Source organism: Phocoena sinus, chromosome 14 (genome assembly GCF_008692025.1).
Source record: "Phocoena sinus isolate mPhoSin1 chromosome 14, mPhoSin1.pri, whole genome shotgun sequence".
Lineage (NCBI taxonomy): Eukaryota > Metazoa > Chordata > Mammalia > Artiodactyla > Phocoenidae > Phocoena > Phocoena sinus.
Genome location: NC_045776.1, coordinates 71,086,676 through 71,208,731, shown reverse-complemented (window position 1 = coordinate 71,208,731; position 122,056 = coordinate 71,086,676). Strand labels below are relative to the sequence as shown.

The 122,056-nt window shown below is 48.2% G+C and overlaps 1 protein-coding gene and 1 long non-coding RNA gene across 6 annotated transcripts; both read right to left on the bottom strand.

Moving 5' to 3' along the window:
* Positions 1 to 3,193: 3,193 nt before the first annotated feature.
* On the bottom strand, positions 3,194 to 17,437 carry LOC116738860. Of its 2 annotated transcripts, XR_004345387.1 has the most exons (6): positions 17,180 to 17,437; positions 16,585 to 16,620; positions 16,049 to 16,100; positions 14,438 to 14,607; positions 13,989 to 14,150; positions 3,194 to 3,279 (listed from the first exon to the last, which is right to left on the bottom strand). It is a non-coding gene; the product is annotated as an uncharacterized LOC116738860 (long non-coding RNA). The 2 variants fall into 2 exon arrangements; XR_004345386.1 differs by having other exon boundaries at positions 14,438 to 16,100.
* Positions 17,438 to 17,700: 263 nt separating this feature from the next.
* Positions 17,701 to 115,874, bottom strand: WSCD2 (WSC domain containing 2). Of its 4 annotated transcripts, XM_032603606.1 has the most exons (10): positions 115,332 to 115,874; positions 62,112 to 63,059; positions 55,449 to 55,502; positions 51,873 to 51,987; positions 48,591 to 48,775; positions 35,521 to 35,642; positions 32,374 to 32,548; positions 27,824 to 27,988; positions 25,899 to 26,099; positions 17,701 to 19,824 (listed from the first exon to the last, which is right to left on the bottom strand). In XM_032603606.1, exons 2-10 carry the CDS (start codon positions 62,488 to 62,490, stop codon positions 19,472 to 19,474), a joined length of 1,749 nt encoding a protein of 582 aa, XP_032459497.1. In that variant the 5' UTR covers positions 62,491 to 63,059; positions 115,332 to 115,874; the 3' UTR covers positions 17,701 to 19,471. The 4 variants fall into 4 exon arrangements, with proteins under 4 accessions (XP_032459497.1, XP_032459498.1, XP_032459499.1 ...); XM_032603607.1 differs by lacking the exon at positions 55,449 to 55,502; XM_032603608.1 differs by lacking the exons at positions 55,449 to 55,502; positions 115,332 to 115,874 and adding an exon at positions 57,802 to 57,859 and having other exon boundaries at positions 62,112 to 62,361.
* Between the last annotated feature and the right edge of the window lie 6,182 nt (positions 115,875 to 122,056).

Here is a 122,056-nt window from a genome sequence, read left to right as displayed (position 1 = left end):
GGATGGAGTGGTCATTGATTCCCCAACTCCTGCCTCTGGCCTCCGTCTCCCGTTCCTTCCTGACATGCCGTGATGCTCTGGCTTTGGAAAATTGCTACTGGGGCTGGTATCCAAGACCAGGGGAACCAGGAAGCTGCTCGTCAGACCTTGAGGTAGGGGGCTTGCTTGCTTCCCCTCTCTGAGGACAACATTTCTCTTAAATAAAGAAACTGAAGCAAGCGTGGGGCTCCATGCTGGGGGGTCCTGACCCTTGCCTTCCCCGCCCAACTCGTGGAATACCACCTGAGGCTCAGAGAGGTGAAATGTCCTGTCCAAAGTCACACAGCTATGTTGTGAGACAGCAGGAGAAGCCCTGAAATTCCTGACCTCCCATTCCCCAAATTTTGAACTTCAAGAAATCCACATCTCGAAAAATATTCCCTCCAACTCATGTAATTTTCCTAGAAACCAAGGATATGAGACAGGTAGTGACTTACCCAAGACAAAATAGCAAGCCATGGCAGAGAAGGGAGTGAAACCCAGGACTCCTTACTCCTAAGTCCATGCATCGGGCCACCCAAGGACAGATGCTGCCATTCACACATTCATCTAGCCATCCTTTCACACACCCATCCATTTCCGTAACCATCTGTTTATAAATCCACCCATTCATCCACTCCACAAGCATCTATTTAATACGTCCTCTTTGCCAGGCCCTGCAGGCACTGGGAATGCGGGGATGATCAGTACATACACCATCTCTGTCCTCCTGAGCACATTCATTGGCCAGTGGTGACAGCCAATTAAAAAAAAAAAATACCCCAAATGGAAAACAACCATAGTAAATGCTACCCACATATTGTAGAGGGATGTGACCCTGTCCAAAGGCCAAGGAAATTTCCTGGGGGAAGCGACACCTGAGATGTGAAGGATGGGTAGGCACTGATTCAGTGGGTACGTGCTGGAGAGGGTGTTTCGGGTGGAGGAAACAGCATGGGCAATGGCATTGATGTGGGAGGGAGCAGAATGGCTCTGAGCGACTGAAAGTGGGTGGAGGCTGCAGCAGAGCAAGTAGAATGAATAGGGACCAGATAGGATGGAGGGGAGACGGGGCCAGACGGTGGGATGGGGGTGAAGGGGAAGCCACGTTTAAGGGAGTAACGTGCTCAGACCTGCCTATTAAAAGGATGCCCATGCCCAGGGCTGCTCTGGGGGACAAGATGGAGAGGGGTGAGAGGGGAAGCGGGAGGCTGCTGTGGCATCCAGGTGAACGCCCTGGTGCCTGGACTTTGGGAGCCAAGGTGGAGCTTGAGAGAAACGGACTATTCCAAAGCTAGTTAAAAGCTACCCAAGCTTTCTCCAGGGACCGGTTAGTGGGAAACCAACCCAGGGCTCGTTTCAGCTGCACGGAGACCTCGGTGCATTGCTTTATTGACGGAAATTAATTGTAAATATTATTCAAATGTACCTCCCAATGCACACTTATATTTCTCAGGGGAGCCCTCTGAGCAGTTAATAAAGCCCTATAAATAATACATATATTAACCTAAGAGAAATGGAAGCACATTAATGCCGCAGTTGTGGGTGGTGGCTGAGGGGAATTTAAGCAGACGACACTCCAAGTGCTTGAACTTGGGGTTTAACCTTGGAGGTCACCGAGTTCTGCCCTGGGGGATCCTCCAGACACCCTGCAAGCACTTTCCTGTCATTAACTCATTGAATCCTTACAGCAATCTTTGTGGTAAGGACCATTACCATCTGCCTGTACAGATGAGGAAACTGAGATTCAGAGAGGTGAAGTGACTAGCCCAGTGTCACACAGCTAGTAAGTGGTAGAGCTAGAATTCAAACCCCAGTCTCTTTGGACCCCAAAGCAACTTGCAAACATAAACTGTCCTCTGAAGAGACTCCTCCCTGGAGAACGATGGCAAGCATGTGCTCTCTCTCCAGTGTCAGATTTTGAGGCGGTGAGAGTGGGGGAATCTGAGAGATAGGTTTTTCGTTTGGAGGGAGGAAGTGGTGTCTGGGTGGCTTTGTCACTTCCTCCTGAACCTGAGAATCTTAGGGTTGTTGAGTTTGCAAGGAACTCTGCTTCATCAAGTTCATCCCTTCCCATCCCCCCATTTTGCAGATGGTGAAACTGAGGCTTTTTTGTAATAATATTGGGACCTCCTTCCTACCTCACTGACTGCTGTGAAATGAGATGTGTGTGGAAATGCTCATGTGGATCATTTTTAAATACCATTATTCTACAGACCTGGACATTCACCAAGCTACCCTCTTCACTTCTTAGTTTGTTGACAAGGGCTTTGGTGCTGGTCTGCCCTGCAGGACCCCTGCCTAAGACCTGGGAGTCACTGGGAGTTTCCAGCAGAGTCTTCCTTCCAGGGGAAACAGGAGATCTTGGAAAAACCTGGTACAGGGCAGAGACATGCTGTGTTTGGGACATAAACTTTACCCTTCAAAATTGTTCTGGGTATGGGTGAGAGATGATCTCTATCTTGATGTAGATGGTGGTTCCATGGCTGTCTTCATATGTAAAAACCCATTTATCTGTACATATAAGACTAATGTACTTCACAGTAATTAAGTTATGCCTCAATTAGAAGTATTTTTAAAAATAAAATAATTCATGGCGTCTGCAGGAATGACTTCCCACTTGCATTGGCAGCATAGACAGACCCAGGTTTGGGGGCTTCCCTCTGATTCAAGGGAGCAACTCAGAGGGGGGTAATCCCTGCAGGGTCTATCCAAAGAGGCAGGACCTTAGGAAAGACTGAGCACACCCTGCCCAGCTCTGTCCCCTGACTCAAAGGGCTTCTGATGGTTAAGGTCCAGGATCACATGGGCTCAGGAGTCAGACTGAGTGGGTTGGAACCTCAGCTCCACCATTTACATCAGCTAGGGTTAGGGCTAAGGTTAAGGCTCTATGACCTTGGGCAAGCTACTCAACATCTCCAAAGCCTCAGTTTTCTCATCCGTACAATGGGTATAATAGGAACTTGCAGCTCACGGGGTTGCTATGGGGATTAAAGGAGATGTGGCATGTAAGCATTTAGCAGGTGTTGGGCTCACACTCACTGCCCTCTTTCATCTAGACATGCATCCACCCCATCACTGGTCTCCCCACTTCCAGCCTTGCCCCCCGACAACCACTCACCACAAAGCAGCCAGAGTTAGCATCCATCCGTCACAGAGTACAATAATCCAAACATTTTACTGTGGCTTACAAGGCCCTAGAGGACTGACGTCACCTCCTCCATCTTTATCTCGTGATGCTCCCCAGTCAGGCATTCCTCTCTGCGTCCCCAGAACAAAAGAGGCAGGTTAACAACGGCAACAATGCTAACACATCCAAGGCTGTTCCCACTTCTGGCCTTCGTGTCTGCTATCCTGGGACCTCTGTTTGCATGACTGCTTCCTCCACCTCCTCCAGATCTCAGCTCCAGTGTCACCTCCTGAGAGAGGTCCTTCCTGACCCCTTCCCCCACTTAAAGTAGCCTCTATCCCCATTCACTGTCTATCAGATCTCTTGTTTCATTTTCATCATGGTACCTCCTGCCATCCGGATTGATTTGATTTATTTGTTTAGCTGCCTTAAGACTGTCCCCCTACTGGGCAGCGAGCTCCATCAGGGCAAGGACCGTGCCCATCTTGCCCACCTGTGTATCCCCAGCGCCCAGAGTGGTGCTTAGCACAGAAAAAGTGCTCACAGTATTTTGTTGAACAGATGAAAAAATAACATAAGCTGATGTTATTTATATCATCATTATCATCATCTAATTTCATGACAATCATTATTACATCATTTCCAAAGTACCTCCACATTTTTTCCCATATTGATGGAACTTGGAAAGGGTAGGACTATCCCCCATTTCACAGACATGGAAACTGAGGCCCCAGGTCACCTAGTTTGGAAGTGGAGAAGCCACGGTTCTTTCCCTTGTACCATTAGGAGCGGTCACAAATGAAGGAGGCTTCCATCGAGTGCTTCTACCTCCCTCGGTTTTTTCCCTTCCCTTTTGTCTGATTAATTGCAGCCTGAAACTAAAGGAACCAGATGCCTCCCTCCTCCTCTTTCCCCTCCTCCTACTGTTTTGTAGTTCTTTTCCGGACCAGGACTCTGTTAAGGATTTGGCTGGTACAACCATGACCACAAGCTTCCACTTAGAAGTCATGGATAGAGCAATCGACTGGGCCCCAGGTCTGTGTTGGGCACTGGGTGATACTACAGCAGGAAGCACAGCCAGATAATGATTCCCTGATGCCCAAGTGTCCCTGGAGCCCAGATGCCTAGCTTTGGAAGAGGCGGATCTGGATTATCTTCTCCCTGGCTTCCATCATACAGATGTTTGACACACCTATAGAATAAACATCTGGATAATAGAATGAGTTTCTGGTTGGCTCCCAGATGCTGGTGCCACAGAGCAGGGACACACACAGGGAGGTGGGAAAGGGGGCTCTCAGCCTTGGCTTGTGGCTGCTAACAGCCTATGAGCCCCTGGTTCACGGCAGGCAGTTTACGATGCTCAGGGTCCAGCGCTTTACTGGGAAGGTTTGACTCATGATGGGATTTTAGGCAATTCCACATCCGTCATCCCATTTCATCCTCATTAGAAGACTGAAGCGTAAAAGTGTCTTAACTTTGGAGATGAAGAAGCTGCAACTCAAGAGCTCAAGTTTCCTAGAACCACACAGATATCCATTAGGGTACTTATTGCCATCTGGAATAATTTCATTTATTTCTGTGTTTAACTGTCTTAAGGCTGTTCCCCTACTGGGCGGTGAGCTCCATGAAGGCAGGGATTGGTGTATATCTTGCCCACCTCTGTATCCCCAGCACTCAGAGCTGTGCTTAGTACACAAAAAGTGCTCACGGTATTTTTGTGGAATGAATGAAGAGATAAGCACAAGCTGATGTTATTTTTATCATCATCATCATCGAGTTTATGACAATGGCTATTACAATTCACCATTTCCAAATTGTTTTCACCTTTTTTTCTATATTGATGAAACTTGGGAAGGTTCATTGATTTTTATTGAGCACCTACACTGTGCTGGGCTCTGGGGATATGACAGCAATCACTGTCCTCACTTTCCTGAATCTTATGACATATTAGTATGGAGAAGAGTTGAGATTTGATCCCACGCCTGTATCGCTTGGTGGCTCTTACCCTTTCACTAGATATGCTGCTGCCTCGTTCAATAAATGAGGTACGAAGAAATTAGTACAGAAGGGAGAGAAAGGCTTTCTGTTATAAAGCCTTGAACCTCCCAGGAGTTAGAGAGAGAAGACTCACATCTTGGCTGGGAGTTGCTGAACTGGGATTGATTCTGGGGGCCAGGATGCATCTGTCAGCGACTGCTCCCCCATCTCTGACTCCTCAAAATAGAAGAGTGATTTGATCCAATATTCCTTCCCTCCTTTGAAGGAGCATCAGGGAGCTGGCATTGCTTAGCCCAAACGAATGGCATGCTAAAGGTGGAATTGCAGGAACCGAGAAGGTTGAAGGAACCAGAAATTGGGAATGGAGCGGGGGCTTCCCTGCTCCCCTAACAAGGGACAATGGGTTTTCAGCTTGTTGGAATCTTAAACGTCACCCCTTTCTTGTTCCTGGATTTCCCAGGTGTGTCACCTGCTTATAAACCTCATCCTGGTCCCCTGGCCACAGCATCTTCAAGGATGCAGATAGTTCTATGGAAACGGCTTGCTCAAGCTGAACACGTCAAAGCTGACAAGACCCTTATGGTCAGTCTAGTGGAGCCGCTCCACTGGATCCCTGATGGGACTCCACAGTTCATCGGAGGTGAGCCAGGGCAAGAACCCAGATATCCCCACAGCCGGCTCCACTGTCTTCTGCTCTTCAATGTGGTTGTCCATCCCCTTCAACAGCTCCATCTTTTTCTCACATTTTGGTTCAGACACATCAATCTGTGTCAACCACATATTCCTTCATAGAGCATTAATTGCTCAGTTGATTTCCTAGCAAACCTAGTAAAAGAACCACAACTTATTTAGGCAACCCCCTATTGAGGGACATGTAGATTGTTTCCTTTTTAGAAGTGTCATTTTTGGCCATTATTGTTTTTGTAACTCCCTGATGGATTCTCCCCTGAGAAGCTAGGTATAGCTATGCTTCTGAAGCCTGACCCTCAAGCCCGGGGGAAATCTGCAGATCTGAGTAATCTGAGCTTTCCGCACACCAGCCCCACCTCAGGTCTGGACCCCACCCTCTCCCTTGGAGGAGAGGGACACGCTCTTTGGAGGCCTTAAGAGGAGCTCAGCCAGCTCAGGAAAGAGAGGCGGGTGCAGTAGGCAGTGATCACACGCATAGCCTCTGGAATGAGGCCAGGTTGATTGGGCAAATAACTTTTCCTCTCTGAGCCTCAGTTTCCCCATCCATACGATTCGGAGTGTGGGGGAAAATGTCTTACAGGGTTGCATGAGGATTCAATAACATAATCCATGTCAAGAGCTTATCACAGCATCTGGACAATATTACATGCCCCCAGAGTTGCTAGCTCTCGCTGTTGTACTGTTTTATTCCATTTTTTCCCTTTTACTGGAGCTACCAGACTGCACTTGTTTTGTTATCTCTGGGGGCCGTGCCTAATTCAGACCGTTGTTTCAGGAGGCTGCGCAAATCTGCGTAAATTACGTATTGGGGTTGCACCTCGAATGCTTGCTGCAATGTTGGTGTGTGAAGAAAATGTAATTTGTCTGCAGCTGATCTGGTCTTCCTTATGACATCTGTCCCAACTTCTCCCACCCCCCTGCATTGGCAGAAAACAAAACAAAAAACAAACAATTAAGCTTTACCCGTGTTGTGGGTTGAAGTGTGTCCCCCAGGTTCATGTGTTGAACTCCTGACCCCCAGTACCTCAAAATGTGACCTGCTTTGGAGATAGAGTTTTCACAGAGGTAATAAAGTTGAAATCGGTCATTAGGGTGGGTCCTAATCCAATATGACTGGTGTCCTTATGAAAAGGGGAAATTTGAACACAGACACATACAGAGAAAAGACGACATAAAGAGACAGAGGGGGAAACAGCCATGTACAAGCCAAGGAGAGAGACATGGAGAAGATCTTTCCTTCTAGGCTCTCAGCAGGAACCAACCCTGCTGACACTTTGATCCTGGACTTCCAGCCTCCAATTGTGAGACAATGTGTTTCTGATGTTTAAACCGCCCGATCTGTGGTAATTTGTTAACAGCAGCTCTAGCAAACGAGTCTAACCCCGTTTTGACATTTTAGTCCAGATGATAGTTATACAGGTTCCTGAGGTTAAGTGTCCTCCTGCTTTTCTCCTGGGGTGGTTTTGGGCATGTGGAGGGCGGGGCTTGGTCTGATGGTCCCAGGGGATTGTGGAGGAGTCCAGAGCTCCTGAGGACTCCCTGACCCAGTGCGTGTGGAGAAATGTCTCCATTCTCCCTGGTCCTGTGTGTGTGAGTATAAGACCAGGGAAAGAGGGTCTTGCCCTGGGCTTGGCTGGTTAGCTTTCCTGTGGCTCCCCTGAATATGAACCCCAGCACCCCTCCTCTGCCCTCCTCCCAGTTTGGACTGAGGTGAGGCATCCCAGCTTGTGTGAAGGTCACCTGGTCCTGCCCCACATGCATACCACATGAGAACTGAGGGTGCTGAGAAAGCCAGTGAGATGAGGCTGTGATCTAGAGAGCCCCCCTGTCCTCACTGTACCTGGGGCAAAGCTGCAAGAAGGAAGGCCAAGCAAATGTCTAGGCAGTCCTCTCTCCTGAATCCTTCTCCCCTTCTCCTTCTACGACTCCTGGTTCTGGAAAAAGAAGCATCTTTTCTTTTCCTCTCCCTATGTTGTATTCCCCTATCATCTGGTGGGAAGCCTCGGAGTGGTAGCAGGAAGGGGGTCTGCTCTGCACCCTGGCAGAATCCGGGAGCTAGGCTTTCTTTTGTGTGTTAAAAGAAGAGAATAAAGGCAGTTGGAAAATCCTTCCTCAAGACAACAGCCCGCCTTTAGTCCACAGCTTTGCTGCAAATCCCATTGCGTGTGTCAGAGCAGAATATCCCATCATTCTTCCTCTTATACAACAGGTCCAACTCTCTTCCCACGCGCACAGCCTCTTGGGGCCAATTGGACAAAGATGTTGCATTTGGAACACTAATAATAAAAGCTTCCTTTTATTATCATTTCCGGAAGAGCCACCTGTTACCATTACTTCTTGACTTTCTGCTGCTCCCAACAGGGTTTGAGTCTTAAAAAGTGGAATGAAAAAGTCATAATGATCACTATTAAGATCATTATTAACAACTTTCAACAATTATTGACAATTATTCTACATTTCACATTCAGAGGAGGAATGGAGGCTTGGAGAGGTGAAGTCCCTTGGCCAAGGTGACTGGGTTGGGGAGATGGTATGGCGATGGGAGTTGAACCCACCTTTGTCTGACTTCAAGCTGTTTATCCTTGCACTAGGAAGAGCGCATCATTGCAGCCCAGGAATGGTGTTGCTGTAATCAGGCTCCTGTGTACAGCCGCATGTGATTTTCTGCCCACTTAGGTGAGCTGCTTCCCAGATTTCTGAGACCTGGGACTCAGCCAGCGTTAGTCTCCTAATGCATCTGTAATAGGATTAATGTTGCCTGGAATCCTGGGCATCCTCTCTCCCTTCCTGAGCTCTCTGCGTCCCCTGGGTCAGAGGGTTGCCGGGAATTAGAGACCCATCCTGGATCTTTGGAGACTACAAGAACAGATGCTCAAGCCATTCCCCAAATGTTCCATGTGCAGTGCTGTTTGCAGCCATTCTGGCTTACAAGAGGCTTTCACCTGCCTGACCTCACTGCACCCTAAAAGTTTACTGGGACAAGGGGGATGAGCCCCAATTTTAATGAGGAGGAACCAGGTGCTCAGAGAGGTCAAGACATGTGCCCAGGCAACACAGCTAAGGAATAGCGGTGCCAAGACTAGAGTTTAGGACATGGCGGCTGCCAAGTTCTTGGGCTCAGTATTGAACTTGATGACCCGGCCACCAAGTGTCTTCTACACTTTGTGCCTCAATTTCTTTCTTTCTTTTTTTTTCATCTGCAAAATGGAGAAGCAGTGCAGGTTCTGAAATGAGGTGCTAAATCAGAAGGCAAGACACTTGTGTTTGAGTCCTACCTCTGTCACGGGGTCTCTGTAACTTTGAGGTGGTCATGTTCCCTTTCTGGATCTCAGCCTTTCTTTCTGAAAAAATAGGGAAGGGGAAGGAGATGGGTTTTGACAGGAATGCAGTTATCAGAAATTAGCCTGTAACAGGTACCTACTATGTACCAGGTACTTAAGACACACATCACTTCATCGAATCCTCTCCAAACCCGGGGAGGCTAGCATGGCTATACACATTTTATGGATGTGGAAACTCACGTTTGTGTGTTTCCAGAGGCTTGCTCTTGGCCAGACGACCTCTAAGGACCCTTTAAGCTCTGACATTCCAAGATTCTAGGCAGAGGGTTTAGACAGATCAGGACTCAAATCCTGCCCTTGCCACTTCCCAGTCGTGGGACATTCTGGACTACCAGCTTCACCTCTCTGAGTCTCAGTTCCTTCATCTGCAAAATGGGTCCATCGTGTCCACCTGTTGGAGTTACTGACATAATTGAACGATACACTACATATAAATCCACCATCCAGCATGTGGTAGACGTGGATCTTTCTGTCCTTTTCCTGCCCACACTCACGGAATGTTTGAAAGGAGGAGGAAGAATCTCTCCTCTCTGCAGCAAAATCCCTTCCCCTCCCTCCTTCCCTTCTGTTCTGCTCTACCACACTCAAGTTCCAGCAGTTGCGCTTAATTGGATTTAACTTAATAGCTTTATAGATGCCTTTTGGTTCAGAGGACCAAGAGGCCTCTGGGTAATTTGCACATTTTTAACAAACCAAATAAAGAGCTGATAAGCATAAACAAGTGCGTTTTAATTGGATTAAGGGAAAGCTTTGCTTGGGGACTGCAAACCACAAAGGAGCTGGAGAAAAAAAGGGCTCTTGGAGATTTCAGACTTTCTGCTTCCTTGGACCTCCAAAGCACCCTGCACAAGGCTCTGGTTTCTTTCTAATAAACTGCGTTCTGGTGTATTTGTGTCCATGTCTTACTTCCTACATGAGATGGCAGCATCTTTCCCCCACCACCGTTCCCCACCTGCTGCTATACGCCATGTGACAAGTGGTTCAACCCTCTGCCTTTGGTCTCAGACCCACCAAAGTCCTGACTATTCCATGCTTCTCTTGAGCAATTCATTTAATCCTCTAAGCCTCAGTTTGCTGTGAAAGGGGTTAGTGGTGTTCTCTGAACTGTAAGGTTAGTGTGAGAATTACATGCTGGGAAGTTGCCTGCTTCTGAATAGGTCCAGGAAAATGGCAGCCACTAATAGCAGGGGGAGGGATCAAAGTCCCTATTCTCATGGGGGCTCACATATCTGTGAGTCAGATATTCTAATACTTATTGTCCAAAACATCCCCAACTGATGGGGCAGGGGATTGTTTTGTCATGTGAATCCCTGCACAAAATTTAAATATGCAGACAACTAAATTCTCATACACTCCTTCCTGGAGGGCATACAAAACAGTGCAGCCTCTTTGGAAAAGTTTGGCAGTCTCTTTTATTAAAGTTAAACATCTATTTACCTTGTGATCTGGCAGCAATTCCGTTCCTAGGTATCTACTCAAGAGACTGAAAACATTATGTTCACACAAAAAGTTAAACATCTATTTACCTTGTGATCTGGCAGCAATTCTGTTCCTAGGTATCTACTCAAGAGACTGAAAACATTATGTTCACACAAAGACCCATATGTGAACATTTGTAGTAGCTTTATTGATAATAACCAAAAACTGGAAAGAAGTCAAATTGCTATAAATTGGTGAATGGGTGAAAAAAAAAAAGAGTACTCGGAGTACTACTCAGGAGTGAAAAGGAATGAACTATTTACATATGCAACATTGAGTATAAATCTCAAAAGCCTTATGTTAGCTAAAAGAAGCAAGACTTGTATGACTCCATTTACATGAAATTCTGGAAAACTATAATGATAGAAAGCAGACTAGTGGTTGCTAGAGGCTATGGGGTGGGGGGCGGAGGGAAGGAATCGACTGCAAAGGGCATCAGAGAATTTTCTGGGGGGAAATGGTAATGTTCCATAGCACGATGGTGATGGTGGTGACATGATTGTATATGGTGATGGTTAAAATTCATCAAATAGTATAGCTGAAACGGGCAAATTTTGTTATATGCAAAATATACTTCAATAAAGCTGATCAAAAAGCAGTATGTCTTCCACGGTGGAAGACATACTGATATTGACAACAATAATAATTAAATCCCTTCAGTGGGTCAGGCTCTCCACATACACGTCTCACTTTCTAGACCAGAAAACTGAAGCTCAAGAACATGAAACAACATTTCTAAGGCCACACACCTGGGAAGTGGCAGAGCTGGGACTTGAACCTGGGAAGGTGAAGGCACCTCATCCAGGCTCCAAGACCAAAGAGCTGGCCATCCTGTGGCTTGGGAATCAGGCCATTTGCTAGGGAAAGATGCAATCCTAACACCTGAGGGGGCGCTGGTTTCTCCTTGGGGGTTAGCTAACAATTACCAAATCCCTGCCGCCAATGAGGTGGAAAGCAGCCTCTGATAACAATAATTAGCACTGAAACATTGCTTTTAAACATTAGCTTGCTTTGAAGGTGTGTTTATTAATTAAACACTTTCCACAGCCCTGGGAGGCAAGAGAAGAGTGGATGGCTGGCTTTCCAGGGCAGCAACCAAGAGGAGGAAGAGGGTGTGATTTTCCCAGGTCGGGCTCCTGCCAGCCTCCCATCAAGACCCAGTGGCCTTAGTCCACTTAGCCCATCAACACACAGAGAAAGGGCACGTGGTGGGTGACTGTTCTCCGAACCATAGTTTTGACAAAAGGGAACGTAGGTGTGAAATACAGTTTGGGCAAACCTCTTTCCCCCTCCAGACCTTGTTCCCAGTGGGTTGGCATGTGTGATTCTAAGTTGTACATATGCCCCTAGTTGTCCTATCCTAGGGATGATTGGATCATTAGGGGATCGCCCAGTTCAGTGCTCTGGTTTTACAGAGGGGCAGGAGACTGGGAAGTCCAAGAGCAAGGTATCAGCAGATTTGGTGTCTGTTGAGAACCCAATTCCTGGTCTGCAGATGGCTGCCATGTTGCTGTGTCCTCTCATGGCACAGAGAAAGTGATCTAGTGCCTCTTCTTCTTTTTATAAGGGCACTAATCCCATCACGAGGGCCCCACCCTCATGACCTAACCTAATCCTAATCACCTCTCAAAGGCCTCACCTCCTGGTACCATCACACTGGAGACTGGGGCTTCAAAATATGAATTTCAGGAGGACACAAACAGATAGTTTATAGCTGTTCTTGATCCCTCAAGTTAGCCAATGGCAGACAATTTTCCGGGTTATTACAAACTGAATTAATTCCTCATTTGCAAGAATCTTCCACAACACCATGAATAATCATAGTAATGATAATAAAGAGAATACGTTTGCACTTTTTATTCCCTCTGTGTATAGAGTACTGTGCCCAGTACAAGAAGTCCAGTAGTTATATTCCATGATAATCTCCATTCTAGAGATGAGGAAACTAAAGCTAAGAGATCTTTGGCAGCTGGTCCCAAGACACACAGCTGATTCCAAAGGTAAGTCAGTGTAGTCTGATGCTGGAGGAGCTCCATACCCTGCTCCCTGCCCATTTCACTGAATGAGTGAATGAATGAATGAACAGCTCCCCTTTTATTGTATTACACCAGGGTTTGCCAGCATTGGCACTATGGATATTTTGGGACAGACATTCTTGGTTGTGGTGGCTATTCTGTGCTTTGTAGGATTTTGAGCTACATCCTTGTCCTCCACCCAAACCAAAAATATCTCCAGATATTGCTAGGTATCCCCAGGTTTAAATCCCCCTTGATTGAGAACCACTGTATTAGAGATTAGGATTTCACATTTGGTTTTGATTGAAGATAGGGTTCCACTGCCCTAATTTGGAAACCACTGGATTACATGATTTTTAATTTCCTACTTTAGGTCCCAAAGAGCCTAAATGCTCCTTGAAACTCTATGCAAAACTCGGTATGCATGGGTATATGTGTATGCTCACATTTTTCTGGAGAGACAGTTCATGGTTTTCATGAGATTTATAAGCTGATTTGACACCCCCTTCCCAGTCTGATGATTAGACCTGTGAGGTTTTATGCCCCTCTTTGTTCTTTCTTTGGTCCCCCCACTCAAATTTCTCCTCCATCATCATCATGAAAGGGTCTGAGGCCATTTCTTCTCCTCCAGCACAGTCTGTCCTGGGGAAGAAGCCGTCACCCTGCCTCTGTCGGCTGGGAGGAGTGGTAGTGACAGAGAGTAGGAAGGACTTTCCAGAGAATCACTGAGCCGTGGAGTAAGAGATTATTGCTTGGCAGTTGCCATGGGAACCTATAAACCAACCTTGCTGCTGAGAACCCAGACTTGTCTGGAGCACCAGCTTCCAGCCTTGTCTCTATCTCCTCTTCACCCGGTGGTTCCTCAACCCCAGAAAGGCCAATCCTCTGCATGATGTGTTTTCTTCCCTCATCTCCCATTGCAGCAATCTTCTCTGTGTTGACCTGAAAACCACCCCTTCCTTCTCGGCTCTGCGCTCATCTCTCCCCCTGCGAGGCAGCATTGTGGCTAAACATATGGACTCTGAAGCTAGACTGCCTAAATTCAAAGCCCAGATCTATCATTTCCCAGCTGTGTGACACTGGGCAAAGTACTCAACCTCTCTGAACCTGGATTTCCCTCACTGTAAAGTGGGGAGACTAAATGTCCCTGTCTCCCAGAGTTCTGGCGATGATTCATACCTATGAAGCTCCTAGCACAGCGCCCAGCATACAATTAGTACTAAATAAATATTAGCTACTGTCATCATTCTGAATAGTTTTTCATTCTCCTGCCTTCCTGACCATTGTCTGGGCAGGTGGATCCTTCTATCCACTCACCATAAAGTCTGTGATAGCTGAGAGGCTGGTGGATGGTGTTAAATGTAATCGATGTATTCATTCTTTCACTGGGTCAGCGTTTGCTCATCTGGGCCAGGAAGCACGTGGAAATCCAGAGGCGAAGACAAGGTTCCTGCCCTAACAGAGCTCATGCCCTGAGCACTGAGAGAGAGAGACATGCATCAGCTTACTGAAGAGATCACAACAATGGCCACGTCCAGAGTTGTTAGAGGAGGAGTTGAATTTGGTCTTTGTGATCAGGGGAAGCTGCCTGGAGGAGGAAGATCCTGAGCTGAGTCTTAAGGAGGCTTTCCAGGTAGAGGGGGCAGCATGAATAAAGGCATGGAAAAGACTAGAAATAGCACATATGTGCCTGTGTGCTTTGGGCAGTGGTATGCTGGCAGATACTTAACAACTGGCTCTCCAAACAAAACGAAAAAACCACTCACCTGATTTGTAGCAGTTGCCAATTTCCATGGTGTAAATATTCTCACCATGGCCAATTTCAAGCTACCGATGTGATGTCACTGAATGTGAATTTGAGAAGAGATGTGCACAATGGGCTTTTGAGAGCTAGTATAAGTGGGCTGCACCACACCATCAGCTTTAGGGGCTCAGGCTGGGGGTGAGAGAATAGAAAAACAATTCAGTATTACTGGAGAGAAAATTCAGGGCAGCTAAGGGCCTGCTTTGGCTGATGACTTGTGGTTTTTCTCTGAATATCCTTTAAGAGTCCGTGATAGACTCATTCAGAAAATCAACAAGCATTCTGGTCACACCTGCTGTGTGCCAAGCACCGTGCTAGTTCTAGGGATACGTAGATCACGATGTGTGAAAAGCCATGGGTGTAGGGATGGTAACAACAATCCTTTGAATGCTTCTACCATGGAGCATAGATCGGAGCCAGTAATTATCAACAAGGCAATTGTAAATACGACTTTGCCTCCCAGCAAGCCCACCAGATCCTTCACATCCACACCTGGACTCCATCTTTTGGGAAATCTGATCCAGAAGGTCTAGGATAAGGCATGGGCATTCCACGTTTTGGAAGCCCGGGGAACTCTGACTATGGGTTGGGTGCCTAACTCAGGTCTTGGAAGAGAATCTGGCCTCTAAGTTGCTTCCTGTTCCCTCTCAACCCCGACATTAGGACACACACAAGTCTTGACCCCCCCAAGATCGACCCCCTCTCTCACTTCTGGAGGATTGTTCATTCCCCATAATTGTTTAGCAAATGATTCCAGAATACACAAAAATCATTTTGTTGCAACACATTCCATTCTATAATGACATCATTTCAATTAGCTGGCAGAGGCCTGAAATAGAGATGCATGGTACTGCTCGGATAAATCACCACCTTGGTTTGAAAGTGGATTTAAGACAGCCGGGGTGGGGGGTGGGGGGGCGAGTGGACAGAGGGGATAAATATTTCATCATTTCTTCCCTTCTTGATGTTCTGCCAGTTTGTTCTCATTTCCATGCTTCTCCCCCTGCACGCCGGCAGATTGCAGACTGTAAATTTGAGGGGAAATAGTAAATGTGCAAACGTGATAAATAAACATGTTGGTTTTGCGGGGACGGATATTATTATCATCCAGATTTACAGCTCTCCTCGCCTGCATGCTTTATTGCATTTGGGGAAAAGCAGAGCGAGGTTTTCATGTTACATTGATCAACTTTCTGCCCTTCGCCCCCGTAACCCGCTCTGAGTCATTTAAATATCAACCTAGACCAGGGACACAATCCGTCTCCCTGGGAGTGAATGCATCTTGACAGGTGTTTTCTTTGGGGATAGTTATAGCTGCAGAAGCTATCATCCTGTAGGGTGTTTTTGTTTCCTCCCTCCCCCTTTGTCATTTCTCTAAAACTGAACATATTTTTGTTTTCCCTGTAGGAAAAAGTGCCAGATGGATGATTTAAATCTCTCTCTCTTCCTGTCTCCTTCTCTGCCTGTCTCTTTATAGTCTACCCTCTTCTGTCCTCCATCTTCGGGACAGGTTCTGGATCCTTCGAATCCAAGTGTCACCACCAACGTTGGGCCACACGATCAAATTACTTACCGTCCCTGAGTCTCTCACCACCCTCGGGGCCGTGCTTTTTTCTCCTGGGCTCCTTGTTGCCAATTTGTAGGGAGAATTGAGTGAGATATTTCTGTCTGTTGCCACCTTCCCTCCCACAACGTCACCCTCCCACAACGTCACCCCAACTAGATGGTGAACTCTTGGGGACAGGGAGCTATGTCAGTTTACCATACCCCCACCCCAACCTGCTCCTCTGCCCCCTGTTCTCCATCTCAGTCAAAGGACCTCCTTCTGGAGATGCACAGACAGAATCTTGGTGCCCCTTTACCTTCCTGGCCACCTCCCCTTCCCTGAATCCAGCCTGTCACCAGGTCCTGTGGACTCCTTCCCCAGCTGTCTCCACTCTCTCTGCCTCTCTCTGACCCCACAGCCCCTCTATTTTTTTTTGAGTGTCCCCAAAGTGCCAGGAACTGAGCTGGTCTCTGACCGCTGTCCCCTCTCAAGAGGACCAATACAGCAGCGTCTATAGCAACTGCCCCATCTCCAGGCTTGCCCCCCGCCCTCTCAGTACTTACTGTAATAGCTAAGGGATGGGGCAGTGGAGCGCGTGCCTGCAGATTCTGTTGCTAAGGAAACCACTTCCTTGGTTACCGGCCTGGGTAGCATTTGTCTCACTGGGTCTGGATCCCACTGAGTCGCCCCCACTCTCCAGGAAGATGAGGAGGAAGAGGTGGGAGAGAACAACAGGGGTGGGGAGGAAGGGAGACAGGGAGCAAGAGACAGGCAGAGACACAGAGATTAAGAGAGACAGGGAGAGAGTTGCTTGCACAAAGAGAAGCAGAAATCAAGAAAGAGATTACGATGGAAGAGAGAGAGAGATTCAGGGATGGGGGGAGGGAGAGAGAGAGGAGAAAGACAAGAAAGAAGAGAGGTTTAATGAGCAGCTGGAAGAAATGAAAGAGACCACAAAGAGAGAAACTGAGAGCAGGAGGCAGTGTAAAGAAAAACAGTGACGGGGGTGGGGAGGCCAGAAAACAAACCAATGCAAGAGAGATGGGGGGAAGGGAAGAAAGCCTCTAGGAGGAGCTGGGTCCCTGTAGGACCTTGACCCCCACCATCCCCTTTGCCTCCCCATCCTTTTCTCCCACCCACATTGTCTACCAGGGATACGTTTGCAGCGGCCTCCAGGGTTCCTGGAGAAATCAGGAGGAAATCCCAGCCGTCAGCAGATGCTGGGCCCTGTTTGTTCTCCTTGAGTTCTGGAGGTGTACCGGAGGTGACAGCAGGATGAGAGCCTACGTGTCCCGGCTTGCAGGCCAGGCATGTCCCCTGCCCTGGGGACCACTGGAATGCAAAGCTTTCCTTCCTCCTCAAGTGCCAGGGTTTGGGTGGCACTTTTTGGAGAGGGCACACAGACACATCAGACACTGGGCGGTCATCACACCAGCCCGGGGGATGCAGCATCACCACACAGAAGGGCAGTTGAACACAGAGGCAGAGACAATGTTACACACCAAGATACACAGTTCTTCACAGGCAGTTAGAGTTGCACAGACATCAAAGCAATGACGCTCGCAGAACATTCTCTGTCTCTGTCTCTTACACACACACACACACACACACACACACACACACACACCAGAAAAACATTCCATTTGTGACCTCGCCTTACATGACAATCTATCACGTGGTAGAATTATCAACAAAACTTGTTTTTAATGATGGTGTTGACCTGAGGAATCTTCAGACAGAGGCTGGTGGTCTGAGGTGACCACCAGCAAAGAACCGGCCCAGGTCTTGGACCCAGAGTCTCCCAGAGAGAGCTGACCTCTAAGAGGGAAGGGAGGCCAAGCCCTCTAACTGCTTCGTGAAAGAAGACTAGAAATTTGCCTGGGGGAAAGAAACACGGTACAAAATACATTCAGAGCCCCCTGGCTGGGCCCCGGGGTGGCCCAAATCCTACAGATGAGGGGCTCAGGGAAGAGAACCACAGGTCCAATCCCCTGGCCCTTCTCTTTGCATGGCCGCGTTCGAAGGGGTGGAATGTATTAGTCATATTCCTCTTAAAAAAATATATCTCTTTACACTCGCCTTCTCCACAGTCTCTTGGCTATTTGGGAATGAGCATTTATCCGCACCCCAAGGCTTCAGAGGTGGCTGCTTGGGGGGCTGCTCCAGACAGAAGAGCAAAGAGCTGTGACCTATGGCTTTTGCACCTACACGGTGGGGGGATGGTGTAGGTGCACAAATGTGGGCCGGATGCGAAATCACTGGTACCCAGGGTTGGGGGGAGAGATGGGATCCTGGATCTCAATGCTTTCTGAGATAGATGATCAGTGATTCAGGTCCTCGGGAATCCTTTGGTTTGATGTCTCAGCATCAAAAGAGCAGCGTTTGTCTGGACATGAACCACCACCCCATTCACCCCGTTCCTTAACCCCCTAAGAGAAGCTGGCCTATGACCAAAGGGAGGTCTACGGTCTGGGAAGGTAGTGGGGGTCACTTTCGCTCATGGTTCCACCCGATTCGGAGCACTCTTGCTCTCTCTCCTGGATAGCAAGGGACCTACTGGTAGGGGTCAGAAGGGCAGTGTCAGATCAACGTGTTGGACCCCACGGTGGGGAGGTGTGTTACCAGAGCTCTCATTCTCACTCAGATTCTGCATGTGGCTTGTGGCCATCCTGGTGAGAGAATGGCTGGTGCCTGAGGACCCTGGAAGTGGGTCACCACCTGGATACAGCTGGGGAAGAAAGGGAAGAATTGCAGCCCTCGAGGTGGACAGGAACCGCGTCATTTCTCAGGAGCGCTGTGACCTGGTAGGGGGGTGGATTGGGATGTCAGTGACCCCACGCGGTGGCCCCAGTTAACCTGCTCTGAGCACCATTGCTTCCCTGACCCACCCAGAATGTCAGAAACCTAAGGCCGCAGAGGAACCTCCCAGCAATCTTTCTTCAAACAGAAGTGGCTAGGATAAACCCTGGCGTCAGTGCTTCCTGGGTGGGGCAGAGACGGGGAAGCTATGAGTGCGCAGCTCAGCACGGAGGAGAGTCTGGGGCCACATCTTTCCATGTCATTCTCTTTAGCTCTTGCACCAGGGTTCTCAGAACCTGCGGTGGGGCACCCTTGTCTCTGGGACACCCATGAGCCCTCCTTCCCACAAGTGGAGCCCAGAGTGGTGGGCACAGGGACACGGGAGACAGAGAAGGGTCTATGTGGCTAGAGCTCCCTAACCCAGTTGCCCCCTCCATCTCTGGGGGCACGGTGTGAGTAGGTGGGGCGTGCCTGCACAATCTCTTCGCTTGAGCCTCCTTTGTCATGCAGGAAACTCAGCGAAAGGCAACAGCAGCCATGGGGATTGTCCCCAAATCGAAGAGGGGACTGATGGGTGTGGGCCCCCAGGGGTCTGGAGTCCCCAGGGCCTGCTTGGTCTGGACTGCCAGCTGCCCGTCCTGCTCCGACCCATCATCTGGGGTAGTAGTCATCGGGAACGCCCGTGAGGTTCCTCCCTTTAAGGGCCGCATCCACCGTCTTGATGTAGGCAGAGATGGTCTTCTGCATGTCCGCCGTGTAGGGGTCGTACTCCAGCTTCCGGAGCCCCGAGCGCTTGAAGTTGCCGTCCTTCTGGCTCTCCACACACAGCAGTCGGTCCTCCCTGACAGCCACACCCAGCAGGCTGACCATCCGGCCCAGCTGGACGAAGAGGTCCTGCTTCAGGTCCTCAAAGTGCACCACCAGCACCTTCTTGCCGAACTTGAGCCAGTCCAGTGTGTGCGTGGCCCACCACGGGGCGTAGTTCCTTACGAACTCTGGCCACTCTGTGGACAGAGCAAGGAGGCCCAGGTCAGCGGGAGGACACAGGTCAGATGGCGTTGGCTATTCACAACAGCGCCACCACTGTTAACCCTTAGATCACCAAACTCGCCTCCCTCCTCCCACCTCGGGGCTGCTGCTTCTGCCTGGAATCATCTTAGCCCTTCCTTCTCTCTGGGGAGAATGACATCTGTCTGGTGCTTACTCCATGCCAGGCACAGACATATATAAATCCTTGTTACTCTATTTTTATATTTTAATATATATTGATCTTAATATAGAGTGTAATAAATATACTAATAGAGCTATCAGTTCACTTATTCCTCACAAGAACACTGTGAGGCAGGCATCATCGTTTTCTTCATTTACAGAAGGGGGAACTCAGGCACAGAGAGGTTAAGTAACTTGCCCAAGGTCACGCAGCTAATAACTGGCAGAGCCAGGATTTGAAACCAAACAGTCTGGCAGCAAAGTCTGGGCTTTCAACTACCAAGTTAGTTATCCTGTGTAGTAACAGTATCTTCTCACAGGATAGTAATAGGGTCTTTGTACAGAGAAGTGGAAAAAGCATACAAAATTTTCAGCATGGTGCCCTGTACCCAGTAGGTGCTCAGTAAACGTTGGCTATTATTACTGTGATTATTCTGTTCTCAGGTGAGATGTCATCTTCCCTGACTCCCCAGGCTCAGGCAGGTACCTCCTCTGGGCTGAGGGCAGTTTAAATCAGATTATTTACATTGTCATTTTGACACCTTTCTATCCTATCTTTCTTTCTTTGCTTTTTATTGAAGTATCACACACTGTTTCTTTGTGCTGTTTGTTCCCTTGCCATGGTAAAAGGACAGGATGGATTGTCACCCAGATTGGGAGTGTGTGTTTGGGATCCCCTGACTCAAGAAAGAGGCAGGCTACAACAGAATGTGTGAAATTCACAAGAGAGCCCTGGAGAAGACCTCAGAGAGACAGCCAGCCAGCCAGCCCCAGGAGCTGTTGAAACTCTGATAAAGGGAAACCCAGGACGGGGGGTCTTGGAGGATGTTGGGAACAGAGAGAGGGATTTGCAGCCTCGATTCTGAGCCCCAGCTGGAGAATCACAGGGCCTGTACTCCGGAACCCTGAAGCCATACCCCCTGCTTCTCACAGGGGCAGCACCACCCTGCACCCTCCAGACGGATATGTTTACTGAACGAGGCTCAGTGAGTCTCCCAAGCTGCGTTGGGGAGCCCAGCTGGTTCTTAATAACTAAATCCTCATCCTTTGCTGGATGATGGATACCCCTTATCTCATTTAATCATAGTAACTACCCTGAAAGGAAAAGACTACTGTTCATTTGTCACCAGTGAGGAAACTGAGGCTCAGAGACGTGAAGTAATTTGCCCAAGGTCACACAGCCAGGAAGCATAATCCAGACCAGGCCTGCCTGATTCCAGGCCCCCATCTTTCCTAGGCACCAGCAGCCTCACCCCCACTCCCTCCCACTGCCTCACACCCAGCAGGGGCTTAATAAATGGTTGTTGAACTAAATTGAAATTCCCAGCCGCCAAGCTGTGATGTGATAAAGGGCTCCTCTTTCTTCGCAGAGCACATCAGAATCTATGGTGAGGCTCCTGCTCCCCCAGTGACCCCCTGGAACACCACAGCTGCTTGGGAAATATTTATGCTGATGACAGAGATATATTTTTTTTTGCGGTACGCGGGCCTCTCACTGTTGTGGCCTCTCCCGTTGCGGAGCATAGGCTCCAGATGCACAGGCTCAGCGGCCATGGCTCACGGGCCCAGACGCTCCGCGGCATGTGGGATCCTCCCGGACCGGGGCACGAACCCGCGTCCCCTGCATCAGCAGGCAGACTCTCAACCACTGCGCCACCAGGGAAGCCCCTGACAAAGATATTTTTTATCCTTCAAATAGATTATTTACAATGTATCTAGCTAACTGGGCCCGTACTGTTATAAGACCAGATGTATCTGTGTGATTAGGAAAAAATCTAGCATGTGTATACTCTGCTTTACTTTTTGAGAAAGAATGTCCCCATTCCTGAGTCATCTCACAGCATCCCTGGTGATTCAGGACAACTGCCGCTCCCATGGCAGAAACCCAGATGGATGCAGAAGGCACTCAGTTACTCAGTCCATCTGGATGGACTTCCAGGCTTAGCCACTTGTGACCATCTCAAGAGGTTCCTGGAGGGTGGTCCTCAAGAAAAAGGAAGGGCCTGTCTGCATGATGGCCTGGATCCCCCAGGTGGTGCCCCTGGCCTTGGACACAGGTGAGGGGGAGATGACATGGCATCCCTGTGACTGCAAACTTCCCTGGGGTGGGAATGTATGTTGCCTGAGCACCTACTGTGTGCCAGGACTGTGCTGGGCACTTTGCACGCACTACCTCTCCAGTGCCCCTGGAGAGTAGGAATTACTCTAGCTCCATCTTACACACGGGAATGAGCCTGGCTCCTGCCCTCCCGGCAAACCCTTTAAGAGCACCTGATCTGATCATCTCCAGCACTCTTCTCGCCCCAGATCCTGCTTACCTCACCTTCAGGTGTCATCTAAGACACGGGTCTGTTCACAGAAGACTTTGGAGTCAGACTGCCAGGGTTCAAAACCCAGCTCCTCCCCATATTGGCTGTGTGACCTTGGGGACGTCAGGAGGTCTCCTTGAGCCTCAGTTTACCCATCTGCACAATGGCAACTGTGCTAAGAACTCCATCCTAGACATGCCATACAGATGGACATGCCATACAGATGGAATGGAATAAGATTTGCAGACCCTGGCACCAGGCCTGGGACATAGCAGGCGCTGGATAAATGTGGGCTACAACTATTCTTGATGTTGGTCCCCAGCATCTCTGAGATGCCCCAAGTGGCCCATCATTTTGGGGCAGCAGATACTCGCCCCCTCCCCACCCCTTCCTAGAGCAAAGATCCCTCACTTGAAGCTCCTGAATGACTTCGCTGGAATGAAGAAGAACAAAAATGAAAATGAAAAACAAAAGCCCTCATTTAGCTCAGGATTCCCGGTAATTGATGGCTGCCTTCAAATTGGGTAATAAAGGTACACTATGCTATGGACCACAGGTGATGAGTGCTGGCTCTGCCAGAACTGTCCCCCACAAGGGCCCGGCGGGACACGCGCTGGCCACTCTCTGCTTCATCTTCTTGTCAAAGGGAGGAACCGGGGTCTGATTAATAGCTTAACTGTATTTAATTCTCCATGGAATCATTAAACACGGTCTCTGTTTCATTAAACAGATCCAGGACAATTCACCTTGTGTAATCATATCACATAAAACTTTGCTTTGGGCCCACTCCAGGGATATCATAAAATCAATGTTATGGAAACAAAAGCCGGGGGTGGGTGGGTGGTGGTGACACGAGCCTCGACCCAGCTATAACTGGGAGGGGGACACGGGTGAGTGACCTCTCAGCAGGTGAGTGACCTCTGCTCTTAGGTGGGAGTAACCCTCACATTCCCGGCCGAGGGTGTCCTAAAGCAGTGATTCTCAAATTTGAAAGCTCACAAGAAGCTTCTGGAAGGAATCTTGTTAAAATGAGAATTCTGATCCAGTAAGCGTGAGGTGGGACCTGAGAATCTGCATTTCAAACTAATTCCCAAGTGATACTGACGCTGCTGGAGCAGGCAAGGGTCTCAAACTCAAGTGCCTACAGGGTCAGATGTTAATGCAAATGAGAGGAATGAGTGGGTGGGGTCCGTGGGGATGGGGTTCTTTGGGGAAGGCTCTCAGGCAGAGCACTTGAAGACCTGGGTCAGGCCTGGGAGGAAGCACTGGGAGAAGGTCCCTCCCAACCCAGACTAATGAGGGGGCCCCAGGCCCCCCATAGGAGGTGTGTGTCCTGAAATCTCCTCTTTCCCATCCCCTGCAGCCTCTGGGCTCAGCCTGTCCTGACACCTCCCTTATCTTTGGTTTTAAAGCTCCCAACTGTCTTGAATAAGGAAGAGGCAAGGTGGCTCCTGGGAATTAGGAAATTGCCTAAACCTGAGACGAGGGGTTATGCCAGGAGCGGGGAGCCTCTGAATGTACCAGAATGTCAGCAACACCCCAAGGTGAGAGACAGCCTGGTAGCTAACGCCTGGCTTTGGATCTCAGCTCGCTCAACTCCTGGGGCCTCCGCCACACGACTCGCTCCCTTCCTGGGATGGTGATTGTGGCAGCCCTTCTTACCTCCTCGGGTAATTAGAAGATTTAAATGAGATAATTATTGCTAAATGCCTGGTCCCATATGAGCTTCCCAAGTGAATTCCCTCCCTTTTTACTTGGGGCAGTAGGATGCTTGGGAGGTGGAGAGCTGGACTCTAGTCCTGCCATTATGTGCCCGAGTGACTCTGGCAGGCCCTGCCTCTCTTGGGCCTCATTTTCCCCATTAATAGAGAATGAAGCCGTGGTTCTCAGGCCTGCCTGCACACTGCTTTAAAAAATACCAGTGCCCAGGCTCCACTCCAGTAATCGTCTGGGGTGCAGCCTTGGAACTGGGACTTCCACACATCCTGGGATTCTGATGTGCTGCTGGGGCTGAGGACGCCTGGGTTCAGCGATCTCCCAGGTCCTTTCCAGCCTGACAAGCAGAACATCTGCTCCTGGGACAGGATCCTGCCGTTGGCACCTGCAGACTTCTCAGCCTGGCCCCAAACAGTGGTCATTTTTGATTGTTCTACAAATAAATAATTCAGAGGTCTCTTTACCCCTGGGAACAAATGTCATCACCTGTCCAAGCTTCCACCCCCTCACTGAGAGAGGGGGTGAAGCAGGGGAAGGGACAGACAGGCCCCTTGAGCAAACTGGGAACCCAGGGCACAGTTGGTCAGGCAGGCCCAAGAGTTTTCATCAATGACATCAGTGCTGAGAATGTGATTGGCTGAGTTAACGTTGTCCTGCCTGCTCCGGTTCTCTCTGGGGAGGGGCTGGAGCGTGGAGCAGCTGGGGGCCAGGGGGAGGGTTTGGAGGAGTGGGAAGCACCCCTGGGCCTAGAGGCTGCAGCAGCCTGGTTCCTTGAAGCTGGATGAGGTCGGCTGGGCTCACGTTCACAGAGTACTTACTTGGCATCAGGAGCTCTGAGTGGATCTGTAGCCACTGACGTTCAGTCTAACTCATTATCATAGCTCAGTGGTTAAGGGTGTGGGCTCAGGAGCAAGACTCCCTGGGTTCAAACCCCTGCCCCACCACTTCCTGGAAAAGTGCCTTCACCTCCCTGAAACTAGATTGCCCCATCCATGACACAGGGTGAACTGTGTGAACCTAACCCTGGCATTAGCTACCAGGCTGTCTCTCACCTTGGGGTGTTGCTGACATTCTGGTCACGCATGGAGGTGACTTTCATTGTGGTCATGGAGATATGGGTGATAACTGACATGGGATTTTGAGGAGGTTGGGTCTGACTTCGGAGCTCTCCCCACTACTGTGGGCTGCTGCTCTGTACTGAGACGTTCTTCCATTCTGGAATCTACTAAGCACCAGAGGTGAACATCAAACTCAGATCATCTGAATGAAGTTTAGCGCTCGGAGACTGACACTGTCACTTCCCAGCTACACCCGGGGCAAGTCACTTAACCTCTCTGAGTTTTCCAATCCAGAGTAGTGCAGGGGTTTCATAGAATGATGATCTTAGGAGCTCACAGGTGACCTCATGGCCACTCAGCCACTGACCTTGGGCTGGATTCAGATCCCAGGAAAGGGCTCTTGAATACGAGGGTCCACTGAGTGTTTTTAAAGGGTTAAATTCTTGGATTTTACTACCTCCGCTTTATAAACAGGACAATCTAAGTTCATGGAGGTGAAGGCGCTTTTCTAGGAAGTGGTGGAGTTGGGATCTGAACTCAGGGAGTCTTGGTCCAGAGCCCATGCCCTTAACCACTGTGCCACGGTAACAACCTAGCTCACAGAGGGTGATGCTGGTGGGTATGGTGGGATGTGCAAAGCATACCTCCTCATCTGTAAGCAGGACCTGGACACTTACACACATGCCCTCAAGGATGCCCTCCTGGATTCCTGGCAGGAGACAGCACTAGCCCCTCGCACTGCCCTCTACACCCTAGGGCTCCACCCCCCCCACTCCAAAGCAGTACCTTTGCCCTTCCAATGGGCATGGGCAGCAAAGCCGATGTGTCCGCCGTACTTGCGGTTGAACTCCGCCATGAGGGCCTTGTAGGGGTTGCGGATGAGCAGGATGGCTGCGTCGAAGGCCTCGATCTCCTTCTGGCCACTCTCGTGCGTCTTGATGCAGATGGTCCTCCCGCTGCGCCAGTGGTCCCGCTCACCTTTAAACCCTTCCCACAACCAGGGGAATAGGGAACGTGGCACTGAGCTGAGGGAGACAAGAGGTCCACCCCACCCCCTCCTGGACCCCTTCAGGAATCCTCAGACGTTCATTTGTCTACTCATTCATTTACTCACGTACTTATAGAGCACCTACTACATGCCAGGCACTGTGCAGGGAGAAAATGATTTACAAAAACATCCATGGGTCTTAGCTTTTGAGAGCCAGATAATTTGAATAGCGACACAAATCAATGTAAAGTCACTGCCGTGGTTAGAGCTTCAGAAGAGGAGTAAGCATGCCTACGTGCCACGACAGGGGCCTGACAGTGATGTGCTGGAGGATCCCTCTTTGGGTGGAGTCTACATCTCTACCCCACTGATGCGGGGCACGCCGTATGACTGGCTTTGGCCAGCGGATTGAGGGCGGAAATGGGTCTCTGCCAAAGTCTCAGGATGCATCACATTTCTGTTCACTCTGTGTGTTTCTGCTGTCACTGTGAGAAGGACATGCCCTGGAAGCCTGTTGGTCCCAGATGGTGAGAGACCCATGGAACAGACACGGGTCCAACCTGCAGTCTGCAGCTGAGCAGCCCAGCCAGCCTGGCCAAGGTCACTGACCTAGTCAGGCAGCATCCAGAAAGACTTCCTGGGAGAAGGGGTGCTTAGGCTGAGAACTGAAGGACGAGGAAGAATTTACCAACCCAAGTGAGGAGGGAAAGGTGGTGGGAACAGCAGGTGCAAAGGTCCTGTGGTGGGTGGGAAGAAATGTGTCGCACATGAGCGACTGGTACAGGAGAGCAGAGGGCAAGAGGGGGATGTGATGAAGAGTTTTAGTACTGGACCAGAAAGACTACACAGCCCTTAAAAGGAATTAAGCAAAAGGAAGGAGGGACCGGATCAGGTTCTCATTTCAAAAGCTGAGGAACTGAAAGCCATTCTGGGTAGCCGGAGGATGCTTCTATAGCACCGACACCATGCTGAACACTGCTCTGAGCCCTTTTCATGTAGTAGACAACTGATCCTTTCAATAATCCTTTGTGGGTTTTATTTGATAGATGACGAAACTGAGTCCCAGGGAGAGCAAATAACTTGCCCAAGTTACAGAGCTAGCGAGAGGCCCTTCCAGTGGGCGTGGGCAGCAAAGCCGATGTGTCCGCCATACTTGCGGTTGAACTCTGCCATGAGGGCCTTGTAGGGGTTGCGAATAAGGTTCAAAGCTAAGCCATCCTGCCGCCCAAGACTGTGCTCTTCTCCATCTTGGTCTCCCATGCCCATGAGAGTTAAGGCATTTGGATGGGCTCTTCGAAGCCAGTTAGAATGCTAATGTATCAATACTAGACCTTCAAGACACTGGCTGTGTTTCCAACTCAAATGAGTGATCTGGGACATCGTGTCACCTCTTTGGGCTTCAGTTTCCTGTATGAGGTGCCCAGCATACAGTAAGTGCTGAAGGAATGACTTAAATGGAGGGAAGGTCCCAGGCACATAGTAGGTGCTTAATAAGTGTCTAATGTTGACGGAAGCAGGTGAGGTACCCAGGACACGATACTCAGGAAATGTTTGTGGGATGTAAGTGAAGGGAAGGTACCAAGCATATAGTAGGTCTCGATAAACATGCCCAGGTGAGCTGAGCAGCACATAGTAGGTGCTCAGGAAGGGGTATTCCCATGCCCTCCCAGGGGGTCCTTCCCGAGCTCCTGCCCCCGTTCCCTGTTCCCCTCCGCCTCCTCACCTTTGTTGTAGAGAGAACCGTCGAAGTAGTAGCTGCCGGTGTAGAAGCCGGTGGCCAGCTCGATGAGGTGGCGAGCCCACGTGTTGCCGGCACCTGGGAAGCTGGCCAGAGCGATGAGCTGCTTGGACTTGGCTGGAAGGAACCTTCTGTCCATGCAGCGGTTGTCTGCAAAGGGCAGGGCACAGACAGGGGTCAGTGGCAGGGGCACATCAGAAGGAGCCTGTTTAGAAGGGACCAGGGTGTGAGTCCCATCCCTGCCACGTCCCAGCTGTGCGACCCGGTGCTTTCTGGGCCTGTTTCCTCATTTGGAAATGGGAAAATGGTTATATGAGATAATATATGAAAAAGGATAAGTACATGGTAGGGATTCAATAAAAGTCAGCCAGGAGGATGAGCCTTCTCTCCAGCCTCAGTTTCTCCCCTGTCCCACTGAGTCTCTTATCACCCCCACACCTGCCTCCAGATTAAAACTCACAAATGCCGTCCATCTGCATGGGACTGAGTCCAAGGTTTTTATCTTGACCTTCAAGCCCCGTGTGGCCTGGTCCTTGCATCCTCCCAGGCTCACGCCACCCACATGCCCTCCCCTCAAACTCCCCCACCTGCCAGCCACTTGGTTCTTTCACTGTCTCATCCGTGCTCTGCTCCTTCCTGACTTGGCAGCTTCAGGTGCACTGGTCCCTCAGCCTTCACTGCCTCCTACCTGCCTTTGACTGCTTATTATCCTGCTCTCTGCTGAACTGGACCCTTCCTTCCTCCCTTCCTTCCTTCTTTCCTCCCTCCCTCCCTCCCTCCCTCCCTCCCTCCCTTCCTTCCTTCCTTCCTTCCCTCCCTCCCTTCCTTCTCTGACTCCCTGGGCTATCATTAGTGTACTATGTCCATCTCTCTTGTATTACTTTCTGCTACTGTAATTCAAATAATTATTTGTTTAGTCAGAAACCCTGCCCATATTGTCCTTTGCTGATTTACTGGCACTTTCCATACTATCTGGCATCCACCTAACCATCCATCTACCCATCCATCCATCCATCCATTCATCCAAGAAACATTTATTATCCTTACTTGCTTTCTCACAATAGCCCTTCAAGGGAAAAGTCTGAAGTCCTAAATTTAAATTCCAATTCTGCCATCTCCTTGCTGGGTAACCTTGGAAAAATGATGGATCTGAATAAACCTCAGTTTCCTCACCTGTAAAATGGGAATGCTGATAATGATGACATCCTGGGGGTTGGTTAGGAGGGTTAGAAGAGAGAATGGGTGTTGAGTGTTAACACAGGGCTCACATGCTGTGAGCTCTTAGTATTGATGCTGCTAGCCAGAGACCAGGTCTCTTCCCCGTCATGCAGGTTTAATCTGTTTGTTCAGAGGAGAGCAGATTTTGGAAAAAAGCAAACCAAAAAGCATCTTTATCAAGCCAAGTAGGTGTCTGGGAATGGTTTTCACGGGAACACATTGCAAAAAGGAGCCTAGATGCAAAACTTTCTGGAGAGTGGTTATGTTTTATATTTTGATAGGGGTGTGGATTTCATAGGACCCAGTTGGCATCAAATAGTACACTTAAAATTTGTGCATTTCAAAAAAAGAAAAAATTTGTGCATTTCACTCTATGTAAATGCTACTTCAAAAAATCATAAGTGGGGCTTCCCTGGTGGCGCAGTGGTTGAGAGTCCGCCTGCCAATGCAGGGGACATGGGTTCGTGCCCTGGTCCGGGAAGATCCCACATGCCGCGGAGCAGCTGGGACCGTGAGCTATGGCTGCTGAGCCTGCGCGTCCGGAGCCTGTGCTCCGCAACGGGAGAGGCCACAGCAGTGAGAGGCCCGCGTGCTGCAAAAAAAAAAAAAAATCATAAGTAAATATTGAATTATAATTAGTGATATGCAGACTGAAGTGTAATGATGTTTGCAACTTACTCCGGAATGCATCCAAAAATAAAAATTGAGGGATGGAGAAATGGAGAGATGTATGATAAAGTAAACAGAACAAAATGTTGACAGATGTAAAATCTGTAGGATAAGTCTAGCAGGTTCACTGTGTAATTCTTTCCATTTTTTTCTGGAGGTTTGACATTTTTTCATAATAAAATGTTGGGAGAGAGAAAGAACCTGGCCCCTCAATTTCCCCTGAAAACAGAATTCTCCATTCAAATACTGCCTGGGCGGCGAGGATAAAGCTGGTTATTTTCAGCACTAAAAAGGAAGTTTATTTGGTTCTTAAGCTCCACAAATCGAAACAGATGCTGGAGGCAGTGTTGTATATAGTTTTGGAATCAGACAGACCTGTGTTTCGATCTAGGATGATCATGGCCTAGTTGTGTGACACTGAACAAGGCTCTTCACCTCTCTGAGCCTCAGTTTTCTCACCTGTAAAGTGGGGCTAATAAACCTTACAGGATTAGATGGATAATGCGTGTGAAGTATTTGCAGTGTATGTTGAGAAGCTGAGATTAAGAGTGCAGGCTCAGGACCCAGATTGCCTTGGTCTGAATCCCAACTCTGTTCTGTCCTAGCTGTGTGACTCTGGCCAAGCTCCTCAACCTCTCTGTGACGAGTTGCCATATTTGTAAAATGGTAATAATAACAGCACCTATGTCATTGGACTGTTATGAGGATTAGATGAGTTAATTCAGTCTAAACAGCTTAGTACCCGGCACACAGTAGGTACTCAATAAATGGCAGCCATCGTGGACCAGACTCTTGGCAGCCTCATGAACCACATGACTCTTAAGCCACCCCAGTGTGTAGGGCCTGCAAGTGTGACATGGGAAATTGAACACCAGTAATGGCCTGGGGCCAGGCACTGGGAATGAGCAAACCCATCAATCAGGGGCTATTGAAAAGGCTCCAGTGTCTCTTCTGTCCACATCAAAGCTGTTCATGGTCATGGGATAATTAAGCTGGGTATGACCCTTCCCCCAAGCTGGGGTAACACAGTTCTGCACAGAGTAATCAACACTTCCTGGAAACTAACAAACACTCATCCTTTCTCACCAGAGTGTAAATAAAGCCAAGGGCCACACTGGCTAAAGACATTTCTGCTCACTGGGCTCTTAGCAATATTCAGCTGCCATGGAAGCAGCCGCAGTTGGCCACCACCGGTACCCCCATCAGGCCAAACAGGGGACAGGCTGCTGGTGAAGCTGCCACTAGCTCTTACAGCACCTTTGTAAAAATCAGATAAAGGTTCCCTCCCCTTCCTCTGGGCAGATGTGCTGCCATCCAGAGTGCACAGCATGACAGACAGAGCGCAGGCTGGCTTTCAGGCATTACTTTTCTTCTAGGTTATGCCTGTGCAGGGCTCAACCTGCCCGACCATATATGGCAGCCTAGTTCCTGGGAGATGAAGAGGAGGTCTAGCCCAGTGGTGTTTTGTTAGCTCTCCAGGCTTCAGAGGGTGCGGGGAGTGTCCTTGGCACTGTGGGCAGAGGTTTCTAGCAGGGACTTTGGAGTCAGAGACCTGAAAGCAAATCACTCTTGTAGATGTGTGATTATGGCCAGTTCTCAATCTCTCTGAGTCTTGGTTCTCCCATCTGTAAAATGGGGATGGTACCATCCTGATCATAGGCTAACTGTAGGCTTCCCATCGTTAAATGAGATGAAGCTTGGCATAGGACTGCACATCGCAGGTGGACAGTTTTTTCAGATATTGGGGTAATCCTTCACGGGTTTCCTTTGGGCTGAGCATCCCAGCAAGGCACCTTTCCAAGTGCCACCACCTTTCATGATGCCTCCATCAGGAGAAAAGATTTTCATCTAGAAATATTATAAACACCATGACCTCAGGCAAGTCCTTTACCTGTGCTGAGTCTCAGTTTCCCTACCTGTAAAGTAGGCATAATGACTATTCCTGACTCACAGGAAAGCTGAGGGGAATCAGTGAGGAAATGCATACGAAGGACTCAAGACTGAGTCTGGCACAAAGAAAGTCCCTAAGTGCTACCATCACCACCACCACCACCATCGTCATCACAGTCTGGTACCCCAATAGATGGAAGAGGAGATAAACATTGAGTGTGGGTTCCACTAGCAAAGGAAGAAGGATAAAAGCGGAAAGGATGAGTGAGACAGAGAAAGAGAAGAAAAAGTTATAGGTAAATTTGCAGAATCCTAGAATTGGAAGGCTAACAATCTACAGCTTCATTTTACAGATGGAGAAACTGAGGCCCAGAAAGGGGACACGACTCGCCCAGGATCATGCAGTGGGTCTGTGTTGAAGACCCAAGTCTCCTACTCCCAGATCAGATGTTTTCCCATTCAATCTCACAGCCCCCATTACAGGAAGAGCCACCGAGGGGGTCTTCAGTATAAGGGATAGAGATGAAGGTTTTCAGAACCATCCCCCTTGCCAGGGGCCCTCCCTCCATTGCCCATGCAGGATCTCTAAGCCTGGCTACGCTCACCAGCCCTGCCTCTGCCCTCTGCCCTCTGCTCTCTGGCCTGAACAGTTCTCTTGCTGACAGACTGGCTGGAATGGACTGGCTGGAGCATCTCTGGGAGGGAGGCTGCTGGGAGAGTTTCTGGGGGTCTGCTGGGTCGGGGCAGACCTGGCTTACCTTGGACCTGCGTCTGATACACAATGAAGTAACTGGGTGTCCCGCAGCTCTCAAACTCCTCCGCACTGCACTTCTGGGCACAGAGCTGTTCGTCCTCTCTCTCGTGGAGGGGAAATCGCGTAGTGGGGAAGCCACAGTGGCAGGCGGTGCCCGCAAGGGCTGCCAGTGGGTACTCCTGGGGTTGAAGCAGGAGAGGAAAGGGAAGAAAGTCACCAAATCCCTGGACAGCCCAGACTCTGGATGCAGAACAGGATTTGCGTTCCAATCGTCCCCTTCTCCATCACTCTCCCCAGCTCAAGGGTCCCCAAGCTTCAGCAGCAAGATTTTGCCTATCTGCGTACCTCCCGTACTATTATATTTTCCAGCTTTTTTGAGGTATAATTAAGTAAAAAATTGCATCTATTTAAGATGTGCGACTTGACGTTTCCATGTACGTATACATTGTGAAATAATCACCACAATCAAGCTAGTCAACACATCCATCACCTCACATAGTTACCATTTTCTTTTTTGCTTTCCTGTACTATTATTCATTTGTTTCCTTTATGTGTCAAGTCACTTTTTAAAATTAATTTATATATATATATATATATATTTATAATTTTTGGCTGTGTTGGGTTGCTGCACACGGGCTTTCTCTATTCAAAGGAACTATTTATTACTCCTGAAAGTAGCACTGGTTGGGAAGTATCATTTCCATACATTTCCATACTGTAAACCCCAATACTACAGAAACAAAACCACGTGATTAAATTCTAACTAGGCACTCTGCCTGCCAAGAACTCGAGCCTGGGGTCGACTCTGTTTTTCCTGCAAAAGGGAGATTAGTTGAGGGGAGAGAGGTGTTAAAGATACTTTAGCACTGAAAAGCAGCTTTCTCCTGGAGGTCTTGAAAGAAAACTGAAAAAGAAAAGTTTTTCTTATGGCCATGCATTATGCCAGAGTAAATCCTCTGTGCCTGACAGTGATATGAAGCCCATGCTTTGGGAAAAGCTGTCTGAATTCTTTCTTTTAAGCCAAAGAGGATGTTGATACCTACCTGTAGCCACAGTCTTTGCTGGGAGAGCTGCTCCTAATTGTTTTATTTGTTCTATGAAAGAGCTAAGTGGGAGCAGGCTGGGCCTGAGATCTGGAGGGCAATGGACTGTCCTTGGTCCAACTTGCTTCTGCTCAGACGCATGGAGCTGAATTCTCCCTGGCAGCTGGTCCAGGAATAATGTGGTAACAAACCAAGGTCATACCGCCGTGGCTGGTTCCGGTGAGCTTTGCCATGGTAGGTAGGTTTGGTTTATTTCTCACAGGTGTTAAATATGAGCTACAGCACGTAGCCGAAGATCAGAGAGAAGCTGATACAGGTGGGTGGACCTGGGCTGGGACTGATGGTATTTTCTAGCCATGTTGAAGCCTCCTCTGACACCCTAAGTCTTTCAGACCCTCCACCACTTGACACAAGCAGCTCTGGACCCCTGTCCACTTAATCTCCTCAATTTCCCTCCTGTGACGCCCTAAGGAGATTAGAAGAAACTAGAAGAGGGAGGTTTGCAGTAGGGTCTTCCTGTCGCCCCCCACCCCGCCCACGCAACCTGCCCACACCTTTGCTTCCCTCCAGTCCTATGTGCAGCTTGACCCTCTTCCATACTGGTTTGCCCTGTGACCTCACTGTCTTGTGTTTGTCCTCCGCCTCTGGCTGATCTGTAGGTTCCTCCAGAGCCCTCAGGACAGAGGAATGTCCACCTGGAGGGGATGCCATGGGAGGGGGATTCCTGCCCAAGAGAGAAAGCTGGACAAAAAGATGGTCGAACCTTCTTCATTCTTATGAACATCGCCCCTGACCTTCCAGGATGCCTCTTGGGAGCAAAGCAAGCACTCAGGAAATGCTTGGTGACTTGAAGTGGCCTAGGCTGCCCTTGAATGGTTCCTGGAAGCCTCTCTGTGGGGTCTCTAGGGTAGCTCAGAAGTCAAGAGAACAGATTTGGTGTCAGTCCCAGTTCTGCCACTTGCTTGCGCTGTGAGCTTGGGCAAGTGACTTCGTCTGTCTGAGCCTTGGTTTTGTCATCTGTGAAATGGGGATGAAAATTCCCAACACCTAGCTTTGTTGTGAGAGGTAAACTGTGTGACCCGTGGGGCAGAGGGCTGCATGGAGGAGGTGCTCGGTAAGTGGCAGTTTCTATGATGATCCTTTCAGTCTTCCTGAGACATGCTTTGTGAATTAGGAGACTTGATGGAAGAAAAGCCAAGCAGGATGAGTCAGAGCAGGTGGGGGCATTCAGCAGTTGGGGCGCACGCTGAGCACCCAGGAAGAGCCACAAAGTTGGCCCCCAGCAAATGTCAGCATCATGGAGGATAAAGACCATATCTTGTTGACTTTGCACCCCCAGCACTGAGCACAGGGGCCTGGCACAAAGCAGGTTCTCATCAAATATTAGCTGAGTGAATGAATGAAATGGGCAGCCACCTTCTTGTGGTTGGGGAAGGGTGGTTCTCCTTTGGACCCTCGTGTAATTAGCTCACCTTGAGTGAAGGAGGGAGCTCCTCAGACATGAGTGGAGGAGGGAGCTCCTCAGACATCACTGAATGCCAGCGATGAGCCTAGCTCTGTGCTGGGTATTGGGAGTGGTCACAAAATGTTTTAGGCCACAGTCTCTGCTCTTGTGGCGTTCCCTGTCTGGCTTGGGAGGAAGGATAAACAGTCACCCATCAAGGATCTCAGGCTGAGAAAGGATCAGCCAGTCGGATCATCCAGTCCAACTGATATCCAATGTCCAAAGTTCCGTATGCCACAGCTGCTCTGCCTCTGCTTGCATACCTCCAGTGATGGGGAACTCACTCTGTCCCAAGGTGGGATTGTCCTTGCCTTTACCTGGCAATCTTCTACAGACGCTTCTCGGCCCAGTTCACACATGGCCCTCATTCCTGAGCAGTCCTCACTATTAGAACAAACACACTTCTTTGGAGGGAAAGAAATGGGCCCCATGTAACTCCTACCCTTTGGATCCACATGAAACAGTCAAATTCCCCCCATGTCACAGATCACAGTAATGACCTCTCTCATCCCAGCTGGGCTGCTGCTCCTCCAGACAAGCATCCCGTTCCTCCAGCTGCTCCACACCACCCTCCCCAGAGCTCCGTGCACAGAACCAGGCTTACCTTCTCTGTGCAAAGGTCCACACACTTGTCCACAGACATGTTGGGCATGGCAGCCGTCACGGGCAAGGCCAGGGAGAGGTTGTCGGGCCTGCGGAAGCAGCCTCGGAAGACTGCACTTCCATCTGGAGAGACAGAGGGAAAAGAACTAGTCAGATGTAGGCTGGGAGAACCACCTTCTAGGCAAGAGTCTCGCCCAAGGTCACGCAGTGAGCCGCAGTGGAGACTCATGAGCTAGAAAATTCAAAGAATGTCCTCAACCCTGGCATCTCTGTCAACAACACAGGTCACTGAGATGTTCTTGCTGGGCCTTATAATCCCCTTTTCTTTGTCACCACTCCTATGTCTCGCTTTCTCATTCTTGGTGGTGGCAACTTTTCATTTAGGGAAATGACAGATGCCATGGAGGATTTTCGTGATCTCATCAGGAGAGGGTTGGGCATTTGAGGACGGAGGGAAGAAAAGGGTCCAGAGCTCTCCTGCCCGTCCTTCCAGCACTGGGGTGCCCCCCTCCCTCCCATTGTCCTGGGCTTTAGGGGAAAAACCGGGGCCTCGGGAGTCTCTGCCCCACTCAGTGCTCTAAGGGACTGATTTGTTGGAGAGATTCCCCTTCAGATAACCTAATCTGGAAACATCCCAGCTACACAACAGAAAATTCAGAAGACGTTGCTATCTCTTTAATAGAAGTCATCCTCAAAACAATACTCAGAGATGTTGTCTTCAGCTGGGTTTACTTGAAGCCGAACCTGAGACAATGTTTTATGGCTTCTCAGGAGAAGCAGGACAGGGCAGGGGAGGAGCTAAGTAAGCATGTGATCTTGGCTGGGTCCCACCTCCAGCCCGGAGGGTAAACTGTACCACAGAGTTGGTCCCACTTTAAGGAAAGGGGCCGACCTTAGCCCTATGTGCCCCCCTCCCCAACGTCTGTCATTTGGAAGGCTGCTGGGGCAAGGGTCATTTTTCAGACAAGGGGGCAGACGTGAGCCATTAGTGGTAAAGAGGATTTGGGTGGGTACCCTTTGCATCCATTACAGGTGTACACAAAGACATCAATAAGGATGCTCATTGCAGCATTTATTTAAATTAACAGGTGAAAGACTGGAAGCAACCTTGTTGTCCAACAATGAAGTACTGGACAAATAAAGTAGGGAATGACAACACAATGGGATTCTATGCCCCATCAAAAATAATGATGTTAAAGGTTACTTTAAAGAGATGAAGATGTGTTCAAGATAGAATGTTAAATAAAAACTGAGACCATGAAACTCCACATATTATAAAATATCAATTGTGTCCGCAAATTCTCTCTCAGTGTAAATCTCTGGAGGGACACAGACTAATACGTTAACAACCATGGTTATCTCTTAATAGCAGACGTGATGGTTAAGTTTTGTGTCAACCTGGTGAGGCTATGGTGCCCAGTTGTTTGGTCAGACATTGGTCTAGGTGTTGCTGTGAAGGTTTTTTGAAGATAGGATTAATATCTACAGTTCGTTGACTTTAAGGAGACTTAACAGAGATTTCCCTCTAAAACGTCGGTGGGCCACATCCAATCAGTTGAAGGGATGAGGGGAAAAAACGAGGTTTCCCAGAGAAGAAGGAATTCAGCCTCTGCATGTCAGGCTTGCCAGCCTCTACAGCTGCATGAGCCAGTTCCTTAAATCAATCTCTTGATTTATATATTTACATATATCTTACTGGTTCTGTTTCTCTGGAGAACTCTGATAGGATATAGGCAATTTTTATTTCCACCTTTTTGTAAAACTCTTTTCTAACTTTTTCGACAGTGCATAGTTATTTTTTAATGTAATACAGACAAATTTAAAAAATTATAAGTGGCCCCTGTCAAATTTATCTAAAGACTCATGGTGCCCATTTTCAATTGGGTTCCACTGTTCTCAAATCTGAGCTGTATACACTTTTCTAGAAGCACAGCTTTCACATAAAATAAAGGACACTGTTGATGCAGTGAATCAAAATCAGGAGCACAAAAGTAGGTGCCATTTACTGAGCACCTACTATGTGTGATCCACTCTTCTGAGAACTTTGCGAATGCCATCTCATTTTACCTTCCTGGGAACTCTGCAGGGTCCAAAGTAAACTCTCATTTTACGGATGAGAGACACAGGGCTTAGAGAGGGGAGGTTATGTGACAATACCAGGGATGCACTGTTAGCGAAAACGTGCTAAGGATTATCTAAGAAAGACAATGCTAATCCTTGGGGAAAAGTGAAGCAAGCTACAAAAATCAACAACTCTGATACAACTCTGTCTTCCCCTGCACAGTCCTGCATTGGGGAGGGTCTCAGATCCCCCAGGGTGGTGGCAGAGGGCTCCAGGAAGGAGCCCTCTTTTTTTAGCATATACGTATATATCTATATTTAAGTGCAGAGAAAAGGATATGAAATTACTCCCCGGGCAGAAGGATGGTGGAGGAGGGGGGAGGGAGTCTAGGAATGAAAATTTTAAATCTCAGCTGTCAAAGGCACCCTAGTGATTACCTCTACCACCTGGCACCATGTAGCCTGAAACTGCTCATCGTGGAGGCAAGTCTAGCAAGCTGAGAAGACATCTGGAATTGGGTTAAATGACTGATTCCCGGAGCATGCTGCAGGCTCCCGCCACCCAGCACCATCTCCTCCATTCCCCACCTCTCACTCTAGGCTGCTGCGAGAGGCTGGTGAGAAGTGATGGTGGTGGACGCTGTGGTCCAGGCCTCAGTCTCCCCACATGTAAAAGATAGGGAAGGGGTTAGACTATGCAGTCTCTTCTGTACAGGACAGCCCTCCATCCCCCAAATGAGGAACTGCCAGACCCCAAATGGCACTAGTGTCCCGTGGGGGAACACGGGACAGTCTCCCATCCTGTGGCCCAGGATGCACCGAGGGACGCGCCATTTCATCGGTCACCCTGAGGAAGAGTTAATGATGCTCAGAGAATGTGCCGTACGAGGTGAGGATGCGGAGGGGGGTCAGGCGTTTAAGCTAAAGATTTACAGCAATGAGATGAGAAGCCGGAAGCAGTGTGGACGAAACCTCACGTCACCAGAAAACTTAGTTAGCTGGATGCCAATCAGGTCCCAGGGCAGAGATGCTGGCCTTACTCTCAGAAATAAGGGGACTCGCCTTTTCTCTTTAGACTCCACCAGTGTTTACTGAGCCCGCACGGATGCCAGGCTCCAAGCTGGGTGCTTTGGCTCCACTGAATCTTCGCAGCAGCCACGAGCAGTAGCTGCCACGGCTGGCTCAAGGAGGCACTCTGGCTTCCAGGGTCACAAAGCTGTCTAAGGACAGAGTGAGATCAAAGCCAAGTTGCTCTGTCTCCCAAGTCTATGCCTCTTCCAATAATAATAATGCTACTATGATGATTAGATGCTTATAGTCATATCATAATATCATTGTTATCATCACAGCCACTGTATATGGGTCACGTGCTATCAGCCAGGAACTAGGTTCAACTGTTCACACGTGTGGCCCCGTTGAACCCTTGCATCATTCTGGTGGTATAAGGATCCCCATTTTTACAGATGGAGAAACTCAAGCCTCAGAGGGCTGAAACCGCTTGACACAAGTCACCCAGCTTATAAGAGGCAGAGCTGAGACTGGAATCTAAGTCTGAGATGCTTCCATTCTTGACGATCTTATCGAATGCTCTCGCCGTACCAGGCACTGTGTAAGCACTTGATATACTTTATCCTCCTAATTCCTATAAAGAAAGTCTCACTCTCTCCATTATACAGAAGGGGAAACAGAGGCTCGGAGGGGTAAGTGGCTTGCCTAAGGTCACACAGCTGACAACTAGCAGCATCTGGATTCGAACCTGGGAACATCTGAGCTCAGAGTCCTCACACTCTGGACTGTCCCTCTTTAAGGAACCACCCCCAGGCCCTGTTTGAGCATTTTCAAAACACTGTGACATATATTCACTCCCCTTTGACCACTAATCATTCACAAAGGCTGTCACTCTGGGGTCTCTCAACTCTGGAGTTGGATTCTCTTTAAGCACCTAAAAATGCCTAGAACTTGACACTGAGTCTCTAGAACCATATTCAAGTTGTTAACCTGCCCCTTCCCCACCAGGACCCTATTCGAGGGACCACCTTATAATCCTCCTGGGCCCCAGCTGGGGCAATGGTTTTGGGGTTGAGGCCAAGGGAGGCCCCTTCAGGACTGGTGTGGTCCTGGGTACACTGTAGGGGTGCAAAGCCCACCCACCACCTTTTATCCTATAGGGTGGATCCTTCCTGGAGCCCTCTTCCACCACCCTGGGGGGTCTGAGACCCTCCCCAACCCAGGACTGTGCATGGGAAGACAGAGTTGTAGCAGAAGGCATTGGGGGTTTGGGGGTATGTGTGGGTGTGAGGGAACCAATGGGGCAGGAGATGCAGACCACGAGGGTAGCTTGGGCCTGGTTGTAGTGAGGGTGTGTCTGGGAGGTGGGACTCCTGTGCACAGTGTGTGTGAGAGGGAGGCAGTGTGTGCATCTTGTGTGTGTGTGCGCGCGCGCGTGTGTGCGCGACTGGGTTTGTGATGGTGTGAGTAGAGATCTACCTATTTGGGTGCGTGGATACTGAGCTCTGAGACTACAAATGTGCCCCCGCGGACCTGGTTCATCTGAGCGCATTTGGGTCTGTCCACGTGGGAGTCTAGGACCCTGTGTGAGCAGGTGTATGTCCACCTGCCTGCCTGGTCTCTTGACAGTGGGCACTGGGCTGTGGCTGTGTGCTTCGGGCTGTGACTGTATGCTTGTGCACTGGACCTCTACGGGATGAGTCTTATCAAGGGGAGGAGACATAATCTTGGAGGCTCTCTCTGGGTTGCCTGGCAACCATGTACCAGAGAGAAGAGCTCCCCCTCTTCTACCAGAAGGCCTGGCTGAGCCTCAGCCAGCCTCCCACTGGACTGGCCCAATGCCACCAGGGTTGGGCATTTCCCAACAACCCCTGAACAGCCAGCACCCAGATTCGGACAAAAACTTTCGTCTCCTCAGTGCAAGGCCACTTCATGCTTGAGCCACACGAGAGAGCAGAACAGGAGGGTGGGCCCCTCTGCTGGAGTCCAGCCCAGACTGAGTCTTTCCCCAGGGTGTCAAGACCACAGAGACCCTTCCACCTGGAGCCCACAGACAGGTGCACTGTTGGTATCGGTCCAGCTCCTGCATATCACAGAACGCCTTGCATATGGGTCTCTGTACAGGAGTGTGTGTGTCTGACCGTAGGCATGTGAGAGCAGGAGTCCACCCATGGTAGTCTTTGGAGTCACCTGCTATTAGGGGCTCACCCTTGGATCCTCTTGCAGATGTGACCTTGAGTAACTGAGGGCACTGGGGTATCACTCAGGGCCCTGTGAGCTCACAGGCTCTTCATCTAGGCCTCTGGCCAAACGCTCTGCCCTCCTATCACCCCCAGCTGGATGCCTGTCTCTTGGGCCAGATCAGCACGCATCTCCAGATGGCCCCGAGGGCCCAACTCTGACCCAGGGGCTCCAGAAGAGGCCATCCGGCCTGGCACCACACCAGAAGGCCATGGTACTTCCCAGGACCATGGCACTTTTCTGGATGAGCTGCCCTGGCCAAGGAGCAGAAGACCAGTGGCTCAGAGACACGAGTTCTAATCCTGACTTTGCTTCTCGTCCCTGACAGGTGGCATCTTCACCTGTCAAACGGGCAGCTCTCCTCCACACGGTGCACACAGGCAGCTCCACCCTTCTTCACTGACCTTGTCATGTCTCCTCTCCTTTCGGAGGCTCAGTATTCTCATCTCTCAAATGGAGGCATAAATACTGGGTGGATCATTCAGAGCCGGACATGAATGAGATTTGTCAGTACAGTGGAAGGGACAGGCAAAGAGCTGTGAATCTGTTTCCTTATAGGAAGCAGAATTCCTACCCTGGCTTCTCCCCAGATGATTTTCTCCTGCCTTCCTGGATGCCAGGAGGCCAGATTGCAAGTGTGGGAAGAGGAAGGAAGACTGTAAGCCCAGCTCTGCTGAGACAGGTCTCCCTTTGACATTTAAGCATCCGCTGAGTCCCTGACCCTCCCGGCTTAGAAAGCAGAGCTGAGCTGAATGCCCTGAATACCAAGTAAGGTGACGTTTTCAGAGGCCTTAAAGGGCCAGAGAGGGATCAGAAGCTGCTGCTGTGAGTCTCTCTTTGGTCAAGGTGTGCACTGGGGTGGTGGGGGGAGGGGAACAGGTTTGGGAAGTTAGTTCTAGGAGCAGTAAACCTGCTGGATGTGGGGTCTTCCTACAGTCCTGCCCATTCTTCTTTTGGAGGGAAACCACATAGATTCACAGAGAATTCTGTGATGTCTAACGGGAAGGTCGGACTCCCAGGGATCTGGGGAACACTTTGGAGGCCACCTCTCTCTGCAGGTTGCTCTCCATTATGGCTTGGTGATTGGAACACTGAGAACATGCACGGTGGCCAACACGTTGAATCCTCCTGCTACCCTCATTTCCTCCATCTGTAAAATGGGTTGCGTCACCGGTTCTCCACACCAGTGGTGAGAGGTTTTCTTTTCTCTTACGTCTGAAAACAAAAGAGAAGTGGCCAGCCTGGGTCCCTTGACCTTCCTAACACTCTTCCTGTGATACAAAGAATTTTGGACTTCCACAGCAGTAGGTAGATGCCTTCCTGTTTGCAAAAAAGCTCTCGTGCCCAGCAGAAAGGGCCTTGGTTTTGAATTCAGACAGACCTGGGTCAGCAACTTACTTAGCTGTGTGTCCTTGGACTGAGCCTCAGTTTCCTCATCTGTATATGGGGATGATTATCTCTACCCTGCACAGGTGGGACAGAAGGCGACGCAGTGACATTCACAGTGCCTGAGACCTACCAGGATTCAGTCAATGTGTCTTCCTGCTCCTTCTTCATTGCTCGTTCATGATATGTGAAGGGTGGCTAGACTGCAGGTAGGAGACACAATCAGTGCCCCATTAATACACTCCTGGCACTCTCCATCCCAGTACAGGCTGACAGTGACCTACTGTAAACACCCAGGGTATGTGAGGGACAGACTGCACTTGCCAGGGAGTTAATCTCCCTGGGAGCCACCCTCAGCCAATGATGGGTGAATGTTGGAGGATAAATACTGCAGCTTCCTGCTCCTCCAATGGGACATCTCTGAAGCACGCTCTCCACAGCCTCCCACAGCTCCCCGGTGGGATTAGGCCTCAGCTGTCCTCAGCAGTGACCTGCTTTGTAAAGCGCAAGTACTGGCTCCTTCCCTTTCCTTTCTCACATCTCCACTCCCCTGGAGCTGCATCCTGGGGTCATGATTCAAGTAAACCAGAGCTCACATCCTTGTCTCTGGGAGAACCCAACTTAAAATATCTTGGATCTTTGAGCATTCTTGATTCACAAGGGGAATCCTGCACAGAGTTCAGAGCCACTGCTCTTCACGGCCTGTAGCCTGTGAGAATGGCGCTCCCTGGAGTTGTGCAGTACAGAGTCCGTGGACAGCAGCAGCAACCCTGAGTAGTGTCTTCCTAACGACCAACCCTTGCTGAAGAATAGCAACGAAGGTAATAATAACAGCTGTTTACTGTATGTCGTTAGTGCTAAGTATGTTACACATATCACACCTCAATTAATCCTCACAACAACTTAAGAGGTAGAGGATGCTAGTATCCTGTTTTGCAGGTGGAGACCCCGAGACGTAATAAGATTTGGTCACTTTTCCAGCTCATACAGCTAGTGGGGAGCAGAGTAGGGATTTGGCCCTGATCCTATTTGACATCACATCCTAGGTTCCCACCTCTCTGCTATTCTGCAGGAGGCCTGCTGAATTCCAACATGGTTGGGCTCCAGAGACCCCATGCCAGCCACCTGAATTTCCCAGAAACCCTCTGAGGCTCCACAGTAGGGGTCCAAGGATCACAAAAGCCCATGCCCCACATTCTGATAATGTCCGCTCTTCGTCGCCAGGCCAGCTGGGATGGTGCGTGACCTCGGAAGCTTGGAGTTTCTACTAGCAAGAGGCGAGCAGAGCAACTGTTCATCAACTCCCTTTACTGGGGGCAGATGAAGAACATCCTGGAACCAGCTGCAAGTATCTCTGAAGTCCATCATCTCTTTGTTCTGGGGCTTCACAAAGATGAGGTAAATCCCACCAGGCATCAGCTTAAAGGCAGGCGTGGAAGAGTTCTCCTTGGTTTGAAAGAGGCCATCACCCCCTGGGTAATTAGGCCAAGCTCTACTGCATTAAAGATGCTGGTGAGGAGGAAAGGCAGTGAGCTGGGAGCTGTTAATGGCTACCTATAATCAGAGAGAGATTGAATTACACAAAGAGCCTAACTGTCCGAGGAGAATTCAAACCAGCTATTTTTAGGCATCACCAGAGGCTCCTGTGAGCTGTTGGAAATTCAAATAGCTTGAGTTGGGTGCTACTCGGAGTGAGTTGAGGAATTTTCATTTCAGGAAGGAGGGTGCATCACCACTACTTCATAACAGGCACTGTGCTATGTGCTTCCTCAATTCTATCTCACTTGGTGGCCAGAGCAATCTTTCAAGGTTGGAATTGTCCCCATTTTACAGATGAGGCATTTGAGGCTCAGACAGAATGAGTGGCTTGACCAAAATCAACACAGCAAGTAAGTGAAGGAGTTGGGATAGAAACAATGTCTGCCTGGTTTCAAAATCTACAATCATTGCTCCCATAGCCTTCCTGGATTACGGTTCATGGAGAAGAGCAAACCAATTCTCCCCCATCATGATGCAGAAGGAGAAAAACTTCTCTAGCTAACATCTCCTTGGCCCGACACAGCAGAACACATGAAGACCCATATGAATTATAAAATTCAGGGGTCCCAGGCATATATCAAGGGAAAGGAGAGGCCTCCAGGCCCGGCAAAGAAGGAGCTAGACATAGCCCATCCATCCAATATGACTTTCCATGGTCATCTGAGGCTCCTCTCAGCAGAACTGGTTAAAATGGAGTACCAGTGAACAAAAAATACAAGCATTGCACAACGTTTCCCTTCGAACCTTCAAAGACAAAAAATCGCCAGAACTAGTAACAGTACACGAGAGCCACCAGGTACAGTGTGACCCACGAGTCAAGATCTACTGTTTCAGTGATAACATGAGCTTCATAATACTTTCACCAAGATAGAAAAGAAAAAACAAGAGGGAAAAGTGCCGAGTCCTGGGAGAGGCTGGTCTGCAGTCATGGGGGTTTTAGGCAGCACTAAAGGATTGTCAGCACCACGGACAGCCACCCACGGGCCCCACATACATATTGTATATTTTGTGTAATTCTAATGAACCTTGCAATGCGAATCTTGCAAGAATCTTTCAGGCAAATGAAATCTCTTGCAACACCCTATAAAGCCATAATACTCTCAAATCACCAGCAGGTCTCTGCCCCTGGGAGGAGAAGCTACACTTGCTGACACATTTAGCAAACTGCTGTGAAAAAATGTAATCCAACCAAGAAGGAAGTCCATTTCTCGGTTCTTTTCTAACAAGGGCAAAGAGTCCGTGTGCCTGAGTGTCTGTGGCAAGAAAGAATAGCAGGATGCCTGCAGACATTTGCTCTGCCAGCCTTTTAATGCTCTCACTACTATAGGAGCATTCCATCACCTCGGAAACACGCAGGCTGGCTCCCCACACAAGGTGGACACCCCACCAGAGTGATGCTTGGGTGATAATAAGCCTCCTTTGGATCTTCACAATCATGAAGAGTTCTGTGCCACTGCTCAGGGAAACACAATTAGGACACGGTGTTAATAAAAACTAATGACTCTACAAATGGAATCTGGTTTCCACCATATCTGTTTCCTGGAGTGTTTGCTCATTGCCCTCCCTAATGTAATACATGCTAGCGTCGTGTGCCAGTGGAAGGCCTCCCTTTCTGACTTATTTGTGTATAAATCAGATCTCAGGAATGGGAAGCCACTGAGTCAGAACAAAGGCACTGGATGTTCTGTATGGTATAGAGTCGGGATGCAGGGCAGAAGGAGAGGTCAGGGGTCAAGGAAGAAAGGAGGTAAGTTAAATCCAAGGAACACTCCCAAAAGAGAGGCAATGGGGTCCAAAATCCAATACAAGAGGTCAAGGTGTCTACAGCACTATATAGAGTTAGCACTCAAACTAGGAGTCAGAGACCTGGGTTCCAGCCTATGCTCAGTCCCTAAGAAGCGCTGTGGCCTTGGAAAAATCATGCCTGCCCATCATGTCTAGAAATTACCTCTCAGCTTTTGCACACTCTATTCCCTCTGCCTAGATCTCTCCCCCACCCTTTGGCAATTTCTTGAGTCTGGATATCCTCCTCTTTTACACCAGGCAAAATGCTATGCATCTTTCAAGGCCTTAGTCAGTCAGCCCTCTCCTGTGGGGCCTCCCGCAGGGCTGTTCAGTTTAGCCACTTGTGCTGTCTGGGCCTCAGTTTCTAAAGCCGTAAAATGAAGCATCAGTGAGGAAGGTGCTTCCAACAGGTCATTCAAAACATCACCTTTGATGATCCTTTTGTTCATGGCTGAATACACGACTCTCCCTTTCACCTGGAAATCTCAGAATGAGATTCAGCTCAAATGTTGCTCCCATGGCTCCTATATATACCTGCCATGCTTGAACAGATCCCACTCGTCTTGGCTCTGTCTCTCCACTAGACGGTGGTCTCCTTGAGGGCAGGGACTGTGCTTTATTCCCCATTGTCCTCTCCATGCCTAATACACATGAGAGCAATCAAGTGTTTAATGAACAGTCCCCATGCTCTCTCCAAATACCATGCTGCCAACTGGGAGCCCACCAGGAGTCCCAATTTGACAAACCATCTGTCTCCTTATCCAAGCCACTTCCATTCTCATCTCAGCTACAGTAGCCTTGAGATTAGTAAGGCTTAGCTTTCCTTCTGGAGTTTCCAGCTGAAGGTGCCCAAGCTTCCAACCTTGTACAGCGACGATTCAGAACAACTGGGGTGGACTTAGAGAATCCAGGACTCCCCTCTCAGTAGAAATGAATGGGTTCCCCGTCTTCGACATAAATACAAAGGTTCCTTTCTCAGATGGAACAAAACACCACTGCAGAGGTGGGCAAGCTGAGGGCCACAGCAGCATTCCCATCAGCCTCAGGGGTTTCTCACCAGCCACCACCCAGACAGCCCTGCCACTGCTACCAGGGCAAAACACACCCAATTGTAGCGGGATCTAGTGGTCTCGGTGTGTTGAGGTTTATATATTTCACCTGATGACTGAAAAATCTTTGTTGGTCCATGAGAGTGTTATTATACCAGGTGATCTCAATAGTGTGTATGTGTGTGTGTGTGTGTGTGTGTGTGTGTGTGTATGTGTGTGTGTGAGAGAGAGAGAGAGAGAGAGAGACAGAGACAGAGACAGAGACAGAGACAGAAAGACAGGAGAATGTTCATATTACCCAGCCAATCTGAACATTAACCAAAAGGAGGTGTAGCTGATAGTGGCTGATGACATACACAGCCCAATTCTCCCAATTTATCTAGCTCAGCATCATCCACTAGAATGTTCTAGTGGCATCAGCTTTCCCTCTAAATACACACAACTTTAAGGCCATCTCTTCAAATGGTCAACGTCACCATCAAAATAATGTAAACATTGGCATAAAGAAATCAGTATTGGGGATGATAAATCTGCTATCAAATTAAAACCTCATTACACTAATGGCCAAACCAGAGACTTGCTGTATGGACATCATCCAGCCTGGATTTCACACACCCTCCCCGCCCTCTGCCAGCCAGACCTGCAGAGCTGGAGGAACTGAGGCAACGATGGGGAGGCAGATGGTGCCTCTGTTTCTAGAAATCAGCCACTTTGTAAACTGGTGGCACGCGGGACCCCGTTGTAAAGCAAAGCTTGAACAGGGCTTCAGAAACACGGGGTTTGGAAAACAGAACACAGTGTCAAGCACACCAGCAATGAATTCTTATAAACAATGACATTCATACGGAAGAGGCCTTTCTCTGCATGCAGACAGGCATTAAGGTTCTGCCAAATCCACCTGGGTGGGCAGGCTGACATTCTGGGTGCAACTTGTCAGCTCCATGGAGGTCTAAGGCCTTATTATTCAAGGTGTGGTCCATGGACCAGCAACCTAGCATCACCTGGGAACGCCTTAGAAATGCAGAATCTCACCGGCTGAATCAGATTCGCATTTTAACAAGATCTCCCTAGGGTTCATTGGAGCATTCAAATTCGGGATTCTTAGTTCTGGATTCCTATTCCTACCTCAGGACTGCATCAGAAGAGTAACCAGGACAAACCTCAGCCCTCTGTCTTTCGTCAAGGCCATTAGCTCTTCGTATAGGTCTGAAGGTCACCTTTGAGGTCACAAGACTGTGTGACCTTGGGCAGGCTTACTTAAATTCATCAAGCCTCGGTTTCCTCACTGTAAAATGGAGATAATTAACCATGGTAACTGCCTGAAAAGTCTGTAGGGAAGGGAAACAAAATCAGGCTTGCAGTGGGCTCAGCACGTGCCTGGCACACGGAAGATGCTTGATAAATAGACATTAACTGCTATTAAACACCCAGACAGGGGACAACGGGACAATATCCACAGAAGAAGGGGTGGCTCTTGTCCTCGGCTATTCATCCCCTTCCCTCCCTCAGTTTGGAAACTGGAGAGTTTTTCCAACAAGACTGAGGCACTGGCAGGCGAGGGATAAATTCTCTACAGGAGCATTAAAGACATAAGCTCTGGAGTTGGTTTAAATCCTCTGCTGTTTGTGTGACATTGAGCCTCAGTCTCTTCATCTGTAAAATGGGAGTGGGTGAACAACAGTGCGATTTCAAGGGTCATCCTGAGGATTAGATGTGCTCTCCCATAGAAGGCACTTGGAAAACAATGAAGTGTTTGCTGTTGTCATTGTCATCGTCACCATCGTTAGACACAATCTGCTTTCAGAAAATGAGGAAGGACAGGCCAGCTCGGGCTCTAGCTGTTTGTTAAGGAGGAAGAGGGGCGTGGCTGGAGGTGAGGCTGGGGCAGGATGGTGGCAGCCTTGGAGGGCAGCCGAGGGCTTAGGAGCGGTGGGAGCCGTGGAAGGTACAGGTGAGCGCTCAGGTGGGTGAGGGCAGAGAGGGGAGGGGCTGACTCACGTACACCTGCGGGCTGACTCCTGGGCCAGCTGCAGCCGGTAGACGGAGAGGCGGTTGGCGCCACCGCACACGCTGCCCCGCTCGCCCTTGCAGTCCATGTCACACTCCGCCTCGCTCACGTTTGTCGCCTGGATCTTGTGGCCACAGTAGCACTCGGCGCCGAACTCCAGCCCAGCATACAGGTAACCCCTGGGGGAGGCTGCTGTCAGGCCAGGGTAGCTGCCACCGTGGAGACCCCAGGGACAGGGCGACTCACCTAGGGAGGAGGCCTGGGGGACGGGAGGGCTCCGGGGACCAGGAGGTCCCAGGGGAAATGGAGAGACAGACGATGGAAGGGGGACAGGGGAGACCTCACGGGACAGGAGACAGAGGCTTCCAGGAGACAGGGAGATCCCAGAGGAATAAGGAGACTGGGGTGGGGGTCTCCCTATCTCCCTGGAAGAGGGGAAACAAGGAAGACTTTGGGCATCAGGGAGACCCAAGGAGATCTGAGGTACAGGGATACTCCAAGGGACAGGGGGATCTGGACTGAGAATAAGGAGACCCTGAGAGAGTCAGGGAGGCTAAGGGGTTAGAAAGTCTTGGAGGTGGGATGGGCAGGAAGCCAAGAAGGAATACAAAGAGGTCCCTGGGGGACAGGGAGACTCTGGAAGGGGACAACACCCCAGGGACCACCTGCTTCCATCCCTGCCTCATGTCTCACACCCCCATACACTTACCCACATAGACACACAACATCATATTCACACCCATCTACATATACTGTCAACACACAGGACACTTGACACACACACCCCTCTGGTCCTGTGGTCCCTCTGCCCCACCCACTCTCTTGCTCTTCCCTGTCTAGAGCCACAAGCCAATCATATCTGCAAAGTCCAGCCTCTTTATTCCAGGAAACATCCCCCAGGAATGACGCCTCTATGTCCCCTGAGAGGAGCTGGACCCAGGGGAGGGGGCAGGGACTCTCGTATGTCTTTGGAAGGTGGCAAAACCAAGGTCACGTATCCAGCCAAGTAAAAAATTCCTTTCCTTAAAACAAACAAAAAAAATATCCAGGCACTGCAAGATTGTCAATTTTTTTCATAGCTCTGGAATCATTTCCTAAAAAGGACTTTTGGTGAGGACCTGTTCTGTAAACAGATGAAAAGGGAAGTGCTTGCTCTGCCTCACAGGATAGGTATGAAGTGGTGGGGGAGAGGGGAGTAGGACGACCCCTGCTCAGTCCTCTTGCCCACTGTGGCCTCTGAGGCACTTCCCAGAATCGTGAAAGCTCCTTGGGGGAGCAGCCTGCAAAATACTGGTCATGCAAGGCTGGACCTCTGGGAGGTGTCAGCTCACGCCATCACTCGGGACTTTTGGGGGCTGGCTGGAGGGACAGACCCACCCAGACTCATGTCTCCAAACACCTCTACTACTCAGGTAGCGTGTGGTCACACGGTCACCTGGGCAGACGCAGTAAGAGCAGCTTAAACTATCTGGGCATCTTGGAGCTGGGCCAGTCTCCTTCTTCCACCTGTCTGTCGCTGTCTCTCTCAAGCCTTGGTTCTCAGGTGCCCTTGGGGCCCGTCTCATATAAATGGACCCCCTCTCACTGATAGAAGGAACAGTGGACAGCAGGAGTTTCTAAAATTTCCCAGCTGGGTGTGAAAATCAGAGCAGTGGTGCTCCAACCATAGTTCCAGGACCCACAGCATCCAGTGTCACCTGGGAACTTGTTAAAAATGCAGATTCTTGGGCCCTACCTCAAACCCACCAAATCAAAAGCTGCGGGTGGGGCCCAGCAATCTTGAGAGATTCCAGGTGATGCTGACGTGTGCGTCCTGGAGCTCACAGCCTAGATGGAGTGACAAGCGCTTAACCAGAAAACGCCGGCGTAGTGAGATGAGGGTTGAGATGGAGTAAGTCCCAGATTGTGGAAATGCGGAAGAGGCCCCCAACCTGCCTGGAGTGTCAGGAGAGACTTCTCAGAGGAGGTGACAGCCAAGGTGGAGCTTCAGAAGATGAGTCAGATCAACTCGCGTAATTCACTCTGGTTCAGCGCATACTTGTGGCTGCCCACATGGGTTTCCAGATGGATGCAGAGATGAGTCAGCTGCAGCCCTGCCCCCAAGGGGCTCCCCAGCTACTTGGGGAGGCAGAAGCAAGAACAGGTTTGGGCCACAGAATGCCAATAGCTTACACTTGCTCTCTTCCAGGCACTCAAATATTTGCTTTGCAAATATTAACTCTTCAACTCCCACAAGACCTCTCTAAGGGCATGGACTCTGAAATTCACTTCTGTCTCCCCACCGTTCAATAAATAAATTTAAGAATCAATATCCTCAAGAGCTTGGAGTCTTTCCCAAGCTGGAGACGGTCCTGGGCTCAGGATTTCAACGGTGAACTGTTATGAAAGCTGATTATAAAGGGGACAGTGTGTCCTAGTCAGGAACTGAGGGAAGAGTCCCTTGGCCACCCACTTGCCCATTTCCACTCCAGCCATGCAGTGGAGCTCCTTCAGAGCTTGTGATCAGGCTAGAGCCTGAAGATGAGCATGTTAGAGGCCTCTCACAAGCCATCACACGTCAGGGGACCCAGGGCACAGGGGAGAAGAAGGTCAGCTCACTCCACAGTGCCTCTAGGGCAGCAGTGCTGGTTCCCAGGCCTGGACTGAGGGTGCCAACTCGCCAGTCCTCTGGGGCCTCATCCACTCTTGGAAAGTCAGCTCCCTCCCCCCAGTGCATGTTCTAATCAAGAACATCATTTTATTCTTAGATTGGAAAACACTGTCTGGACAGGTGAGTGTTTCTCCCTGGTAGAGAAACAAATAGTTTCTTGGCTGGTAAACCATTAAATAGCCCTGATCCCGGGCTCCCACCTCACCCTCCCCACGGGCATCACACAAGCCTCATGCTCACAGACTCACACTTGCCTGCGTGTAAACACCCATTTGTGCTTTCCCCACAATTCGGGACCCTTGCAAACATATCCACAGAGACTCCTGCACTCACAGCTACTGTTATTTAAAGACAGTTAGGTATTGGCATTAAGCTTACAAACATATGACCCTGCATACTGTACACTGCAGACTCACTCCTAGGCAGAGCCTCACAAATCCCCACAGACCAACTCCCTGCTCAGGTGCACACACGCACGCACGCGCGCGCGCACACACACATCACCCTTTCCTTGTAGTCACATGTTCATCCTCCATCATGCCCTCCCACGGAAAAAGAAAGACCACCACAGGTAGGAATCTGAGAAGGAAGGGGTCTGAATGCCTGGGACACTGGTGGGGCCCTACCGTTCTGCACAGTTGTCCTGGCAACGGAAGACGGTCATCTTTTTGTAGTCGAAAAAGGACACGCCTCGAAGGGCCCGGCTCTGGGTGTCATCCAGGTAGCAGCCGATGTACTTAGCTTTGGGGAGATGAGAAAAGTCAGATTTGGCAGGGGGGACAAAGCTGAAAGGGTTTCAGGAGTACCCAGTGTGCCTCTGGCTATGTGGCCTTGTTGACCTTTTGGTACCAATTCCTTCCTCCGAGCAGTAAAGTAGAAACAAGAGAGACTGAAACTCATGTGCATTGGCAGAACATGATCTATAAGGGCAGTGGTGTCCCATGGGTGAGGCTGTGGGCCCTGGAGGTCAACAGAGAGGAGGGAGGGACCTTTCCAAGGCCAGGGTTAAGGTCATGCCCCTGGGCTCTACTGGTGACAACTGGGCACCCAGTAACCCAAGCCAACATCATTCCCTAAGCACCAAGCAGATGAGACCTGTATTAGGACAGCTCTGAAGAGCTTGATAAGTTGACAGCCTGTTATCATTTCTGCAAGATGGCTTAAGGTGTTATTTCCCCTTGGAAGGAACACTGGCCTGGGATATCTCAAGATCTAGGTTGTCGTATCACTTTGGTTACATTCTCGTGCTGACCTAGTGCATTTAGGCCAGTTACCTCCCTGAGGCCTAGTTTTCTTCATCGTGGGGATGAAAATATCAGCCCAATGAGGTTAACATGGACTTATTTGTGTAAACGTCTCTACCACAGTGTCTTGAATATAACAGGCACAAAGTTAAGGTGAGTGGAATAAAAAACCAGCCATTCACAGTGCTGTATAAGTACTTTAGAGTTTGCCCACCTTGTGGGCCAAGGTGAATGCTTTCATCCAAAAGGAAAATTTTAAATAATGTGAAACAGCTATCCAAGTACAAACCGTTCACTTAGCTTTCTTAAAGTAGTACACGTGTTCCCGTACTTCCTGGTAAATAGTACACAAAGATGGTACTTTACAGTTTATAAAGACTTTCCCCATAGGTTCTTATAATCATTAATTTGGACATGCACTTTGCTAACTGCTTTACACATATTGTCTCAGTGAATCCTTAGAATGACCCTATGAGGTAAGTATTAATATTCCCACTCAATGTAGAAGAGGAAACTGAGGCCCAGAGAGACTAAGTCACCTGCCCAAGGAAACACAGCTTTATACCTGTGGAGTTAGGTTTGGACCCAAGCAATCTGGCTGCAGAGCCCATGTGCTGAACTACTGTTTGTTTCTCTTTGAATCCGAGGATCTTTGCAATGACCCAGGTGCAATGACCCTCGGCATGCTTAAACTGTTTTCTTAGATGATTGAACAGAGGCCCAGAAAGGTGAAGTGAGCTGTCTGAGACCTGAAACTAATTGACGGTAGAACAAAGACTTAAATCTAGATCTATGGGACCCCAAACCAGTGCTCTTTCCACCCTTGCACTTGGAAATAACTGAAGGTTAGACCGAGGACCCAGCCAGCCCTTGGAATTAAACGGCCCTCATAGGGAGCGACTGAGGGAAATATTACATGCCACTTGATCTCGTTCATGGGTGGGCTGCTGTCTATTTAAACTGTGGGCTTCTTGTCCCCCTCACTCATGGTGGAGAGCAGGGTCTAGCAGAGGATACAGGCTCATTATGGAGCAATTGTTTCCCTCAACACCACCCTGGTAAGTGCAGAATTTGTTAGCCTCGCTGGAGATGCGTCTCATCCCTGATCACCTTGAATTTCTTTCATAAGACAGAGGTGATTTGGTCAACTAAGAACAGTCCGTCCATCTTTAAAAGAAACATTGCCTCCCTGGAGCGGGCACATCAGATGGTGACAGCTCTGGAAAAGCCTACATCTTGTCACTGTGCTTGTTCAACAATGTATGTCCCTCCTGTGTCACAGAAGGAACCACGGCCCTGGGGCATGGATGCTTGTTTACATATGCGCTGGGAGTGAGGACTTCCATGGGCCACAGTGGTGACAGCTTCACACCAACTTTAGCTCAATAGGTCACTAGAGGACAGAGTGTCCAAGGATGGGCAGGAGGAGAAAAAAAAGGAGGAAGGAGAGGGAGGGAGAGGGGAAGGGGGGAAATGGTTGTTTTACTTTGTCAGCAGGAGGTCACTGTCATCAGATCAAAAACTGTGGGTGTGTGTGTGTGTGTGTGTGTGTGTGAGAGAGAGAGAGAGAGAGAGAGAGAGAGAGAGGAGAGAATATGTATTGAGTATCTACTATGTGCTATCTACTTTACTAAGTGCCATGCCTTATTTAAAAAAATTCAGTCCTCACACCCTTCTTATTAACCCATTTTATAGATGGAGAGGCTGATCCTAATGACTATTACATCTCTCTGTCTTAGATGCAAACCTTTCTTTTGGCATATGGTATATGTTCTGACTGGTAACCACTCATGTTACTACATGTTACTCGTTTTTATGTAGAATTCGCAACTATGTAGTCTGCCTATGTTACTACAGCTTGGAAGTGTCTCACTTAAAATTTAAGCCCTGATCTGTCCTCCATCCATTTTACATTTGGGGAGGGGGCTTCACTTCCATTTGGCCCACAGACTTCAGGATCACAAGGCACCACACTGAGTTCTGATGGAGAGTAACACTCGTGACCCAGAAATGCCAGGCTTGGAGTTGGGTGTACTATGACCACGGGTGGTCTCACCTTAGGGTAAGGGTAGGTGCATTTGGCCATATATGGGATAGTGGATTGTGTTAGATGAGATTTTTATAATCAAATTAATAGGAGTGCGAGTGTATGTACACACACGTCCTCTGCGGGGTTAAGGGATAGACTGTAATGGTACTGTTTGTACCTTCAAAGCACCTCCTCTTCCTATTTTTCTGTTAACAGATCTTAGCTGCCCTGACCATGAGGAGGCACTGACCTTGAAAGAGCCAATCATGTTGCACCTGCCACCAGCCAGTGATTGATGGCTACAGGGAAGGGCACATGACCCATTCTTTGGATTTTTATAGATTAAAGCTGGGAGAAAGAAATCTGTTTCCCTTGGGTTATGACACTGGCATCGTCTAAGCCCAGAGCTACCGACAGCCACAATCCCTGGCATCAAAGTCAGTCTGTACAGGAGAAGAACCAAACTAAGTCAGAGGTGAGCAGAGATGAGAGTTAGGAAGAGAAGGGCACAAATCACTCATTTGAAAATCTAGCCCCTTTGGTAGTTTGGAGACAAGACACAATACATTTTCTTCTTTAGCTTAAGCTGATTCAAGATGGGTTTTTGTCCCTTGCCACCAAAGGTGCACTGACTAATATGCTGATTGTCAAGCTAAGTTGCTTAAGTCCACCCAGCTTGGAGAGTCTAGACTACACCATGTCTAGGCTGCTTTTTCCCATGTACCACATTCAGTCTCAGCTTGGGAGAAGGGCTTCTCCATCCTCCAAGAGAGGCCTTCCTGGAGGGATGATGGGAGAGGGAGGGTCTTTTGGGAGAAGAGTTGAGATTTGACCATAGGTCCAACTGCCCCTAAGCCCGAGCTTTTAAATGTTATACCACCCCTTCCCTAACCCTCCCACAGGCCAGGCAACAGACTGAGATGTCCTACCTAATAGGTGCTCAAAGACTTGTTGGGTGAACAGATGACCTTCCATTTCCTCATCTGTCAACAGGAGGAAAAAAGAGATACATGGTACCTTCACTGATGCTCTGGAGAAGAATGGGCGTGTTACATACTGTGACCTGATGGACGGGCTGAGCTCTTTGGGTCAGAAAATGGATATTGAATGTTTCCTCCTTGTCCTGGGCAAGTGCTGGTGACTCTTTCCCCACTGACCCTTCAGTGCAGGCTGTGGCCAACGTAACCGGTGACCCTATCCCTGGAGTTCTATCACCCTGCTAGCAATGAGCTCATCAGCAAGGGTACTGTCCAACCCACTTCCACCATTTTCCAAAGGCCCGCCTCAAGTTCTGCTGTGGTGGCAGAATCTCCCGGAGATGAGGTGGAGATCGAGTATGTAACACAGGGACAAAAATCACAGGTCACTCGAGGGTGAATTAATGGCCGAGTTCACATAATCTATCAGTTTATCTCTGCAGCCATCTAAATATTGCTGAAATGGCCAAGTCCTGTCCTAGTCTGCCTATTTATCTCAAGCACAGAAACCAGTGAGGGGTGAGCCCAGGAGAGCACAGGCATCTGGAAAGGAGCTCTCCTGACTGTGTTTCTTCCCCTTTCCTTTACTTTTTTTTTCTTTTGCTTCAATTAATCTTCCTTTTCAAGAAATTTTGCTCTCTTCAATGAAAGTAATTTGTTAAAAAGATAGCTACACCTATGCTAATTTGTATTCCTCTTATTTACTGTCTGTGAGTAGATTCACAGACAGGAGGCACTACAGTGTCCTACAAGAACAGTTTTGGAGTCCACCAGATCGGGGTTCTAATCCTGACACTGCAGTAGCCTTGTAGTATTACTCAAGCTCCTGCCTGAAAAGTGGGAATAGTTATGGGTTGAATTGTGCCCCTCATCAAAAAAAAAAAAAAAAAAAAGATAGGTTGAAGTCCTAAGCCCAGTACCTCAGAACGTGACCTTATTTGGAAATAAGGTCATTGGTGATGTAATTACCTATGAGGTGATACTGGAGCAGGTGGGTCCCAATCTAATGTGAATGGTGTCCCTGTAAGAAAGTGGCTCTCTGAAGACCCAGAGACACAAGGAGAAGGCCATGGGAAAACAGAGGTAATGACTGGCGTTATACAGCTGCAAGGAAAGCCAAGGGTGCCTGCTGATGCTAGAAGCTTGGAGAAAGGCTTGGAACAGATATCCTCTTAGAGCCTTTGAGAGCCCATCTTCATTTTGGACTTCTGGCCTCCAGAACTTCAAGGTAATACATTTCCATTGTTCAAGACACCCAGTTCATGGTATTTTGCTATAGCAGCCCTCAGACTCTAATACAGGGGTAATTTTAAGATTGATTGTAAGATTGATCTCTTCATGGAGAAGAGAAACTGTATATTCCTGCTGAGGATTCTCCGCCATCTTGGAAAGTTGTCCTTCAAGAGGATCACTCCAGTGCTGTCTGGGTTTCCTCGCAGAGAGAATGGAATTTCCTGCCCATATCTAGGCTTCCCTGGGGTAGAAGGGATGCATCTTTCACTTTGTCAAGGCCCATGGATCTTGAAGGCTCAGCTCAACTATCACCTCCCCCAGGAAGGCAGCCATGATACAGCCCCATGACCGAATGGGATCCCTCCTTTGGGATCCCAGAGTCCCCTGGCTTACCCCACCTTAACACTTTTCTGAAACAATTTTCCAAGTATTGTCCATTATTTTTTCACATTAGAAATAATTTAGGCCCATTGGGGAAGAATTTTTAACAAAATGAAAAAGTGCTATCGTAGGGGAAAGCAGAATATGATGCTATATATACACCATTCTATTCTTTAGAAATACACACATAGAGGAAAAAGACAGGAAGGTAAAGGTGATACACCAACGGTGCTGACTGGGACTGTTGCTGGATGGTGGGACTCTGGGCTATTTTTATTTTCATCTCTTTTTTGCTATGTATTCTAATTTTTCTACTTTGATAATCAAGAAAAAAGTTATTTTTGAAAACATAATTTACCTTTTACTTGCCTGTCTTCCCCCAGGAGGGTGTGAATATTCCTCAGAGGGAAAAAAAAAAACTGCTTGAATCATTCTTGTGTCTCCACCTCCCAGCACAGGGCGGGGCATACAGACGTGCAGTAAATATGGAATGAATGAATGAATGAATGAATGAATGAATGCAGTTGGGGATTCTATAGCTCAGCGGTTAAGAATAAGAGCTTTGGATTCAGACAGAATCGGGTTGGAGTCTGCTCTGCCTCTTGGCAGCTGTGTGACATGGCGGGGCAAGTCATTTACTCTCTCTGAGCCTCTGTTTCTTAATGTATGAAAAGAGTTTAATACTTCCTACCTGATGTGAGGCTGAGTATGAGCACACAGTCTCCGACACACAGCAGACCCTCCATAATCTGCAGAGATCACATCTTCGGTTGGAGGAGATGGGGAGTGGGTGCCCTGCTGTCCCTTCCAAAAATGCTGGCTAAATATCCCCGTGTCCTTCTTTACACCCAGCCCACCCGCTCTGTAATCTGGGGGGAACAGAAACAGCACAGACTTTGAAATCAAACTGGATTTGGCTCCTGGCTCTGGTCCCAACAACTGGGTCACCTAAGGTAAGTCAAATCATCTCTGTTTTCTCCTACAGAATTACAATATTAATAATAACAGCTGGCACATACTAACTGCTTACTGTGTGCCACACTCTGTGCTGTGTGTTGAGAAGCGAGACGATGTAGTGCTTAAGGTTCAGGTGTAAGATTCAAACCACCTGGGTTCAAATCCTGGTTTACCCCCTCCTCCAGCTGGATAACCTTGGGCAGGTTACCTAGCCTCTCTGTGCCTTAGTTTCTTCCCTGTATGGGGGAGTTAATAACAGTGTCTACTTAATTGAGTTGCTACGAAGATTACATGAAGTAATAGAGGCAAAGGGTTTAGAACAGTGCCTGGCATTCAGAGAGCACGCTATTGATTTATTTTATATAATCATCACATCAGTCATCTGATGTTAATTACTTTTTATCTCCCAAAGGAAACTGAGGCTCAGAGAGCTGAAGTGACCTGCCCAAAGGTGCACAGCCAGCAAGCTGCAGAACTGGGATTTGAACCCTCATTTGGCTGCTCAGAGCACAGGATTTCGCAAGCCTAGCAAGGTGACTGGCACATTGTAGGTGCCAGCTCCACCCAGGAAGTCAGACTTCCTGCCCAGCCCCAGCCCAGCCTGGGAGCAGCTCCACCCTCACCAACTGCGCCGTGATGGGCTCCGAATCCTTTACAGCTTAAGTCTTGCATTACTGCATCAAGCAGAGTCCTTGCCAGCTTCAGAGAAAAGCCAAGTGGGTGTAGCATCAGGTCAAAGAAGCGTCTCGTTTTTATTAGCGTTAATCTAATATGTTGTATTTCCTTGCTGAACTCGGAATAAGTTAATCGAGGACAGTCTGAATTTGTGTTTTCTTACTAAGACCACTTGATTCTAAAGCTGCCTGATGAGAGCTCTGGGGTCCAGGCTTCTTTCTTATTTTCTCTTCCTTCTCTCTTTATATTTTATAAAATACATAAGATTTCCAGAGGCAGCGGGGATAGCATGGTAGAGAAGAAGGCTCACAAGCTTTGGAGTTAAATGGACCTTGTTTCAAACCTCAGTTCTTCCACTCACTACCTGTGTAACCTGGGGTAAGTGACCTCTCCCTGAGTTTAAAATGTTCCCATTTGTAAAATAGGATAATAGTCTCTAACTTTTTGAGTTGTTGTGATAATTACATAAGGCAATGAAGCACTTATAACATGGTCTAGCCAATAATGACCATTCGATAGATGTTTAGCGATTACTTCGACTACCAACAGCAGAAACTATTAAGTGACCTATTATTATAAACCAGGAGATGTAATAAGCATTTTACATATATCATTCCATGCAAATAACATATGAAAAGCAAGTGGGACAGTGACCGGCATGAAGCAGGTGCTCAAGAAATGGTAATAATTACTCGTGGCAGCGGGATTTCATTCTCATAACAAATGGGGGGATGTTGTTATTGTCGTTGGATAAATCAACCGTGCCACCACTAGGGAATCATATTCTACCAAAGGACCTCGATAAACACAGGCAATTACCATTCACATAAGAGCCATGACAGGGAGTAGAGAAGAGGAACCTTCGATCAAGCCTGGAGGTGGGGTCAGGGACAATCTCCTGGAGGTGAGCTAAGCTGAGATCTGGAGGAAGAGTAGAGCTAAGCCTGTGGAGACACTCCAGGCAGAGGGCTGGTCATTCATTCATTTGTCCATCCAATCACTCATTCATTCAACCAGTAGGTACTGAGCGCCATCTTTGTTCCTGGTGCTGTCCCAGGTGCTGATAGAATGAGGTGACAGGACAGGCACTATCCCTGCCTTCTTGGAGCTGACGGTCTAGTAGTAGAGACAGACTATAAACAAGAAAGCAAGTAAAAACGAGATACTTTCAGATAGCGGTAAGTACTGTGACAAAAATAGAGCTGGGGAATCTGGTCCTGACCAGGCACAAAGTGGTGCTACTTTAGGACAGTCCAGGAAGACCTCTACAGGGTGGCCAGGTTTGACTGAGTTCCAGGAGGAAGGGAGGAAGGGAGCCATGCAAAGATACGGGGAAGAACACCCCAGATGGACAGGACTATCTATACAAAGATTCCGAGGTAGGATAAGACTTGGTGTGTTCAATGACCAGCAAGAAGGACAACGGGGAGGAGTGTGTGGTGAGGAGGGGTAGGAAACGTTATAACATGAGGCTGGGTAGGTGGGCCATGGTGGGGACTCTGGAATTTATCCTAAGTATGATGGGAGCATATCCTAAGGCGCAGGCTTGTGGCAAACTTTGGGGTTTGCAAAGTAGCAGAAGGAGTTTGGTGTGGCTGGGGTGAGACGAAGCTTACTGATTGGAGAAGGTAGAGAGGGAACCCACATCATGATTTCTCCATCAGTGTAGCACCTCACACCTCAACTGTGCCTACAAGATGGGGTCCCTTACCCAGGTAGATTCACAAGAATTTCCTGATCATCCCTAAGAATTTACTGTGTGCAGGCAGTGTGCCAAGTGTTTCCATAACCATGTCTCATTGAACTCTCTGGAGAAACCTGGTGGGGAGGGGGTCATTATTCCCATTTTACAGATGAAAAGACTGAGGCATGAGAAGGTAAAGCCACTTGCCTGGACCACACGGCTGGTTGGAGTGGACCTGGACTATGAATCCAAGTCCTCCAATCCATTCTGCCACCTCCCACAATCCCCTTCACCTCCCTGTGAAGTTTTCGAAGAGGCAGAATTCTAGGAAATTCCTGAGGGTGAGACAGTAGGGTCTTCTGGATGCTCCTGAGCCAGGTGCAGGGTGGGACTGAAGCAGGGAGATGTGCTCCCCGGGATGAGTCCCCTCCATTAGTCCTGCTTCCTTCCGCGGTGGGAGAAGGGGTTTTTCATAGGTTGAATCACAGCAGAAGTGTGACACGTGGCAGGGAACACAAGGGCTAGGGAGGTTTTCCTTCTGTCCTGATTGGTCGTAGATCCTCCTAAACCATCTGTCCCAGATTCTGGAAACATCCATTCATATTAATCTCATGAACTGCAGGGGTTGTGGGGTCCTCCCCAGAATGCAAGTTAGATGGGGAGACGTCGGCTGCTCTGGGAGGTAGTCATAGAGCGAGCATCCAGGTCAGATGGGTCTGATTTGAACTTACCACTTACCAGTTATGTGGCCCTGGAGAAGAGTCTTCACTTCTTCAAGCCTGTTTCCACGTCTGTTAACTGGGCATAAGTCCATATTCCTTGTTTAAGTCCGTGGAGTGTAGTAAAAATCAAATGAGGTAATGCACTTACGAAGAAAAGCCCTTTTTTTTTCTTTTTTTTGCGGTACGCGGGCCTCTCACTGTTGTGGCCTCTCCTGTTGCGGAGCATAGGCTCCAGACGCGCAGGCTCAGCGGCCATGGCTCACGGGCCCAGCCGCTCCGCGGCATGTGGGATCTTCCCAGACCGGGGCATGAACCCGTGCCCCCTGCATCGGGCAGGCGGACTCTCAACCACTGCGCCACCAGGGAAGCCCAAGAAAAGCCCTTTTGGACTGTGACAGGCTAAGAAAATGCAACGAAATATGCCCAGGGTGATGAGGTTCCCCAAGTGCCATCACTGAGAGATCCAGCAAAGTGAACTGAGAAGCAATGCAGTGGAGCAGAAGCTCTGTCACTATGTAAACTTGGGCTCCGGTTCCTCAGTTTCCTCACCTTTAAAATGGGAATAACAGCACCTGTCACATAGAGTTGTGGTGATAATTCAATGCATGACAAGTGCTTAGAAAAGTACTTGGCCCTTAGTAAGTGCTCAGTAGATGCTAGGTGTTTTGATTTTCAAGTGTATGTAACAAGGGCTAAAAAAGCCTGCAGGGGAGGGTCAGACTTTGGACTCTGACAGATTCAGGGTTCAAATCTAAGCTTGGCTGTTTACAAGCTGTGTGACCTTGGGCAAGCTACTCAATGTCTCTGAGCTTCAATTTTCTCCTCTGTGAAACCTCTTGCATGTATGATGACTGGTTCCTCTTAAACACTGAACACTGGCAGCTGTTATTACGTTATTATCATCATCATCCCCCTTCCCTTCTCCTCAGCCACCTTCCAAGCCCAGATGCTCACCCCTCTTACCTCGCTCCTCCTCCTTCTCCCGAATGACCCTCCCCTTGAGGGCCCGGCTCCAGGCTCCCCCGTAGTCCACCAGCTTGGCTCTCTCATTCCCGTCCTTGCCCTTGAACCAGGGTCCATACCTGCGGGCGATGCTCGAGGTTTCACCTGTATCCCGGAAGGCTCTGCCCAGATTTAAGTCACCCAAAAAGGGCAGCTCAGCGCCCTCTGCTGGGGCCCCCGCAACGGGGTTGGCCTGGTTCTGGGAAACAGCAGGCTGACCCACAAAACCAGAGTGAAGGAGGACGAGGCTCCCAGCTGTCAGGTAGAGCACCAGGAAGGTAAAGAAACGTACAGGTTTCCTGCGGAAGTACCGCTGGAATTTGAACCAGAGCTTGGCCATAGCGGGATCATTCCGGACTGGATCGTTTTGGCTCCGCTGGGGGCTGGGGGGTGTGATCCAGGGAGGGAATGGAGGCAGGGCTCTGCTTCTCAAGCTTCCCTTAGGGATGCAGTCCCTGGGGGTCTTCAGTCTTAATCCGTCTGCGAAGGTGACTGCCAAGATCAGAGCGGGAGGGCAAGTCCAATGCCTGGCTGAAGCCAAGAGAATAGAGGACAGAGTTCACCAGCCCTCCCGGAGCCAAGGTGAGCTTCTTTGGGCCATGAAAGGGGTTCTGAGGCTCGGGACACGCAGGAGTTGGTCCCATTTTCCTACATCTTGTTCTTTGCCTCAGCGTTCCCAAAGAACTTTGAAAATAGCAATCGGAGGAGGATTTTGTGAGGCTTCACCAGCAGCTGGAGTTCGCTTCTCGCCCTTTCTCAGTTGCTCAGGCCTGTAGGGGCTGGATTATTTCACTGAGGGCCGTGTCTGGCCTCTTCCCCAGCTGGGGACCACGCTCTGTGTGCCCACCTGGCAGAAAAAGAAGCTAGCGGGCTTTCATCCGGTTAAGCATTCGGGCTCAGGGCCGTCACCTGCAAAACAGCACAGGTACAGGCATAAGAAATCTCCTCATAGAGGCCAGAACTCGAAGCGTTCTTGAACATTCTCAAGGGGGGATGCAGAGTCAGAGAGGGGAGGAAACCAGCGGCTCAAAGCACCCAGCAGTGCTGGGTAGAAGCGAATCCTACTGGGTCCTGGTTTGAGGGCAAGCTTTATCTTGGACAAGCACAGGTTCTTATGCCCCACACGTCTGCATATTTGTCAAATATACACTGATTCGTGGGTTACTTCAAGGCCAAAAAGTACTTCCTAGGTCCTTGCTGAACTGTCTGCTGGACCTGGCTGTTACTGAACCAGATCAAATTCATTCATTTTTTTTCCCAACAAATGTTTAGTGAGCACCTACTGTGTAGCAGGCACTGTCCTAGGTGCTGGAAATAAAGCTGTAAACCAGAGAGACACAGTCCCATCCCTCACAGGGCTCACATTGTAATGGGAGAGATCAAATCCATAGCCCCTCTCTTCTATCCAAGGAAGAAAAGAAGGAAGGAAAGCAGAATCATTTAGCAACATACGCATTCACTCAGTATTTATTGAGTGTCTCTGGTATGCCCTGCTTTGTGCCAAGCCTTCTATGTGTATTAATGATTCTTCCCCATGTTCCTGTGGGAAGTAACTATTTCCCATTTTACAGATGAGGAAACTGAGGACACACAGCTGGTGAGTGGTGGAGGTGGGATTTGAACCCAGGATGGTCCAAACACAAAACCGCAGCTCTGAACCCCTGCCTTTTTGACACTCTTTCTCCAAGTGATGGTCTGGGCATCACTTGGGAATCCAGAGACAGCCCCTGAAGCAGCAGCCCATCTCCACTGCCTCCCAATGACCAGCAGTGGCTCATCCTTTGAGGGTCCCTCAGAGTGTGGTCTGAGGAGCATCTGATTCAGAAACACTTGGCAGCCTGGTTAAACATGAAGTTTCCTGACCTCTCCAACCAGAATCTCTGGTTGAAGAGGACACCTACAGGTGTAACAAGGTGCCCTCAGGTGACGGTAATGAGCACAAAGGTTTGAGAACCACGGCTTTATGAGTCAACATTCAGAATCATCAGCCAGGAGGAAAACAGAATCTAAATTAGAAAATAGAAGACTCCACTTGGCCTATGTTGTTTCATTTTACCACCAGCAGGGGGCCTCATGACAATCTTGGCCAGTGCAAAGAATTCAGCTGTCAGCCAGTGGGTGATTTGAATGGTAACAGCCCCTACCAATCCAGATAGCAGCATGGGAGTTTAACTGTGGTTCAAGGTAGAGTCCAGTGTCCCTCCATATGCCATCCTATTAATTCAGGAACTAAGTACTGAGCACCTACATGCGCCAGCTACTGTTGCAGGCACTTGGAATAATTAAATGAACAAAACAGCCCCAAATCCATGCTCTCGCGGGGTCAAACTATGTGTTCATCCATCCATCCATCCATCATCCTTTAATCTATCCAGCAGTCCACCTACCCATCTGTCAAGTCACAATCTATTCACCCATCCATCATCCATTCTTTAATCTATCCATCAATTCACCTACCCCTCCATCCATTCATCATTAATCTCTTCATTAATCCATCCACCCATCCATCCATCTATCCATTCATCTGAACTGTAGCAGCCCACTCATCCATCCAACTCTCCACCCATCCATTCATCCACCCATTCTTCCATTCATTTAACAACATGTGTTGCTTGCCTACTGTATGTGTGCTTGGAATGCAGAAATAAATAATTCAGAGTTGCTGCTTTCAGAGAATTCAGAATCTACTGAGGGGGCCAGCAATTTAAACAATCACTATACTAAATCACTATACTACATAGACAATGATAAATCCCATAGTAGATGTATATGTGATATAGAGCAGCAATTAATATTAATAGCTAATGTTTACCAAGCACTTATTATGTGCCAGATACTGCTCTAAATGCTTACATACTCTGATTTCATCCTCATAACAATTCAATGAGGGAGATCTGTATCTACTTTACAGAGGCGAGGAATGAGGCTCAGAATTATTAAGCAACTTGTCCAGGGCCACACAGCTGTGAAGTTGCAGCTGGATTGTGAACCGAGGCCCATCTGATTTCACAGCTTGTATTCCTAACCACACGCCTATTCCGGACTTATATCCCTTTGAGAATATGGCGAAAACTACAGACATATGCCCAGAAAAGAGCCCTTGCACATAAGCTCCTAGATTTTGGCTTACAATGTCAAGGGGTTTCTGGACCCCGGGGTAAGAAGCCCTGGAATACAGGAGCCCAGAGAAGTGAGGGACTGTAGCTGCCCTGAAGGGCTTCTCCCAGGAGGGGTCTTTAAGCTGGCAGGTCTTGCAAGGGGAGTCAGCTTTCTGTGTGAAGGAACAGCAGAAGGACACCTTAGGGAGGAGGAAGAGCACACGCGGCCCGCAGGGCACTGGGGTGGAGGCAGCCAAGGAGCTTAGGGCATGGTGAGAATGCAGGGAAGCGCTGGGTGGGGTCAGACCATGGGGAGCCTTGAATGCCAAGCTCAGAAGTCTGGACTGTGCTCTAACTGAAGTTTCACCAGTCTCCTATCAGCTAGAAAACCTCCAGGCAGTGGGTTGTGCCCCACGGTATTTCATGTAGATGACACACATGGCAGAGATTTCTGCAGCTGGGACAGGATGAAAAAAGGCCAGCAGCCCTCAAGGGAATGGGCAGGGGACACCAGCCCTTCCAGAGACAGGCAAGCAAGAGCATGGACTCTGGAGGCAGACCGACCTGGGGTCAAACCCTCCCTCTTCCGCCCGCCACCTATGTGATTGGGGCAAGACACCTCTTCTCACTGACTGAGGCTCCTTTCCTGGGGAGTGGACAGTAAGAAGCTTGACACCACCCCCGCCCCGCAAATACTGCCGGCAGGGTTGCATTAAAAATTGTAGGAAGACTGCCTGGCACATAGTAGGTGCTCAAGAAAAGCCTCCGGCCACTGTCCCTCTCGTGAGCACATGTGAGCTGCCATCAGAGCCACTTGCTACAGCAGCACATTTGCTGCGGGCATGAAGACAGCAAAGATTTCAGCTGTTCTGTTCCCTGTGGCTTTTTGTCTTTCTGAGGATATTTCTGGGTGTAGTTCTTTTTTGTTGTTCCCTTCTCATTCTTTTATATTTCAACACATCTTTCCTCTAAGTGGGTGCCAAATGGGTTTTAAGAGGATAATGAGCTCATTAGAAGCTGGCAGGGAGCAGAAAGAGACTGAGGCAGCAGTGGTGGGAAGAGCGAGCGGGGGAAGGGGGCTTCTGACGAGTCACCCATACCATCCTGCCAGTGCCAGGAGGTGGGGGGGGGTGTCACCTGGACGGAGATCACTCTGGAATCTGAGCCCTATGTAAGTGGGACCCGACCTGTGCTCTCACAGTGTCAGCCCCAGTCTCTGGGACACAGTAGGTCCCCAAGAAACACTAGTGCAGAAAATGAGTGAGAAGACTCAGAGGACTGACCTCTCCCTGTGGCTTAAACCTACACCAATGGGTCCATGCCATGTGCCAAACGCCCCGTGTGACAGCCTAAGGGAGCCGTAAATTCAGGGCGCTGTGGAGGCAGCTCTGTGTGGTCCTGGGGTGCAGGGGCCCCCACTGAGCCACAGCCCCACTTCCCCCAGGGAACTTTCTCTCTCATGCCCATCCACCATCCTTTCTCTCCTGTCTCTCCCTCTCTCTCTCTCCAAGTCTCTCTTAATCTCTCTTTGCCTCTGTCTGTCCAGACAGAACTGGGGAATGAAGCTGACTGCCATTGGCTGAAAACCTACCATAGGCTGAACACTGTGTTTAAAGGTTTTACAAACATCTTCTCACAAACTCCTCCCTCCTGGCAACCTGCAAGGCAGGTGTGATGGTTCCCCGTACTCCACAGCTTGTGTCTGTCCAACCCTGGGCAGGGGGCATGGCTTGGCCTCCAGAAAGCCCCTTCACCTCTCAGTTTCTCTTTGTTCATTACATGCTGGAAGCCAGAATCACATTAACATTCTCTCCCGTCACCTATGGGTGTGAGAGTCGGGAAGGTGTCTTCACCTCTCTGAGCTGCCGATTTCTCTCTGCAGAGTGGGCGGCCCATAGAATCTCCCTCCCGGGGTTTAGGGAGGCCTTGAGGAGATAACCCATAGGGGCGGAGTTGACACTCACTAAAAGCTGGCTGTCACTGCTTCATATCTCTGTGTTTTACGTGAGACCGCCCTCTGAGCCTCAGTTTCCCCATCTGTTGAAAGTGGGGATGCCCCCTACCCTGCCTCCAGGGTAGTGTGAGCTGCCACGAGGGTGAGGCTGAGAGGCCCCCTTTTGCGGGCATGACAGTATTTGGTTACTGTAGTTCGTGTTTCCAGCCGGAGCCCTGGAGTGTCTAAACACAGCCTATTTTTAGCACCAGAATGAACCTCGGGTGCCGAGCTGCCAAGAGAATGATGGACAGGGCAGAGCTGCCCTGTGGGAAGGGAGACCAGGAGGTGCAACCTGCCCCGTGGCTCCCTCCCTGGGAGGGGCCGTAGATTCTGGGGAGCAGGTTAGTCTGGCTAGAAGCCCAGGAGGCTGGGCAGGGGCCGGCTCTCCCTCCACAACTCCCTGAACTTGACTTGAGGGCATAAGCCCAGGCACCAGCTGACCCCTTGACCATCCAAACTTGCCAAGAAATAACTGCTGAGAAACCGGTTTGTGACAGTTCAGTTTCTTCAGTTTTTCTCCAAGAAACCGAGAGCCCAGGCCAAATAATAACAATATCAGAAATCACTGGTATTTGTTAAGCATTTACTATGTGCCAGGCACTGTGCTGAGTATCTTATTTCCATTGCACCACTTGATCCTCACTAGAACCCTTTGAGATGGTTATTAATCTCACTTTCCCCATCCATAAAATGAGGGAAATAATAGTACTTATCTCATAGTGTTGGTGTGAGGACTAAATATTAAATTGAATTATTAGGTAAAAGTGTCACCTGTTACCTCTTATCATGATTTGTAGAGAATATATGTGGTTTTGCCTCCCAACGCCCCTTTTTTCCTGGTATAAGGATCCCATTTTCCTTCACAGGGCTTCCTCATCATTAATTCTCAGCTCATATGGCTTGGGCAGAATGGAATCCCCTCCCTGGTTGCTGCAAACACTCTCGTTCTTATCTCCTGATATATGTGTACAAGAATTAATGTAGGGCGTGTATATACCTAGGAGTGAAATTGCTGGATCCTACCGTGAGAGCATCTTATGACTACCCCGAGAAATGCTGATTTGTTTTCTAAAGTGGCTGTAGTGACAACTCCCCCCAGTAGTGTATGAACATGCCTATGGCTACAATTCCCATCAGCACTTAATGTTGTTACCCTTTTTCACTTCTGCCAGTCTGGTAGATCTGTAATAGATACCGTATGTGCCCTTCCTATAGAGTTGACTTCCAAATGCCATTTGGAATGGCATTCAATTCACAGCCTCAATGAATGACTGATGGGAGTTGGTGTATAAATGCCCCAGCTCCCTAACCCCACTGATAGAATAACTCTGAGGCTGTGTTTGCACAGGCTCCTTGAGTTTCCCCAGCTTCAGTCACCCTGAGTGGTAACTGAGTTGACAGCACCACACTCTATTTGGTGTTTTCCCTTCCCTGTCTTCCTTGCCCACTCAGGGAAGGAAAGGGGTTAGCGTGCTCTTCACCTAAATAAACTACTTACTCATGCAATCCATTACCTGGAATATATCTTGAGTTATCCAATCTTTTCCTTATCATTAGATGTGTAAAATATTTCCAGTTTTCATTCCTTGTAAATAAGTCGTGCTATGCTAAACCTCCCAAATGTAGATCTTAACCAGATTCCTGGAAGGCAATATAGGACCTCTCATGAATGTGAAGTGTAGGCATGATTATACCCATCTTACAGATGAGGAAGCTAAGGCTCACAGAGATTAAGTTACTTGCCCACACATACAGAGAGCAAGAAGTGGGGCATGAATTCAAGTGCAGAACTAAGTCTCAATGTCATGATGTAATGGCACGCATGGAGCAGACCACCAAGAGAGCTAGCCCTTTCTCTTACACTCTGCATCTCTCAGTTGAATCCCAGCCTCAAAGGAAGGAAGCTTCCTGAGCTTGGAGACATCCCTCAAACACTTCATCTCCAGGTAAATGAACCCCCCACTCCTTTAAATCAAAGTTCCTTCTCATCCTTCTTGCTCCTGGACCAGTCACTTGGCCAGTGAAAGAGGTAATGAAATAGTCTGAGAAATACCATTTTAATTGTCAGTCTTGTGGCTTTCACTCACGGTCTTTAGGAATCCAGAAATTAATTACCCCAACAAACGCTGGGGAAGAATTTCGCACCCCTACCTGGTGTGTGAACCCCCTCCAGGACACACCCTCCCACTCATGGGTGCGCTATAGTGTAAAGAGCCCATCGTGCCCAGGATGGACATATTGTGTTCTTTTCTCCAGTTTTTGGCCACTCTGTGCAAAGCTGCAATGGGCACTTCTGTACGTATAGACTTACTTCCTGGGTAAAAAAAAGGGGATTGCTTTCATCCAAGATTCCACATATTTGTGTGTGCACACAGGGGGAACCTTGCTCCGGGCTCCTGATCACAGGACGTGTTGCCTCCTGCATCCTCACCTATCTCCCAGGAAGAGTCTCCAGAACCCCTACACTCCCTTCCCTTGGTTTCCTGGGCAGAGACTCACCTGCCACCGCCCAGCACTCACAGCTCACCATCCATGTCCATTTTCATCTGTCTTTCCCAAAACTCGAGAAAATAAATGAGAAGGTAAAGTGCCATTAGCTTAAAGTCCTTTAACATCCAGCCATCTGCCATGATGTAATTAAATAAAAAAATCAGAGGGAACATATGGTGCCCATTATAAATAAATATTAAAATTTTGTTTCCCTGGGTAATGACTTCAGTGCCTCTTGCTCCATGGGCAAACTTTATGGCTATCATCACTTGTTACAGGGAATCAGGCTGAGCCATAGTGAGAAACATGGAAAGAGGTCATATCTAGTGTCAGACGTTTCTGGCTTGAACCTGCCTCAGCCACATGGTGGCTGTGTGATCTTCAGCAAGTGGCCTGAGACTCAGTTTCCTCGCTTGTAAAACAGGACCAATCTACTCTGCCTCATTGGGAATGTATAAGGGTTAAATGAGCTAATGTGTTTAAAATACATAGCACGTGCTAATATTTATTGAGCACCTACTATGTGACAGGCACTGTTCTACATATTACGTTGTTTAATCCTTAGAACAATCCTATACGAAAGGTCTCATTGGTTAGCCTTATTTTGCAGATGAGAAAACTGAGGTTCAGAGAGGTTAAGTCACCTGTGCAAGGTCACACAGCTAGGAATGGTGGAGCAGAGTTCAAACCCAGGCAATCTGGCTCCAGAACCTGCACTCTTAACCAAGGGGACTCAATAAGAGTTAGCTACAGTTAGGCCTCAAAGGTACACTACACAAAAACTAGACATCGTCTAACCAGATGATCCAGCAATCATGCTCCTTGGTATTTATCCAAGGGAGTCGAAAACTTATGCCCACACAGAAATCTGCACATAGCTGTTTATAGCAGCTTTACTCATAATTGACAAAACCTGCAAGCAACAAAGATGTCCTTCAGTAGGTGAATGGATAAATAAACTGTGGTATATCCAGACAATGGAATATTATTCAGTTTTAGAAGGAAATGAGCTATCAAGCCATGAAAATACATGAAGGAAACTTCAATGCATATTCCTAAGTGAAAGAAGCCAATCTGAAGAGGCTATATGCTGTATGATTCCAAATATATGACATTGGAAAAGGCAAAACTATGGAGACAGCAAAAAGATCAGTGGTCGCCGGGAGTTAGGAGGGGAGGGATGAATGGGTGGAGCACAGATGATCTTTAGGGTCGGGAAACTCTTCTATATGATACTACAATGGTAGATACATATTATATATTTGTCAAAATCTATAGAATGTACAACACCAAGAATGAACCCTAATGTAAACTATCAACTTTGTGTGCTAATGATGTGTCACTGTAGGTTCATCAATTGTAACAAATGTCCCCTCTGCTGGGGGACGCTGATAGCGGGGGAGGCTGTCTGTGGTGGGGGGCAGCAGGATGTCTGGGAAATTTCTGTACTTGCTGATCAATTTTGCTGTGAACATAAAACTGCTCTAAAAAGTAAAGTCAATTTTTAAAAAGGGGAGGCAATTATATACTTGAAAAGGCATGGACCCACTGGAGTAGATGTCAGTGAGCCATCTAAACTCTGAGCTGGGGAGAAGGGAAAGAGTTGCAGGAAGGAACAGGGGTGGGGCAGGGGATAAAGGTCATGATAAAATGACAGTTCCCCTTGTCCAGTGGTTTGATGAAAGGGTCACCCGATCCACTGGTCTTCCCTGTCAGGCAGCTGGCAGCCCTTCTCTGAGCCCAGATCACTTTCCTCCCCAACAGGGACTTCTAAAGAAAGGCCCTAAATCCCTATCATTAAGTCATCTGGAGTCCTCCTCCTCCAGGAGATGCGGTCTTGTGGGTCAATTAGTGCACATTTGCATAGAGGTCCTTAATAGGCTGCTAATTGTCTGGGGGACATAATGGATGACTCTACTGGTTCCAGGCAGAATGTTTACCTACAGGGGCAGACCTACAGGAGGTGGCAGAGAACAGAGAAGAAGGAAGGAGGGAGGGGAAGGAATGGGATGGAAGGGAATGAACAGAATGAATCATTCCTGACTCACATGCAGTAAGGAGTATGATTTTGTGAACCTTTTGCTTTAGTTGGGTGCATGTATCCTGGATCCTAATGTAAAGTGCATTTCTCCCTGTAGGTCCATAAAAATCATTTGAGAGAGAATAGTAGGGAAGAGCTACTTTGGGTAGAGTGGTCACAGAAGGACCTACTGAGAAGAAGGCATTTGAGCCAAGACCTGAAAAATGAGAGAGAGACAGCCATGGGAAGATCTGGGGCAAGACTCTTGCAGGCCGAGAAGATACAACGCAGACTGCGAGGTGGGAAAGGGCCCCAAACATCCCAGGAACTTCAATCAGGGGTGGGGTCAGAGTGGAGAGAGTAGGGGCTGGGGAGCAGGATCCCATCCTGCAGGGGCCATGGATTCTGCTCAGGACTGTTTCTGAACTGCAGTGTGACCCACACCTGTTTCTTCTGGTACACAACGTGGAGGGTGGAAGAGAAGTCCCCTAAGGACCCTCCCTGCCTCCGTGGGCTTATGGCCATGCCTCAGTGGCTCAGAAAGCCTGAGAGAGTTACCCAGGGTCACACAGCCAGGCCAGGGCTGAGTTGGTTCCAGGTTTCTTCCCAGTGCCCATGCCTCTCCCTGACAGCCCCCATCACCTCCCACCCTACCATGACGGGTGACTTGCCGCTTGCAGGCTCCATGCTGGCCATGGAGGTTTAAGCTCTAATTTAGGAATAGTGACAGCTCTCATTAGCAACTCTTCCCAGAGAGGAATTTTCCACCAGGGGTTTCACCAGCAAGAACCACTGTCCCCACCCTCCAATCAAGCAAGTCTAGTTTTTCTGTCTAAGCCAGTGTGTAGGTGTGTATGTGTGTGTATATATGTGTTGGGGGAGGGGTCTCTGCCCACAGCCCACTTGTACGGGTTCAAGTTCTCTTCCAGCATGGAGCACCCAGTGCCCTTGGAGGGGTCACCGGCCCCCTGCAGCTGACTCAGAGGAGGACGAACAGGTAGGCTCAGGGCCCATCAGAGCTGGAGGGAGGACCCTTTACAGTCCCCAGGCCAGCTTCTTTACTGACAGATGGGGAAACTGAGGCTTAAAGGGTAAGGTGGAGGGACTCCCCACAGGCATCCAGTGACTTACCCAGACCCAGACCTTAAGCCTTGGCACCTTACCTGGGGAGGAAGGAAAGTGGATGAACCACTATTTATTGCACACCTACTATGTGCCAGGCCCTTCCATCTAAACTGTGTCATTGACTGTCCCCAGTGACTGTTCGGTAGGTTGGTTTTATTCTCACTGTACAGATGAGGCAGTCGAGGTAAGGAAGGTCAGCCAACTCACCAGAAGGCAGAGCTGGGGAGCGGCAGAGTGAGACTCAAACCCAGGCCTGTCTGACTCCAGGATGTTAATCATAACCTCCTGCAACAGTGCCCTCCTCTGACCTCTGCAGGGTGAGTGGTTTGATTCAGAAGCCCTCACGTCCAGGGGCCTTTCTCTAGGGAGTCTGCTCGGTAAGCTGGCACCCTTCTTGGGGCTCCTCAGCTGGGAATGAGGGAAGTGAACCTCTTCTAGAAGGCATAGGGGTCCCCAGACCCCTGGGGTATCTTCACCATGTCCTTCCGTGGCCCAAGGAGTTCTGGCATCCAACAGAAAGATGTCCCATCCCACGCGGGCAACCACTGCCAGAAACTGACCAACACGGCAGCCTCTTGGCTCACCATCTGGACACCACTGAGGGGGCACACAACCACAGAGGTGCAGGTGCCAACCGAGACACGCGTGTGTGAACATGTGCATCCCCCACGTCCCTCACAGCACATATGCATACGTACCCATCCCTACTGGTCCATCCCCATTTACAGCACGCGGCAAGAATCCTTCAGCCCACTTCACAGATGAGACACAGAGGGCGCTCTGTGACTTGCCCAAGAAACATGTTTAGTGTTGAAGGTAAAACAGGAAGCTGAAGCTTCTCGCTTTGACCAAACATAGTTTCTTAGCCCCTGGGATTGTCAAAAGCGTAAGCCAGCACATGTCTTCAAAAGTCTAGGCCAGAGTTCCTCAGCCTCAGCACCACTATTCTGAATATTGGATAATTCCTTGCTGGCAGGGGTGTGGGAGGCCATCCTGTATACTGTAGCATGTTAAAGCAGCATCCCTGGTTTCCCTCCGTTAGATGCCGGTGTTGTCCTCCCACAACTCCCCAACCCCCCAGTTATGGCAATGCAAAATGTCCCTAGACATTGTTCTAGATCTTGCCCTTGTGAATAAACAAAGAGTGGACCAGAACACCACTCTTGGACCCATCTGACTCCAGCTTTTCCAAGTTGCAGTCTCCAATTCTAAAGCTCAATTCTAGATTTTATCCTAGTGCTCTTTCAAAAGATACTATTAGAAGTTTCCATACTAGGAGCCCCGACTTCTAGCATTCTGTGCTTGGGATTCCAGGGTCAGTTTCAACATTGGCAGGTTCTCTGATTCTGAAATTGTGTTCTAAGCCCCTAAGATCCCATCTCCTCCCATGTCGAGGTTGAAACTCTCCCTGGGAGATAGCCATGCCTCGCTGCCTTCCAGCGACCAGGATGAAAGATGCACCCATGAATTATATACTTCCTGTCATCTCTAAGTTGCTCAGCAATTACAGAACACCAAGGGTCATGTGCTGGGAGCAAGAACCTCCCCTTCAGCAGAGAAAAACAGCTGGATGGAAACTCACCAATGTACATAAAGATGGTACCTCTTGCAGGGTAGGTGTAGGAGTAGTTTTTTTTTTTTTTTTTCACTTGGCTTATCTGCATTTTCTTTTTTCACAATCAGCTGGGGTTTAGAGAAAGAGATGGAGAGTGCATGTACACTCTGATGTCCGTTAGACTTGGGCTGGAATTGGCTTCATCACTTACTAGCACTGAGAACGTGAAGAAGCCACTCACCTTTTCTAAGCTGCAGGTTCCTCACTCATAAAATGGGACGAGGATGACAGTACCCACTGCATGGGTTGTTTAGAGGGTTAGTTCAAGTAACGCGTGTAAAATGCTTAGCTCGGGGTCAGGCGCACTTGTGGGTCCCAGCATAATCACAATTACAGTTAACTTCATTTTTGAATCAACCCAGGCAGCTACAGCACGGCTGAAGGCACGTGGGTTCTGGACTATGTTAGTGGTTCAGCTCTGTCACCTTATAAGTCAAGACCTTGGTAGGGCACGTCCCTTCTCTGAGCCTCCCTTTTCCTGAGGTGTAAAATGGGCAGGAACACGCCACTTCTCAAGGTCGCCCACAGGCATCTGGCGCCAGTCAGTGCCCGACTGTTATTACCCCATTCCGGAGGGCTGGCGGGCACAGAGCCAGGCGGGGTGGGCCTGGGGCAGAAGTTGGAACTGGAGGAGGCACCTTATCTCTCAACTTATTTCTGATTCTTCTACAAGAGGGGCCTCCCCAGCTCCAACATTAATAGGTCGCTGCTATCATGATGTCTTTAAATTTAGAATATCCCCCCACCGACACACATCCACCCACACACCCCCAGGAATAAATCTGCCAGGGTGGGAGAGAGGAAGGTCTGTCTCATTACCGACCTTCCTCATTCCAGGAGGAAGAGGGAGGCAGGCGAGCTGGCTTGACGCTGGAGGCTTCAGCAGCCAGGGCCCTGCGGGGAGGGAAGCTCCCCTCTTCCCCGCCCAAAGTGCTGGACTTGCCAGGGTGCTCGGATGCTCGATCCATGGGGCTCACCAGCAAGGCTAGTTCAGTGAAGGGGTGGACTGGATGATCACTAAGGTCTGTGGGTTTGAATGTGGATACCCCTGCAGACAGGCTGGGTGTCCTGGATGAGATGTGCCGCCTCTCTGAGCTGGGGTTTCCTCATCTATAATTGAAATTGTTGCAGGGTCATTTTCAAGGGCATGTGACCTGTGTGGTCCCACAGGGCTCTGCACTTGGTTTTAATTGTCTTCTGTCACTGTCTTGAATTTCATAATAATTTTTGGACAAGGGGCATTTTCATTCTGTAGTGGGCCCTGCAAAGTAGGTAGCTGGTTTGGGGTAGTTTTGAAAATGGAAGGAGGCTCGTGACTGAAATTCCTAGCCCCGTGCAGGGCACCGGGTGGAGATGCAAGCCTGGTCTCTCCCTTCCTTTCCTCTTCCTGCCCCATCTTTCAAGCTCATTCTATGACTGTGTGGCCCAGGGCAAGTGGATCACCCTCTCTGTGCCTTCAGTTTCTCCTTCGTAAAACACAAAAACAAAAACCTACCTTAAATTTTCTTCTGGTTCCTACTTATTGTTCCCTCTCACCCTGGCAGTTCTAATTACAATTCACTCACTCACTCACTCATTCATTCATTCAACAAACATTCACTGAGTGCCAGCCATCTGCCAAGCCAAGGTTTGCTGCACGGGCCTGGCCTGAACCAGCAGATCCACCCATGGGGAGAGTTTATCATGCACAAACTTCACAAATGCATCATCTGTGGGGGAAAATGTCTCTTTCCTCATCTCAAAAGAACTCTGTTCTGATCCACAGGATCCCAGGATTCTCCCCACAACTCCAGTCTGGTGCATCTATACAAGGGAGTACTACTCAGCCATAAAAAGGGAATAACTATTGATAGGTCTTTGCGACAGCACTGATGAATCTCCCAGGCATTATGCTGAGTGCAAGAAGCCAGACTCAAAGGCTATATGGTTCATCTACATGACGTTTTAGAAAAGGCCAAGGGAAAACAGATTGGTGGTTGCCAGGGGCTAGGATCAGGGGAGGGACTGACTACAAAGGGCCACAGAGGAATTTTTGAGGGTGAAGGAACTGTTGTATATCTTGATTCTGGTGGTTTGTTACATGGTTGAATGTATTTGTTAAAAACTCACAGAGCTATAAACTACAATGGGTGAATTTTACTGTAGGCAAATGATACTCAGTAAGAAACGTTAAAAAAAAATATCCCAACCCACTGTGCTTTTTCCTACAATGCTGGCTGAGCCCTGAAGGGAAGGGATGCTTCCAAGAGAATCAACACCTGCTCACTTCTCATCCCAGGCCCCTGGGATGCTCACCTGGAGGGAAGGGATGGCTCAGCCAGGGCAGGGACAGCTCCCATGAGCACCTGGGTTCCCGTCGTGACTGTCATCTCATTGTCTGCTCTGCTCCCAGAACAGGAACACATTCAGGGTTATTTTTGCTCTGAGAAGTACCAGCCACAGGGTACTTTCTCTGCAGGCAGCCGCCACCCCCTGCTGGGTTTACAAAAAAACACATTTGCACGGGGTTTTGTTTTTACATTTGCTTCAGCAGCCTGGATTCTATTAAACGTGGGGAGGGCTGATTATCTGGCTGGAAGCAGCTGATGGGAGAGGGCAGGCTGAAGGAGGATGCTTTAGGTAGGCATGCATTTCCTCCCACTCCAAGGGAGCCCTGGGGTCTCTGTGCAAAGGCGATAAAAGTGCTCACCGAAATCACTTGTGCGTGCACCAGCATTTCCCAGCCTCAGCCCCACTGACATTTGGGGCTGGATGATTCGTTGTTGAGGGGGGCTGCCCTGTACATTGCAGGCTGTTCAGAAGCATCCCCGGCTTCTGCTACCAGCATCCCTCCACCAGACGTGACGATCAAAAATATCTCCAGACATTGCCAAATCGCCCCTGCTTGAGAACCACTGGCACACGCGTGAAGATACACACAAGCAAGCTCAACTCAGCATCCCTCTGCCTTCCAAGACCCACCTAAAGAGAGCACTGACACTCTCTCTTGCACCTCTGCATCCCTGGCTCTTTCCGTAGTGCCTAGAATGCACATTTTGGAGGCTCAAAGGCATTTTGTGGGATGAGCAAACCACGGCAGCACGAGTGATACTGACGGCCACCAGCTGCCTTGGTTTGGCGGACAGTGTCCCGCAATCAGACTCTGGCCACCATGCGGGTTTGCACCATGAGTCAGGTTGTTCCCACATCACCTCACCTGGCCCCGGGATCGAGGTCCATGATTATCCCCATTTTCCAGGTAAGGAAACTGAGGCACTGAGCTAGTGGGTGGTAGAGCTGGGATTTGAGCCTAGAGATGTCCGATGCCAGGGCCCAGTCTCTGATTATCACACTCCATTTAAGGCAGCTGCAGCCTTAAATATTTTTTAAGGATGAGATGGGGAACAAATAGTGACAGTGATTCCCTCCTTAACCAAACTCTACTCAGGCGTCCCTGAATTCTTTTACACATAGGTGTCTCTGCATTGTCCAATTTTATTAAGAATTCTGCTGGGTCAGTTTAGCAGAATTCCCACGCTCCACCTCTGATCACCTGCTAAATCTAATAGGTTTTCTCACCCTTCACCAATCCCAGGTAATGTCAGGTCACCTGGTCTGCCTTCAGCACTAATCCTGTTAGGTTGGTTTAGTCAGAATCCTCCCCTATTCCTGATGTTTGCTTTTCATAATTTTCCATCCACTGATCCCCCCCACCCCACCTTGCTTTTTAGCTATAAATGCCCATTTGCCCACGCTGTATTCAGAGTTGAGCTGGTTCTGTCCAGATGTCTCTTCTCTCCCATTGCAATAGTCCTGAATAAAATCTGCTTTTCAACTACTATCCAGCTCTGGTTGTTTTTCAACAATAGATGCAGATACATGCATCTATTGTTAGATGCATGGGGGAGGGAATGTGGTTGAAAAGCAGAAAATCTGCTAAGATTTATAGAGTAAGGAGTGCGGACTTAGGTGCAAGACCTACCAGCATCCAAATCCCACTTGGCCACTTACCAGCTCTGTGAGCTCAGGCAAGTGGGGGTGGGGGGGCTCATTTTGGCATTTGTAAAGTGGGGACAATGACAATAATACAGGACAGGATTTTTGTAAAGATTAAACGAATAATGTTGTAAAGTGCTTACTGGAGCCTAGAAAATGGCCTGAGCTCAATAAATATTAGTTGGATAGATACATTCAATAGGCTATGGGGAGAATGGACCCAGATAAGGTGGAAACCAGAGGGAGAGGTGAGTTTACATCAAAACACCCAGCAAAGCAAGGGTGTTTGAATCCCAGACAGTCCCCCCCCCCCCCCCCACAAGCCAGAGCTGGTTATTCCTCAATGCCCTCCTGCCCGATTGGACCAAATAGAGGTCCACTGTGTGTGTGCTGACCAATGACAGGCTGCCAATTAGGTAAGTGGCCCATGCAGGCCCTTCTACCATAGGAGTCAGAAGCCTGCTAACCCCTGGAAACTGCAGAGCCTAATTCAGCATCCCTTGACCCCTTCTCAACAGACATGCTGAACACAGGCAACTCTGCGTTCAGAGTCTCAACAGAGACTGCCTTTGTGGGAGACACCAAGAGGCACCACTGTCCCTCCAGGCCTGACCGAGGGACAGGACAAAGGGGGACCCCCTGGGCCATCAGCCATAGAAGGTTCTGCTTCTCCATGTTAATTCAAGAGCATCCACGGCTCCTGCTGAGCAGCTGAAGAGCTCCGTGGAGCCTCTTTTCAACTGAAAACAGTAATTTGCAAGAGCTCACAATGCAAGGAGCAGACGGAATGGCACAGTTGCACCACAGCCAGCCTTTCTCACAGCCCAGAGCCTGTGGAGCCACTTCGAGGACCAGCAGCTGCTGCAGGCTGGTGGGAGGGTCTGGGGACAGGAGGAGGGCACATCTCGACAGCTCCCAGGAACAAGATGGGGCTTTCACAGTAAAGGGGCAGCCAGCATGTCATGCCTGGTGGATGTTTCCTAGGGTTGCTATAACAAATTACCAAAACTGGGGGGCTTAAAACAATAGAAATTTAGGCTCTCATAGTTCTGGAGACCAGAAGTTCCAAATCAAGGTGTCAGCAGGAAGCAGGATTGGTTCCTTCTGGAGGTTCTGAGGGAGAATCTGTTCCATGCCTCTCTCAGAGCTCCTGGTGGCTGCTGGCAACCTCTGGCATTCTTTGGCTGGTAGATACATCACTCCAATCTCTGTCACCATCTTCACATGCATTCATTCTTTCTGTGTGTCTGTGTCTCGGTTTTCGCTTCTTATAAGGACACCACTCATTGAATTAGGGCCCACTTGAATCCACTGTGGCCTCATCTTAATGAATGACACTTACTTCCAAATAAGGTCCAATTCTGAGGTTCCATATGGATATGAATTTGGGGGAGGGGGCACACTCTTCAACCCAACATACCAGGTACTGAATTTTACTTCTGCCACTTGCAGCTGTGTGGTGGTAGACAAATGACTTAACCTCTCTGGTCCTTTCCCCTCATCTTTAAAAAGAAATAATTATAGTATTTTTGTGATGATTGGGTATGATGATGCAGTATGGCAAGTGGCTCCAGGCACAGACTCTGGAGCCAGATGACCTGCCACCAACTTGCTGTGTGACATTGAACAGGTTGCTTAACCTCTCTGCTCATCTGTTCCTCTGTCCATAAGGATGAGGAGATTGAAAGATATCATGCTCCTCCTCTCCCTCTCATAGCTCTTAAAGGTCCCCAATGGTACCACAGGGGTCCATGGGACCTCTTAGGATTTCCAAAACCCTAGAAATTATAGTTTAATCCTCAAAAATGTACAACTCTGTGCTGTTTTTTGGCTGGAAGTGGATTGACTCAGTGTTAGAGTCCATTCTTAAGACAAGCAGAATTCCTCATCAGTAAATATCAGTGTCTCTGATAGTTTTTTTTAATTTAGTGAAAAAAATTATTTAAAATCATGAAGTTTATTTGAGAAACAAAAATATTTCCAAATACAGAAGGGAGGAATAATAAGTCAGTTCTTAGGTCTGGAGAGGTTTGAGCTCTGTGGGGTTAGCTGATATCAGCTAAAGGAACAACAATAACAGCTCTTAGTTATGAAATGCTCACCTCGTGCCAGGCATCTTATTCACTACTGTCCACATCACCTCTCATTTACCCACAAAACAACCCTATGAGGCAGATATTCTTATTACCCTTCCTTTATAGGTGAGGAAACTGAGGCGCAGAGAGGGGCAGTGACTTACCCAAGGTCACACAGCTGTTTAGGGGCTAACTGGAGATTTGAATTCAGGTTTGTTTGACTCTAGGGCTGAAACTCTTAACCAAGCTGTTAAGTCGCCCCAGTTGACTATAAGCTTCAGAGCAGAGAAACACAATATGAGCCGTACGCATAACTTAAAATGCTCTAGTAGCCACATTAAAAAACGTAAAAAGAAACAGGTGAAATTAGTTTAACAATATATTTAATTTAACCCAATATATCTAAAATATTGTCATTTCAACATGACAGAAATATAAAATAATATTATCAATCAGATATTTTATATTCCTTTTCTTCATATGAAGACTGCAAAATCTGGTGTGCATTTTACACATACTGCACATCTCAGAGTTCAGTGGCCACCATAGTGGATGGTGTAGCTCAGGAGAGCTGGATACCTGTTGTGGATTTGCAGAGCTGGAAAAACTATCTAGACTCATCAGACTCCAAGTCAAGAAGCATCAGTGCTGCTGCCCCATGGCCTCCTTATGTGGGAGGGAGGGGAGCTGAACAATTTGTTTCTCTGGCATCCAGACTAGTCTAGGTACTAGGTGACTCATTCCATGTGCCCAAGACCTCCAGCCCGACCCCCACCCTCTGGGCAGCTCCAGGCCACCCCCTCTGAGGGCCCTGCTGGGGGCTGACTGAGTCCAGATTGTTCTTGAGCCAATCTGGGCTCTTGTGGACCTCGGAACCCAGCCTAAGCCCAGGAATCCTGTGGATCAGAAACAGCCCTGCAGAAACAACTTCTGCTAGCCAACAAGACTGAGAGTCTACGCCTGGCTTTGAACCGCAGCTCAGACACTCCTAACTGGGAGAACTTGCCCACTGTCCTGTAACATTGGTATCATCTAATACCTCCTTCTTCACAGGGTTGGCAGGAGTGTCAAATGAGGAACTATAAGTGTCACTTTTATCTCCTGTACACTTATGTCAAACATTGACTATGTTACAGAGAAATGCTATTTTTCTCCCCATTTTACAGATGGGGAAACTGAGGCTCTGAGAGATGAAATACCTTGCCCAGCACCACACAACTAGCAAATGATGGATTCAATGATAATAGACCCTTTCTCATAAGGTGGTTGTGAGGACTAAATGAATTAGTAAAGTGAATGAAAGCACTTCGAAGAGTGCTGGGCACATAGTACATGCTCAGTAGACTCTGTCCCATCACCACCACCATCATCGTCGCCATCATCACCATCGTTATCACCACCCTCACCATCACGGTCATCATCAGTTACATCATCATCATCATCATCCATGTTATCACTGTTATCCTCACCCTCATCTTCTACCTCCCCATGTGTATTCTGAGCACAAAGCACAGTGTTCACGGGCACAGAGTTGCCAAGCCTACCTTGAGCAAGTTTCTTAAGCAGGTTAAGCAATACATTAGGTTAAATCCAACCAAAAAGAGGTAAGGCTGAAAGATAATTCTTGTTTGAAACACACACACACACACACACACACACACACACACACTCCCAGGAGTATTTTCTTTGGCCAAAGAACACTGCACCACACAGCTTTGAAAATGCCTTTGGGGAGAGAAAAAGAAGTCACCCGCCACAGGTCCCGTGGAATTTATTCTCTCCTTCCCAGTACGAGAAGGCTCAGGAGCCTGTGCTCTAGAGTCCGTGAGCCGCAACTGCTGAGCCTGAGAGCCACAACTACCGAGCCTGCGTGCCACAACTACTGAAGCCCACACACCTAGAGCCCGTGCTCTGCAACAAGAGAAGCCACCGCAATGAGAAGCCCGCGCACCACAACAAAGAGCAGCCCCTGCTCGCCACAACTAGAGAAAGCTGGCATGCAGCAACAAAGACCCAACACAGTCAAAAATAAATAAAATCAATTAATTAATTAATTTAAAAATATGTATTATTCGGGGGTTTTAGTATTTACTTAGCATCAAAAAACCATTGTCTCTCTTTTTTTTGACATCTTTATTGGAGTGTGGTTGCTTTTCATTGTTGTGTTGGTTTCTGCTGTGTAACAGAATGAGTCAGCTATGCATGTGCATGTGTCCCCATGCCTCCTCCCTCTTGTGTCTCCCTCCCACCCTCCCTATCCCACCCCTCTAGATGGTCACAGGGCACCGAGCTGATCTCCCTGTGCTGTGCAGCTGCTTCCCACTGGCTATCTATTTTACGTTTGGTGGTGTATATGTGTCCACGCCACTCTCTCGCTTCATCCCGGCTTGCCCTTCCCCCTCCCCGTGTCAAGTCCATTCTTTACATCTGCGTCTTTGTTCCTGTCCTGCCCCTAGGTTCTTCAGATCCACTTTTTTTTTTTTTTTTTTTTTGGATTCCCTATATATGTGTTGGCATGCGGTGTTTGTCTTTCTCTTTCTGGCTTATTTCACTCTGTGTGACAGCCTCTGGGTCCATCCACCTCACTGCAAATAACTCAATCTCATTTCTTTCATTGTCTCTTTATATAGCATTATGTTTTTGAGATTTACTGTATTGATAAATATATATGGAATTTCCTCATTGAGAAAAAAAAAAAGAAGGCTCAGGAAAGCAGCCTCCAACTTTGGCTTCTTGGCCACTCGTGGGGGAAGATGCCAAGTGAAATAACCTCCCTTGGGTCTTTAATGGGCCACTCAAACAGAGGGGGCCTTGTATGGGGTATTTTATTTATTTATTCTTAGCACTACTGCCAACCAAGTTTATATAGAGTTGCTATAGGTCAAGGTCTGGGCAGAACCAAAGATGCCCTCTCTGGCTGCCTTTCCTCTCATCCAGGGAGGTAGCCTCTTGATGACTTCTTCATTCTTCCACCCCTGACTCCACAAAGTTTATCAGCCCAGTGTCTTGATCCCCTCCCCAGGCTGCTCTTCTAATTAATTCTTTAAAGCCAGTGACACCAAGGTGATAATGAATTTATGTGCAGGTATTTGCATGTTAGTGGGATCTTCCTGAATTTCAAGGCTCTGGGTGGGTGGGAACTGGAGAGAGTAGAAAATGGAATTTCAAAGAAGGGAAGTAACTTAAGCACTGCTCAAACTGTTATACAGGAAGCCTCCCACTCCCAGTTCACGCTGGCCTTGCAAACTTGACATTTCTGGTGAGACCTGAGATAACTTAATCATGCAATTCTGGGCTCTCAACAGAACTAGGGGGATTCCCTAGAACATGCTGAACTGGGACATTTGTTCAACATATTCTACTGAGCATCTGCTATACACCAGGCACATTTCTAGATAGTGAGGTAGAGGAGAGAAGGAAACGAAACCCCAGTTTTGTGTATTTTACATGATAAGAGAGCAGAAGCTTGATTTCACTAGCTTAATATTCTGCCTGAATTTCAGTCATCATTGTTTTAAGCTAGCATTTACTGAACCTAGCCCTGTGTTAAATGCTTACAAAAATCACCCAATGTAATTACTGCAACAACCCCATGAGACAGGTACTACCCACATTATCCCCATTTGACAGATGAGAAAACAGGCACAGTGAGGCTGACAAACTCGGCCCAAGTCATTCACTGAGAAACTGGAAGAACTGGGACTTGAACCCAGGAACCTGGGGCTAAGAATTACATGGAGGGGCATCCAATCTAGTTTTGAAGTGAGAAATCAGGCTGTGACCTGAGAGATGTGTAGGGGGTGCCTGGTGAAGGAGGTGGGGCAGGAGGAAAGGACACTTGGGGGAGATGGGGAGATAGTGGCCTGGGGGAGGGTAAGTGACCTACTTGAAGACTCTCGGTTGAAAGTGGTAGAGCGTGATCTGGCCCCAGGACTCTGCCTCCAGGCCCATGTTTCTGCTCCTTTTTTATACCCTTGACCTTGTGAGCCCTGCTCTCTAACCAGCTAAGCTAAACCAGGGCTCAGTAAGAGCCCAAAATAGCTATGGCTTCCAGGCAAAATTAGTGCGGAGTCAATCTTGCCCCATTCATCACTCTGACTCCAACCTTGTTATTTTCAGGCAACACAGCACTGGGAATAAGTTGAGAGAGAGAGGTGGTGGGGCTGGGGGGAGAAGCGCCTTCAATCTTGTTACATCACTAGGCTTCTAATGGAAAATTTGTTTCTTTGAGAGAGTTCTCAAAGAACTTGGAACTCAGGTGGGTCTGTCATGGAAACCCCCGGCCCTAACATGTCACCACCTCTCTAATAGCAGGTGCCCTGGGTAGATCCTGTTTACCCTCCAGTGGACGGGTTTACTTTGAGCATCTGTGAGCAAATGACAAAGCGAGTGAGTTTCACCAGGACCGTTTTCTCCACTTAACCTTGGCAGGATTCCAAGGGCAATAAACACTCCCCCAGAATGGCAGAGGGCTGTGCTGAAGCTAACAGATGACTCTGCAGAGGAGTGGAAGCCCTAACAGAATCGCAATGCAGGAGCGTCCTGGGCGTTCATTCCCACTGCCAGCCATAAGATTCATGAGATGTCCCCATCATGATCATACCAAGATCAGAGTCATGGAATGAGTACCTTACAGGTACAAGAGAGGTCTCAGGCTCATAGTCCCCAGCCACTAACAGCGTCTGGCTGGAATTGATCAACCTTGTTTTGTTTTGTTTTTTAGCATTTATAGTGATTAACCTCTATTTAGGGGAAGTCATATTGATTTTACATTCTAAGGTAAGTTCGCTTCTTAAGTAAACGGTTTTCATTTTTTAAAAAGTAAGTCAATTCAAATAAGCAAATGCGGCAAAAAGCACAAAGGTGGTGTGCTGATGAGTTAAGTCTGGGAGATGTCTCTACCACACCGTCGTATGAACCCCAAACTTCTGTCTCATCAACTCAGCAAACGGGAGGGTCTAACAAAGAATGAAGAGGCCCGAGTGGAAAGGAGAGTGGGCCCCTCTTTCCTCTCCATCCTCTCCCATGTCCCACCCACCCCAAACCTCTGAGTCAGAAGATGCTCTGCTGGGCTGGGTTGTCTCGTAATTCCAGTTACCACTGCAGTATGGAGATGGAAGATGGGTCTTCTGGAGAGAAAGCGGATTCGGGCAGGGAAGGCGTTTCTAAGATGAGCTCCAGGTTGGAGAACCAGCAGGGTCTATTGAGGCTAAGCATCTGCCTAGCCCATGGCCCTGCGATTCCGTCCTCAGGCACGCATCTAAAAGCAATGAGTGTTCTATCTACCAAGGGGCTTGTACAAGAACATTCCCAGCAGCTCTGTTCCCTAAGGCCCCAAGCTGGAGAAACAACCCACGTGTTCTTCAACAGGAGAGTGGGTGAAAATGAAACAAAAAAAGAAATGAACTGCTGTGGATGGAATAAATATAGAGGGCAAAAAAGAGGAAGGACTTGTGTATGATGACTTGGGCAGGGGACAAGATACTGGTGTTGTGGGGAGGAGATATAGAGGACCCCCTGGGATATGACAACCCCATTTATTCTCTTGTGAGACAAGCATTATTACTACCTTCATTGTGTATGTGTGTGTGTGTGTGTGTGTGTGTGTGTGTGTGAGTCTACATGCCAGAGATGGAAATGGAGACTCAGAGAGACGAAGCAACTTGCCCAAGACCACACAGCACTGAAGGGGCAGATACTGCACTCTGCCTCTAGTGCTCTTTTGACTACTCAGTCTGTCCCAGAGGCCCTGGGCAGAAGGACCATCCAGGGGCTTTGCTGTAGGCAGAAGGCTGGGGGCACCCTCACAACATTCTGGTTCGCATTTCGCTGCTTGGAGACTCGGGTTCTTCCCCAAAGTGAAACCCTGCAGCCACGTTAAAGGGCTGTCTTCACTTCTGGCTGTGTCTTGGCAGGTGATGCTCTGGCCTTGAACCTCCTACGGTCTCCCCGTGCACTCGTCACCACCCACTCCATTCCACCACCACCCCCACCCACTCCAGGGGCAATTTAATCTCTGGGTGTCCAGTTCCCTGACACGGTCCCGGAAGGAGGTCAGTAGGGTCAATTGCATCATTAGCATAAATTATTGACCCATGCCGTGGCGGCCACTGAAGGACACTGTATGTAACCCATGCGGGACCCACAACCTCAGACAACTGGTAGGTTCAGGTTGTGCAGAGAACGCAGAAGAAACTTGCCAAGTGTAGGATGTTGGCTGACCTCGTTCCAGCCTCAGACATCCCTACAGCTGGGTGTTTGCGTGACCTCAGACGAGCCTCCCACGGATGACAGGACAATTTTCAGAGGGTTTAATTTGTGAATGATTTCCCTATATGTTTCTCTCTTCCCCACTTCAAGCAGGTATCTGATCTTGTTGTGACACCGGGCCTCAGGGATATATTTGCAGGGCAGGAAATAGAAGCAGTCCATGAGTCAAAGGCTGTTCTGCTCTTTGTAGGGGGCCAGAGGGTGGTCGCAAACTCAAATGCCTACAGGGGCCAAGGAAGAGAATGGGGGTCACATGTCAGTTGATGCAGAAGAAGGAATGGGAGACCCCACAACCCTCTGAGAGGGCAGCACCTGGTACTCAGCTCCAGCCCAGAGTTACCTGGGCTATTCCAATTTTTGGAGAGATATTGAACATCTGGGTTTTTATATAAAATATTTCACTTTTTAAATCTTGGAAGCTAAATTATTAATTTAAAAAACACAGAAAAGGCAAAATTATGGAGATAGTAAAAAGATTAGTGGTTGCCAGGGGTTGGAGGGAGGGAGGGATGGAGCACAGGGATTTTTTAGGGCAATGAAGTTATTCTGCATGATTCAGGAATGGTGGATACCTGTCATTACACATTTGTCGAAACCCACAGAATGCATAACACAGAGTGAACTCTGATGTAAACTATGGATTTTAGGTAATAATAATAATGTACCGCTACTGGCTCATCAGTTGTACAAATAACCACACTAATACAAGATGGTAATCATAGGGGAAACTGGGCAGAGGGGGCATGGGGGTGGGTTGAAAGGGTATATAGGACCTCTTTGCACTTTCTGTACGTTTAAAAATAAAGTCTATTGGGGCTTCCCTGGTGGCGCAGTGGTTGCGAGTCCGCCTGCCGATGCAGGGGACGCGGGTTCGTGCCCCGGTCGGGGAGGATCCCACATGCCGCGGAGCGGCTGGGCCCGTGAGCCATGGCCGCTGAGCCTGCGCGTCCGGAGCCTGTGCTCCGCAGCGGGAGAGGCCACAACAGTGAGAGGCCCGCGTACAGCATAAAAAAAAAAAAAAAAAAAATAAAGTCTATTAATTAAATAAACAAACAAACATCACAAGCCAGAGTGAAACATCTGGGGGCCTCGTTCAGTCTTACAACTATTAGCAAACGCTATTGAAAGCTCATTGATGGGCCTACAGAGGGGTCTTGGGGAGGAGGCTGGGGGAGAGGAAACAATTTCTCTGTGACAGAGAACCAGGCCAGAGGTCGCAAATAAGTCCTGGCAGAGCCCCAAGGGGAGTGGGTGGACCCTTGATGCCAGAAATACCGATCTAGGCACAGATTCTCCCGTTCCAAGCTTGGCCCAGAAGTAGCAGTTTTCAGACTTGGAGGAAACAGGATAGGTGAATGGGTTTTGATGGTGACCAGGCAGACCCAGTAATGATGAAAATTAAGCTTCTTGCAACCCAGTAGAGACTCCAAGTCTAATTTGAATTCACTTAAAGAGATTTAAGAAAGTGGATGCTTCTGGCACACCTGAATTTGTGGCCTTAAATAGATTCCTTGATACCCACAACCCACACCTTCCCACCTCGATGGAATTCAGCAATCCGTCAAACCAAATTCTTAAGTGTGCTGTCTCCTCAAATACACAGACAGGGCTGGATTGCAACCCATTCTTAGAAAGGCTCTGCTCAAATCCATCCAAAATTCATCCACTGATCCCTCTACTACTGGGTCCAGCTTGTGACGAAACTAACATCTACGAAGGTCACTTCATAAGTATCCTCTTAAACAGTTTTAACAGCTACTACTGGTTGGGCTTACAAGGTACTGAGCCAACCCGATCGGTTAACCTATGAGTAACCCATCGTGCAGGGGAGGAAACATCTCTGAGATACTAAGTGACTGTTCTGAGGTTACCTGGGCGAACATGGCAGAGCCAGGTGTGCACCCAGCACATCTTCGCCTCCTCTTTGTGATGAACTGAATCAACTGCCTTCACGGTATCTCCATCTGACAATCCATTCCCACAATGCAAAACCAATGCACAATTATATTTTTGGTTCACGTGGGATTGTTAGCGTTTTGGCAAGCATTTAGGAAGCATCTTAAAAATAGTTTCAAAAATATTACATTTGAACAATATTTGAACAGCACAGATGGCTCATTGATGCAGAACGATGGGGTAGGGTGTCCTGTATTGGGGAGGGCGGTCAGTGTATATTTCAAAGAACCTAACGTGCCTTCTTATATATGGGGTCAACAACAGTCCCCTACATCCCCTGAATGGCCTGGGAAAAGCATGGGCTTTTAATGGATCATCTACATCTTCCCCAGACAATGTGCAAGGCAGGATGATAGCAACATTAATAGCTGTCATTTTTAATATTTATGGAGCACTAACTATGTGTCAGGCACTGGGCTGTGCCCTTTGCATAGATTATCTCATTTCAATGTCATCACAAACTTATGAATTCAGTTCTATCATTATCCCCATTGAACAGATAAGAACATTGAGGCTCAGACAGGTGAAGTACCTTGCTCAAGGTCATGTAGCTCCTATGCAGTGGCTCTGGGATTTGAACCCAGGTTTGCAGGACTCAAAGAGCCCATATGCTCACCACTAATTTTATGGGGGTTTCCAGTCTATGAGGGACATTTCAGCACACATGGACCTCTTGACACTATCCCACACATCATACTGACTTTTCTTCTATCCGTCAATCAGTCATTCAACAACCAGAGAATATACCGAGTCCTTATTCCAGGCCTGGTGTGATGGCTACAAGACTGAATAAAAGAGTCTCCCCACTAAGAGCCACAATCTATGTGTGCACATGGTGCTAGGTGAGGTCCAGGAAGAATGAGTAACGCTGGTCCTGGGTTGGATGGATCCCTACGATTCTGCCAACTGTATGCCATATTCCATGGAATCCATGTCAAAACTGGCCTTTCTCATCTTCCAGTGTCTGATTACTAACATACCGATGGGCATAGGGCAAATCCATTTCACGTCTGAGCTGGAGGGAACCTTAGGGATCGGATTATCCCCACCATACAGATTTGGAAACCAAGGCCCCAGGAAAGAATGAGACTTGGCTAATGTCACAGACAGATCCAGATCCCAAACCCAGGTCTCTTCACTCCCCTCTGAGTTCCTTCCACAACAGCATTGTGACAGTTAAAGTTATGTGTCCACTTGACTGGGTCACTGGGTGCCCAGATATTTGGTCAAACATGACTCTGGGTGTGCCTGAGAGGGTGTTTCTGGATGAGATTAACATCTGAACTGGTAGTTGAGGAAAGCAGATTGCCCTCCCCAATATGGGTGGCCCCCACTCTTGGGCATGGCAGTAGGAAGATTTTTTTTTTTTCCCTGTGAGAAGCTTCCTAGATCCCTTTCGTGGTGGGCAGAATTAAGACCCTCAAAGATGTCCATGTCCTAATCCCCAGAACTAGTGACTCTGTTATCTTACACGTAAAAGGGACTCTGCAGCTATGATTAAGTTAAAGGTCTCAAGATGGGGAGATTATCCCAGATTATCCAGCGGGTACAACGTCATCACCAGGGTCCTTAGAAGAGGGAGGTGGAAGGGTCAGAGTCAAAGAAGGAGATGTGACATGAGAAGGTGGACTAAGGGAGAATTCACTCTCTGCCTGACTGTCATCAAGCTGGGACATGGGTCTTCTGCCTTCAGACTCAGACTCAGACTGGACCTTACACCATCAGCTCTCCTGGGTGTCCAGCCTGCTGACTGCAGATCTTGAGACTTCAAAGCTTCTGAAATTGAGTAGGCCAACTCCTTACAATAAATCTCTGTCTCTTTCTGTCTCTGTTTCTGTCTCTCTCGGTTCTGTTTCTCTGCAGAACCCTGACTAATGCAATCACTGTGCAGGCAGCAGGCTGGGATTCAGGGCATATTTGCCATCTAGGAAACCTATTTGCCCTTTCCTGTGGCAATCCAGAGTTCTCCGCCATGTGGGATACACACACTCATAGTATTCCATGAGGTACTTTTAGGTGGTTCACATATCAAGTTTCCTTAAAATGTCAATAGTTCTGTAATTATTTTAATGGGAATACTTAGAAAATTTATAAGTGAACATCGAACCTTGATTTTCCATGTATTATTACTTAGGATGAAGCTGAGTAAAATAGTGAGTTGATGGAAGATTCATTTAAAGAGAAACATGCAGCTCTGGGAAAACCCCTGAAGGTAGATCAAGAAATGCTGGAGTTTGGGAACATCATTCGTCTGAAAAAGAGAGGCTAATGGAGGGGATTTTGAATTCTTGGGCATGGCAGTGGGAAGGTATTTTCCCTCTGAGAAGTTTGCTAGATCCCTTTCATGGTAGGCAGAATTGAGACCCCTGAAGATGTCTACATCCTAATCCCCAGAACCTGTGGCTCTGCTACCCTACATGCAAAGGCGACTTGGCAGATACGATTAAGTTAAGGGTCTTGAGATGGGGATTATCCAAGAGGCACAATGTCATCACGTGAGTCTTTAGAAGAGGGAGGCCGGAGGTCAGAGTCAGAGAAGGAAATGGGACATCAGAAGCCGAGACCCGAGTGATGTGATTTCCGGCTTTGACGATGGAAGGGGGTCATGAGCCAAGGAATGTGGGCAACTTCTAGACGCTGGAAAAGGCAAGGAAACCATTTCCTCTAGTGCCTCCAGAAGGAACAGAGCCCTGCCCATAGCTTGATTTTAGCCTAGCGAGACCCACTTTGGACTTCTGAGCTTCAGAGCTATCAGAGAATAAATGTGTGCTATTTTAAGCCATCAAGTTGGTGGTAATTTGTTACAGCAGCAATAGGAAACACATACACCCTTCAACATCTCTAAGGGGCCGCTTACATACTCTGAGGACACCCAGAGGGATCCTTCAGTCTCCCTTCCAGTGCCCCTGCCTTCCCTCCTTCAGTAACAATGAGAACACTTTCGGCCTATTGCCACATCTGTGTGTTGAGCATCACACGTTTGCTAGCTGAGGAAAGCCTTCCAGAATCGAGGCAGGTGGTAGCATTACCTGTCTTTCATTCGCCCCTCCACACTGACTCCTCCCCTTCTCCACCCTGCTCTCTGCCTTAGTTGCGGTGGTCTGCATGGACCACATCAACGGGCTCTCTGACTTCCACTTGGGTTTGGCCAATACGAGGGCAGGAGATGAGAAGGTGGGTAGAAAATGGTCAAGGCATTCCCTCCCCCAGCACCACTCTCTCCCTGTGGGGCCACCAGGCTTGGCTGAGTCCCTCTACCAAAGACCACGGTCCCTCAGGTGGCCCTCTCCACACACTTTTCTCCAGGTTTCTGTCACCTCTCTCGCCCTCTGCCTTTTCAGGACTAGAGGTGGTAACAGCTCCCCTCTGGCACAAACCCTGATGTGCTGCACCATCCCTTGCGATTTCCCCACTTCATGATAGTGAGACATTGCTTCCCCCTGGCTTCTGCTGCGACCATAGATGGTGCAAACATGACACAGACAAGTTAAGTCACTTGTCCAGGATCCAGAGCCAGGCAGTGGGAGAGACAGCACTGGAGCCCAGGTCTGTCCAAAGCCCTTGGCCAGAGGTTGCCAGGGCAGCCCATGGGCTGTGGGCTGCAGAGAGCCAGGGAACAGGTTGTATTTCATTTTCCAATTTGAGTTCATGGCTAACAGGTAATGATTTGGAGCTTTGGAATACAAACCCACAGGTCTGCTTCTCTTGAACGATAAAACGAACCAGCACAGTTTGTTCTAAGTGCTTTTGTGTGTTAGCTCATTTCATCCTCTCAATGACCCCAGTGAGGTAAGTACTAGCAGTAACTCAATTTTCTATATGGGGAAACTGAGGCACGAAGATTAAACTCACTTGTCCAAGGTTACTCGGCTAAGCAAGCAGAAGAGCTGGGAGCTGAACCTAGCTCAGCGATCAACTATGGTAAACTGAGCCCCACGTGACCTGCGTTAGGTCACCTGCCTGGCCCCTGAGGACATCTGAGTTTGCAACCCCTTCCCTGGGTTCTTCTTCCCAGGGCAAGAAGACCGAAGCCCTCCCCTCAGCCTCCTGGGATGGACTTGGCTCATTCCTGGCAGTCATTCTCATCCCAAGCAGTCTTGGCCACCGAGAGGGGGAATTCGTCATTATCTCAAATGCAGCTCACTTGAAAGGGCTCTGCTCACGGCTGTCTCAATTGCCCAGCACCAGTGCCGCCTGACCCAGTATTTGTCCAGCCTCGTGCATTTCTGATGGCATCCAGCGCCTGGCTGGAGCCAGTGGGAGCCCGTGGTTCCCATCCCTGTGCCCACGAACACACAGAACCCTTGTTCTCCTGGCCCCCACCCTTCCCAGCACAGGCTGGACCCTTGCCTCGCTTGTCTGAGTGGGGCCTCTAACTTTGTCCTGCCTTGGGCGCCATCCCCTATGTGCCTGCCAATGGGGAAAACAAGCCACGCAGAGGCGCTTCCTAAAAAAATCTCAGAAATCAGAGCTGGCTGGGCCTCATTCTCCCAGCGCATTGCCTTCGGAATGGGCGGTTTTCCTGGGTTTTGTTTCCTCTCTTTCTCTTCTCACTCTTCCTCCAGTTTCTGCTTCTGTGCCCCCCAGGGGAGGAGGGTCTGGCTAAATGTCCTCATTGTGAGAGTAACTGAAGTGCCCCAGACACCTTGAGATGGGTCCAGGAGGCCAGAAAGGGGATCGATGGTGCTCTTATCACAGAGCAGCCCTTCTGATGTCTGGCCCCAGTGTGGGCAGGGGGAGGGCAGGGAGAGAGTAAAGAGAGCTGTTGGAAAGAACAGGTAGGACCTTGGGTGGGGGGTAAGGCAATTTCTAGAAAAAAAGATGAGACGTGTTATCTGGCCAAAGAAAGCAATTAATTGGCCATTAGCCTCTGGAGTAGGTTTTCATCTCCCAAACTCCCAGAGATTAGAGAGGGAACTGGATTAGTCCCAGGGGTCACCCCGGTGGAGTCCCTGGCCAGCACGGTCACTAAATATCTATGTGGTGACTGTGTGTGAGGCATTCTGGGAGATGCCTGGGAGGGCCACATGGAAGGGGACACCGAGCAGAGTGAGCCCTACATTCTAATCCTGACTTTGATTCTAACTGGCAATGTCTCCTGGCAAGTCCCTTTCCCTCTGGGCATCATCAATTTCCCCAGATATAAACTAAGAGGGTGGGTCTAGGTGATCCTGGTTCATCCACCTCTGACCAAGCAACTGGGGAATTTCTCCAAGAGTTCTCGAACTGGAGGGTGGTGATGGTGGCACAACAGTATGACTGTACTGAATACACGGAACTGCACACTTAAAAGCGGTCAAGACGGCAAATTGTATGTGTATTTTACTGCGATTTAAAAATTGGGGAAAAAAGGTAAAAAATTTAAAAAGAATGGATTTACCATCTATTACGTAGATAACACTATACAAAGAAGGTGGCAAATATGACAGTGCCGGCCTTAAAGGGGACACTTTACCTCAACGAAGAGAGGTTTTTTGTTTTTTGTTTTATTCCAAAAAGTCTGTAAACTGCACCCACAGGGTCAAATCCCAGATCCAGCTGCCCGTGTTTGTAAATAATGTAAAGAAGGTTTTGTTGGAATGTGAAAGAAAGGAAGGCGGGGGTGTGGGGGGGTGAGGAAGGAAAAGAAAGAAACTCTCTACAGCAGTGTGTGTAGCATACATTCTTATGTACCTTATATATATCCCCTTCCCTCTACTTAGCTAACAGAACCCCTATCTTTCGAAGGGGGAAGCGATTTGCCAATTCTCAGGGAACGCATTATGACTGATCTAAACCAGTGGTCTTAACTGGGGGTGATTTTGTCCCCAGGGGACATGTGGCAATGCCTGGAGACATTGGTTGTCACAGTCAAAGGGGAAGGTGTCCTTGGCATTGGACAGTGCTCCAATCCTACGGTGCACACAGGACAGCACCCACAACCAAGAATTCTCCAGCCCCAAATGCCAACAGGGCCGAGGTGGAGAAACGCTGCTGTAGATGGCAGGTCAGTAGTTAGACCAGTAAACCAGTAAGTGGGACCTCGTCGGAGCAAGCATCCTAGGAGATGGTGTGTGATATGGTGAAGAACAGTCAGAGGAGCCTTGAAGAATGTGGACACTGGGCCCCAGCGGAGCAGAGGCTGAGCCCTGGGGGCGGGATGAGAAGGAACAGCACATGGAGGGGCCAGGAGCCCCGATCTCAGGAGAAACTCAGGTCAAAGGAGGGTTTATGAGGCGAGGACCCAGAGTCAGACGTCAGACCTTCTCGCCGCTGTAGCAGGAGGCTAGTTCATGACTCCAACAATGGGTTTTTCTTAAGAGCTTCTCACGGAGGTCTCCCCAGCGTGCCCACTCGGCCTGGCCACAGCTAGACACACTGGGCTCGGGGCCTGACTTCCAAGAGGGGGCTGTCTGTGTTGCTTCTGGACCCAGGATGGGTCAGGAGGGGATGGGCAGAGAGCCTGCCGAAGGGAAGGCCAAAGTGAGGACCAGGACCGGTTCCCAAGCACGCACCTACTGTACCCAGGGCCTGCCCACTCCTCTCTGCATCACCTCCTCCCTCTTCTGCTTTGGAGCTACAGGCGGACCGGATGCAGGATGCAGGATGCGACACTCCATCTCCTTGTCTGAAGGAGCCTTTCCTTGAATAGATTCCCACTCATCCTTCCCATCCCCATATCCACATCTCTTCCTTGGAGAGCCCCTCTTGAACCCCTGAGATAAACTGAGTCTCCTTCCTTTAGGTTCCCATAATACGCCAGCATTTCCCCTTGGAAACGTTCATGATGCTTCCCTGAAATTATTTATTTGAAATCTGTCTGATCAGAGGGGAAGGAGAGCAGAGTGGTTAAGAGCACAGCCTTCCACATCAGACCAGTGCAGCCAGGCCAGGAGATCTAGGTTAAGGAGGAAGAGGTTTCACATGGCCAGGGGGCTTTGTGAGATTTACGAAGTCTCCTTGTAGGGCACTTTGAAATGCGGCCTTGATACTTAACATGTCAGTGGGAATCCTTTGATCATTTCTCCTTTGCAGACAAGAGGGAAAGGAAAAGCACTTTGGGGTGATGCCATTACCTAAAGTGTGAGGGGGGAGGGGTTGTGCAGCTTTGACTCCTGCTTGGGAGTCAGCCTCAGACTCCTGTGTCAGACAGGTCTGCTCTACTGGCTGTGTGACTCTGGGCAACTCACTCCACCTCCCTGATCCTCACAATCCCCACTTGTAAAAACAGGATAACGTAGTCATCTCACGATGTTGTTAGAGGCTTTAACGAGGCGATCCATCCAAAGCACAGTGCCTGGCATGTAACAAGTGCTCAATAAACAGCAGTTGTTATTATATAACAGTATCTGACACTTGAAAAGACTCTGAACTTGATTCCTAAAGACCTGGATTCAAACTTGGTTCCACCACTCATTCCTGCAGGGTTTTTACTCACATCACTTAACCTTTCTGACCCTCCTCTGTCATCTGATGAAAGGAATATGAGCTCCGGAGAGGATAAAGAAAAGGGCTGGGATCATCGCCATAATAAATACAATGGTAGTTCTATATATTGATCCATTCACTTCACTATTTCCCAAACCCTTCCCTTGCTCAGGTCCCCATCATCTCACACTCACTCATTCATTCAACGAACGTTCAGTGAGCATCACTATGAACGAGCCAAGCTTCACATTCTAGGCACCGGGGAAACAATGATGAAGGACACAGAAATCCCAGCGCTCACAGAACGGAAATTCTTGTGCGGTAGTTCTCAACTTGGGGTGGTGTTGCCCCCTTCCCCTGCCAGGGACACTGGCTAATGTCTGGGGACGTTTCTTTTGGTTGTCACCTCCTGGGGAGGAGATGCTACTGGCATCTAGTGGATAGGGAGGCCAGGGATGCTCCAAAAACTTCCCAGAATGCCCAGGACAGCACCAACAAGAATTATCTGATCCAAAATGTCAGCAGCTCCGAGGCTGAGAAACCTTGCTCTTGAGGGAAGAAGCAGAGCATAAACAAATAAATATGTCAATCATATGGTAGATTAGAAGGTGATAGGAGCTGTGGAGAAAAAGCAGAAAAAGGGTGCGGGATGCCAGGAATGGGGATGGAGGTGGTGAGAAGGGGCTGCATTTATTGAAAGCTGTATGTGGCGCAGGAGATGAAGCACAAAGGTGACTCCAAGGCTTTTGGCCTGAGCATGTGGAAGGATTAATGAACAGCCCTGCCCAACAGTCTCTTTATAGCCATGCTTAACCCCTCCCTACCCGTACCTCCCACTGCCAGTTCCCCCTCCATACAGCAGCCCGGGCAACCTTTACATAGAAATTTGATCCACCCCCACCCAGGTTTCCCAAATGCCCGGTGGGTACCACCTAGACCCAAAAGGTCATCCATGACCTACCCCTCCAGGTCCCCTAGCTCTCTCCCCAGCCCTACTCTTCTCCACCTCCAGCCACAGTTCACCTGATTCACCTCCGTAAACACACCAGTCTCTCGCCTCTCTCTCCCGTCAGGAACACTGCCTTCCTCCCTCCCCCATCCTTTAGCCCTGCCTGACCCTACTCCTCTTGAAGGGCTTGGTTCAGATGTCACCTCCTCCAGGAAGCCCTCTTGGAAACCCTCCACTGGATGAGAGACCTCCTCTGGGCTTTCACAGCCCCCATGCATCCTCCACCAAAACACTGATGTGCTGGTTTGTAATTCCCTGCCTCCTGCACTGGGCTGTGGGCTCTGTGAGGTCAGGCGTCAGAACCTTGCTCACCATGGACCAGCAATCCAGGTTTGCCTGGGACTGAGGGGTTCCCAGGACACTTAGATGTTTAGTGCTTAAACTGGGAAAATCCCGGGCAAACCAAAACCAGCTGGTCACTCTAATTCTATCCCTGATGCTTAGCAGAGTCCAGCCCATATTTGTTTAATGAATCTTAAGTAGGAGACTTACAAATGTTTCCTAAACGGATGGATGAAGTTCATTGTCAAGGAGTTAATAATCCAAAACCATCAGCCAGACTTCTGGAAGCCCCTGGCAGACCTGGTATATCCTGCCTCAAGCTCCAAGGACCATGACAAATCACGGTGTTTCTGCTCTCCAGGTAGGGCCCAGGTTCAAGAGTAGGGTCCAGGCCCACCCTCCTGTCTGCACAGAAATGGAGGTCAGGGTGGTAGGAAAAGATCTGGAGCAGTGAGTCCACCAACCTAATTCTCCTGGATTGGAGGCCAGCCCACCCTGGGTCTGGCACTCAGCTGCCCCACCTCGGAGCTCCACATCCTCGTTCTTTTTCCTGGCCCAGCCCTGTTATCTGACCCTCCATCCAGGACAGCTGATCCCCCGTCTTTTGGTAGCCTGAAAAGCTAGAAACTTGAAAATGCTTCTCAGGTTTTATTTTTCTCTTTCTTTTGTAGTTTCTTTTTTATTTTCCTCTGGGGCCATCAACTCCCCTGCCCTCCAGCCCCCCTGCTTATCACAGTCTGAGGAAAAGGGTCTAACTGTGTCCTCTGGCCTGGTGGCCTCTGTGTTAAGACAAAAAGTTACTGGGTTGTTCTTGCACATGTAAATTTGGACCCCTGTGGCCTTATAGGACAGAGAGGGGCACACCCCACACCACATGTGACTTTTTTGCACTGAAAGTAGAAAAAAACTTGCTTAAACAGGATAGCAGAGATGTTCTCTGTGCATAAACCAAAGCAGGGTGGTCCAGATGGAGTCCCCCCAGAGGTAATTATCTGTGGTGGTGGTGGGGGACATAGGGGGTCTTTCCATGGAACCCATGACCCACAGACAAAAGAAAACATAAAACAAAGATGTACAATTTGAGGAATTATTGCACAGTGAACACACACCCATGTAACCACCTTCCAGGGCAAGAAACAGAACCTGGCCAGCACCCCAGAGCCGCTTCTGTGCTCTTTTTTTTTTTTTTCTTTGCGGTACGCGGGCCTCTCACTGTTGTGGCCTCTCCCGTTGCAGAGCACAGGCTCCGGAAGCGCAGGCTCAGCGGCCATGGCTCACGGGTCCAGCCACTCCGCGGCATGTGGGATCCTCCCGGACCGGAGCACGAACCCGTGTCCCCTGCATCGGCAGGTGGACTCTTAACCACTGCGCCACCAGGGAAGCCCTGTGCTCTTTTTAAATCACCCCCCTCCCTTCCTCCCAAGATCATAACCATCCTATTTCTTCCCTGTTTTTCTTTATAATGCTTTCACCAAGCATGCACGCATTCCTAAACTCTGGCTTCTATTTTGAGCTTTCTGTAATTAATATTGTATAGTATATGCCCTTTTGTGTCTGGCTTCTTTTGCTAGGCATTACTTTCGCATGATCCATCCCTCTGTGGCATGTAGCTGTAGCCTGTCCATTTTTACTGCTGTGTACTATTCCATGTTATGATGGAAGCTCATTTTACTTGTCTATTCTACCATAATGGACATTTGGGTAGTTTCTGGTTTCTCACACTTATGACTACAACATATATAAAAAGAACATATATACTCATTTCTATTGAGTGTATATCTCAAAGTAGAATAGCAGATTAGAGGATGTATCATGCCATTTAAGAAACTATGGTCAAGCAGTTTTCCAAAGCAGTTGTACTAATTCACACTCCTATCAGCAGCATCTGAGGGTCCTAAGAGCTCTTTTTAAATTTCAGTTAATAACCACAGCGTTTTGCTGTATGTATGTGGCAGGCTTGGAGTGTGAGCATAGGAACGGTGCTAACTGGCTTCCAGACCCCCCTCAAGTGGGCAGTCTGGCAGAGGTGACACAGGTTAGTTAAATCATCACACAGCGCTGTAATCACAAACCTTGAAGGAAAGAGATGAATCTTGTCAAGTACACAGCAGGGGAGGTCTGACCTGGCCCAGGGGAGCCCCAGAGGAATTCTCAGAAGTCATGCTTCACCCAAGACCCTAAGGAGGAGTTGCAATTAACCAGGTAAAGAGGGGTGGAGGTGGAGGGGGATGTATGCTGGGCGGATGGCACGGCATGTGCAAAGGCCCTGAGGTGGAAGGGAGCAACGTGAGTTTAAGGAGCTGAGAAAACAAAGGCCCAGAGAGATCAAGAAAGTCTCCTGAGGTGACACAGCAAGTTAATAGCAGAGTTGGGTCTAGATTCCACTACAAAGGGGTCCTTGGTGCCCATGGGTTAGTGTGAAAGCAGCTGGTTGACTTAGAAGGTAGGGCCCCTCTCAAGAGGCAGGACTACTGGATTCAGGCACACTGAAGTCCAAGTCTCAGCTCCACCATGTCCTAGCTGTGTGACCTTGGGCAGATCCCTTCACCTCTCAGAGCCTCAGTTTCCTCATCTGTAAAAAAGGAGAGTGATGTAAAGCCACAAGCTTCAGGGCTGCTGTGAGTAAAAGAAGGGGACTATGCTTTGAAAGGGTATGCCACAGAGAGGGTGCTAAGTACATACAAGGAGCATGAGCCTCTATCTCCCTTTCACCAGGCTGCTGGGGCTGGAGTTTTACAGGAGGAGCTAAGGTTGGTGAGTACCTGCTATGTGCCCGACACCTTCTCAGGAGACAGGAGCTATGACGACCCCCCAGGTTGCAGATGAGAAAACCAAGGCTCAGAGAGGTGGAGTGATTTGCCCTCCGTCACACAGCAGGAAGTGGGATGGGAGAGCCAGGATCCAACCCTCCCTCACATGGAGGGATGGCAGCTGAATTACCTTCGCAGCCTCTGCAGAGGAAGTTTTATCCCAGGAACTCAATAGAGTGAAGCAGGAAATCAGAGAGAACCTTAATAATCTCAGGCAGCAAAATGAACTGCTTCTAAGCAGCCGTTCTCACTGAATCCGATCCACGGAGCCTGTTACAAATGGTGCAGCTCAGAATAAAAAGGTCTTCCAGTGGTCATCCAAGGGGATGCTGACGGCATGCAGCATACAAACTGATTCAAAACAATGGGCTGGTGTGTTTTCCAAGGGCATCCCCAACATGTGCTCACTGTGGTTCAGAAAGAACAGGCTCCGTGTCCCCCAGATGGGGGAGACCTGGCTCTACAGCAGAGGCCCAGCTGAGCCCACGGACATGCTTGTTTGGTCTATCCTGTGTTTCAAAATCGCCTGAATTAGTGACCAACATTTACAACCACAGAGATTTTGTGTAATACCTTGGAGTCTTCTTGGAAAAAATCCTTGAGAGTTGTGGCCACCTGGGCTCTGTTCTTGTGGGGAGACAGTGGGCTGGGGTGGGAGTGGATGCTCCCAGTAGATGGTCCACTTGGTTTCTGGTTCACCACTGACCCTCTGCTCTGTCTCGCTCCTAAGGGACCCACCTACCCCTGGAGGCATCTGGATTTGTGTCCACTCCCTGCATCCTTTGAGCCATCACGGCTTTTAGCCAGTGAAGTGATCCATGTGGTGTGGTTTGTTAGGGGATGATGGCTTTTAGCAACCAAAACTGGAAGGGAAGTGACAGGTCCAAGGTTCATAGGGGCCAATGGGATGTCTGGTCATGGGTGTCTCCCATAGCCCTGAATACTTGAAGAGCCCCTCCCTGGCCTATATTATCACCATGCGAATAATAACATCGTAGCAGTAGCCGTAGCCGTAGCCGTAGTAGTCGTAATAACATTTACTGAGTACACTGCATGCCGGGGTCAGTGTTAAGTACCTGGCATGATCAATATCATTTAATCTTCACCTCACAACAACCCTCTGAGATGAGGACTGCCAATAGGTCATTTTAGTGCGACCAGCATTTACTTCCTCTTCTTAAGTTAACTGGGTCCTGATTTTCCTTTGGGGACCCATCCTACTCCCACTTTTGGTCTTTGTGGTTCAGGAAACCACAAAGGTTGATTCACACCCTCCCCACCAGGAGGATCCAAGGTGGTCATATGACCCCCATCTGACTGAACAGCATAGTCCATTTCTCTGATTCCAGGAGACCTACAAGGTCTCAATTCCAGGACTTGTGGGAACAGGGCTTGCAGCCGACACCATGTAATCATGGAGTTACTGGTAGGCATTTGTGCACAGATGAAGATAGCCAGAGCCAGCTGGAGAAGGAAGCCCACTACAGAGAAAAAGGAGAGTCAAGAGACTGGGAAGGACGGCGAGAGAGAGAGAAAAAGTGAGAGAATGCCCTGAGACTCTGTCAAAGTCCTGGATCCTGCCAAACCTGAAGCTAGTTGCCAGTTACATGAACCAATATAGTCCCTTTTATGCCTGAGAATAAGAGTGTAATGATATTTACGCTGGATTTTCTGTCACTTACAACTAGAAGAATCCCACGAATATAAATACTATCATTATTTCCATTTTACATATGAGTAATTGGAAGCTAAGGAGATTGAAATAAATTATCCAAAGCCACACAGCTGTGAATTGGTAGCGCTTGGATGCGAGCAAGCTTTCCCCTAAACCTAAAGCTGTTAGGTCAGAAATCTTGGTTTCTTACAGGGCTGTCCTTCTGTCTCTAGGAGCCAAGAGTTGGGGATTTTAGAAACAGCCTGTGTTCAGAGCTACTGGTACACTGTGGTGTGTTGGGGGAGGCCAGGAAGGGCTGAGGAGAAGCTGCATCAAAATAAAATATATAATTATTATTTAAATCAGTTCAGATGCCATAAGGAGAAAAATCAAAGCTTTCTGTGGCATTTCCCCCATGCCATTTTTAATTCTATCTTATCAAAACACAGCTGGGACTTGCTTTTCAAAAGGAAAAAACTCCCTTAATTAAAAAAAAATTCTCTGATTAAAGTTAAAATAGCCCACGGGCCATCAGGTGACAATGGAAGGAAGACAAAGGCATTTCAGCAACTTAAAGCAGATTAAAAAACTAATTTGTTGACTCTTTTTGCCAAAGCTCACCTCTCCCCTGGAAAGCTGTGTATTTTGCATAATGAAGCTAAAATCCTGAAATCACTGCTGTCCACCCAGCTCCTTCTTTGTGGGGATTTCAACGGGCTCCCACCTCACGTGGGGGTGTGGTTTCTTCTTATTGTTCTGGTCAGGGTTTAATAGACTCATTTCACTCACTGTACTTAAAACCTTTACAAGGCTCCCCACTGCTGGAAGGATAAAGAGCAAAATGCTTATGGGGCTGGCAAGTCCCTGAGAATTGTCTGCTTGACAGTGTACCAACTCTTCTACAATCTAGAAGCCTTTGGTTCATGCCACTTTCCTCACCTCAGGACCTTTGTACATGCTGGTTCTGCTATCTTCCCAACCTGTTTCACCTGATGGATCCTATTCATCCTTCAGAGCCCAGCACATTTTTCTCTCTCAAGGAAGTCTTCCTTTCAAAGGCCCTAATTTGTGCACCCCCAGTGTCAGAAACCTTCCTTCCTGGCAGTTACTTCAAGGAATTATATGCAGGTTAGTATCTTGTTTTTCTCTCCACCATCTCCACAGGGTCTGGCACACAGTAGGTGCTCAATAGAAATTTGTCCAATAGACCACTGGGTAAACCTTGGTGAAAGGGAGTGCATGGTACCAGCATACCATGGGCTCCTCAACACTGGGGGTCTTCCCTTTGCTGCGTCCAAAGCCCCATCCCATATTCTCCCAGGTTGTTTCAAAATATGCTTGCACACCCACCTTTGGGTGTGCATGGTGCTTCGGGGCTGAGACCATACTGTACGGAGAAAGGAACACAGGCTCTAGGGTCAGACCCGGGTTCAAATCCCAGCCTCTCTAGACTTTTAACTTATTTATTTATTTTTATTCTGGTAAAATATACGTAAAATAAAATTTTCTACATCAACCATTTTTAAGCATACAGTTTAGTGGCACTAATTACATTCACATTGTTGTACAACCATCACCACCATCCATCTCCAGAACTTTGTCATCTTCCCAAATGGAAACTCTACCCCATTAAACACGAACTCCCCATTTCCCCCACCCCCAACCCCTGGCGATGACCATTCTACTTCCTGTCTCTATGAATTTGACTACTTTAAGAATGTTGTATAGAGAGGGCAGACAGCAGAAGCAACAAGAACTACAATCCTGCAGCCTGTGGAATGAAAACCACATTCACAGAAAGATACACAAAATGAAAAGGCAGAGGGGCTATGTACCAGATGAAGGAAAAGATAAAACCCCAGAAAATCAACTGAATGAAGTAGAGATAGGCAACCTTCCAGAAAAAGAATTCAGAATAACGATACTGAAGATGATCGAGGACCTCGAAAAAAGAATGGAGGCAAAGACTGAGAAGATGCAAGAAATGTTTAACAAAGACCTAGAAGAATTAAAGAACAAACACCTAGGAGAATTAAAGAACAAACAAACAGAGATGAACAATACAATAATTGAAATGAAAGATAAACTAGCAGGAATCAATAGCAGAATAACTGAGGCAGAAGAACGGATAAGTGACCTGGAAGACAGAATGGTGGAATTTACTGCCACGGAACAGAATAAAGAAAAAAGGATGAAAAGAAATGAAGACAGCCTAAGAGGTCTCTGGGACAACATTAAACACACCACCATTCTCATTATAGGGGTCCCAGAAGGAGAAGAGAGAGAGAAAGGACCTGAGAAAATATTTGAAGACATTATAGTTGAAAACTTCCCTAACATGGGAAAGGAAACAGCCACCCAAGTCCAGGAAGTGCAGAGAGTCTCCCACAGGATAAACCCAAGGAGATCTACGTTGAGATACATAGTAATCAAATTGACAAAAATTAAAGAAAAGAAAAATTATTAAAAGCAACAAGGGAAAAATGACAAACAACATACACGGGAACTCCCATAATGTGAATAGCTGATTTCTCAGCAGAAACTCTACAAGCCAGAAGGGAGTGGCATGATATATTTAAAGTGATGAAAGGGAAGAACCTACAACCAAGATTACTCTACCTGGCAAGGATCTCGTTCAGATTCGACAGAGAAATCAAAAGCTTTACAGACAAGCAAAAGCTAAGAGAATTTAGCACAACCAAACCAGCTCTACAACAAATGTTAAAGGAACTTCTCTAAGTGGGAAACACAAGAGAAGAAAAGGACCTAAAAAAAACAAACCCAAAACAATTAAGAAAATGGTAATAGGAACATACATATCAATAATTACCTTGAATGTGAACGGATTAAATGCTCCAACCAAAAGACACAGGCTTGCTGAATGGATAAAAAAACAAGACCCATATATATGCTGTCTATAAGAGACCCACTTCAGACCTAGGGACACATACAGACTGAAAGTGAGGGGATGGAAAAAGATATTCCATGCAAATGGAAATCAAAAGAAAGCTGGAGTAGCAATACTCATATCAGATAAAACAGACTTTAAAATAAAGAATGCTACAAGAGACAAGGAAGGACACTACCTAATGATCCAGGGATCAATCCAAGAGGAAGATATAACAATTTTAAATATATATGCACCCAACATAGGAGCACCTCAATACATAAGGCAAATGCTAACAGCATAAAAGAAGAAATCTATATTAACACAATAATAGTGGGGGACTTTAACACCTCACTTACACCAATGGACAGATCATCCAGACAGAAAACTAATAAGGTACACAAGCTTTAAATGACACAATAGACGAGACAGATTTAATTGATATTTATAGGACATTCCATCCAAAAACAGCAGATTACACTTTCTTCTCAAGTGCACATGAACATTCTCCAGGACAGATCACATCTTGGGATACAAATCATGCCTCGGTAAATTTAAGAAAATTGAAATCATATCAAGCATCTTTTCCAACCACAATACTATGAGATTAGAAATAAATTACAGGGGAAAAAATGTAAAAACACAACCACATGGAGGCTAAACACTACGTTACTAAATAACCAAGAGATCACTGAAGAAATCAAAGAGGAAATAAAAAAGTACCTATGGACAAATGACAAAGAAAACACGATGATCCAAAACCTATAGGATGCAGCAAAAGCAGTTCTAAGAGGGAAGTTTATAGCAATACAACCCTACCTCAAGAAACAAGAAAAATCGCAAATAAACAATCTAACCTTACACCTAAAGGAACTAGAGAAAGAAGAACAAACAAAACCCAAAGTTATCAGAAGGAAAGAAATCATAAAGATCAGAGCAGAAACAAATGAAATGGAAACAAAGAAAACAATAGCAAAGATCAATAAAACTAAAAGCTGGTTCTTTGAGAAGATAAACAAAATTGATAAAGCTTTAGCTAGACTCATCAAGAAAAAGAGGGAGATCAATAAAATTAGAAATGAAAAAGGAGAAGTTACAACAGATACCGCAGAAATACAAAGCATCCTGAGAGACTACTACAAGCAAACCCATGCCAATAAAATGGACAACCAGGAAGAAATGGACAAATTCTTAGAAAAGCACAACCTTCCAAGACTGAACCAGGAAGAAATAGAAAATATGAACAGACCAATCACAAGTAATGAAATTGAAACTGTGATTAAAAATCTTCCAACAGACAAAAGTCCAGGACCAGAGGGCTTCACAGGTGAATTGTATCAAACATTTAGAGAAGAGCTAACACCCATCCTTCTCAGACTCTTCCAAAAAATTGCAGAGGATGGAATACTCCCAAACTCATTCTATGAGTCCCACATCACCCTGATACCAAAACCAGACAAAGGTACTACAAAAAAAGAAAATTACAGACCAATATCACTGATTAATATAGATGCAAAAATCCTCAACAAAATACTAGCAAACAGAATCCAACAACATATTAAAAGGATCAAGTGGGATTTATCCCAGTGATGCAAGGATTCTTCAATATATGCAAATCAATCAGTGTGACACACCATATTAACAAATTGAAGAAGAAAAATTATATGGTCATCTCAATAGATGCAGAAAAAGCTTTTGACAAAATTCAACACCCATTTATGAAAAAAACTCTCCAGAAAGTGGGCATAGAGGGAACCTACCTCAACATAATAAAGGCCATATACGACAAGTCCACAGCAAACATCATTCTCAATGGTGAAAAACTGGAAGTATTTCCTCTCAGATCAGGAACAAGACAAGCCTGTCCACTCTCACCACTATTATTCAACATAGTTTTGGAAGCCCTAGCCATGGCAATCAGAGAAGGAAAAGAAATAAAAGGAATACAAATTGGAAAAGAAGAAGTAAAACTATCACTGTTTGCAGATGACATGATACCACACATAGAGGATCCTAAAGATGCTACCAGAAAACTACTAGAGCTAATCAATGAATTTGGTAAATTGCAGGATACAAAATTAATGCACAGAAATCTTTTGCATTCCTATACACTAATGACAAAAGATCAGAAGGAGAAATTAAGGAAACAATCTCATTCACCATTGCAACAAAAAGAATAAAATACCTAGGAATAAACCTACCTAAGGAGGTAAAAGACCTGCACTCAGAAAACTATAAGACACTGATGAAAGAAATCAAAGATGATACAAACAGATGGAGAGATATACCATGTTCTTGGATTGAAAGAATCAACATTTTGAAAATTACTATATACTCAAAGCAATCTACAGATTCAATGCAATCCCTTTCAAATTACCAATGGCATTTTTTACAGAACTAGAACAAAAAAATCTTAAAATTTGTATAGAGACACAAAAGACCCCGAATAGCCAAAGCAATCTTGAGGGAAAAAAACGGAGCTGGAGGAATCAGACTCCCTGACTTCAGACTATACTACAAAGCTACAGTAATCAAGACAGTATGGCACAAAAACAGAAACATAGATCAATGGAACAGGATAGAAAGCCCAGAGATAAACCCATGCACCTGTGGTCAACTAATCTATGACAAAGGAGGCAAGGATATACAATGTAGAAAAGACAGTCTCTTCAATAAGTGGTGATGGGAAAACTGGACAGCTACATGTAAAAGAATGAAATTAGAACCCTCCCTACCTCCATACACAAAAACAAACTCCAAATGGATTAAAGACCTAAATGTAACCCCAGGCAGTATAGAGCTCTTAGAGCAAAACATAGGAAGAACACTCTTTGACATAAATCACAGCAAGATCTTTTTTGACCCACCTCCTAGAGTAATGGAAATAAAAACAAAAATAAACAAATGAGACCTAATGAAACTTAAAAGCTTTTGCACAGCAAAGGAAACTATAAACAGACGAAAAGACAACCCTCAGAATGGGAGAAAATATTTGCAAACGAATCTATGGACAAAGGATTAATCTACAAAATATATAAACAGCTCATGCAGCTTGATATTAAATAAACAAACAACCCAATCCAAAAATGGGCAGAAGACCTAAATAGACATTTCTCCAAAGAAGACATACAGATGGCCAAGAGGCAGATGAAAAGCTGGTCAACATCACTATTTATTAGAGAAATGCAAATCAAAACTACAGTGAGGGGGCTTCCCTGGTGGCGCAGTGGTTGAGAGTCCACCTGCCGATGCAGGGGACACGGGTTCGTGCCCCGGTCCGGGAAGATCCCACATGCCACGAAGCAGCTAGGCCTTTGAGCCATGGCCGCTGAGCCTGCGCGTCCGGAGCCTGTGCTCCACAATGGGAGAGGCCACAACAGTGAGAGGCCCGCGCACCCAAAAAGAAAAAAAAAAAACTACAATGAGGTATCACCTCACACTGGTTAGAATGGGGATCATCAGAAAATCTACAAACTACAAATGCTGGAGAGGGTGTGGAGAAAAGGGAACCCTCTTACACTGTTAGTGGGAATGTAAACTGATACAGCAACTATGGAGAACAGTACGGAGTTTCCTTAAAAAACTAAAAATAGAATTACCATATGATCCAGCAATCCCACTACTGGGCATATACCCAGAGAAAACCATAATTCAAAAAGACACATACACCCCAATGTTCATTGCAACACTCTTTACAATAGCCAGGTCATGGAAGCAACCTAAATGCCCACTGACAGATGAATGGATAAAGAAGGTGTGGTAGATATATACAATGGAATATTACTCAGCAATAAAAAGGAACAAAACTGGGTCATTTGTAGAGATGTGGATGGACCTAGAGGCTGTCATACAGAGTGAAGCAAGTCAGAAAGAGCAAAACAAATATCGTATATTAATGCATATATGTGGAATCTAGAAAAATGGTACAGATGAACTGGTTTGCAAGGCAGAAATAGAGACAGACACAGAGAACAAACATATGGACAGCAAGGGAGGAAAGTGGGATGGGTGGTGGGATGAACTGGGAGATTGGGATTGACATATATACACTAATATGTATAAAATAGATAACTAATAAGAACCTGCTGTATAAAAAATTAAAAAAAGAAAAGAATGTTGTACACGTGGAATGATACAGTATTTGTCCTTTTGTGTCTGGTGTATTTCACTTAGCATAATATCCTTAAGGTTCATCCTTGTTGTAGTATGTGTTAGAATTTTGTTCCTTTTTAAGGCTGAATAATATTCCACTTGTGGATGGACCACATTTTGTTTATCCCATGCCGATGACACTTGGGCTGCTTCCACTTTTCCACCATTGTGAATAACGGTGCTATGAACATGGCTATATTACCTGAGAAAGGAATAATAGAGCATCTTCCTCGGAGTGATGTTATAAAGATCAATGAGTGGGACTTCCCTGGTAGTGCAGTGGTTAAGAATCCACCTGCCAATGCAGGAGACATGGGTTCGATCCCTGGTCCAGGAAGATCCCACATGCCGTGGAGCAACAAAGCCTGTGCACAACTGCTGAGCCTGCGCTCTAGAGCCCACTAGCCACGACTACTGAGCCCACATGCCACAGCTACTGAAGCCTGCGCACCTAGAGCCCATGCTCCGCAACAAGAGAAGCCACCGCAATGAGAAGCCTGCACACCACAATGAAGAGTAGCCCCCTCGCCACAACTAGAGGAAGCTTGCGCGCAGCAATGAAGACCCAATGCAGCCAAAAATAAATGTATATTAAAAAAAAAAAGATCAATGAATGGAAACACAAAAAGGGCAGAGCACACGTCCCAGCACGTAAAAGCACCTGTATCAGTCAGGGACCATCAGGTAATAACAGACGGCTCATCCCAACAGTGTGACCAAGGACAGTTATGATGGGAGGGCAGAGTGTGGGGAAGCCACTAGGGGTGGGTAGTGCATCCCCTGGGGCCTGGCAACAGAGAGGGGCCATGACCACCCCCAGACCAGAAGGGGCAGGGGAGGGAGGTTCCTGAATGCAGAGGACCGCAACAGGGGCTATCAGAAGACACCACCGCCATCACCTGTTGTGTTTTCCTCACTGCACTCTTCACTATTTAAATGGAAGCTATTCAGTTATTTATTTATGCATTTTTGTTTTAACTCCCATTCCTGGAATCACCCCTAGGACAGCAGGGCCTCTCTTTGCTCAACACTTTATCCCCAGGGCCTAGACAGACCTTGACACATGGTAGGTGCCCAGTAAATATTCACGCCTGGTGCATCTAAGCGCTCAGTAAATATGTGTTGAATCAACCAATGTGGAATAATTCATTCACTCTTTTCACCGTGGTAGCCAAATAGCTACCCTCCAAAGATATCCATGTCCTAATTCCTGGAACCTAGGACAATGTTATCCAACATGGTAAAAGGGACTTTGCAGATGTGAGTAAGTTAAAGATCTTGAGATGGGGAGATTATCTTGGATTATCCAAGTGGCCCAATGTCATCATGTGTCCTTATTACAGGGAGGCAGGGGATTCAGAAGTCAGAGATGGAGATATGACAATGGAAGCAGAGGTCAGAGTGATGTTGGGCTACGAGCCAAGGAATGTGGGCAGCCTCCAGATGCTGGAAAAGGCATGGAAGTGGATTCTCCCCTAGAGAGTCCAGAAGGAACAGAGTCCTGCTGACTCATTTTAGATTTCTGATCTCTAGAACTGTAAGAGAATGAGTTTGTATTGTTTTACATCTCTGTGCTTGTGGTCATTTGTTACAGCAGCAACAGGAAACTAATATGCTCACATGTGAAAGTAGCATGGGATCTAAGGGGCTGTGGACCTGTCATGGGTTGGGATGTAGAAGGCTCAGGTTCTAACCTCAGGTCTGCCACCAACCCTCTGCAACCTCGGGCAAATCCCACTTTTACAGTGTCCAGGGGGGTGGGTGAGAGGGCAGATGGGCTGAATTTACTTAGTAAATACTCATAGCAACCCTAGAAGAAGGCACTATTATTATCATTCCCATATTACAGATGAGCAAACTAAGGCACATGCCTTCCTTATTTTATTTCCTAAGGTGGTAAACTGAGGCTGTGTCAACACTGTTGACATGTGTTCATTCTGGGGCCAGGCTGAGGAGGCAGCAGCTACCCCAGGGGAGCCCTTCTCCCAGCCATGGCAGAAACATGCAAGGCCCCTGAGGCCTAAGCTTGGAATGGACACACTGTCACTTCCACCAGTGACCAAACGTAGACACATGGCCAAACCCAAAGTGAAGGATCAGGAGCATAAACCCTGCCTGCCCCTTGAGTGGGAAGAACAGCAACGCTGCACGGCTGAGGGCGTGGATACCGGGAGGAGGGAGGAACTGGGGCCAGTGATGTATTTACCCGAATAACCAAACACTAGGCAAACCTCGGAAAGGGTTCCCACACTGCACTGCCCCGCTCTCCTCACCAGCTTCTGCAGCCCCTGCCTCAGCAGCTCCTGGTCAAAATCCGGAAGACCCTGAGCAGTAACATGTGCAGTCTGTGGGGACCCATCCCCATCTTTCCAACATCTGGACCTGCTCCGGGGAGCCATTCATCTCTGGCAATTTCTTTCCTCACTTGATTTGTTTATTTAAGGAAAACAAGTTGCTCCTAATTAGAAACTGCTGTCGAAATGTTTGGTGCATCCTAGGCTGCCTATGTTCAGACCTTCTGCCTAAAATCATACCTGCGCTCTGAACATCTGTGAGTCTGTTCAGCGACTGGCCTAAGTGCAGGCTTCTGGTGAGGGAGACGTGGGCTATTGTGGGGGCCAAAGGAGCCGGAGGCAGAGGAAGGCACGGGCTTCAGAGCAAAGGCACTCGGGAAAATGAACATCCGACATCCCAACGCTCTGCTCAGACCTGGCACCACCGATCGCTGAATCAACACTCGGAAGGTACACGCATGAGCACAGTTCAGAGGTGCAGAGCAGACAGAAGAGGAGCTTTAAAGGTTCGGAGATGTGTTCTGTTTGGACGCTCTTGGCTGTGTTTACAGCCCCGCCACCCCACACCTTTATAGCCCTGCGGACACTCAGACACACCTGCAGAGATGCACATGCTCAGAAACGCGCACGTACACATGAGACACGCACAAAAGTTACACTGCCCCACGGACAGGCAAACACACGCAGAAACACGCATCATACACCCAGGGACTCATAAGAAGATGCAATGCAACACCCCAGGTACACACATTCAGAAACTTCTGCACGGAGACATGCACAAAAGTCACACTGCAACATCCAGGAAGACACGTTCAGAGACACTCACGTGCACACCGAGACACACTCAAATGGACACGGCAACGGACTCACCCAGAGAAACACATGCATATACACAGAGATACAACCAAGCATGCAATGCTTCACACAGGTACACACACTCAGAAACACGTGTGTACACGCAAAGATACACAAGTTAACACTGCAAGACACACAGGTACACACCCACAGGAACACACACATACGCAGACACAGTCAAATGTACCCTCTACCACTCAGATGCACATGCTCAGAAACTCACACGTATACATAGAGACACTCACAGGGGCTGCACCATGGCAAACAGTCACACACACATACACAGAGAGAAGTGTGCAGTGCTATGCACATATATGCATTCAGAGACACAAAGGTACATTGAAAAGCATGTAGATAGATACGCGCGTAAGTTTACACTTACATCATTGAACACACATGTGTACATGCACACACAAGCAGGCGCTCACAGATGCCCACACAGATGTGCAGACAGCACGTACAGCTACCAAAGCATGCGCCCAGGCCGACCCGCACCGCTCCTCAAACACAGGGATCAGCACACAGACCCTCACAACACACAGCTGCATCTGTGCAGCTCATCACATACATACAACTGCTTAACACTCACAAGTGCATACGCGTACCCACACTCACACTGACTCCCACAGGCACGCGCACACGCACACACACACACCCATAAATCCACGGACATGCAATCTCATGAGTACACTCTCATATTGACACTAGTCTCACATGTGCCCACACACACTTAAGGCTTTTATGTAAGTCACACTCACATGCGCACACGTACACATACCTACACGAGAATGCATACATATGCACACGTTCACACACATGTGTCTACACAGACACACACATCCTACTCGGCCAGGAAAGCAAAGTGTTCATTTTCTGCATCCTGAAAGGCGAGCCCGCAGATCGAGCTAACACATGGTGGAGTTCCTCCTGCCCCAGCCCTGAATGCATGCCTGTTAACTCACTCCGTGTTGGCCAAGATGAGGTCTGCCTTCCCCATCGAGGTTTTAGCATGGTCCCAGAGAAACCCTAGTCTGGGGAGGGCAGACATACTGAACTTCTCTGTCCTGGGTCCCTACGCAGCTGCAAAGTTGAAGCCGTGGGGACAGCTTACCTCTATCTCCTGTTGTTCTGGCAATGCAACAGCTGGGTGCATCCAGTCCTCTCAGACCGCCTGGGGCTCCCCACTAGGAGCTGCTGGACCAGAAGCGCTTTTATGAGGAAGCAGTGAGGGGGCGGGGACTGCAGGTGTCAGGTGATTGGAGAGAACAAGGACCCTGCTCCTCAGTCAAGGATCACCTGGTGCTCACATAGGACAGGGCCAGCCTCCCCAGGGATAACAGCACCCAGACGCCCGCGCACAAGACCCCAAAACAGACAGCCTTGCTGCTGCATCCGAGTAGCTCCAGTCTCACTAGATACACTAAGCACTGTCCATGCACCATCTCAGTTTGTCCTCCCAACACTTCTGAAGTAGGAACTATGAACTCCTCATTTTACAATGGAGGGACCGAGGTTTGGAGGGTGAAGTGACTGGTCAAAGTCAGATGGATCTGAGTCCTAGATCTCTTAAACACTAAATTACATTGCCTCCTGGGATTCTGAAAATTGCATCTGTGACAATCACTCAGGGCCACAAGAGTGTCTGAACTGGGACTTCTGAGGATACGTGAAATCTCTTCATTTTACAGAAGCAGTAATGGGCCCAGAGAGGTCTAGTGATTTGCCCAAAGTCACATAGCAAATTGAGGGCAGACTTGAAGTTCAAACTCCTGACCCAAAGATGGGGTTTCCCCAGAACATCAAGTACTGGCCTCTGACACCCTGGAGGAATCCATGGGTCCCAGCAGCCTAGAGAAGCAGCTCCTAGCCTGGCCCCAGGTCAGAATGCCAAGCAAGGGCAGGAAGTCTTCAGACTCCCACCTCATGCCTCAAGTACTGTCCAGGAACCACACAGCAATGCTATTCCCTAGAGGCAAACGCCAAGAATGACCACAGGGCCAGGGAAATACATCTAGCTGTCAGGTCATGGCCAGAAGCACCTCCACTGCCTGCCTCACTGACCACCTAGTCCATCGATATGACCCCAGCCCTAGGCTGGAACCCTAGGGAGGAAGCATGATGCCATCTAGGGGGCTGTGACCACAGGGGTGTCTCCAAAATGATCCTTGGAGACCAGGTGGCCTCTTTGGAGTATGTTTTTCATTAGAAGGAAAGATAATCTGGCCAAACTCATGAGCTATGTGCTGGGCTCAGCAGAGCCTCAAGGGGCCTGGATTGGGTGGGGGGTACCCACACCCTCAGAGCTGGGGATGAGAGTGCCAGGAGCCTCCACCCAAAATGTCAATTCCAACTCCTTTTCTGTAAAAGTCTGTACCTCCCCCAGGCTCCAGTCTGAACGGTCTCATTGAGCAGCTCAGGAAACTTCCCCCAAATCTTTTGCTCATCTAAGGAGCTGCAAGGAACGGGAGGTGATTCCCTACTGCTCCTAGTATCTCTGCCAAGGAGGTGATTCTGCTCCTATGATGACGCTTGGGGCTGCTGGAAGGGCTTGGATAGGGGCGATCTGGCTGAATGGGCCCCCGCCCCCAGTTCCTTCTCCTCCTCCTTACACGTGTACAAACACACACACACACACACACACACACACACACACACACACACACACACATGCCAGAATGGACATAAGCAAGACTGCAAAGGACTGTACACAGAGCCCATCACCCGGGCAGCCCCGGCTGCTGGCTCCAAATGATGGGGAATCTCATTCACCAGAGTATCACCCCCAACAAGCACCTTGTAAAGTCAACTTGAAAACACATCCAGCTCCTTCTCCCTCAGAACTCTGAACTGGCCAAGAAGGTGGTGATTCATGAACCAAATGAAAGGGGCCCACTGCCTTCCCCCTGGCCCAGCTCATCCTGAGAAGCCCTGAACGTGCCTGCCTTGGGGACCCAGTGAGATGCCTGGAGGAAGGACGCCTGGGTGAGCCGGAACGTCCAACCCTCTGCCAGAGGAAAGTTTGTCATCTACCCAGAGCTGGGCTGTCACCACTCAGGGTTCTTTACTCACCTGGCTCTGGGCACTGAACCCCAGCCTCCAGGAAGCGGCTGGAACAGGCAGCCCAGATGGGGGACAGGAAGCCTTTCACAGCAGCTCTGCACCCCCTCCATTATGGTGCCCTCCTAAGAGGTCCAGGCCCCTCAGCCCTTACCTGAGGGTCTCAGCCACTTGCAAACTCTGCCAGGGGAGCCCAGCAGGCGCCTGGGGTCTCTCTCTCTGTGACTCCCGCGTCCCGCTTCGTGCGCCCGCTCTGGGGGCACCTTCCCAGCTGCCAGCTGCTGCAGTGGCATCAAGGAAAGCAGAGACTGGATTTTCTTTCTCGCCACCAAGGCTCTTCCTGGCGGGCCCGGGGGTCTATTTCTCCGGGTGTGGTGCAAGGGACATCCTCCGCGCCTCCAGCGGGAAAGTGGAAGAGTGTGCGTCCTGGGTTGCAGCGGCGACAGCGGTGGCCTGGGACGAGGAGGCGGTTGGCGACGCCAGATGGAGAGCCAGGGAGGCGGGCGGAGGCGAGAGGAAGTGAAAACCGGGCTCCTGCGAGCCTGGCGCTCGGGCGGGCTGGCGGGCGGCACTGCGGGTGCCCCGCGCCAAGGCGAGGCCCCGCGCAGGCACCCGCCCGGGGATGCCCGGGCCCGCTGTGCGCCGAGCACGGGCTGCGGCTGGGCGCGGGTCTCCTGCCGCCTCGCTTCTCTCTCTCGCTGCCTCCCTCGCTGCCTCGCTCGCTCCCCCGGACTTTACGTCTGGAGCCCGAGCTCCCCGCGCCGCCGCCGCCGCCGCCGCCAGCAGCGCGCCTCAGCCCGGCGCGCTCCTCCGCGCGGAGCCACAGCACTGCCTACCGCTTAACTCCTTGCGTGCCACCTGGCCCTCCCGCAGCTTCCTGGGGAGCTGGGCAGAGCCGGTGCCAGGCCTGTTGCGGAGCTGGGGCAAGGGCCTCAGCCTCCGAGCCTCAGTATCCTTGTCTGTAAAATGGGCTCTAGAGACCCACGTCATAGGGTTGTCTGAGAATTAACTGAGACGATTGTGGGAAGTGCCAAGCTGCCTGGCATTGAGTAAGCACTCGATAAACGGCAGAGTATTTGTTATTGTTGCTGCTGGTTTTGTTCAAGAGGCTTAACACGGTGCCTCACAATGGTAAACCCCCAATAAATGGCACTCTGGTTTTTTTGGGGGGGTGGTGGTGGTGGTGTTGTTTTACAAACTACACAGGCAGTAAGTTTAAGCCGTGTGACCTCTGGCTGATCACTTACGCTCTCTGAGCCTGTTTCAGAAGATTCCTTCCGAGTTCTGTGATGTTGGACAAGTCTCCCCTCTGAACCTCTGTATCTTCCTCTGTAGAGTGGGATGGTAGATAATGCCGGCCTTCAAAGGATCTCCAGTGAAACTCTGGGAAAGGAGCCCATCTCATGGAAGAGCGACCACTGAGTGAGAGCCTCCTAAATGCCAGACACCTGGCTATGTAGTTTCAAACACATCTCCTTAAGTCACCAAAACAACCCTAGGAGGCAGCTAGTTCCATTTTCATCTTTCAGATGAGAGAACTGGGGCTCAGAGAGGTTAAGAGACTCACCTGGCTTAGCACAGCTAGAAAGTAGCAGAGCTGGGATTTGTACCCTGGACTTTCTGACTCCCAAACCATTATCTGTTAAGCTTGGGACTCAAGGAGAGGCTTTAAAGTGGCCCTTTGCAGACTACTCCTCATTGAGACTAGCAAGAAGAATTCGTAGCTGCATTTCTTTTATCAGAGCGATTGTTTTCCCAATTATAAAATTAATTATTGTTTAATGCAGATAATTCAGAAAACACTAAAAATATGAAGAAAAGCTAATCAACCTCACTCCCATCACCCAGAGATAATGATTATTAACATCTTGATGTAGTTCCTTCCAGTCTTTTTTCTATACCTACAAGTGAAAGTGGTTGGCACAAAGAGAATCATCCATTCTGTATCAGGAGATGGAGAGGGCTTGGCAAATGCAACTCATAAACCCTAAGGCTGAGCTCCCAGTTTTACGTGAGAAAAAGACACGTAAATGCTCACTCAGTGGCATGCATTGCTTTTTATCAGAAAGAAGTGATCTGAATAATACTAGTATCGATGGCCAAGAATTGCTGAGTCCTTGCTAAGCAACAGGCACAATTACTGTTAATTCTTTACAAACATCTTAGGTGGTAAATATTGGAATTGGTTCATTTAAAGATGAAGTCACAGAAAACTGAGGCCCAGAAGGGTGAAGTCATTTGTCCAAAGGCACACAGCAAGTTCATGGCAGAGCTTGAATTAGAACCCCAGCTTTTCTGCCTACCCCACCACTGGGTGCCAGCATTATTCCAAATGGCAGACCCTCTGCACCTTTCCCATGCCCTCCTCTTCCCACCACAACTCACAACCCTCCTGCTCTATCCTGGAAACAAACCTCCTCCGGGGAAATGTCTGGGGACTGGCACCTGGTCAAGGAGCCCACTGCAGGATAGTAGGGGGTCTGAGAAGGGTGTGGTTAACCTCCAGCCACTCCCAGTCCACCTCTGCCAAAGCCCACTTCTTCCTGTGCCTCCCTAATCTCCCTTAGGAATGGGAATTGGGCTCCTCACAAAGTGGAAGGAGCCACAGGCTTGAAATCCAGCAGGTGAAGCTCAAGTGCTGGGCAAGTGTCTTTGGGTTGGTCACTCACCCCTTGGAGTCTCTGCTTCATCACCCACGAAAGGACTAATAATGTCTTTCCTGCCTGCTTCTTAGGGTTTTGGGAAAATAATAGATTGGAAAGCACCTTGAGAGTGGCAAAATCATAAATATATAATGGTGATGTTATAATCATTACTGCCATCATCATACAAGCATATAAGAACAGAGTACCATGGCACTGTGAAGTGCTGAAAAGTGGGAGCCCTGGAGACAAGTTTGGTTTTCCCCATATGGATGACCCATCACAATGTACTGAAAGAACTGTCTTTCCCCCACTGATCTGTGGGTCCACCTTTGCTGGATATAGCATATATCCCCACGTGCATGTAGACTGGTTCAGGGCTCCCTATTTGGTTCCATTGGTTGATTTGGTTATCTTTACGTTAATATCGCATGGTCTCAATTACTATAGCTTTATAATAGTCTTGACATCAATAAAACATGTCCTTTCATCATTCTCTCTGCAAGATTATCTTGGGTATTCTTGGCCTTTTGAATTTGCCTATTAACTTTAGATGCAGTTTATCAGGTCCCTCATACAACAACAACAAATTCCTGTTGGGTTTGGATTGGGATGACATTGAGTCTACATATCACTTTGAAGAGATTTGCCTTCATCACAGTATTGAGTTTTCCAATCCCCCTACCTCACACCATATACAGAAATAAATCCCAATTGCATTGTAGATCTAAATATGAAAGGCAAAACAACAAAGTTTCCAGAAGCCTATAGCAGAGGCAGTCTTTATAACCTTGAGGGTAGGAAAAGACTTAAACAAGGGAAAAAGCGCTATTCATAAAGGAAAACACTGATATATTTCATATATTAAAATCATAAGAGCTTCTCTTCACTAAAAGACACCATGTAAGAGAGTGAAAACTCAAGGCATAGAGTGGGAGCAGACATTTCCAACACCCAGAACTATGGGCTCCTATTCAGAACTTATAAAAATACTTTCCACAAATCAATAAGTAAAAGACAGAAAACCAAATCAAATGCTCAAGAAACTGGGACAGAGGCTTCACAAAAGAAGATGTTCGGAGAGCCAATGAACTCATTAAAAGGTGTTCAACCTAATTAGAAATCAGGGGCATGCCTATTAAAACTGCAAGGAGATACCATTACACTAAAAGTACAAAAATTGACAATCCCAAGTGCTGGTGAGAATGTGGAGCAATTGGAAATTGAATGCGCTGCTGTTAGGAGTGTAAATTGCTACAAACGCTTTGAAAAATTGTGTGGCATATCTACCAAAGCTGACTATATACCCGCCTCTGACCAGCATTTCCACTTTTAGGTATATATCCAACAGAAATGAATGCTTATGTCCACCAAAAGACATTTACAAGAATGTTCACAGACAGCAATTTTTGTTGCTCACAACAGCACGTTTTAACAACACACATGAACATATCTATGAAACACAAATGGACTCACAGACATGGAGAACAGACTTGTGGTTGACAAGGTGGGGTGGGGGAGGGAAGGATTGGGAGTTTGGGATTAGCAGATGCAAACTATTATATATAGCACAGAGAACTATATTCAATATTCTGTGATAAATCATAATGGAAAATAATATGAAAAAGAATATACGTATAACTGAATCACTTTGCTGTACAGCAGAAATTAACACAGCATTGTAAATCAACTATACTTCAATAAATTTTTTTTAAAACTATCACATTTTAAACTAATCTCAAATAACTCAAATGTTCACAAAAACAGGTTGGATTCACTGTGTGTAATAGCTGGTGGAATACTATACAGCAATGAAAAGGCCCAGATTCCAGATATACACCACAGGGTAAATCCAACAAGCATAGCGTTGAGTGATAGAAACTAGACACCAAGGAACACCCCTATAGGATTTCACTTACATAACATTTGGATGAAGGCAAACTTGACTGGAGGTTGGAAGCCAGAATGATGGCATCTCTGAGGAGGATGAGCGGTGTAACTGGGAGGGAGCGCATGGGTTTTCTGGAGTGCTGGACATCTTTTCTTCCTTGATCCAGTTGGTACCTACACAAGTGTTTGTGATAAGTCATTGACACTTATGTTTGTATATTGAGCATTTTTCTGCATGTGTGTTAATTCGACTTTTGAAAAAGCTGTTTTTTAAGTGACAATCCTTAGGCAAAACAGAAACTGGTTCAAATCTGTGCTATGGTACCTCTGGCCATGTGACTGTGGTCAAGTTATTGTATCTCACTGAGCCTTGGTTTCCTCATCCAGAAAATAGGAACAGTAATTGTACCTACTTGATGGGGTGCTGTGAGAATGATAGGGGTTCAAGTGAAATAACAGATGCATTCAACCAGTATTGGCTGATGATGATCACAAACCATATGCTGCGGTAATAAATATAAAAGTATTATGTATAAAGTAAAGGAGTGCCTGAGAAATAATGGAAAGCCCTGAGCTTGAACCTCAGCGAGGGTTGCCAGGTAAAAGACAGGATGCCCAGTTAAGTTTTTAGGATAAGTCTATAATTTTACATGGGACGTACTTAAATCTTTTTTCATTGTTTATCTGGAATTCAAATTCAATTGGGTGTCCTGTATTTTTATTTTGCAAATCTTGCAATCTTAACCTCATAGTTACCAGCAGTGTGCCCTGAAGTAAGTTGCTTGACCACTCTGGCCTCAGATTGTCTAATCTGTAAAATGAGAATAAAGGTCCCTTCCAGTATTGACAAGAGAACGAAACTGATTAAATTAGACGTGTTGCCGGCATGCATCGAACACTCTGTATTTGTTCCTTTCACTTCCCATCATCTCCATCCCTCTTCTTCTGTTCTTTTCTTTCCTTGCCTAAGTCTTAGGGTTACCAGAGCTCCCCACAAACATAGTTTAGCCCCCTTGCTGGCCTTTGAAACTAAGAGATGGTGACTAGCTATAAAAAGTAAGTAGCAAAGTTGTAGGGTTTTTTGGACTAAAACACACAGTTAGTTTTGGCAGGAAGGGCCAGTCTGCTGCTTCTAGGCTCAAACACCGGGCAAAGTCTAATTTGAGGGGAGGACTTGCTCCGCTCTCTGCTTATCCCTGCCATCATCTGTGTTTCAGGTTTCTGAGAAGAGTCTCATCCTCTCTCCATGCCATCTATTTCAGCTCAGAATGTTATTGTTTCTGGCTAAAGTCTGTTGCAGGACTCAGAGAAGAGAGGCAATAAACAAAGCGATCTTTGAAATAAACGATAAAGATCAAAACGGTGATGTAAGAGAGTTTCCGAGCATAAGAAGAGGTAACACCTCTGAGCTACTTTCATAAAACTGAGCCACTAACCCATACATCACTGTCATTTGGACCCCAGCATCTAAAAATAGGATTTGTTCTAATTTCCTGAGTAGCTGATGCAAATGGAGAGAATATGAGAGTAGAGAACGGGCTGTGTCAGGCGGTAAGTAACCCCCCACTTGATGGCATTTTTCTCAAGTGGAAAGGAGGAGAACTTGCCTCCAGAAATGCTAGGCAAATCCTGGCAGAAGTCAGAAGGTTAAGATGAAGGATGCTGGAGTTAGCCCGACCTGGGATGCAGCCCCAACTCTGCCACCTCCTAGCTGTGTGGCCTTGGGTAAATTAATTAACATCTCTGGGCTTCATCTTTTAAAAAATAGAGAATGAGGATTTTGTGTGGATTAAATGATAGGCATATATAGACTGTTTCCCACAGTACATGTATTATGCACATAAACCGTGACCTTTTTATTATAATGTTTCCAGATGGAGAGGACAAATCTAAGGCGATGTGAGGATGCCATTCATTTAGGGCTCTGAACAGAATTCCAATTCAAGCATGTGTGGGTTTCCCAGAGTCAGACTTTTTTTTTTATGCATTAAGCAACTGACTCACACATCACTGTTCATGTGAGGAAAAGAGACTAAGGTTGAGAAGGGGGAATTGCAAAGGTTGCTGTGATTTTGCCCTGGTGCAGATACACAATGGAGGAGGTCTTCTAACTGCAAGGAGTTTGGGCACGATGTCCAGGGTGCGCTGGTCACTCCCTCTAACACCCTGCATTTCTGCTTCTTCCGTGGAATCTCTCTCTGCTCCTTGACCCCACCATTCAGAGCCCTACTGTGAGTTCCCAGCATCTCCCATCTCATCTGACAGCAACTGTTGCTTGGTCAACCATGCAAACTCCCAGAGATCAAGAGTTGTGTCTTTTAACCACTTCTCTTCGCCTAGCACCCAA

Coding starts and splice junctions, on each gene's coding strand:
- WSCD2 (XM_032603606.1), bottom strand. CDS start 62,490: ATGGCCAAGCTCTGGTTCAAATTCCAGCGGTACTTCCGCAGGAAACCT. Junction 55,503..62,111: donor GGAGAAGGAGGAGGAGCGAG/GTAAGAGGGGTG, acceptor TCCTGTTGACAG/ATGAGGAAATGGAAGGTCAT. Junction 48,776..51,872: donor CAGGACAACTGTGCAGAACG/GTAGGGCCCCAC, acceptor AGCCTCCCCCAG/GGGTTACCTGTATGCTGGGC.